This window comes from Nelumbo lutea, chromosome 1 (genome assembly GCF_056320005.1).
Source record: "Nelumbo lutea isolate HS-2025 chromosome 1, American lotus-T2T, whole genome shotgun sequence".
Taxonomy (NCBI): domain Eukaryota; kingdom Viridiplantae; phylum Streptophyta; class Magnoliopsida; order Proteales; family Nelumbonaceae; genus Nelumbo; species Nelumbo lutea.
In genome coordinates, this window is record NC_142684.1 from 82,615,009 (window position 1) to 82,759,187 (window position 144,179).

Sequence of the window (144,179 nt, forward strand, 5' to 3'; positions counted from 1 at the left end):
CCAGGAACAAATAACACAAAAGTAAACCTATGCCACAGGACGCTAAAGCAAACATCAAATATAGAGTTATCTTATACACATCTGACTATACTGAGAAACACATTTCAAATTGATAGACAAAACTTTCAATTCATGAAGGTAAAACAGTAGCAAACATGCATATAGAATTATCTTAGAAAACAGCAGATGCCTCATCTTAGAAACAGTAAATCCAAAATCTATTGAGTAGGAGACAAGTGTAGTATCATTTTAACAATAGAAGAATGTTGTCACGAGGAAAAAAAAAAACAGAAGATAACCATCACTTATTAAGACATAATGGTGTCTCAAAATGGTAAAAGTGGTCTAGTCAAAATAGTAACCTGCTCAAAAATATAAACATGCAGTATTTATCCATGTTCCAAAACTTTCCAAAAGCAACCAAAATTCAAGTTTTCCCAAAATATTTTTGGTTAAGTTCTCTAGAATAATCACAGCTGTTCTCAGAGAAGAACTTCCATGCTGATATTGGCAATACCCTACCATATGAAATCTGTCTTCTACAGGGTGATATTCTTAGAAGTTTTGTGTTGGTGTTTCTCTCTAAAGAATGGAATATGACCTATACATTTAGCTATTAGAAAGGCAAAATAAAAGGATAGTTCAATGAAATCATGATGTATGTTAGTATAGTCACTTCATCTTCAAATACCAATAAAGTGTTTTCCCCTAAACTGGGAACTGGAACCAAGTCAAAAGAAATATTAGGATACAAAAGTTCTACTAAACATTGTGTACATTCCAGAGGGGGGAAAACAAAAAGTTTAATAATTTCTAAATGGAACCAATGGACACATAAGGGAATGCAGAGTCAAGCATTGTCAAGCTTCCATCTGGAACTACTTTTGGGATCTATCCATCAATATCATGTCCACCCAGTAAAGCACAGTACACAGTTTTACATGAAATGGGGTTTAGACAACATAACCTACATAAATGTCAAAAGCCATATGGAGAAAAGAAGGCTGCAGTCAGCAGATTGATTTACGGTGAAATGTCAGAATTCAAAGAAAAAAAATCCAGAAGAAAAAAGGAACCCGAATTGTCTAATTCAGTCTAACTCGAGAAATTGCTTTTCTTGGGTCTAAGATGATAAACCTCTTTGGCTAGATCATGTACAACAGGGTGCTGCTAAGGAGCAAAAGGCATACCAGGCTTCTAGTATCCCTTTCATCAAGCATGTATATAATACAGGTGAAAATCTCATGCTCATGCACGAGGCACTAGAAAAATAATGCACTGAACTGATGACACTTAGACCACATTTTGTTGTCCAGCGGCTGAGCGGTGCCTGATCCGACTTCTACGTGCACTAGCAATGCTAACAGTCAAGGAGTTGCCTAAGGTTCCTAAGACACTAGGTCCCATTAGCCTTAAACCAAACTTTCTGTATAAAAGGGACAATTTATTTTCATCCCCTTCAGTCATCAATTGTAGCTCATGTGCCTGCTCTCGAGATAAAACAGTGTACAGCTGCAATGGTAGAGTTAAGGACTCTTGTGAGCTCTTTTGTAATTCTTGTCCAGAACCGAATTTGCCAATAAATTCACTCCTGGACTTCCCAACGGTAACTTTCATAAGCCCCAGGGATTTAGGGTCTTCAGTCGAAGGGTCAAATATAAATGAAAACTTCCCAAATGCTAAATCAGGCTTCCTGAATAGATCTGTAAGAACATCTTCACATGGTCCCACGTTCTTTTGCACATACAACCTGAGATTATTTTGTCGACTCCTTGTAGCATGAAGAATACATGAAGCTTCTCTTATACCACTCAAGAAAGCACCATGCATGCTGGCTGGATACTGCTTATTTGTGGCTTCTCCAGCAAAGAACAGCCGCCCGCCTACACTTTCTGCAAGAATATCATAATCATTACCAGATGATCCAACTCTAACATGAGAATAAGAACCACGGCAAAGGGGATCACTTCCCCATCTTGTGCATATTGTTTGGATGGGATTAGGCACATCAATGCCCCTTTGGCTATAGATACCTGTAAAATTAGCTAATAAATATTACACCAAGAGATATATTGAAATGAAACTTCCTAAATTAAGACAACTAAAACACAAAAACAAAAATTGCATTAGTACTTTGTCACCTGTCATCTAAAAGGTTGTAGTACCTCTGAGGATGCTTAGCACACGGTGTAGCAAAATAGATGGATCCTTGTGTTCAGAAATAAGTGCAGCTTCTCCTGCTACCAGTGCAATAAGAACGGGACCTCCAGAAACAGTATGGTAGCTGTAGAACAAAAAGAATTCACCACGTCTGTGGCCATCTCTGTTCAGACAGCCAAATGTATCTAGGTCTTCTCCCCAGAAAACATAAGGAAAGACCATAGCAACCTTATTCAACAACCCAAAACCCAACCTCTCAATAGCTGCAAGTTTTCTTTTTGGTAAATCAGGTTCAAATTTGATGCTTTTATTTTTCAAAACCCCAAGAGGCACAGTGCAGAGAACCATATCTGCTTGAAACACTTGCTCTCCGGCAATCACTTCTACACCTTCATTTCCATATTTAATTGTGTGAACCATCTTCCCATAGAATATTGGGACATCTTCACACAGTGCTTTTATGAGTCTCCAATTACCTCCAGCAAGAAGACAATGGTCCCCACCCATTTCATAAGGATCATCCTGATCCCAATATGCAACAGAAAGGTCTGAAAGACATCCTGCATTTGCATATTCCAAGTTTGCATGATGCCAATCAAGTAGTTGTGTTTCTTCGGTACTTTGAGCCACTCCATACAATTGTCTCAATGTCTCCAGAGCTGATCCCAGGGAAATATCATTTGCCAATCCACCCATAATTTTTCTCAATTGGGTGGCTTTGTCCAGCAACTTGTTGAAGATGAATTCCACATTGGAATCAATTTCCACGTCAACAGGTGCCCCATCTGGCTTGTATAGAGGACATTTATCTCTAACCTTATGAAGTGGAATGGAAAGTTGCCTGGCTAGAACCCCTAGGGGGTTGGCATGAATACCTGTAATAACACTACCACCAAGATCTACAGCAGCAAATTTACCATCACAGCCCATTTTCTGAGTATAAACTCTTCCTCCTGGCCTTTTTCTACCTTCAAGGACAACAACCTTGAAGCCAAAGGATAAAAGCTGCCTGGCTGCAGCTAATCCAGCAAGTCCAGAACCAACAATTATCACTGACCCTTCATGTGCTTCTTGGGGAATTTGAGATGTGATTGACGGTGAAACCCCAAAATTAATATACCCATGTGACAAGAGAAAATCATGAGCTGAACATATCAAATGTTCATACTCACTGCTAACAGTTTCCCTAATCTGTCCTTTTGAAAGCCAGATTCGAACATTATCCCTCCACTTTGCTAATATATGATTTCTCACCACGATGTAGTCATTTTGCTCTTTTCCACCCAATTCACTTACAACACCAGCTTTAATTTCCTCTTCAAGCAATGCATCAATGGGGAACCCTAGAGATAGAGCAATCATGGCCTCGATTTCAGTTTCTTTCTCCAAATCCGCCTTCGTTCTATTCTTTTTCCTTGGCGTGCTGCCCAAGTGCTTCTCTATGAGCTCGTCCATAAGATTCTCATCGTAACTTCGTAACGCTACAGTCTTTCTTAACGAGCGCTTAGGAGTGTTGCCATCAGAAACTGGAGATTCCATCCTAGTAACTTGAATACTCAAACCCAGCTCACATGAAATTGCAACTTTCTTACTTCTTGTCCCTTTTTCCTTCTTGGCTAGAGGTCACAGACCCCATCCAAGTCCATGACAAACGTAACCGTGCATTTTTCTCCGCACTTTCGTATTATCAAACTCAGCTCCAATAGACCGGATGTTCCATTTTAACAACTCCACGGATATAAAACGATAATCCATTGGATAGAAAGTTTTGAACATTTTCCTCAACTCTTCGACCACAGTTCCTCTTGTGATTCATCCCAAACTATCCTAACAACCGGATCTTTAATCTTCCTCATTTGAGTCCAAAAGCACCATTCTAGTCATTCCACTCTCACGAATCTCTTAGACGAAGAACTTAAAAATTTCACAAACGTAACTCATAATTACTGCAACTGGAAACAGTTGTGTTGAGCCACCAAAGAATAAATGTATAACTAAATTGCGGGCCTAAGCTCGAGTTCCTCGTTGAGATTCGACACAAGTCCATCTCTGAAACTACACGCAAGAGATTCTTGCAGTCTCGAAAGAATAATAACGAATCATACCTTTTTTATTCGCAGCCTCCGCAGTAATTCGCCGGAATTAGGGTTTTCTCGGGTGACCTCGAGCGTCGCGGCTACTGGTCTTCTCTGTTTAATAGAGGGGATGGAGGGAATTAGTGCAGGCGAGAACTTCCCTTTTATTAAGAAAAACCGAAAATAGCGTGGAAAATGGCCAGATTTTGGGCCTGTTTGGCCGAGATTGGATACTGGATTTGACGCATAAGCCCAGCTGACGTGTGCACTTAACATCCGTACGCTGATTAATGCTAAATTTGAGTTCGAATCAGCTACCAACGCGAGACCTGATCTGCTCCTCGCGGCTGGCGCCTCACGAGGAGATTCTACCATGCATCGGGAACATCTCCCGTATTTATTAACTATTATTAACGGGAGATGTTCCCAATGCACGGTGGATGTGCCTGTAAAGGCCCATTTGTGAGGCGCAGATCCTACTTCTATCAACACACGTTGAGCTGTACATTGGGAACCTCATGAGATGTTCCTAATGTGAGGCTGCAGTGGGCTGTTGACGCAGGGTTGATAGCATTTGGTGGGTAGCAGATCTCTACCCAATTTGCAGTCATAAATATCTCATAAAATAAAATATAGAAGTACGGAGATGTTATTGATGCAAGGTTATAAAGGCTGTTGGAATGGGCCTTACAATGACTGAAGCCAAACTCCATGATTTATGTCTGGAGTATGCCCATTTCATACATGATGGATCTAGACTGGTTTAAATGGTAGGTCATTGAGTTGGATAAATGCACTTGTTGTAGCAAATATTTCATGGAAAACAATTGTCTAGATAAATACAATAAGTATGCATTTGATTCCAGTGAAAAATGATTGATGGACATGCAGTTGCTTGTGAATGGGCGGTTGGAGTTTTTTTGGGATAATATGAAAAAGTCAACTGATTAAATGGTTTACATCGATTTAAACTTTACATTGTAAATAAATGCCTAAAAAAGCGGATTGGGTGTAGAGTTTTACATTGGTTCACCATATTAGAAACAAATGCATCTAGAGTTAAATTGACCTTAGAGTTTTATATTGATTCACATTTACACCAAAAACAAATTAAATGTAGCATAATTGTTTTATCCATGAAAAGTGTTCTTATTAGAAGAATAATATTGTCCCATCATGTGTGTGGGAATCATTATATTCCATGTGACCCATTGATATTGAGACATGAACACTAATTTCTTTCTCTTCCATGGGATCCATCAACTTACCCATCCCCTTTCCAAAAAATAAATGTGCCCTAATTTAGTGAAACAAGATTCAGATCTAATCTCAATAATGAGATGGGATCTATTCTTGTGAACAAATCCACCCGCCTCACTGAGATCCAAACTCGATGAGGTGTGGACACGAATTACATTGGAATGGTTTTGTTGGGAGGAGATCTCATCTTATTGGGATTTGGGAACCTGAAAAGGGCACCTCCATGTGGACACAAATGAGCCCAGATCTGCTCCTCATTGAGAGCGCCTCACAACATGTCCTGGCTGCACATGGGGAACATCTCCTGTATTTCTATTTATTATTCATGGGGAGATATTCCCAATACAGGGTAGGATGTGGCTGTGAGGTCAGCATGAGGAGCATATCCCAATTCCACTCAAATTAGGGCACCTCCATGTGGGGTACATCACCAGCAAAATATACATTGATTGAAATGATAAAAGATAAAACGTGAAGCTTTTGTTTGTCGTGTAAACCTGAACCTGGTTCGGTTTTACATCCATTTGTTTTGTAATTATGATTTGCACTTCTAGTTAATGAAAATTTGTGCTTTATATCTCATTGGACTGTTATTGATTCAAAATTTGTATCACCTTCTATCTCAATTATTTCTCATATAAAGTGGCGATCACATCATCTGCTTCCTACTGCACTCCCAAACAAATAACCTTCCCCTTACCTCCTTTCTCTTTCATATAAGGGGGAGATCACATTATTTTACTTCTTAAAAATGAATAAAGCAATTACATCTAAAGCAAAAGTAAATCAGAATGTACACTCAGCCTATTTGCAAACAAACTGAGCCTTTTTTTCAAACATGTCTCACGATTAGGGGCTTGTCACCCTCCATGGATCAAATGGGGTGTGCCCATATCATATCTCATGGCCAAATGTTGTGCAAGCAACCAAAGCAAGACTGCAATAGAAAAAATCCCCAAAAGCTATGGCTTAAACTCCAGTTTTGGTAGAGTTAAAAGGCGATGAAAATCAGGCTTATAGCCTTGAACCCTTGGCACTTGACAAGCCCATGGCGGTATTAGTCCATAGAAAACTTCTTAAATGCAACTATTTACCTTAGGCTCAGTTTGGAAAGAGTAGAAATGCAAATATGTAGAGTGCAACACCTTATATTTTGTATTATTTTGTAGTATTTGTAAGTACATATTTGCATTTGTACTCTTGACAAACTGAGCCTTGTGAAAAAGGGAGAGGAAAATCATTTGTCTTGATTTCTTGAGAAAAGTACAATTCCATTTAATAGCATTGCAACTGATTATACTTCTGATTTTGTATTGCATATATTATCCTCTAGTAAATGCCACATTAGATTTTATCTTCACTCAATTTAATAGTATCATCACTGTATTGCCATAGTTTTTTCATGTGAAATGGAAAACTCTATTTATTAGAAGTGCAAGAGTCGGGCAAAACAAAAGAATTTACATGAGCCCATTTAAATTTTAATAAATCCTCAACCTGAACCCACTCCAAGTTGCAGCCCTACTATTTATCAGTCTATAAATAATGCCACTCTTCAACTAAATAATTGAGTATAGAACTGAAAAGTTTGTTTCTTTAGCTACTTACATTTATACAAACTTATGTTATAAACGCAAGGATATAAAGTTACTATATTGGACCAATAGCTATTTCAATAAGAGTCTTAACATTCCAACAAGCACCCAATATCTTGTTGTTAACAAGTATAAAATTAAGAGATTTAAGTTGCATTTGGCATTCCTTATTTTAAGGGTTTATCTCATTTTAATGAACACTAAGGCCATGTTCTTTTTTCGGAATCACATTTACCCATGTTCTTTTTTTGTTTGATTTACCCAGGTAAATGATGTTTCTTGTTTTCCCATTTTCTTTTGCAACACCCACTTTCCTGGGTAAATTGTTATTTTTTTAATTTCTTTCCAATTTTACCCTTTGGACATGGATTTGAAACCCATGTCACAGTCTTAAATGCCCCTAAAATTTTTGAAAATAAACCATGTTGCCTCTTCTTTTAAGCCCAATTTGAGCCTAATACAAGTTTTTCCTCTAGAACGATAGAAGAAAACACCATCTGCCATTATTTTGGACACTTAAGTCTGTTGTCATAACTTTTTATTTTCTTTATGAAAATGAAACTAGTTCTGGTTATTTAATGAACTATTGAATTTTCACAAATACCAAATAGCAGAGAAGAGTATAAAATGTCAATGCTTATAAGATCATGTCAATCCTTTGACATTCAAAATCACAGTTACAAAATGAAATGTGAGTCTAAATTACTTCCAATAAACAACATACACCAAAATTACATGGTTGGGGCTTTTCAAGCACAGCCAGATATACAGTTCTCTATCAAAGAAGAATAACAGAGAATGGGAAAAAACAGAGCAAGGGAAAATTAGTTGGATGTCATTGGGGAAGAAGGAATAAAAATTCTCCATGGACCATAGTGAAGGCACATATGGAACGCCTCAGCACATTGCGTGGCCTCACTTGGCATAGCTGATTCATATATTAAGATGCCTTCTTCAGCAATAGGTCAATGATCAACTCATCCAAAATCTTGAACCGGCCAAGTCCTGGTTGGCAGCAGAACCACAGCTAGCTAGCTACTGAATGCGAGAAGAGAACTCTCCAGCCTGCCATGAATTTTAGCCATTAGGGCTCAAGCCATGGAACAAAATACAGCATATACAATCAAGGAAAATACCATGTTTTCTGCACAAATGTCTGGAACAATGAAACATGGGAATTCTACAGGCTCAGTTTGGAAGGAATACAATCTTGCTCTTATTCACACAGGAAATTTCTAGATACGTCACCTACAATCAGAAAGTTGGGTAAAAAGTAAATGGCAAAAAATGATAGACCTTGATGAGATGGGCCAAGGTACAACACCAGTTCATGGGAGCTCCTTCTGATTGTTTCCAGAATCAGTGGAGCTCCATCATTTTTTGAACATGCTGTATATGTCATGTGGATATTATAGTCATACTTGTTTATAAATTCTAAGGATTCCTCACCCTCCTTACAGTACTACAATACTTTTTTTCCGTTTACTAAAAAAATGTCAACCAGTAATGCAGCAAAAGCTCTAGTATGTTCTTAACACCGAGGGAAGGAGGTTCATCCTTAAACCATCTCCAGATTTTATATATTAGAGGCCCACCTAAGTATATGCAAAATTGAGAATAAATAAGAGCAAAACACTCAATAAGGTAGAAAGAAGAAAATCAAGAAATTAAAACAAGTTTAACAAGTCTACAACAACAAAGACAATAACGTTTTGAGTTTTTAGGGGAAGGAGTACTTCATAATTCATTTCCTAGCATTTGAATTGGTAAGAACGTGAAGGATTATGATAGAAAGTAAATCCTTTACATTGAGTCCATTACAACATCCATGTAATTACTGAGAAACAGTACCATTGTCAAAGACTGCAATAAATGCTAAAACTGGAACTACTTTTCTCTCTTCCAGAGGGTAGGCCTTGGTGCAATGGTTGGGTTACTCCACTGCAACCTGGGTGACCAGGTCTCAAATCATAGAAACAGCCTCTCCATATGTGCAGGGGTAAGGCTGCATACACCTGTCCCTCCCCAGACCCTAGACCCTGCGTTGGCGAAAGCCCATACACTGGACTGCCCTTTTTAGAAAGCAAAAATATGCTCATAGTTTCAGCTGAAAGATCTGTTTAACCAAATGAAATTTAACTAGTTGCTTAAAATTACACATAATAAAAAGCCAAGACAAAAAAAAAAGGTATTCTGTATTAGAGAGTCCAAAAATAGCCTTTCTCGTTGCCATTCATATTGAGTGAAATGCCAAGGGGGAAAAAAAAACATGAAATAGTGAATTCAGTGAAGCAAGCCATAGATTTCAAACAATTCCACAACCTAGACTGTATGTAAGTGACCCTACCAGATTAAAGTGAAAAATCTATCATCAAAATACAGTATATAAGACAGTAATGTTTGATAAGAATAATGTACAGTATACAAGGAAGTAGTGTTTGATAAGAGTAAAGTGAAAATTTTATCAGGTTGAATAGTTTGGATCAGCCAAGCACTGACAACATGTTACAAAGTAAGACTACAAACTGTAGAATGATCCCAACAAAAGAACAACTATTCTTCCCTATAATTTATTTATTCAAGCTGACATCAAATCCAAAACTAACCAACTCTGCAAAATAGGATTCATGTAGTTAGTTGGAGTAAGGCATTGTTGAGTCGAACTGACCCTAAAGTTTTAAAGGTCTAGTATCGTTACCCAATACTTGGTAGTTCTCACTCATCATCCAGATTCCAGATTGTATTTCCTTATAAACAACTCTCCTTAACTTTACTTACTATCCAACACTAAAAGCTGTTTGATGAACCAAGAAAACTTTTGAATCCTTTGATCATGAAAATGTTGGTGCCTTAATCCAGCATTTTATCAAGGTTTAGGAATTATGAACTGGGCTTATCTTTTGTGCCTTTATAAATCCTACAAGATTGATTAATTGATTTCCACCTACACATATATGATATATCCTATAAAAACAGAACTCTTTACATGTTCACCTACAACTGCACATACAAGGATGAATGTATCTACAAGTTCATATATGCACTAAACACGGAAGAAGTTCTTAGCACTACCCTTAGAGAATTGAATACCCAAACCTGATGTAGAAAGTTGAGTAGAAACCTCTAGTTCTCTGCTGGTACTCAAAAGAAATAATGCCTTGAGTTCAAACCCCGCTAATTACTAAAGGAGTTCAAAACTGATGGAGCGCGATCTGGCTACTCCTACCTGGAGGGCGATCCAAACTCCAAATGGACGGCGAGCTGGATCAATCTGCAAAACAGTGGATCAGAGAACCCAGGGTAGCTAACCCGACAAGGTCGCTCCGATGCTTAAGTCAGTACTTATGCTGTGAATGCGAGCTGAATGCTTGAGAGCTTGAGTGCTAGTGAGTAGAATAATCACGCATACCTCTCTTTTTTCTCCTCTATGGGTCTTTGGGGTTGGTGCCTTTATATAGGCATTGTTTAGTGTGGGCCTCACGCACTACATCCGAGATTTATGGGAGATCATGCCTAACCAGTCCGAAATCCTTGGAGATAAACATCATGCACGTTGACCACCCTCCAAAATGTTCGGTACATGGGCCAACTTCCAATAATCATGGGAGTGTAGGGATATGCATGCCGAATTTGTTGACAAGCACGTCTCGCAGGTTTCCACCTGGACCTCAGTCAGGCCGGCACACCCTCAAGGGAGGTCGCTCCTTGCGTCGAGGTCACTTCGGCCAGTGACGAGGTGCTATAGGTCGGCCCTGGACGAGGTGCTTCTAGCTGACCTGAGTTGTGATTGAGGTCGCCAGGTTGGCAGTGAAGGCAAGTCGCCAGGACTAGGCGAAGAGAAACCACGATCTGGGACTCCGAGTCATTGCTTAGGCGATGTGTATGTGTCAACTAGTTGTTCCAAGATGCCATGTGTCATGATGTCATTGGAGGGCCAAATCCACCCTCATCAATTGCCCCCCACTCCCAAGCTGAGAGTAGCTCGGCGAAGGGAGGAGATTACTCCTTTTGGCCTAAGATGATTGATTTGATCAGTTCGTAGTTGCAAGCATTGGTCTGATTTATTTCTCATATCAGAATAGTTCGAGTGTCTGCTGCCTTACGCAGGACCTCACTATCTTGATTCTCGGGGTAGGAGAGTGAACTCATCCTCTCGAGGAGAGGTGAAGCAGGTACCCCGAGGACATCTACCTTATTAGGGATGTAACCGTCAAGGGGTTCTGCAATCCGACCATTACCTCGAGAGTGAAGCTTACCATGCTGTCCTCAAAGGGTGGTTCTAATTGTGTGACTGCTTTATTAGGTCACTCCACCTAGGTAGACTTCAATGATGTGTCACTCGAACTGGTTCTCAAAAGAGTAGCCAATGAATTCGACGCCGAGCCTAAAACCGAGGTAGAGGTCTACTGTGAAGAGATCAGCCAAGTTTGTGTTTGTCATGGTACCCAACTGGTATGCCGAATAGGTGTTGTATTATGTCCTCCACTCCATTGCATAAAAGTTTTCTAAGTGTGGATTACCCCGAGGTGCCAAACTGTTGCACACCGATGAGGCTAAATGCGAACTGCTTTTTTATTTTGCCCATGCCGAAGAGGCGACTAGGTATATGTCCACTCTCATTATCCTTATTTAGCCGACATGCGACTTGACCTTTCTGCCTAAGCGAGTGGTCATTCTGTAGTAACTTCTCATATGGCTGCTTCTACGTCATCCCATGGGATTATCTTCTTGGGTAAGTGCTTGCGAGACCACATCATACATGTTCTACCCCCCTTGTGAGGGCATAATGTTGTTGTTAGTGTGAGTCAGCAATTCAGGGCCATGGCTGCACTACATCAGCCTCGTTAGTGATGCCGGTCATCCACTCCTACAAGAAGTCACTGGGAGCTCGACTTACGGGGGCAGCACTACTGACTTTAGGTCACCAGCTCGCATGGGAGCCTTGGAAGGCTCGACCTGCAAGGGCGTCCATGCAGTCTGTTGGCTGCCAACTCCCGCGGAAGCCACGAAGAGCTCACCTTGTAGAGGCAACCTCGCGAAACAGGGCTGATGAGGACTCGTCCTGGCTGACCGCTATTGAGGTTGAGTTGAGGATGTTCTACTGTTGTCTACATCGGGCTTCTCCCATGCTCAGATCTGGAAATTCATACTTCATCTCATAGAACTGCTACGCTTCAATCCCAACGGGAACAACTGATGGCTCTACCGCGGGGAGAGGGGCGTTCACATACAATAGCGGTGTATTTATCTAGGGCACTGGGGATGCAGAGTTTGGCCTGAACTTGTTTGCTTGTCACAGGGGAGTTCTCCAAGTTCATCTTAGGTGTTTTTGTCCCCCAGTAATCGGTATTCATTCTAGGTGTTGATGCTGCTCAAAAGTTCCTTTGAGTTCATAAAAAATGGAAATTAGAAAGTGAGAACTTTAGTTTCTAAAAGGTGAGATCTTAGCTTTCTGGAAGAAGAGGACTTAGCCTTTTAGAAGGTGAGAACTTAGCTTCTTGTAGCATTTCCCATAGACGATGCCAATTGATGGAGCGCGATTTGGCTGCTCCTAGCTGGAGGGCGATCTGAACTCCAAATGGATGACAAGCTGGATCAATTAGCAAAATAGTGAATCAAAGAACCCGGGGTAGCTAACCCGACGAGGTCGCTTTGATGCTTAAGTCAGTACTTATGCTGTGAATGCTAACTGAATGCTTGAGAGCTTGAGTGCTAGTGAGTAGAATAATCATGCGTATCTCTCTTTTTTCTCCTCTTTGGGTCTTTGGGGTTGGTGCCTTTATATAGGCATTGTTTAGTGTGGGTCTCACGCACTGCATCTGAGATTTTTGGGAGACCATGCCTAACTATTCTGAAATCCTTAGAGGTAAACATCATGCACGTTGACCCCCCTCCGGAACGTTCGGTATGTGGACCAACTTCCAAGAATCATGGGAGTGTCGGGATATGCATGCTGAATTTGTCAGCGAGCACGTCTCGTAGGTTGCCACCTGGACCTCAATCAGACCGGCACACCCTCGAGGGAGGTCGCTCTTTGTGTTGAGGTCACTTTGGCCAGTGACGAGGTGCTGCAGGTCGGCCCTAGACGAGGTTCTTCTAGCCGACCTGAGTTGTGGTCAAGGTCGCCAGGACTGGGTGAAGAGAAACCATGATCTGGGACTCCAAGTCATTGCTTAGGAGGTGTCTATGTGTCAACTAGCTGTTCCAAGATGCCATGTGTCATGATGTCATTGGAGGGCCAAATCCATCCTCATCAAAAACAAATTAATTATTAATCTATTGCATATATATGATTATAATTAAAGAAAGAAGAAACGTATATATGATACCCAGAGCTTGCTCTTATGTAGAAGCCAACATTGATGCAAGTGCCTCCACCCAACACCCAAGCCCTTACATTAATGAATCTGTCAGTGGAGATGAAAGCCTGAGATGTGGAGGTGGTTGAGGTGTCTGCTAGAGAGATGTGGAAGTTCTGCAAGTAGGAGACGTTGTGGTTAGCAAATGGTGCACCCCCTCTCTCTAGCAAGATTTTGATAATCTATTTACATTGGCACACCAACTTCACCAACGTCGCGCAACAAGATGATGAAGTGGAAGAGGAGAAGCATGATTTTTGGAGAAGCAGAACAAAGGAGGAGAAACGCAGAGCCAAAAGGTCAGAGGAGAAAATCGGAATGGAGGAGAAGAAATGTAGAGCCAAGAGGTGAAATGAGAAAATCGGAATGGAGAAGAAATGTAGAGCCGAGAGGTGAGAGGAGAAATGCAGAGCCGAGATCTGGGAAAAAAGAAGTCGAAGAGACTCTTATCTTGTGGGGGGAAATTTTGAGATTTTACGTTTTATTTGTTTACCCTCCACTCGGGAAACCAATTTACCCGAGTGCCGCAAGGGTATCGTTTACTCGGGGAACTGATACCCAGGAAAATAAAACTTAGCGTGGGTTCCACATGAATTTAAAATTCGAACACATGTAAATTGGTCAATGGGATTGTGAATCCTATTGACCAAACTTTCCCCCCTCCACTTTACGAAAAACAAACATGGCCTAAGTTTTTAACTATGAAAAGGAGATAAGTCATTAAACTAAGGAATTCCAAATACAGCCTTAGTATCTTATCCTTTGCATACATAGCAGAAACAGTTTGTATTTTCATTATATTTTTTTTCTATTATCCACATTCTCTTATGAACTAACTTAATTTCAGGAATTGCTTAACAAGGCAAAGAATCAAAAGGAATCATCTTTCTAGATTTTCCATCTCTATACCAAAAGGTGTTAGACAGTCTTGTATGCCCTTAGCTTCAATCGGATTTGATGTACTTTTGTTATTTAGTGGAAATAAATTAAAGTGCATGTTTGATTCATGTTGTTTGGTGTAATTCTGTGTAAGACCCTAAAACTGGACACTTATAGAAACTTGTGTTAGTTTTAAATGTTCACAGCCATTGGATAAGTCTGGGGAGATTTATCCTGCCAAGGCTGATATTGATGTGCCACCAAGTGTTGGGATGGCTTGTTTCGGCCATCAGGGTAAGACCCAAGGCACATGCAGCATGGGATTGCTTGAACCCTTGAACCGGACCATATTTCCAGTATTGCCCTAGACCTTGGAGACAGATGGGCAAAACTGGAAAGTTACACCTGACCCCTAGACTCGATTATGACACATCACTAGGTGTCGGATCGGGCTGTCTTTGATGTGTCAATCAGTGAGATCCTTAGTGGGGGTCAAAACCTGGACATGTTGGGGCAGTCTGAGAATTCATCTGAGTGAGTGGTCATAGTGACAGGATCAGCCCCTTTGTCGGACAATGGTAATGATCGGGAATGCACTCTCTCTAATGGAAACCAAACTGCTGGTAGTTGATTTCAATCGTTGGAATTTTGTTTTGCAAAATTAATATGTATATGTATATGTACGGTTTCAAAAGATTTGCAAAAGGTTTTAATTCCCAGGATCCATGTGAGTAGAGAGTGCGGCACTGTTCCTTGCAGCCGAGGGAGAGGTCTTCTCTTGTCGGGCAGTGCTTGATCATTAAGGGCTGAGAGGTTAAGTGTAAGACCATTTAGGATAATATCTGATGCGCTAATCTTGCACCTGCCCACAGTCCCTGGGTTTTTATAAGATGGCTTGGCCCAGGGACCACTTAATGTAAGTGCTGGGCCCATAGGGTCCATGTGATGGGCTCAAGGGGGTCACTGAGTCTTTCAGTGAATTCGGTTGGGCCTTGTAATAAAGGCTGGGCCGAACCCATGTGGCTGGTGTGTAGATCAATGCTTGGGTCCCACGCCATACAAAGAAGCCCAATTGGGCAGAAGGTTGGAAACTAGTTAAACACTGAACACTTAATGGGCCAAAAGCCCATTTCGAACTGGGCTGATATGATCACCAGTTCATGGGGCGAAACTGAGATTAGTGTTAGTAAAAGGATTGGGTATTTGACCTTATCCACTCTAAGAGACCAAATTCAAATAAAATTTGAATCTGGTAACCTCCTGATAAGATCAGGAGTTAACTAACTTAATCTGTAGATAGGATTAAGATTAACCTCTATCCAAATACTGATTTGGATTGAGATAACTCCCAAAATATTGGGAGGTTTCTTAATCAAGAAGAAAGAGGAGAAAACCCTAGCAGAAATATCAGATTTCGAACTAAGGGGTTTGAGCAAGCAAGAAACACATCCTGCAATTTGAGATTTGATCTCTCATAGACTCTAGAGAGAAGAGACAGTTCTGCCCTCTTCGTCCCTGGACTTCTCCTCCTTCAGCCGCCGCCACTACTTGTTGGAAGATTGGATCTTTGCAGCAACAGGAAGTCAAGAAAGCAGTTCTTGACAATAGTCTTGCAAGATAGACAAAAGGATTCGGTGTTCAAGGTTTTCAGAGGGTTCTTGTGAAGAATCCAGTGTGTAGGACGCACCCTGCTGGTTCTGTTCCATCCACAGCTGTGTCATCTTTAACAGGAGTGGATCTTGGTTACTTCTTTGGGCGTGAACACCAACTTTGGGGGATATTATTTCTCCGGATCAGGTATAATCCTCCTGTTTCCTTTTGGTTCAAATCTGGTTTGTTTATGGTTCAAGTAGGATCCTTGAATAAAGTATTCTAAATTTAGAGAATATGATTCCCAATTGGAAGAATGTAGGAATTTTTTTTTGAAATTCGCCCCCCATTCCGCACCCTTCTTGGCGTCCATTAGATGGATCCTACAATTCTTTCAAAAGGAACCAAGGTTTAAAATATCGATATGGTTTGATACCCGCATCTTTTTTTTTAGTTTTTCTTTTCAATTGGTTCAGATGGGTCAGTTTAAGGCCTGTCTACCCCTGAACCGGGTTAGACCCCAAAACACTCCCTATAGGGGACGTATCGGAAAGCTCATGATACAATACGTATCGACCACTACATATCATCAAAATTTTGAACCTTAAAAGGAATGTAGCAATACCAATTTCTTATACCAAATCCACTTACATGATACTTAATTTGAAGTTGTGAAATAAAAAAAAAAATAACAGTTGAATCTGAATTGATGTCAACATTGTCCTCTTAGAGCCTAATATGCTCTACATCGGAGATAAACCCAGTCATAATGATATTTAAAATACCATGGATCGACTTTGGAGATTAGTAGGAGAGTTGCAATTGCATCAAAAAGCTACCTTGTGAGCATCATGCTATGGAGAATTGTTTATCCATCAGTATATGCATTCATATTTTTAGATTCTATAGATATTTGCTACAGCATGGATTTTTCATCAAAACCACAAGCCTATTGAGCTTGATGATCATGAAACATAAGTGCTTTAATAGGCTCAGTTTGGGAAGAGTGAAAATACAAACGCATTCAGTACAAGATCTTGTATACAATATTTCTAAACCTTGTATTTACGTGCACATACTTGTATAATATTTGCACTCTTTGACCCTTTCTTGGGGACATGATTGATGAAATTGATCATAAGATTTATTTTGATAGATAAAAAAGGTAATATCTATTTAAAAACAAAATTAAATAATCAACTAGTATTTCAATGCCTTTTCTAAAAGAGTATTGTGCATATACCTTTGGAAGAAAAAAAAAAAGTCCATTAAGTTTTGTTTGTTTGCAGTATGAATTTCACTTGAAGTGATATAAATGAACAAAAGTTCAAATGAGCTGGGTGTAAATCCTAGTTTACTTTTGATTCAAATTTGGCTTTGTCTTGTTTGTTCACAAGAAATAAAATAGGAAGTAAAATGACATGGTCCCTACTTTATATGGAAGAGAATGGGGGTGGAAAGAAGGTTATTTCTCTGGGAGGAGTAAGGTTGGGGGCAAATTAATGTGATCCCCCACTTCATATATGAGGGAACTAAGATGGGACAAAAATGATGCAAAATTTGCACTACCAATGACCTCAAATGGGACAAAAGTGAAAATTTTACATCAAGTAAGAATGCAAATCATAGTCACAAACAAACGAATGCAAAACTGAACTACGTACAAAGTTTGTATCCAGTTCAGATATGCATGACAAACAAATGGAGCCTTAACAAACATTTTATCACATTTGTTATTCATTACAAATAGTCACATGGTGTAGATAGAAGTTAGACTTGATATGTGATCTACAAGTTCCACATATTTACTTTATTTTGTCTTTTGCATTAAATGCATATTAAATTGTAAAAGAGTATTGTCAGAGTATACAACTATAAATATTCATTTAAATTACTAGAAGCTATTTGATTTTTCATACATGTGTTCAGAACAAAGATGAATGCCAAGTTTCAGAGTTTATGTTCCACATTATAGGATATTATATTCTAGTGAAAATCTATTGGTTTTCTATGAATGAAAGGAAGCCTTTAATGACATCCATGTTAACTCATATATGCTAAGAGGGTAATCAAAGTCTGGCCCTCCACTAATTGATTCTTGGAAAAGAAGCCTAGAAAATCATGTCTATTATTCCCAAATTCCATTTGACATGTGAGCAAGGATTGTGGATTACTTCAATTAAGGTCACTAAGCCGTGGAACTCTTGAAGGAGAATGTCAAATACAAAGAAGGAATTTGTAGTTCTAACGATTTCTTTTTCTCTATTCCTCAAAAAGTAAAATATCTTGTTTTTTTTGCTTGCATTTATCATGAAAAACTGAAAACCAAGGTCCAATACACTGTATCTCTTATCACATTTACACCATCATAATTTGATGGGGTTCTTATTAATAGACTCTAGACCCCACACTAAGCTTTATCCACACACACACACACACACACACACATATATATATTGTTTTTTATTTTTTATGTGGCAGGCTCTATCCACACAATTGTGATTTGTAAAAGCATAGAATTCACCCGGAAGAAAATTCTTTTAACCCAAGTACTTTCACTAGGAAAGTAATGGACCTTCATATTTAAATTGCTTAAGATTTACCAAGGGGAAGTTTTCTATGCTATGATTGTGGGTTCTTCAATTGCATGGTCAAGATTAAAATTCATGTCAGTAACAGATGTAAATAAATAAATAAATGTAGAAAGTGAAGAAAAAACCTATCATTATCCCTTTGTTTCAGTTTAATTTAATGTTCTTTTCTTCCTTTGTCTCTATTGTGGTTCATTACAATTCAAGTGCTTTTTAGTGAACCACAAACCTTTTTTATTTTACAAAAGAAATCATGTGGTCATCTACAAGGGCAATAACTATGTCACATTAATTTTGCTCTCAACAATAAAAAGGGCAACTCAGTGTACAAGGCTCCCGCCAATGTGGGGTCTGGGGAGAGACAGATGTGTGTAACCTTACTCCTGTACATACTGGGAGGCTATTGCCAAAATTTGAACCCTGGTCATCCAACTCACAATGTGTCAACACTCTTGACGAAATAGAGAAAAGAACAAGAATAATTTTAAGAGTTTTCAAGAATGAATTGACCCCCACCTCAAAGAGTCTCTTATATATTAAAAGATATGTACAATTACAAGAATGCCCATATAGGGCTGAAAGAGTAAAAAGGAATAAGATACACAAGTAATATATAGTAGGGACTATATTAATAAGATACATCAAATCACAGAGTCTCCACACTCCCCCTCAAATTGGTGCTTAGACATAGGCATTAGTTTGTCTAAAAGAGAGAGATGTCGAACTCTAGTCATAGCTTTGGTGAAGATATTGGCAATATGCATGTCCGAGGCTACATGAGGAAATGATATAGACCTAGCAGTGAAAAGATCTTAGATAAAGTGGCAGTCCACCTTGATGTGCTTGGTCCTTTCATGGAAGATGGGGTTATATGCAATCTTGATAGCACTCATATTATCTACGTAGAAAGGAATTGGAATAGGGAGTTGAATGCCAAGATCCATAAAGAGAGATCGTAACCAAACAATCTCACTACAAACAAAAGACATGGCCCTATACTTTGATTCAGTGGAAGACTTGAAAATTGCTTGTTGTTTTTTACACTTCCAAGAGATGAGCGAATCACCCATAAAGATACACCACCCAGAAGTGGATCTACGAGTGTTAGGACAATTAGCCTAATCTGCATCTGCATATGCCCTCAACTAAATAGGAAATGAGGAGGAGAATAGTCCCTGAGAAGTTGTGCTTCTAACATTTTGAATGATGCGATGAACAATAGTCATATGAGGTTGACGAAGAGCATAAACAAATTGAGTAACAATCTAAACAACATGAGAAATATTATTCCTAGTCATAGTGAGATAAATAAGGGACCCCACAAGTTGGCGATACAAGGCAGCAATGGAAAGTAATGGACCTTCATATTTAGATGGCTTAAGATTTAGCTCCATAGGTGTATCAACATGCTTCTCATCATTAAGACCAATAAGTTTAACAAGGTCAAAGGCATATTTCTATTAACAAACAAAATACCTTCAGTCACAATGATGAAGGTAAAAATAACAATTCACGAATACCCTCAACATCATTCACAGTCAATAACATGTCATCAACATACAACAGGAGAATGGTAATGCCATGAGGTCATCACCTAATAAAGAGAGAGTGATTAGAAGAACTCTGGCTATACCCAATAGAAACTACAACATCTTGAAAGCATTTAAACCATGCCCGAGGGATTTTTTTAGACCATAGAGATTTTTGAGGTGACATACTAAAGAAGAATCACTGCAATATCCAGGAGGAAGCTTCATGTAGACTATCTCCTTCAATTGACAATGAAGAAAGACATTCTTCACATCAAGCTGACATATGTTCCAAGATTGAGCAGCAGACAATGCTAAAAGAATGCGGACTATGGTGATCTTTGCAACGGGAGCAAAGGCTTCTTCATAGTCGATACCATACTCTTGACTATATCCCTAGGCAATTAAATGTGCCCTGTATCAATCAAGAAATTCATTAGATTTTTGCTTAATGTTATAAACCCGATTCCCAACAATGGATGTTGTAGGAGCAGGCACAAGGTCCTAAGTGTCATTCTCATGTAAAGCATGAATATCTACATGCATGGCTTCCTTCCATTGAGGACTACTACTGACTTTTTGATAGGAGCAAGGAATATCTATGGAAGATAGGACAACAGACAAAGAGCTATGATTTAAAGGAAAACCATAATGGTCAGGAGGTCTAGATATACGAGAAAAATGACGAAGATGAGTAGAAATATGAATATTTGAAATAGATATATCACTTAAAAGAGCAGTTCTAAGATGATGATCGGAATTGGGAGGAAGGAAAGTCGTAGGCGCAAGGACTAGAGCACATAATCGCTTGCAAGAGAAGATGAGAAGATCCTTCTTAGCAGAAGGAGGTGGAGCATCTTGTGAATCAAAGTTTGGAAAAACAAAAAAGACAATGCAAACAGTTTAATAATTCCAACAAAAAAGGAAATATCCTCATGGAAAACATCATGTGATATATGGATGTGATGAATAGATGGATCATAATAAAGAGTTCCTTTGTGGTTAAGACTATAACCCACAAAAACACACATGGCAGACTATGCAGACAATTTAGAATGTTCACAAGAGGGAAGATGAAAAAAACACACACATCCAAAAACATGAAGCATAGATAAGTCTGAAGATTGACCAAACAACTTCTAAAAGGGAGACATATTACCAAGAACAAAAGAAGGAATATAGTTGATAAAAAACACAACTATACTAGCTGCCTCTACCCAAAAAGAAGGTGGAGTATGGGACTCCTGCAATAATGTCTTTACAACACTAAGGATATGTCCATTCTTGTGTTCGGCCACACCATTTTGCTGAGGAGTATCTGGACAAATTCATTGCACTTGTATTCCATGATTCTTTAAATAGGATAAAAGTCTCCATCGGGGTATTCTCTCCCTGAATTCGAATGGAAAATACACACTTGTTATTGAAACCAAACCCGTACCATAGCATGGAATTGCTTAAATGTTGGGAACACTTTTGACTTATGGCGGAGAAAGTATATCCACATGTACCTGGTACAATCATCAATGAATGACACAAAATACTTGTATCCAAGTTGAGAAGTGACAGATGCAGTCCAGACATCACTATGTATAAACTCAAAGGGAGAGGTAGCATGTTCAGACATATGAGAAAAAGGTAAAGTATAACTTTTACTTAAACAACAGGAAACACAATATGTATTAAATGTTTACAAGGAAGGAACTCTATTCTTAATAAGACTTGATTCAAACAAAAATTTTAATTTCTCAGCATGTATATGACCTAAACATTTATGCTATAAGTCTCAAACATTATTTCTATGACTGAGAAAGGAACTAGAAGTGGAAGAACTAAAATAACCTAATGATGTTGTTGTTTTAGACTTTTTGAACTTCAATGCAAACAGATAGCCCAACTTGCACCCCTTTCCTTTCACCTTCCTAGTGTTCTAGTCCTGAATTAAACATCCATCATGAGAAAAGATGAGAATGTTATTTTCATCTACTAAGCTAATAGAAATTAGATTTGTAGTGAAATTAGGACCAAGAAAAATTTTTGGTAAGAGGGAAAGACGCAGTAGGTGAAAGCTTAAGAGACATATCACTACTACCAATGATATTTAACCTTTTACCATTGGTAGTAACGATATCTTTGTGATGGGTTTTAGTAAGGTTACTTGGTTGATTGGGTAGACTCCTGTCATATGGTTGGTAGCTCCAAAGTTATTGATCCAAACATGAGACTAAGAAGAACAATAACTAGAGAACTCACAAGGTAAGCCAATAGTAGAAAAGGTAGAAGAAATAACAAATGTTACCAGTTATTGAAAGTTTTCCTCAACCATAGACGCCAGAGAATCATCATTATCAAAAGAATCACCACTAGTAGTAGATTTCTTACTTCCATATGCTACAACAGCAGTGCCAATCCCGTAGGCCATTTTAGCAAGAAAGCAACAATCCAAACACAAGGATATCAGAGAAAACCAAATTCAGTAATAGTTCCCTCTAGTCCAAGAGGAAAGACAAGTATTCCAATGCTAGAGAAGGTCAAGGGACCCCAATAAAATACCATAAATAGCTTCAACAATCAAGGACTTGAGTTGACAGTCCAAAAAAGGCAAGTTTTAGGATTGTCGAATATAAAATCTCTCAAATATCAATTTTAAAATCTGAAATAAATAAATGGGAAGCAAGAAAACCCTAGGATGACACAGGATCTAGAGTTATATGTTGATCAATTTAGCTGATTGAGAGAACTGTGGTTTACCAACATATCAGGCGTCTTTTCCAAGAATAGAGAAGTATCTTGTGCCAATCGAAATAATCCTTAGAAGATTCCAAATCAAAAACTGAGTATAAGGTTAAAAAGAGCTTGAGAGAACCCTTCAATCTGGAGAGCATTATTGCTCCAAGAAGGCCCAAGGTTCAAGGTTGTTTCAGTCCAAAAAAGGAAATTGTATAGTATTGCCGCTCTAAGAAGAAGATCAAAACTCTTTCAAAAACTTCATCGAATCAGATGCTATTTGTAGGGAGAATAGATCAGATCTAAGTGACACTAGATCTAAAGTTTGGCCTCGAACCAAAGTCCCCCAAGAGAGATCTAATAAAATCTCTCTTGCTGTTACACAGAGAAGACTTAATAGAAAAGGATTGATCAAAACAACCCTGATATGACAAAATTACTGCTTCTAGTGTGGTTCTAAAGAGAGAGAGAGATGATAGATCAGAGAACAACCTGCTCTGGTACCATGTCAATACTCTCGACTGAATAGAGAAAAGAACAAGAATAATTTTAGAGGTGTCAAGAATGAATTGACTCCCACCTCAAAGAGTCTCTTATATATTAAAAGATATGTACAATTACAAGAATGCCCATATAGTGATGAAAGAGAAAAAAGAATAAAATACATAAGTAATATACAACAGAGACGATTAGGGATGGCAAATTCCCTCGTAAAACTGGGGCCTCACCCTGAATGGGTCATTTTTTCCCCGAATCGGAGACGGGGTGAGGATGGGTTTGCATTATAATTCCCCGAACCCAAGTATAAAATTAATAAAATATCTCTAGGTTTAATATTGATATTTAAAATATCTCTAAGTTTTCTCTAAATTCTTAAAATCCTAGAATCCCATAATTCCATTTTTGAAGTACCCCTAAAGTATTATAATTCAATTCCTAAAATATCCCCAAATTCTTATATTATATGTGTAAATTATCCAAAAAATAAATAATTCTTAAGAAATTGCTTTGGAGTAGGGAAAATTCGAGGATTGCTCTTCCCCAACGGGGAGTGGATACCCTGCCTCGAACCCATCCCACCACTGGGGACGGGGCAAAGTATCTTGACTACGGGGTGGGGACAGGGAGGGGGTACCCCGCCTTAAACCCACCCTGTTGCCATTCCTAGGGACCATACTAAAAAGATACATCAAGTCACAAAGTCTCCACATAGTGGACCAACCCAACCATTGTGCCATATTTTGGTACAAAAAGATGTAAATAAAATGAGAATGCAAATTTTAATGTGACGGTACTGCACACTGGCAGTCTATAGAACACTTAGTTGTTGGACTATTGTTAGAATCCTATCAAAAGCATTTATTTGAGAAATGATGCAGAATTTGCATGGAAAATGGTCCTAAAAAGATATAATTGAATAAGAAAGTGAGTTCACTTGAATCACTCTCTATTAGCATTGAATAGTGTTTGCTAGCCCCTCTTCATGCACATCCTTGCATATGCAACTCTGCAGTTAAAATATCACAACCTAAAAAATGATCAAATATTTCATAAATGGTGGGAAAAATAGAAGATAGAGGAATTATACCTCTTTTACTAAATCAAGTTGCAAATTTGCAATTACACCATCCTCAATCCTTCAATGGAGTCATGTGAGAAAGGGGTTTTGAGCATCACATGCAAACTGAAAAGGAAAGGCCTAAAGATTCATACTCTTTATCTCATACCAATTAATGGAATGGCTTCAAAGTTGACTGGAACTCTTATAAAACTTATAAAATATTAACTCTTTTTGACATGTTACAAATTTGGCATGAATTTTCAATCATAAAACTAACATCTATGAAACATATTCTAAATGATAGATTTATTAACTTTAAAATCTAAAAAAGACCAAGAAAAAATTCTATCACAAACTTGTGAATATTGTTTGTAAATCAGGCATAACTAACTCAATTCATGTTCAAATGATGCAATCCTAATCTTTTTTCTTTTTTTTGTGCAAGCAATCAACTACTTAAAAACACCAGAATCAAACTAAATGGGCAAGGTCTAACCCATTAAGTTCAGGCTAAAAACAAGGTCACAGACCTAAAAATGGTTCTACCTCTGGTTTCTTCTTAAGGCCCAAGTAATTCACAAATAACTTTGAAAATTATATTACCCTCCACAGATTTTCCCTTCAATGGTGGAATTTGATAGCATATCTCAAATTACATCCGTGCTGTTCTATTTAATCAACAGTAACTAAGTTAATTTTGGGCATCAAAACTACTAAATTCCATGCGACTATAGTCATAGATGTCTAAAGGTTTATTGGAGTTTCAACCAGATACAAACATGCATACCTTGAAAATGCATGTGTTGGACTGATCATTAATATTTATAGTTGAGACATCAAATTGATGTTTCTTGCTAAGGGGGTGAAGTCTGAATCCAGCAGAAGTGACTATCATATGTGATGTATCAATACATATCTCTTGTCAATTTGTATTGATCAACACAAAACAAATCAAATAAAAACATTGTGACAATACACATCTCTCACCAATAGTTACAAAATGGGACCTAAGTAATATCAAAATAGACTACTACTTATTGCCCCTTGCACATCTTTAGCAATAGTTACGATATTCTAGAATTGCAGGTCAGTCAAGGGCAGTTTCAATCTGATCTCTATGTCCTAGAGTGCTAAGAAAAGCCTTGCAAGTAAAGCTTTTTGTTGGAAAAGAAGAATGTAATATGATTGCAGCAGAGATAATACCAGAACCCAAACAAACCAAATTTGAACTGCAGGAAAATATATGTAGCAAATAGATAATTAGCAGATAGAAAATTATCAGTCACAGCTGAGTCGCGGCAAGTGTCTACTCTCCTTAAAACCAATTTCACCACTTCTTGGAGTATTTTCATTGGTGCAGAAGGTTTCCGGTGGTCGGCCTCGAAAATACAATAACTCTCAACGGCCCAGCCTTGGTGTTGTGTGCACCACAGACCAAAGCAACGAATCAATATTATGTTCAACAGAGAGAGAGAGAAACCGTGTGGGAGAATAAAAAATCGAAGCAAAAGCCCAAACTTAATGCCCCAAAAACAATATTATATTAACCATTAAGTAAGCTTAAAGCCAAAATAGAAACATCTCCCATTAATGTTGGGAGTTCTCCCACGATTAGAAGAGTGTGATGGTTACAAAGAGAATGTTAGGAAACAGACTATTAATTAAAACGTTAGAAACCACTTAGAAAAGAAAAAGGAAAAAAAAAAAATAAAGGTAAGACAAGGGCCGTGACTTATGTGCACAAATGTTAGCCTAGCCCAACCCGGCCCAACACATGTGTGCATGTAGCAATCTAAGTGCACTCTCTCCACAAGTACCATAAGACAGATTAAAAGTGCAAGGTAAAAGATAAACCCAAGAGGAGTGTTCTTATTACTAATCCATGTGGGACTCAAGCCACTCTACTAGCAAACAAAACACAAAAGGACAAAAAATAAACAGTAACTAATTTGAATCACACAAAACTCAAGAAAATGTACGAACACTTTACCATCAATTGAAGGAAATAAACTCAATGCCTACAGGTTCTCATTGGTTGCTTGACGTTGGTTCCAGAAGCTTGTGTCATATGGGAAAACATTTGAAAACCAGATCAGGTATCGAACCAGAAAGGTTCCCTGACCCTGTTCCCCGTTAGCACAGTCGAACCTGAAAAGATGAAGTTTTTCCTGATTTCCAGTGACCTCCATGAAAATTCAAAAAATCGAACCGAACCACAAAATGCGGTTAACTGAACCGATCGATTCGGTTTCGGTTTGAGATTTTTGAAAAACTGAAAGATCGGTTTAGTTTTCGATTAATTTACAAAAAAATCAATGGTTAACTAAACCGACCGGTATATATATTTTTATGTATATTTTATATATATTTTTAATATATGTCACATATTTTCTATGTATTATATATAAATATATTCATTATATATAAAAATATATACTTATATTATATTTATAATGATCTATTTATAAATATATTATATATTTTTCAAATATTTATAATATATTATATATCATTTATTATTTATAATATAATATTATACATATATTTGTATAATATATATTATAAATATAAAAAACCGAAAAACCGAAGAACCGAATCAGTCAAAAACTGAAACCGACAGACCGGTTAACTGGTGGTACCGATTCGGTTTTGGTTTGGAGAATTGGAAAAACTGGTACCACCGGTTCGGTTTACAAAAAAGTGCCATAGTTCAGTTGACCAAACTGTGGACACCCCTATGTTTGATTCTAGTTAGACAGCCCGGTTCCAGAACATTGTGAATTCCAACTTTTTTATTTCCCGATTGGGTTCGCTAAGACAAGCTGTTAAAAGGAGTGATGCTAACTAGGGGTGAGCATTCGGTTTATTCAGTTAAAAACCGAATTGAATAAACCAAAATTTAAAAAACTGAATTAAAAAAAAAAACAGAACCAAAACCGAAATAATTGAAACCGGAATTTTCAGTTCAGTTTTCAGTTATTTCAGTTAAAACCAAATTTTAATAATATATATTTTATTATATATTATAAAATCGAATTTCAGTATATTATATATTATTTGCTACATATTATATATTATATATTACATATAATAATAAAAAGTTTGATTAATTCGGTTAACCGAAATTCTAATTTCAAAAACCAAAAAACCGAACCGATTTAACCAAAAACCGAAAAATCAGAGACCGAAATTTTCGGTTCGGTTATTCGGTTTTAACCTTGTAATGCTCACCCCTAATGCCAACTAATCACAACTTCATGTTCGCATTAAGATAATGCACATCTGCATCCTCTTTCAAAAAGTGTTTGTCTTTTGAATCATACACACGAGTAATAAGTGATTTTATGCCTACGTTGTGCGTAGTTTTGTCACTCTCGCCTTCTAAGTACTGATCCGGTGGAGGACTACTACATTCTATGACTGGAGGATCGATTCTATCAACTCAAATGATTGTATGTAGTAACAAACCCGCTACACCCCTCCCCCTCGGTAGGCATTGCGCAACTACAGTTCGGAGCTTCGTCCCAAGCGAGTAAGAAGTGTCACCCAACTTCCAAGTATGGCAGCTATTGTCATGGCTGACTGAGACGAGACTACTGACACTCTACAACCAACACAATACTGAGAAATGAGAATCTTAGCCTGTTGACCTCTCAACTAGACATTTCTCCTTCAAACATTCTCAAATGCCCAAGCATACTCATTCTTCATTATGATATATGCAGAAAATCTTTCCTTCAAACATTACATGCCCTGCTTCCATGCATAGCACGAACAAGCAAATTAAATAATTCAACAAAGAGTTACTGGATCAAGTGTACAATTTAAAGCCAACTTTCCTCTAAATGATGAAATTAAATGTCAAGTTTCAGACTACATTTGCACATTACACGATTGAATTAATCCAAGTACCCGCAAGTAGTTTGAAAACCACATCCTCCATCTAGAACTATCATAACCATCCCCAGCATGTTGCCCTAATCATGGCACAAGAAGTATTTTGCCAATATGCTTGCTGCTTTCCATTAGCTGGTGAGCCTCTGCTGCCTCAGACAAGGGAAAGGACTTGTAAACTACAGGTTTCACCTTGGCAGCTGCAATTGCTGGCCAAACATTCTTCTCCACTTCATTCACAATTACTGCTTTATTTTCAGGGGTTCTGTTCCGCAAGCCCGCCGCTGTTCATGAATAACTGTCATTAGAACTAGGTATCTAAATTTACTATTTGAAGTTTGAAACATAATAAGCATATCTGCATATGTAACCACACCAGTTATAATAACATAGAGAAAAAAAGGATCCCTGCTTCTATTGTTACATTATGAAACTATCAGAGTTTCAGTTTCTCAAAATTATAGCTCTCTTAGACCAGTGCAAACATCCAGAAGCACCATTCCAAATACTCACATCTCTAATTACCAACAAAATCTTTATCTAATAGACCACCAAACAAGCATGAAGTTGTTCTTTGTTGTCTTTTCTTTCTTTCCCCCTGCCATTTTCATTTATTTGCTTATCATGACTGCTAACATAATTCTGGTTACTTCCACCTCAAGTGCAAACAACAACAATAATTCCTTATTCTGGAATCCCAATTGAAAGAATTCCATATCTCCAAATCTTAAACAGGAAAAATAAGAAATTAAGTCCACGTCAAAGTGAGAACTGTAATACCTTGAACTGTAAGACGCCTTGCAAGCAAACCTGAAAGATTCACCTCCGTAACTGTCCCCCCTTGGAAGCCAATGATGAAAAGCCTACCATCGACATTTAAACTGTCTATGTTACGTTGAAAGTAGGCCCCTCCAATATTGTCCAGTATAACATCAACACCTGAGATGGGAACATTCTTTGAGGCTTAGGTTTTATTATTAATTGACGTTACGGAAGGAAGAAAATCTTATTCCTTCTCAGGAATCACAGAATTTTGAAGAATGAAAATTCTAAATTTAGGTTCATGCAACCATCAAATTCAAATTCAAATTATTAGTTGAAATTAAAGGCAAAAGAAGAAACCTTTCCCTCCTGTTTCTTCCTTCACCCGTGCAACAAAATCTTCAGTCTTGTAGTTGATGCACACATCAGCTCCCAGATTTTTGCAGAAGGTTAACTTTTCCTCACTTACTGAAAAATAAAATAAACATTTATTACTTGTAAGAATGGCATAACAAAAAAAAAAAAAAACCAAGAAATATATATGACTGAACTTGATGCTTTTGGGTTGTTAGACCTGCAGTGACAAACACCTTTGCTCCTTGGTGCTTAGCTATCTGAATTGCAAACGTGCCAATTCCACTGGATCCCCCATGAATCTGAAATTTAATTAATAAAAATCATGCATCTATCAAACAATTTATGTAATAGACATAAAAGAGAGAGAGAGAGAGAGAGAGAGAGAGAGAGAGAGAGAGAGACGCATAAACACTCAATTGCTTGAACTAATTTAAATTTTTTAGCTTACATGAATTGAATGTGGCCCTTCATTTGTTTTTCTCCATATTTCTTTCAAGAAATTCACACACATATTTACCACAAGGACATCTCCCCCTTCTTTTTCTTAGGCAGCATTTGTTCTGGTGTAAAAAGGGTTAGAACACAAAGTCCGTGAAAGAGGGGAAGAAGATATAACTGGGGTATGTCAGAGTGATAATCTTCCTGGCGTTTGTAAATTGAAACAAAGCCTGAAGAGCCTACAATTAGCTACCGGAGATAAATGAAATGATTTGAAATTATGTGCATAACAAAGAATATGGTCCTTAATAGACAGGGAAACAGGGTGTTTTTAAACCTACAACACCTGGTATAAAATATCAAAAGTGGCAACAATGAACTATTTCACATAGGAGCAAAGGGTGGATATGTAACATAAGAGACAATTAGAAAGGTGCATTATGTTCTACTCAATCAGGATTCTATATCAACAGAAATGCTTTCTCAGTTCTCATTCTCAGGTATTCTCATTAGATCTGTTTGTTTTCTTATTTTTCCTTTTAATCGTAAAATATAAAGAGTTATTTGACCTTGTAAGCAAAGAAATTTCGTATGAATATATAAGGAAATCAGCAGATTTCCGTGTAAGGATTTGACTACCCAAAATTTAGTTTTATCATGGGGCAACTATGGTCCAGTGACTGTTACTGGATCCACAATTTGTAAACCCTCTCTTTAAGCTGCCAGACTACCACATGTAAGATTCCCGGTTATTTTTGCTAAGTGATCCAATCCAATCGGTCATTACTACTGTACTTAAGTGATAGAAGTTATGGATAACACGATAAACATGCACTGAAAAGGTCAAGTTGGCAATAAATGTACCAGGAATGTTTCACCTGCAGATAACCGGCTCATCATAAAAACAGTTGACCAGACAGTGCATGCCACCTCAGGAAAGCTAGCAGCATCCTTCAAGGAAACACCTGGGGGTACAGGAAGAACTTGTCCAGCAGGAACAGAGACTTTCTCTGCGTAGCCCCCTCCACTAAGAAGAGCACAGACCTGTATAATATATTTCATGAAATATGTAACAAAGATGAAAGAAATCTTGCAAGATGTAAATTTTGCAACAGTATTTTAAGGTTGGAACTGTTCTTCCAACCTAATTTTTACACCCTAGCAGAGTACGAAAATTTTATGTTTCTCTCATATATTACTAGGGTTGCAGTATAATTTTATGACATTCAAATCACTGAGTTATTTATCCAAAGAGAAAAGTCCAATTATTATTTGACGGGTAAATAACCATTTCGAATGAATTGAAATACCTGATCGCCAATTTTCCATCGGGTAACGCCTTTCCCGACAGCTTCGATAATCCCGGAGCATTCAAGACCAGGATAGGGGCTGGCACCTTTCGGAGGCGGATACAATCCTTTTCTTTGAAGCGTATCGGCTCTGTTCAGCGCAGTTGCTTCGATCTTTATCAGTACTTCGTCATCTTCAACTTTAGGGTTCTCGACTTCTTGTACTTGAAGAACTTCCGGACCGCCGGGGCTCGTGATTACCACAGCTTTCATTCTCGCCGGAGATACTGCCCGGATTATGGCAACACTTGGGGGATAACGGGAGGGAGGGAGATTGGTACTTGCCTGGTTGCCTACTTGGTAAGCTAGTAGAGCGCTGAAGCGTCAATGCAGAGACATTTTTTTCTAGCGTTGCCGTTGATGTGTTAACCCGAGAAGTCCGAGACCTGAAATTTAGTTTTAAATTTAATTTAAAAAAAGGGGTCATTTACTATGACACCCCTACAGAAGCCATGTAATTACTAAAACCTCCCCAATAATTTGTATACTAGATAAAATGACAATTTTTTACCTTAACGTAACGTCGGTTGGAACAAAATGATTAAAAGAAATAAATAACCAGAATGTCAATTGAAAATAATAGAATATATATATATATATATAAATATAATAGACAAATATTTTTTAATTATTGTTTATTTCTGTTATCTTCCTTTGTTTTAGTTTTAGTTTTATTTTATGTTTTTCTTGTTATTGTTTTTAGGGCAAATTTCTTAAGTTATTCCTAACTCCACCTTTATTGTTCAACTATTATCTTGCACTATCTTTACTGTTTCTGAAAATTGTCATCGCCATTCAATTTTAACGAAAGTAATGAATTGACAATTTTACCCTTTCATGGATGGCAAAACAAGGTGAACGAAGCTGAACCAATTGTCATCGCCATTCAAAGCAAGGTGAACCAAGCTGAACTTAGGATGGACTCAATATACAACTCCGATGATGATGAAGATAACAACGATGAAGGATTTCTACATCGCTGATCAAGAACTGCATCACTCCAGAATTCCTGACACCGCTACCATTGGAATCTAAGCTTCTCCTTGAGAAATTAAAAGACAAACTAGATCAAGAACTACGTCGCCGATCAAGAACTACTCACCAAGCATGGATCTTCATATCACAGGAGTTCTCTCGAAAACCAGACCAAGATGAAGCACAGTCACAGGCAATGTTGAATTCTCCACCCCCTTCTCCTCTGTGTATTTTTGGATCGACCAAAATCGCCACCACCACTAAAATTTCCAACAATGGCAGTGACCTTCTTCTTCCTTTGCCCCCCCCCCCCCCCTTCTCCTCTGTCCATTTTTGAATTAACCGAAATCGCCGCCGCTGTTGCAACTTCCAGCAACGGCGATGATCTTCTTCTTCCTTCACCCCCTTCACCTCTGTTTTTGGAACGACCAAAATCACTGCAACTTCCAGCAGTAGCGGTGATCTTCTTTTTCCTTTGCCTCCCTTCCCCTCTTCATTCTCCCTCTCCACCTCCCTTGCAATCTAGTAGATCAGTTGAAAGTGTTGATGGTGGCACTAACGAATCAGCTTCTCATCGCATCAAAACACTAACTCATGTTTGAAGAAATCAGAGAGATCCACTCCACAACAAAGATGGAATTCTCGTCCTGGGTTTCCAGCCAGACAGATTGTAGGGGATTTAGCAGTTTTTGAAGAGATGGATCAAAAGGGGTGCCCTCTTTAGAGCAATTTGAGCGGTACGTAACATCTTTCCCACCTCATTGAAGCAGGTGGTGAAGAAAGACGACCTCGGCGGTTTTGGCGAATCCCCTATGGCATCGGGGAAGAGAACAAGAGGGGAAGGGAAGAGGCGGAGTTCGACGAGGCAGAAGCCCATCTCATGCACCCAAACCCCCGGCAGTGGTGCCACCAACTCCCCCAAACCTGTGCCACCAGCTTCGGCCTCAAGATCACTAGGTTCAGAGTTCAACTATGGCGTGACCGGCTTTGGGGTCCAAAGAGTGTGTCTTGGCTTGAGCATATCCTTAGGCGAAATTGAAAACCCCACTCCCTCTAATCACTGACATCTCTCTGATGCCGGAGAAAATAGGAATTTGGATTGTTCTCTGAGTGCACAGAGATCAAATTCTGTCAAATATGCAAATCTGATCTATGTCAGAAAAAAAAAAATAGGCACCGGCACCCCCTGCGTTTCAAACGACTAGCACCGACGTTGGGATAAAGAAAAGGGTATTACTTTCATTTTTACAAAATATAATTCTAATGTGGTGTGGCATGTGAGGAGATTATAATGGATTGTGATGGAACCCTAATGGTAGGGGAGTAATTAGTCAATTGTCAGAAATAGTAGGGGTAGTGCAACACAATAGTTAAACAGTAAGTGTAGAGTTAGTTAATTTATCTAAACAATAAGGGTAGTTTAAGAAATTTGCCCGTTTTATGTTCAGAATAAAGTAATGTGTGGGTAGGGGTGCAACTTGGGCAGGTCCAACCTGAGCAAGAGCCTGACCCAACTCAAGTTTTTGCAAGGGTTGGGCCTTAGTTTTCATGCTACAAGTTTGAGGTGAGCTTAGGTTGAGGTCTAGGTAGCCTGAGCCCAACCTAATCCAAATTGGGCCCAACTCTATTGATTCAATTTGAAAAATGCATATATATATGTATATTATATTTATCAATGTTCAAAGAACTACAGTGGGCATAAAACCGTGATGAAGGGTGATTTGGCCCGACCTCATAAACGACCGACACGTGTATGTGACTCGACATGAGCAGATCGACATGTGGACATGACACAACGTAGAAGACAATTCAACAAGTATCAGCTCACCTCTGAACGAGCTCGGGTACAATAATGTTCCAAGTTGAAGGTACTTCGGGTCGAGGACATCCCAGTTCGTAGACTAAAACAACCAAGTTCACAATAGCAGACCAGGCAAATAAGCCACCTCAGAGACAACTCACCTCAGGTAGAATCACCTCGGCATGCCACCAGCAACTCGACACAAGTAGCTTGCCACAAGGTAGCTCGCTACAGGGTTCGTTACCAAGTAGCCCTGAGTCCCGCGAAAAGCTTCCTATCTGACAATCGTACCTGTCAACCCTAAAAGTTGCACCCACGTCCTTTGTCTGGCGGCGCAGTGTCTGCTAACTCTAAGGACTGCACTCATTGTCTCTCACCTGGCAGCGTCGTACCTGCCAACCCCAGAGGTTGTCTCTTGCCTGGCGGGACCGTACCCTACAACGGTCACATTAGCTCACCTACTCCCTAGTTCTGACGATGATAGCCAATCACTCCGAACCATTATTTGACAGCAAATCGCCGCGGCAGAGATTTGGGAGCAGCCCCTCCGAACCTGCCAGAATGTTAGTATATAAAGACTTCAACCCCCCAGGGGCCAAGGTATCGCATATTCACCACTCTCTAGCTTTCTCATCTTCTTGCAAACTTATTCTCTTCCAGCTCGCAGCTAAGTACTAACTTAAGCATCGGAGTGTTCCCGTCGGGTGAGCAACCTCGGGTTCCTTCATTTCTCTTCATGCAGGTATCTGTCACCCGTCGCCAGCTAGAAGCTCAGTCACTTCCAGCTAGGAGTGGCCAGATTGTGTATCATCAATTGGTGTCGTCAGTGGGAATCCGTTTCAAAAAGCTTTCTCTACCAAACTTTCACCAACATTAATGGCGTCTTCTGGCAATGCCAGGCAGAACAACGGAACAAACACTTTTGGGGGGCACCTTCAGGCCCTCACCGTGCATATCGGCCAGTTTACTGTACCTCTCAGCACCTTCGGGGTCCCCATGCTGGACCTACCCCAAGTCGCTGAGGCGGTGAACACCCCATTCCCTTCTGCGGTGAACACCACCTTCGCTGAACCCTCTACGATTCCTCCCACCATGGGGCAAAACCAGCTGGGTGATCTAGTGTAGTGCGTGCGAGCCATCCAGGCCCAGATGCAGCAAGTCCAGCAGCTTCAACACTACCAATAACAAGTCTTGTGTCGCTTTTATCAGCAACAGTTCCCAACGCTGCAGCAAAGCCGACAACCAACCCAGCCGCGGTGCCCAATAACACTGCAGAACCAGCAGCCGCTCAACCGCCGCCGAAGCAACCGTCCTCACCGAGGAGAAACCTCCCAAGCCTCATCCCGTAGTAGAAGGGAGCTGGTAGCTCCCACCACCTCATGACTACAAGGCGGATCAAAAAGCGCTCGCCCCACCAAGGATGGTCTGTCCCAGTGCATGCAATTGGAAGCCTCATTGATGGGCAACCGATTCGAAGTCTTGGCCGTGAGCTCTAAAGAAAACCCTTCAGTCCGCGGAAGCCAATACCAGCCTGATTCTCACCAGGCCAAGACCCGACCTGATAGCACTGAAGCAAGCAGCACCAACGCAGATTCCGCCAGGAAGCAACGGGGCGGCATCCCAAGGCTCACAAAGCCTAGTCAACCTGAGCAACCCAAAGGTAAGATGGGAGCGAGCCCGAGAGTCGCGAGGACCACCCCTCTTTTCTCAGTGTCATCTCCCCTCTCTCCAGACCTCTTAGTAGCTCCTGTGCCAAAAGACTTTAAAGTACCTCTGGACAAGTATGACAGGTTGTTTGACCTGAGTGACCATGTGGATTCCTTCCAATCCCAGATGCACATCGCCGGAGCCAGTGAAGTCTGCATGTGTATCGCATTCTCCACAACCTTCAGAGGAGTGGCGCGCACGTGGTATCGAAATCTCCCATCCGAAGGAATCCAGAGCTGGGCGTAGTTTGTACGAGTATTCACCTCGCACTCCGTTACCAGCAAGAAATGTCCGAGGTCACAGGAAAGCCTTCTTGGCATAGTCCAAAAAGAGGGAGAGTCCATCCGGAGCTATATCAAGTGCTTCAATGACACCTACCTCTTAATCCCGAACTTGGACCCTGCGGTGAGACTCGCCGTAGCAAAAAGAGGAGTCACTCACCAGGAGTTCAGGTGGCATGTGGCGATGAACAAGTTCAAGGACATCATTGATTTCCTCAAGCTCACTGACCAATTCATCTAGACTAAAGAGGAAATGAACGAAAAGATCAGAGCTCCAACAGAGAAGAGGAGGAGGGACGATGACAAGGCACACCACGGAAGTGGCAAGAGGAAGAAGAGCAAGTCCCCGACCAGGGGAGATGGCAGGTCGGGATGGCACCCCCGAGCTCCTCCAGAGGAAAGGACAAACTACACCCCCCTCAACGCGAGGCGAGGGGAAATTTTAATGACGATTAAAGACACTCCGTTTGTAAGGTGGCCACTTCGGATGAAGGGGGACCCCGCCACTAGGAACAAGAATTTGTATTGTCATTTCCATAAAGATCACGGTCGCAGTACCGAGAATTGTAAAAGCCTCTGCAACGAGATTGAGGAACTTATCCGTCACAGATACTTAAAAAACTTTGTACAAAAAAGTAATAAAAACCAGACAGATCGACTAGGGGAGCAGAGGAGAGATGCTCCCAAGTCCAATAAGAGACAGAATGAGTAGGGACCACCGCCTAAAGAAAGGCCTATCCGCGGAGTGATCAACACGATCACTAGCGGATCCATCGTCACGGGTTGCACCTAGGCAGCTGGTAAGACCTTGGCCCGCGAACTGGAGCACGAAGGGCAGAATCTGCCAAAGCGCCCATGGCCTGCGGACCCTATATCCTTCACTGAGGATGATGCGTGAGGGGTCCAGTATCCCCACGATGACGCATTGGTCATAAGGATGATGATCAACGACTTTGAAGTTAGACACGTCTTGGTGGATTCAGGAAGCTCGGCCGACATCCTGTTCCGGAACACCTTCGACAAGCTGCAGCTCTGGGAGAGCGACCTCCAGCCCGCAAGTACCCCCCTAGTGGGCTTCAGTGGAGAAGAGGTAAGGCCCCTCGGCCAGATCTCGCTGCTCGTGGAGATTGGAACATGGCCCAGCATTGCGAGGTTCAAGCACACCTTCCTAGTGGTTGCGACGCCTTCCCCATACAATGCCATCATAGGATGAACCATCACTCATACACTTTGCGCGGTGGAATCAACCTACTACCTGACAACGAAGTTCCCCATGGACTTCGGGATAGGGGTAGCCCGGGGCAACTAGCTCGAGTCCCGGAAGTGTTACGTCGCAGCCCTCAAAGGGAAGGCCAAGCTAGTGGAAAGCGTTGAGCTCGAATGGCCTGTAGAGTATCCTGAAGAGCGAGCTACATCAACCAAGGGAACGACTCTCGTCCCGACTTCAGAAGATGATTCGACCAGGATGCTCCAGATCGGGGAAGCGGTCAAAGAACCTCTCCGAACTCAACTGGTAAATTTCCTACTCAAAAAATTTGATGTATTTGTATGGTCCGCGAAAGAAATGCCCGACATAGACTCAAGAGTAATAACTCACAAGTTAAACACAGATCCCCTAGTCAGGCCCGTTAGACAAAAGAAATGCAACATCACCCCAGAACGCTGGAGGATAATCGATGAGAAAGTCGGAAAACTTCTTGCAGCCGACTTCATCAGGGAGGTCCATTACCCGAGCTGGGTGGCTATTCCCGTTCTGGTAAAGAAGGCCAATGGTAAATGGCGCATGTGAGTCGACTATACCGATCTGAATCGGGCCTGCCCAAAGGACTATTTTCCACTCCCCAAGATTGACTGCCTAGTGGATGCGACCTCAAGGCATGAGTTGCTGAGTTTCCTTGATGCATACTCGGGCTACAACCAAATCAAGATGGACCCCGCCAATGAAGAAAAAATGGCTTTCATAATCAAACTGGGCTTGTATTGCTATAAGGTCATGCCTTTTGGGCTGAAAAATGCCGGGGCGACCTACCAAAGACTTGTGAATCGGATTTTGAGCAGTTGATCGGTGACAAAGTTGAATGTTATGTAGACAACATGGTCGTCAAAACCCAATTTTCGGACTGTTTAATAAGTGACTTGCAACGTGTATTTGAAATCCTATGCAAGTATAATATGAAACTAAATCCTAACAAGTGTGTCTTTGGTGTCACCTCGGGAAAATTCTTGGGTTACATAGTTAGCCATCGTGGCATCGAAGCTAACCCTGAAAAAATAAAGACTATCTTGGACATGAAGCCCCTTCGCAAGCTGAAAGAAGTTCAGAGGTTGAATGGCTGCATGGCCTCCCTGAGCCGCTTCATGTCCAAGTCGGTAGACCGTTGCCTACCCTTTTTCAAGGCAATTAAGAAAAGCAAATACTTCGAATGGACCGAAAAATGTCAGTTCGCCTTCGACGAACTGAAGAAGTACCTGACCAACATCCTGGTTTTAACCCGACCCAAGGAGGGTGATGTTTTAAAGCTGTACCTCTCCGCGAGTGACGAGGTGGTCAGCTCAATACTGATAAAGGAAGTAGACCGGGTCCAATGACCCATCTACTATGTAAGCAAAGTTTTGCAGGGAGCCGAAACTAGGTACTCAGAGATCGAGAAGTTGGCGTACGCGCTGATCACAGCAGCTCGAAAGCTTCAGGCATACTTTCAAGCCCACACAATCATCGTTCTTACCAACCAACCCCTGAGACAAGTCCTGCTCAAGCTTGAGGTGTCCAGAAGACTAACGAAGTGGGCTATAGAACTCAGCGAGTACGACATCAGGTACGAGCCCCGAACAATAATCAAGGCCCAAGCCTTGGCCGACTTTGTGGCGGAGTGCACCTTCAGCACTATAGCCTCCAAATCGATGAAGATCGAGTACGTGGGGAAAGCCTCAACCAGCGCAGAACCAGTCCCAATCAGAACAAAGTCGACCTGGAACGAAGAACCCTGGATCCTTCACGTAGACGGTTCATTGAACCAACAAGGAAGCAGAGCCGGAGTAATCCTATACGGACTAGGCGGAGCAAAACTAGAGTACGCACTATGGTTCAAGTTCGCAGCATCCAACAATGAGGCGAAATACGAAGCATTGATAGTCGGGCTCATGCTAGCAAGAAAAGCACAAGCGAAACACCTCGTCATTTGCAGTGACTCGCAACTCGTGGTCAACCAGGTAACCGGCGATTATGAAGCTCATGACCCCACCATGGTTGCCTATCTGGCCAAGGCTAGGGAAGCTCTATGCGGCTTCCAATCGTACTTAATAAAAAAAATCCCAAGATCTAAGAACGCTGAGGTCGACACATTATCCCGATTAGCCAGCACAAGCAACAACTCCATGAGGACTGTGTTTATAGATCCAGTCGCACAAGCAGAGCCGAGTTGGATTGACCCACTCGCGAGCTACCTTTTGCACCGGACTCTCCCTGTAGATCGCAACATAGCTAGAAGGATGAAGCGACAGGTAGCCAAGTACGTCATGATAGACGAATGACTATACCGAAGATCCTACACGCTCCCCTACTTGCGCTGCTTACAACCCTCAGAGGCTGAGCTCGTTCTCCGTGACACTCATGAAGGGTTGTGTGGCGGACACTTGGGGGGGAGGGCCCTCTCCTAGAAGTGTTATGATAGGGATATTATTGGCTCACAATGAAAGCAGATGCACTCAACCTGGTAAAAAAATGTGATAAATTCCAGAGGTACGCCAACATCCATTATCAACCCGCTGCCGACCTGAAGTACCTCACCAGCCCATGGCCCTTCGCACAATGGGGAATAGACATTCTTGGACCATTCCCACCAGCGACAGGACATAGGAGGTTCCTAGCGGTAGCAGTGGATTACTTTACAAAATGGGTAGAGGCAGAACCCCTAGCGACAATCACAGCTAGAATGATGCAAAACTTCTTCTGGAAGAACGTAATATATCGCTTTGGACTACCCCAAGTACTCATCTCCGACAATGGCAAGCAGTTTGAAGATATCAAGTTCCAAGACTGGTGCGCCGAGATGAGGATACAACATAACTTTACTTCGGTGGTACACCCTCAAGCAAACGGGCAAGCAGAAGTCATGAACAAAGCCATACTCCATGGACTGAAAGCCCACTTAGACCAAGCTAAAGGACTATGGGTAGATGAGTTGCCTAGCGTACTATGGGCCTATCGAACTACCGTCAAGACCGCCACAAGTGAAACCCCCTTTAACCTCACTTACGGCACAGAGGCAATGATTCTAGCCGAAATTGAGGTACCTACATTCCGCTTGGAAACATACGATAGAGAAGCGAATGATGATGAACTCCGCACCAACCTCGACTTGATAGAAGAGGTACGGGACCCCGCGTATATCCGGACCATAGCCTACCAACAAAAAGTAACTCGGTACTATAACAACTGGGTCAGGAAGCGGTACTTCCGTGTCAGCGTCCTGGTCCTTCGGAAAGTAATGGTGCCCGAGCTCGGCGTAGGTAAACTCGACTGAACTGGGAAGGTCCCTATCGAGTGAAATGAGTGCTTGGGGAAGGTACGTACGAGCTCGAAACGTCAGAAGGAAAGCAAGTACCTCGGGCCTGGAACATCAGCAATCTAAGGCAGTACTACCTATGACCATTGAACCAAAGGAGTGGACTGAGAGTCACTCTCAGAAAGCCTAGGAGTGGACAAGTCGCTCCCAGAGTCTAAGGATTGACGAACTCATCACTGTACAAGTCCCAGTCGCCTCTTCAATGTGGGCACCCAAGTCCCAGTTGCCTCTTCGGCATGGGCACCCATGTCCTAGTCACTTCCTCGGCATGGGCAAAGCTTAGGAGTGGACTTTGAGTCGCTCCCAGAGCCTAAGGGCTAAAGTGTCGAACTAGCAAAGACCTCGGCACCGTACAAGCCCAAGTCGCCTCTACGGCATGGGCAATGCTTAGGAGTTGACTCCGAGTCACTCCCAGAGCCTAAAGGCTAAAGTGCCGAACTAGCAAAGACCTCGGCACCGTACAAGCCCAGTACCTCTACGGCATGGGCAAAGCTTAGGAGTGGACTCCGAGTTGCTCCTAGAGCCTAAAGGCTAAAATGCCGAACTAACAAAGACCTCGGCACCGTACAAGCCCCAGTCGCCTCTACGGCATGGGCAAAGCTTAGGAGTGGATTCCGAGTCGCTCCTAGAGCCTAAAGGCTAAAGTGTCGAACTAGCAAAGACCTCGGCACCGTACAAGCCCCATTCGCCTCTACGGCATGGGCAAAGCTTAGGAGTGGACTCCGAGTCGCTCCCAGAGCCTAAAGGCTAAAGTGTCGAACTAGCAAAGACCTCGGCACCATACAAGCCCCAGTTGCCTCTACGGCAAGGGCAAAGCTTAGGAGTGGACTCCAAATCGCTCCCAGAGCCTAAAGGCTAAAGTGCCGAACTAGCAAAGACCTCGACACTGTAAAAACCCCAGTCACCTCTACAGCATGGGCGAAGCTTAGGAGTGGACTCTGAGTCGCTCCCCGAACCTAAGGGCTACAACACCGAACTAACGGAAGTTCCGACAACACAAGACCTTGTTGCCTTGTTACTAGAATCGGTGTAGACAGCTCGAGCATGAACCCTACGATGTCTACACCACCTCGGCAACGACCGTCGTCCAAGTCTGTCAAGGGACCAACATTCAAACTGGCTTATATGCAGACAACTCGAGGGACCAACATTCGCTAAGGTTACCCTTACTCGCTACCAAGCTCGGTAGCCTCATAATTCAGGGTAACTCGCGCAATTCGAGACCACGATCCCTACTTCACTTGGTGCCAACTCGGTAGCTCAACAACTCGGGTAACCTATACTTGTGTCACTTAGATAAAAAAAAAGAATCGCGCTAGACAAAAATTAACATTTCATTAAGTTTCCAAGATCTTTTATAAGAAAATCGGGCTCAACAACCCGAGAAGGTACATTCACAATCCAAAAAGAAGAGAACAGGAAGACATCATATGGAGGGTCCACCACTTTCACCTCGTCGACACCCTCCTCTTCTGATGAGTCGGGCTCCTCGTTCACTGCATCTGTTGCCTCCGGAGCCAGGCCCTTCATTGTGATAGCCCCGAGGTCAAGGTCAGGAAACTCCTATCGAATTAGGTGTCTGCAGAGCTTGAATCCAGAATGGTAAGAGCTCGTGGCATACTCGACCTAGAGATCGCGGAACTCCAAGGACTCCTTGAAGCGATCCACAGCCCTGGCCCTCTCTTCCGATCGAGCCTCCTCAACGGCGATGTCAAAGACCCGAGCTCGCTCCTGGATCATGGCTTCGAGGCTCTGAATCTTCTGTTGGAACTGTGCCCTCTCCTTGGCCATCTTCACAGACTAATCCTCCTCCCTCACGGCCATAGCAGAGACCTGCTCCTTGAGCCTGGTGTTCTCCTCAGTCAGTGAAGAGATTCGCCCCTCTTACTCTAGGATCATCACCTTCTAGGCTTCTTTCCTTTCTTCGCCCGAAGTACTTCACCCCAAGCTAAGCCTAGCTCGCGGTGGAGCTTTCGTGTCTCCACCTTAGCGTCCCAAGCTCAACTGGACTGGATCACAGACTGACATGCCAATGCGTGGAGAGCAGAGTTCACCTGTCAAGAAAATTGAGGTAAAAAAAGGGAAGGAAGGAAAAGAATGAAGTACTTACAATCATGCAGTGAGTGGTGGCCAGCCCTAGAATCCGGCTCGGGTTTATATCAGCCCACCGAACGACCTCATTTGGAAAAACCGCATTCCGGCTCTTTCGCACGGAAAGCACATGGTTTTTGATGCTCTCCTCTCCCACAGCGGGAGCAAGCTCTGACTCAGGAGTAGGCCCCTCTGAAGCTGGATGGGGGCATCCTCAGGCTCCTGAAGAACCTCTTCGCCACCACCCTCTACGATCTCCACCTCGGGCTCCGTAGGTTGGGCCTCCTTAGTGAGGAGCTTAGCAAGAACTGGCTCCGCAGGTTGGGCCTCCTCGGTGGGAAGCTTTGCAGGAACTGGCTCTGCGACCTGGGCCTCGGATGCCTTAGATGTTGAAGCTTCATCTAGATGCGGCCTTTTCCCCGCTCTCTTCTTCCCCTTTCGGGAATTCATTAGGAGGCTTCTTGCGTCGACCTCAGGCATTGTAGCTGCAAAAGACAAAAATAAGGTTAGCACAAGCTATTAAAACCTTAAAAGGAAAAACCCAAAGTAACCTAACAGGACTTAAGTCGGCCTGCATGAGCTTATCTTCAGTGAGGTAGTCCGTGCGGATAAGGCCGATTTCTACCTAGGACTGAAGCGCCTCCCTCGTCTTCAGGTCTAGCCTAACGCCAGGGTCTTGAATGGCAGCCCACCAGTGGATTAGGAAAGGCCATCCCTTAGTGTTGTGGACCGCAAAGTAGTCCCGTTTCTAGGCCAGGATTTTATTAGGTAGCTTATGAAGAAGCTTATAGCCCGGGCGGGGAGACAGATAGTAAGACCGCTTGTGTGTGGGGGACCGCGGGAAGCATTCTTTATAGACAAGATTGAGGAAAAGATTTCAAGGGTGAGAGGGAGACAGTACTCGTGGAAAAGGGAGATAGTCCCTACCACGTTTCGAACAGAGTTCGAATGCAGTTGGTCTACGGTAACACTGAAGAGCTTAAGGACCTCAATGATTAACGGGTGCAAAGGAAGACGAAGACCAGCCGTGAGCTATTCTTCGAAGATTGATCTCATTATGGTCATGCTCCCAAGGGAAGTTACCCGAAGGGAGACTATAGGAAAGCCCCCTTGGGAGTTTGTACCGAAGTACCAGAGTCCGGAGCCTGTCCAAAGTCATGGAGGAGGGGCCGAAGTTGTCTGGCTCCCGATCTCGATGAGAAGTGGATGCCAAATTACTGGAGGCCTCCCGGGCCTCCGAGGGAGACTGACTCTCAGGAAGACCATGGGCCACCCCTGAGCCCAAAGTAGCCTCGTCTTGGCTATTGACCCGGGCTGAGGTACCCACCTCGGCCTCATCCAAAAGGCTATCAAAACTAGAAGACACAACTACAACCAAACTGAAATAGAAAGCAAAGGAAGTCTCACCAAAGAAGGATGACTGGACTGAAGAAACGATGTGAACAGGGAAAACCTGAGTTGATAGAGCAAGAGCGTGACCTCAAGATGAAGGCAAGAGCTTTTGGTGTGAAAAATGAGTCTCGGAACCCCCTATTTATAGCCACAGTGTCGAAGAAGCAATGGTCCAGATCAAGGCAATCTGACAGTTCACAAGAAAACCAGTTGCATGACCCTCGAGACCAAAGACAATTTAGTGCATTTTTTGGCATCCGCGGGACTTATAGTTCGTTTGACGTCTGCGCATAAGATGCACGCTATCTGACAGGGCAGCCTGAAGTTCGAGCCAAATCCACTCGTCACATCATGAACTCCTTGCACCAGGTTAGGACCCCTTGCTCGGGGAGTGGGGGGAAATTGATGAAGGGTGATTTGGCCTGACCTCATAAATGAGCGACACGTGTACGTGACTCGACATGAATGACAACTTGACATGAGCAGATTGGCACGTTGACATGACACGACGTAGAAGATAACTATCACATCATGAAGTTCGAGCCAAATCCACTCGTCACATCATGAACTCCTTGCACCAGGTTAGGACCCCTTGCTCGGGGAGTGGGGGGAAATTGATGAAGGGTGATTTGGCCTGACCTCATAAATGAGCGACACGTGTACGTGACTTGACATGAATGACAACTTGACATGAGCAGATTGGCACGTTGACATGACACGACGTAGAAGATAACTCAGCAAGTATCAACTCGCCTCTGAATGAGCTCGGGTACAATAATGTTCCAAGTTGAAGGTACTTCGGGTCGAGACCATCCTAGTTTGCAGACTAAAACAACCAAGTTCACAATAGCAGACTAGGCAAATAAGCCACCTTGGAGACACTCACCTCGGGTAGAATCACCTCGACATGCCACCAGCAGCTCGACACAAGTAGCTCACCACAAGGTAGCTCGCTACAGGGTTCGTTATCAAGTAGCCCTGAGTCCCACGAGAAGCTTCCTATCTAACAACCGTACCTATCAACCCTGAAAGCTGCACCCACGTCCTTTGTTTGGCGGCGCAGTGTTTGCCAACTCTGAGGACTGCACTCATTGTCTCTCACCTGGCGGCGTCGTACTCGCCAACCCCGGAGGTTGTCTCATGCCTGGCGGGACTGTACCCTACAACGGTCACATTAGCCCACCTACTCCCCAGTTTTGACGACGATAGCCAATCACTCCGAACCATTATCTGATAGCAGATTGCCGCGGCAGAGATTTGGGAGCAGCCCCTCCGAACCTGTCAGAATGTTAGTATATAAAGACTTCAACCCCCTAGGGGCCAAGGTATCGCATATTCACCACTCTCTAGCTTTCTCATCTTCTTGCAAACTTATTCTCTTCCAGCTCGCAGCTGAGTACTAACTTAAGCATTAGAGTGTTCCCACTGTGTGAGCAACCCCGGGTTCCTTCATTTCTCTTCACGCAGGTATCTGTCGCCCGTCGCCAGCTAGAAGCTCTGTCACTTCCAGCTAGGAGTGGCCAGATTGTGTATCATCAAATCGAAAAGGGGAGAGGTTCATGGGTCAGAGGGTCAATCAATATATATATATATATATATACACACACACAACTTTTAATGTACTTAAATATGATGTGTTGATGGTAAGTACGTTAATTTTTAAAGCAAAGGATTAGGGTTCAAGTCTCTTAATTTACATTTTCTTTAAAATGTATGCTTAATAAAGAAATATGTACAATAAAGAGTAATTGATTAACACAAGTTAAGAGGTGGACTAATGATAATTAATTAAAATGTAAAAATAAGTGGTCGTGGGTTTGAATCTTTCTAAGCACATTTTAAAATTTCTATTAGTTAAGGACCAAGTTGTTTCATGAAACTAGGACTGGGTCACCGGTTTTATGGTTAAATTGGTCGGTCAGTCGGTTTTCACTAGTTTTTTAATGAAAGCGGCTATTAGGGTATGATCGAACCAGTCAAGGTCTTGGGTCATGATTCAACCAATTAGACCGATCAGTCCAATCCGGTTTTCTAAACAGTGATATTTATATAAAGATACCTTTTATTTCTAATTATGTATATGTGTGTATATGCATATGTACATTTGTAAATGAAATTAGTACATATAAAAGATAACTATATAAAGCCATAAAGCCCAATAAAAAGATGATAATATAAAAATATATACTAAAATTCTTTCAAGCCTGACCAACCTATTCATGCTTGACTAAACCAATCTAGCCTAACTCAAGCTTGAGCCCAACTTGAGTTGTATTGGGTTAAGTTCGGGTTGGGCCTAGGTTAATAAACTTGGGCTTAACCTCAGGCTCAGGCCTTTAGGGTTTGGCTTAGGTTTACCTTCAACCCAACGCAACCCACCCAAAGACCATTAAGTGGTTGCAAAGTACAAGGGTTGTCTTAATAATATGCAAAGTTGTAAAGTATGGGGTGGACTTAGTATGTGCCAAAACTGTAAGGGGTGTCCTAGTAAATGACCCCCAAAAAACTAGTTAGCGAATAATATTAAAAAAAACCTAGACAAAAATGTTCATATAGTCAATTATAGCAAATTTTATAACTGAAAACTGCAAAACATTTTAGGGTTTGGAAATGGGAGAATTAAGTGAGATTGGATAGTTTTTTAGAGTAGGGATTCTATTAGATCATGATAAATCTCAGGTATTAGAAAGAAGAGAAGTATTGGATACACTATGGCCATGTTTGGTATCAACACTGTTTTCTCAATCAACAACAATGCCTTGGAATTCAATAAAGTACTTCGGGTTTTGTGAATATTTTTTAATGTTATTTGGTGTTAGTTAGGCACAATTAGGCACCATAGCCTAAAAGGAGAAAACATTTTTTTTTCCATTACAAAAAGAATGCCATTTTGATTTTTTTCCTCAAAAAATTGTTTACAAAGAAATCAAGGTATGAGTGTTACTTGAAACTATTTGAAAGCACTTGATAAATGATCAACCAAATAAAAAAAGTAGAGGAAATGAGAAAATTCCTACATGGTGTTGAGTTGTTGGCCTGGAGGAAATGCCTTGTCGATGTGACATTGATACCAAACACATACCATATGAGCCTCTAGGGGAAGAGAGGTATGATACTATGTATTGAACCCAATTACATTCCTTTTGTATTCTCAATCTATTCTCTAAACAGTTTCTTTTAGTAAAAAAGCCCTAGCCAATTTGGGCATTAATGTGTCAAATATTACAAATAGATTTTTGTTTCATTTTTTTTGAACAAAGGATTATTATCATGGTATTTAGCACCAACGCTTTTCACAAGCATTCCATTTTGTCCTTTTAGGGTAAAATGCAAATTAGTACCTTGTACTTTGGGGGGGTAGTTTCACTATAATACCCCAACTTTAAAATGTGCCACTACAACACTTGAACTTTGATAACTTCCACTTTAGTCTAGAACTATTAACAAACATTATAGTGGGTAATAAAATTATCAAACTATCATTTTCTTCTTATTTTTCTTTCTTTCTTCCTTCTTTTTCTTCTTCTTTTATGGTCATTAACAAATAAAAAGTCTACAAATCAGAAGGTAATTTTGAGAGAGGTGTTAATCTAGCTCACAATTTCTAAAGGATGAGAGAGAGAGAGAGAGAGAGAGAGAGAGAGCACCACTGCTTTGATTCAGCCTCAAGGAAGAAGACAACGAATAGTGTCTTCTTTCGAAGGGTACTTTTGGGATTTTCAAATGTCTCAAAGTGCATGTGATACCATATGCATCAAATAAGTAGTGGAATGCTGATGGCAAGACCAAGGAGACAATTTTCGGGAGTTCAGGTATTGTAGTGGCACATTTTAAAATTCGTGTACTAAAAGTGAGACTATCCCCAAAGTGCAGGGTACTAATATGCAATTTATCCTCTCTCTCTCTCTCTCTCTCTTTCATACACACACATACACAACATATTGAATTGGGATCTGCTCTTCACGCTGACCTCACAACCACATCCCACTGTGTATTGGAAACATCTTCCATGAATAATAACATACAAGTATGAGAGATGTTCCCAATGTGTGGCTGAAACATGCTATAAGGTCGGTGTAAGGAGAGCTCTGTGAGGAGCAAATCTGAACTCAAACATGTTTGGTAGAGATGTATACTAAATGGGTGTTTAAAGTTGCTTTGGCTTTATTTTTGTAATGCTTTTACTATGAAAAGTGTATAACATGAGGAAAACAATTAGCATTTCAAGTCTGCCAAATCACCTTTGTGATTCAAGAAATGTTAATATAATTAAAAAGAAATTTAAGATATAAAAAGTTAGATAGGAGGGGAGAGAGGAGACCAGAGCATAGCGTCCAACTAGAAATGCATTAAAATCAAATCAGATTCATCGAAAGGGGCCAATTTCAGTCCTCCCCATTCACAACTTGACATGTTGCTTTAAACAATATTTTGAAGTAAAAAAAAAGGAAAAAGCAGAAAATTTCTTACCGGAATAAAAATTTCATCATATGTTTCTAAAACAAAATAAAATAAAAGATACATGTTATAGGCTGTCAAGCATGTCTCCATCTTTATCGAAGAGGCAAAAGGCTTGTGAAGCTCAGCAATATAATTTGCTCCTTAATCAAAATGTCCGCCATTAGCATAGGGCGAGCCATGAAATTGGGCGTTTACCAACTGAAATTAGACAGGCACATGTTAGTTTGATTCTTAGTCGAGCTCGAGCAGAATTAATGCTTGACCGGTTTGGTCCGAACTCTGAAGTGGGAATTAGGCCGAGTTGTTGAAACCCCAGAAGGAATGGCTTGTCTTTTCTTCTCTTTGGCTTCAAGAATGTCATTTTGCCGTAATAATTAATCAGTAGTTCATGAAGCTCACAATGCAAGTCCCTCAATTCCTATAATCTCAAGAAAAGGAATTTTCAAAAGAACCAGAAGAATGGGAAAAAAAATAGAAATTCTAAAGAAAAAGGAGGCAAAGAAAAATATATGGGGTGTATATGCATAAATTTGTCACATTGAGCCAAACCATTGGAATTGGCATCAACATTTTCAGGTAGAGACACTGGTTCAGGGTCTTGTATTCCTTTTTTTTCATACTTCTTTTTGGATTTCAAGTCTTCCTTCTTCAATAAATTATTATTTTTTTCATCTCATTTCTTCCCAAGGGAGAAGAAGATCCAAGAGTAATTTGGTAGTTTTATTAACCTATGGACTGAATATGAATTGGTACACATGGGAAACTTTTTGTCAGCTTGTTGTGTCAAGACTATGAAGGAACATTTTGACAAAATGAAGATCATGCATTTCCTAATGCATTTATAACCTGAATATGAAGTGATTAGATCAAATATTCTGAATAAGGATACTACCCAAATCTGGATGCTATATTGGGGGAACTCTTCAGGGAAGAAATGAGATTGGTTATTTAATCCACCATTAATGGGAAGCAAGAATATGGGGTTGAAGTTGTCTTCTTTGCAAACAAACCAAAGCTAAAGAAGATTCTCTCTAAGGTATAGTGTTACGAGAGCAAAGAACATGGTCATGTTGTCTCCCATTGTCGAAAGAAGAACACTTATACCTATTGCAAGCAACATGGACATATAATATTAGAATGCCCTACTAGGCCGTCTAAGGGAAACTCCTCAAGATATAAGAAAAATCAGTACAAATCTTATCAGACTACCATGGACAATTCAGATGGTGGTACAACTTCTCCTTCACCGGTTTCAATCAAAAGTGAGTGTTCTAGAATTATGATTGAGGAAAACATGTGCCAACTGGTGTCTTCAGCCATCTCTTATGCATTCTCTGCTATTGGATTGTCTAGTTAATTGTCCCATTACTGTTCTTCTCCTAATTATCTTTGGGTAAATGATTTCAATGCCTCCAATCATATATGACAGGGGCATACTCTGTGTAGTATTTTAAACCTAAATCCTTGAATAAACATATCATTATAGCCAATAGTGAAAAACTTGACAGTCTTGGTTATAATGACTTAACTCTGCATAGTTCTTCTTCTTCTCAATTTCATCTTGGGAGTCCCAAGACTTGCTACTAATTTAATTTCAGTTGGCCAATTAGTAGAGGATTGTAATATAGTTTCTTTTTCTCGTGATGGATGCTTGATCTAGGGTTAGCGAACTAGGATGGTGATGGGGAAGGGGTGTAAGCTAAGACAATTATTTGCTTTAGAGTTAGAAATTGCAGCTTCACCAACTCTTTCATGCTTACTTTCTACTACACCTAGTATTGAACGTGTTTGTAGAAATAATGAGTAGCAGTGTAGCACCTTTGGCATAGATGCTTTGGCTGCAAGAATCTCATGTTCATTTTTCAGATTAACGTGGGGATTAGTGAGAGTTTATTTTCTTGGGTAAGGGATACCCATCTCCTAGGTGGGTAAATAATTTTTCCACCTAGGAGGAAAGTTGCTAACACTTGAATGGGACAAAAATGCCCCTTTTAATAATGGATTTTTATGACTAAAATGGTCATTACATTATTTACCTGAGAAATAAAAGAACATGGGTAAGTAACTTACCGAAAAATAAACGGGGCCCAAGTGCATTTGAAATGTACATTTGACATCTAGCTGTTTCAAGGAAGTGTAATTCTAAATTATTGGCATGCTCTTTTCTATGGTTGGAAAAGATGTGAATCATCTCATCAAACATGAAACATGTTCATGGGTTTGGCTTGGGCTTGGCTTTTGTTAAAATTTGAATGAGGCCTGGCCCGATGCCCAAACCCGATGTAGTGTAAGTTAAGCCTGAAACCCGACCCATGAACAGGTCTCCATGGTGCATTCTAGAACCATACTATGGCTCTAGAACACACCAAATGATGTGTTGTGCACTGTGGTGTATTCTTAATAGAGTATATTCATGTGGGTGTTAGAGACCTGGCCTGATAGCATGGAGTTTGAGGAGATAACAACCTGGAGAAGACTTCAAAGAGTTGAGGCAAAAACATTCCTTTTTGAGAGATGTAAAGTAAAGGGGAAGATCACACTGAAGATCAGGGAGTTGCGGAAAGTCATGGTTATGCTGGTTGGGACTGCTGTAATTGAATGGTTCAGAAACTTTGTGGAAAAGGCAGTTCAAACAGACACAGAAGCAGAATGGAAAAGTCCCAAAGAAGGACGTGACTGAAGATACTTTGCTAAAAGAAGATGGAACAAAAAGGGAAGGTTCCTGGTGTTGGTTGAATACTTCGGAAGAAGTAGCTAGTTTGTATCCCTGAAGAGAAAAATAGATCAAGTTGGAGTGAGACTAAAATCTTGTTACAAACTTTCTTAGAAGAAACAAAGAAAAAGATGGGGTTGAAGCAGGGGTATGGAGAAACGAGTGAACCTTACCCTGAAAAGGAAAAAGAAACTAAAAGTTATTTCTTGGTGAATGGTCTGGGTATTGATAAAGTGGCTTACAATACAGAAAAGGTAGTTTGGGAAAAGAAATTGGTGGTTGAAGTTGAAAAAAAACCAGAAAACTGGAGGCTTATCGCAGAAGACTTAGTTAGAAATTTGAAGGTAAAAGGACCAATACTATTTACCCCTTTTGAAGATCGTAAAGCTCTTTTAGATTTGATGGGAGACAAACTAGATATCAGTGCATTGAGTCTAATATTGAAGAGAGGGGCGGCTACAGTGATGAGATGGTCCCCTGGCTCAAACTCAAAAGACTTCTCAGTGGAGGATGGTATAACCATTTGGATTGTTGGTCTCTCTTTCCACTTGTGGAAGAGGGAGATCTTCCACTCGATTGCTTCCTTGTGTAAGGCAAAACTTGAAAGTGTTTTTGCCTTAGATCTTCGATTAGTGGCTCTGAGATTAAACGGAGTGAAACCTGAAGAAATCCCAAGAAAGGTGCAGGTGCTAGCTGATGATGTTTTCTACTCAAAATGGATCATGACCTCCATTGAAGCAGCTCTGTAGAGGGATTCCAGGAGAGAGGAAGACGAAGAGCTTGAAGAATAATACCCACGTGGGTCACAGAGATTGGCTGAATTCAAACTAGCAAAAATTTACTCGGAAATGGAAACTTTGGGGCTGCAGAACACAGAGAACACAGAAGGTATGAAAGTGGAAAAGTTGAGGCATGCAAGCAAAGTTAAACCAGTTGACTGTTGCATGACCTATGTAGAGGTTCTGACAAGGGGAGTTATTGCAAAAGTAGATTGTAAAGGCTCTAGAGTAAGTGTGGATGACACGTGTACTGTAACTAAACAGAAAGAAGATATCTCAGTGAATGGGTTTTCAAATGGCCAAGGCCCATCTTAGAGCTAAAATCTGTTGCATCTAATTTGGGGCCTGAGGTGTGGTTGGTAAATGAAGGAAATGGGCCTTTGAAGAAGCCAGAACAAGTGAAATCTGGGCCTAAACCGAAACAAGCTGTTTCAGTAATCGGGCTCTCAAATGGATCAGGGCCCAACTTAGAGCTAAGGTCACATGTCACTTTAAGTGACCACGTGATGAGAGAGGCAAAGAAAACAGGAGATGATAAAAGATGCCTATCATCGTCCCAGTCTCAGCCTTGTTCGAAGGTTTAATCTGTTAAGGCTGCGGAAAAAATGTTTTTGGAGGCCGAGGCTAGTCTCCTACTCCACCAGCCCTGAACGACCAATTCCGAGGTATAGTAGAAGCAAAGAGGAAGGGGATGAGTTTGATTCAGATTGGGTAAACTTTGAAGGGGAAAAGACTGATGAGGAAATTTCTAGAGGTTCCAGTATAGGCAGCGTCAGAAGTAGGTGTGGCAAAAGTTTCTTGGAGGAAACAGAGATGGGAACAAGACTTCTGTTCGAACCTTCTTCACCAGCACCCTCTAGACTTCTTTTGGGAACTTAGAAGAGCTATGGTGCAGTAGTTCCTCACCTGGGCGAGGATAATACCTCGGTCAAAGATGGAGCAGTTCCTATCCTTGTCAGAGACATAGCCAAGTTGTTAGTAGAGTGCCTCCTTAGCATTCAACAAGCAAAGCTACAAGATTATCCCCATCCCTGGCTTGCCCTTCAAAGGTTGGTTTGGAGGGAACCCCCGACTTAAAAGCCCTTTAGTCCAGTCTTCTGTGGAGATTAGTGCAGACCCTTTGAAGCCCGGTATGCTGTGCCAATCCTCTTTAGTTCCTTTTTGTGTTTCAACTAATCCTATTCTCTCTCCGGTTGTCTTGCCTGTTCAGCCTGCAGGTGTCTCCAAGTCCTGCCCAACATCTACCGTTCCTAGTGACTCGATGGGAGTAACAGAGGAGATAGGGGTTGGTGAGGATGTAGAAGGGTCTAAGGAGGAAGGAGAGAGAATTTGGGAATTAATAGTGATCCTTTTCGAACAGTTGATAGAGGTGGAAATTCACTCCAGGTTGGAATCAGAAGAGGGGACTGAACTGATTGGGACTACTTCTAAGGAAAAGGAGAGGGAGACTAATAAGAGTGGTGCTGGAACTAAAAAAGCAAATAAAAAACTTAGCAAGAAAAAGAAAAAAAAGACAAGAAGTAACTCAGTTAAAAGCTTTAAACAAGAGGAAGGAGAGAATTCTAAAACAAGAAGAGAAAAGATGAGTGAAGTCGAAAGACTTAGGTGTGGTGTGGATTATGAAAGAGGAGGTACAGGAAGGAAGGAGAGAAAGCTGGGTTAAATTTAAGCTGAGTTGTGTGGGCTTTTTACTTAATGTTTTCCATGAAGATAATTAGTTGGAATGTCAGGGGTTTGGGGAGCTCGAGAAAAAGAAGTGTAATTAGGGAAGTCCTTAGGAAAGAGAAACCAACCATTTTCTTAATTCAAGAGTCAAAACTAACAGAGGTGGATAGAAGATGGGTGAGGAGTGTTAGGTCAGCTAGAGGGTTAAGTTGGGCGTTTACACAATCATGGGGAGCATCAGGAGGCATCATCACAATATGCAAGAATGAAGGAATGGAGTGTACTGAAGAACTAATTGGCAATTTTACAGTAACAATCAAGTTGTGAAGGAAAGAGGATGGTTTTGAGTGGGCCTTAATCAATGTCTATGGACCTAACTCGTATAGGGAGAGAGATGATTTTTGGGATGATCTTGCAGCCATAAGGGGTCTGTGGAATGGACCGTGGTGTCTGGGGGTGATTTTAATGCCATAAGATTCCTAAATGAAACTACCAATTCAAATCATAGGGTGACCTCTAGCATGAGAAAGTTCAACCTTTTTGTGGACTCATATGAATTGAGAGAGCTACCTATGTTGCAAGCAAACTTCACTTGGTCCAACTTCCAAGAAGAACCCCTGTGTTGTAAATTAGATAGATTCTTATTCTCTTCAGAATTTGAATCTGCTTGGAAGGGACTAGCAATGAGGGCTCTCCCTAGACCTACCTCAGACCATTGTCCAGTAGGTTATCCCAAGAAAACATAGGAGGGGGGCCATGTCCCTTACGGTTTGAGAACATGTGGTTGCTACATCCTGATTTTATAAAAAAGGTTCAACTATGGTGGGAAGAAGACCAAGCGGAATTTAGATGGAAAGGGTACAAGTTCTATAAAAAGCTGCAGGCCCTAAAAGCTAGAATCAAAGCTTGGAACAAGGAGGAATTTGGAAGAGTAGAAGAAAGAAAAGAGTGGATTGCCAATAGGATTCAAGAAATTGATGGAGGTGAGGCAGAGAGGAGAATGACAGTAGGAGAAAGGGAATAGCGTTGGAAGCTAAAACAGGAATTATAGGAAATCATAAGGAAAGAGGAGATAAGTTGGAGACAAAAATCTAGGTGTAAGTGGCTGAAGGAGGGAGGCGGGAATACCAAAAATTTTCACACCTTAGCAAATGGAAGGAAGAGGAAGAATTTTGTGGGGAGGCTGGAATGGAATGGGGAAGTGATTACAAGTGAGGAGGAGATATCAAGAGCCTTTGTGGAGCATTTCAAATCCGTTTATGACAGCCCAAGAAGAGAGAGAGAAGAAATCCCTGACCTTGATTGGCTACGTGGGAATAGAGTTTTGATGGATCAACTAGAAAAGAATTTTGAAGTCAAAGAAGTAAGAGATGCTATTTTTTCAATGGAAAGATATAAAGCCCCAAGCCCAGATGGTTTCACAATGGCCTTTTACCAAGATTGTTGGGATATTATAGGTGGTGATAATGGAGGTCTTCTTGGAATTCTTTGAGAGAGGTAAGATAAATTCGGGTGCCAATGCTACTTTCATAGCTTTGATTCCTAAAAAGATAAATGCAAACCACCCAAAGGATTTTAGGCCCATAAGCCTAATTGGGAGTATGTATAAGGTAATATCAAAGGTCTTGGTAGAAAGAATAAAAAATGTACTACCTTCTTTGACTTCTCCGAACCAAGGGGCATTTGTGTCAGGAAGACAAATTATTGACCAGATCCTTATTGCCAATGAATGTGTGGATTATAGAAAAAGACAAGGAGAAAATGGTCTAATTTGCAAACTGGATTTCGAAAAGGCCTATGATTTGGTGGACTGGGACTTTTTACTAGAAGTATTGAGCATCAGAGGATTTGGAGAAAGGTGATGCATGTGGGTTAAGGGTTGTACCTCTTCATGTCACTACTCCATTCTAGTAAATGGGGTAGCCAAGGATTTCTTCCCGGCAAAGAGAGGATTAAGACAAGGGGACCCTCTTTCTCTTTTCCTTTTCACCCTGATAGTTGATGTGTTGAGTGTCCAGATTACTAGAGCCGATGCTAGAAATTTGATTAAAGGGTAGAGAGTAGGGAGGGAGGAAATAGTTGTCACCCACCTTCAATTTGCTGATGACTTAATCCTCTTTTGTGAAGGAGATCTGGAGGAGTTGGAAAATTTAAAGGTCTTGGTAGAGAATTTTGAAAAGGTCTCCAACTTGAGAGTAAATTGGAATAAAAACTGTGTAGCTGGAATTAATAGGCAAGAAGGACTGGGACTTTTTACTAGAAGTATTGAGCATCAGAGGATTTGGAGAAAGGTGATGCATGTGGGTTAAGGGTTGTACCTCTTCATGTCACTACTCCATTCTAGTAAATGGGGTAGCCAAGGATTTCTTCCCGGCAAAGAGAGGATTAAGACAAGGGGACCCTCTTTCTCCTTTCCTTTTCACCCTGATAGTTGATGTGTTGAGTGTCCAGATTACTAGAGCCGATGCTAGAAATTTGATTAAAGGGTGGAGAGTAGGGAGGGAGGAAATAGTTGTAACCCACCTTCAATTTGCTGATGACTTAATCCTCTTTTGTGAAGGAGATCTGGAGGAGTTGGAAAATTTAAAGGTCTTGGTAGAGAATTTTGAAAAGGTCTCCAACTTGAGAGTAAATTGGAATAAAAGCTGTGTCGCTGGAATTAATAGGCAAGAAGGTCAGGTGGCATCGTTGGCTAGATCTCTAGGTTGTGAGGTAAGTGAATGGCCCCTTAAGTATTTAGGCTTACCTTTGGGAGGAAAACTGAGGTCTGTTAGCTTTTGGTACCCAGTCTTGGAAAGATTATCAAAAGGACTAGCGGGTTGGAAAAGGAACTACATTTCTTTGGGGGGTAGAATCACTCTAATTAAGTCAACACTAGCAAATTTGCCAGTGTACTTTTTGTCTACCTTCAAATTACCTATTAAAATTGCAAACCATATTGAAAAAATAATGAGAGATTTTCTGTGGGAGCCTGGAGATACCAAAAAGGATCATAGGGTAAAATGGGAAGTGGTGTCTAGAAAGAAAGACAAAGGGGGTTTAGGGATTGGAAATATTAGAATAAGAAGTGCAGCTTTGTTAGGCAAATGGTTATGAAGGTTTCATAAGGAGTAAGAGAGTCTATGGCATAAGGTGATAAGAAGTATTCATGGAATGGCAGCAAATGAATGGGACGCTGGACTCGACCCAAGGGCTTCGCGTTTTTCCCCGTGGAAAGATATTGTTGGTACCTTGCCTTTCTTCTATCCTTTCATCAGGTATGATGCTTGTGTGGGTAATAAAATTCTTTTTTGGGAGGACTTGTGGACTGGGGAATCTCTTCTTTAGGATAGATTCCCGAACCTTTATTCCCTTTCTTTGAAAAAATCTCAATTTATCTCTTCTTTTCGTACTTCTGGGGATTCTTGGGATTTGGGACTAAGGAGAGGTTTGAGGGACTCAGAAGTGGAGTCAGCAATTAATATTTTTTCTCTTCTAAGTTCAGTTTTTCTAGACCACTCCTCTCAGAACAGTAGAATTTGGGCAGAAACTTTTACAGGTAGTTTATGTTGTTCTTCGTTTTTCAATGCTTTGGTTCTTCCTTCTAACCCGGTTTCCTCTTTTCCTACTAAAAGCGCTCCTGTCCCCCCAAAAGCAAGGGCTTTTTGTTGGGAAGTGTTTCTCCAAAAAATCAATACCTTGAAGGTGCTTCAAAGAAAGAGACCAAATTGGTGCTTGTCACCTCATGTCTATAGCCTTTGTTTTAGGAATGGTGAGACGGTGAATCACCTATTAATTTCTTGTCCTTTTAGTGCTCTAATTTGGGATTGATTCTCCTCTCTCTTTGATTGTAGGTGGAATCCTCCCACAAGTGTAGTGGATTTATTTGACCGTAGCTTTTTCTGACAACCAAAGAAGAAAGGAAGGGTGATGTGGAGAACAACGAGGGCAGCTATCTTGTGCGTAGTATGGGAAGAGAGAAACAATAGGATTTTCCAAGGGAAAGAAAAATCAGCTCCTGAAGTTATTGAAGGGATCACTATCAAGGCAATACATTGGCTGAAAACTCTTGAATTGTTCAAAGATGTCTCTATAGATGATTTTATTAGAGGTTGGAATATTTTAGCAAGATCTTCTATTTCATCACCTACCATACAAGAAGTTAGGTCTCCTCCTTTGCAGTGTCATGTCAAATTGAACTTTGATGGCAGCTCTATTGGGAATCCCGGACCTTCTGGAATAAGGGGTGTGCTTAGAGATGAGGAAGAAAAAATCCTAGCTCTGCATTCTGGCCCAATAGGTGTGGGGGACTCGCTTAGAGCTGAAGTTTTGGCATTCCTCCAGGGGCTCAAATGGGCCAAGCAATTGGGTTTCCAACACTTGGAAGTGGAGGGAGATTCAAAATTAGTAGTAGGATGGCTGCAATCAAACAGTTTGGGAACGTGGTCCCTTAGACAACAGGTAAGGGAATTATTGACCCTCACAAGGGAGCTGGATGCAAAAGTGTATTGGTCTAGGAGGTCAGCAAATGCTTTAGCTGACTACCTAGCAAAACATGGGGTGAATCGGGAGTTTTTGTTTTGTGTACTGTTGTAAGATTTTTGTTATTCAGGGGTCACCTTTTACTTTGGAAGGTGACAGTTGTTTCTTATGGTTTTATCTAATGAAAGTTACCATTTCCTATAAAAAAAAAAAAAAGAATATATTCATGTGTGACACATGTACAACATAACTTGTTACCAATATCATTGATCAAGCATCAATGCATATATTTGTAATATGTAAATTTTACATGAATCATATTTTATGATTAATATAAAAATTTAAAAATTCATTTGTACAAATAAAACATCACAAAAGTAATTAAGTATAACAAAAAATAATTTAAGTAAACACAATGAAAATAATGATTAAGAGAAATAATTAAACATAAAACAAAATAAATTGTTCATAAAGGTCAACAATAAGTTACAATTGTTCATAAAGGTCAACAAAAGTAGTACAAATAAAATTAATTAAATATATGATTTTCTTTGTTCAGCCATGAAGGTCTTGTTATTTTACCTCTTTTTTTCTGGAACTTGGACTTGCTTCTTGAATTCTACTTCTAGTAATCAGATTTCCTATATGGGATGTCTGTAAATTTGCATCTTCTTTCAAATCCCCCATAAAAAATCAACTATAAATTTCTGAAAGGCCCATCAGACCGAAAGGAGACTAATATTCTCTCAGATTAGGAGCTTGACATCTTGCATTAACACAAGCATAAGCCTTTGACAAGAACCAGTGACGATCCTTCTTGTCTAAACATTGTGTATATAACAGGGATACAACTCTTCATTTCCCAAAATCTAAGTACCACTATTTAAATTTTGGATTTTTAAATCTAAGAATCAGTGATAATTTCATCATGCAAAATTTAATGGAACTCATAATATTTAACAGTTCTTGCAATAAAATTTGCTACAAATGCAATGTTGCAGGTGAGAACTGAGAACAACTGAAAAATGCTTCAAGTACCTAGATTTCATTCACCAAAGAGAAGCTCCCAACCTAGAGGGACCAAGCCTGGAATCATTCTGAACTGGTGATGCACACCTTTTAGACTATTAGCATTCCATTTTTTATAGTTCATACTTAATCTGTGCATCCCAGAATTGGTACTCTGCTTTTTCTTTTTATATTAACAACTATTTTTTTTATGAATTTTTATATTAACAACTATTGCTCTCATTTTAATCTTGCATTTTTTCCTTATAGGGTCAACTTCACAATCCTATAACTGGCTTCTGATTCTGGCTGATAAAACCTGTTTGGATGCAGATACTCATGCCAAGTCCATCATTACTGGTTACACCAAGGAATGGCACATGTGCATTCTTGCATATGGTTTTCCATGCAATATTCACATTGCATATTTGTGGAAGTAAATTTTTTCCACAAAGAGGCATCCACAAAACTGAGTCACTGGGCTTTCTGCATTCATCTAAAAAGATAGGAATTTAAGCAAGATGGTATTTAAAATAACATATTCCTGAAAGAAAAGAAAGAATCAAAACCGCCCTGAACTAGACAAAAACTGAGAACCAGTAAAAGTAAAATTTCCATCCGCTTCATTTTCTTTGATGCTAGTATCTTCTTAGCAATGATTCATATTTCAGGCAGTATTTTAATCTTTTCCTTGAATGTTCTGTTGTTCAATCCTTCCCAACAGTTAGGTCTCTTCTCAGTATTCCCATCCTTGAGAATAAACAAGTCAATCTTTGTTGTTATTTGTAGCCTTTTATTGACATTAATCCTCTAATTTTGGACAGGGATTCCTATCTACTATAAGAATTAAACAAGAAACAAGCCATATATTTCTGTAGACTACATTTCAGACAATTGACTGTCATCAAGTATAATTGAGCTCAAACTTTAATTCTATCATGTAGCAGCAGCCTATAGTTACCAGGGATTTGATACTCACAAAGCAGCAGCAGCTACCTGCTTATATTGATGTTACGATGCCAACTGTTAAATTTTTTTAGATTTTGAGTGAGCTTAGGATGATCATTCACCAACTTTATTTTCATGCTTATATTGATGTTTTAAAACTCAGACAAGAGCCATAGGTACATTTAAATTGAAAATATGTTAGTTTGGTTCAATCTCATACCGCAACCATCATTGCATCCCAAGCTATACAAATGTGGTCGTGAAGTAATTACAAGTAACCAGGGAAATACTAACAAATTTAGGATCAAACCAGCTTTTACTAGTTAGTTTTAAGCAAAATTTTTAATTAAGCAATGAGTTTGTGATTCACTATGATTTTATTGTAACTTCTGGTTCAAACCTGTTTGATGTGATTGAAGTTTAATATAATGAAGTAAATTCCAATTTATCTAAGAAAGGAGAAGTGCAGAAGCAAGGAAAAACTTGAGGTTTCATAAGAAGATGATCGAAACTGAAAAAAAAAAAAAGATAATCTACAAAAAATACAAGATAATATACAGGAACAACTGCATAAACAAACACACACACACACACACACAGATGGGTTCCTTCACATGCAAGGTTACTGATTTTTGTCATACAAAGATCTACAGGGAAAAAAACACAAAAAAAAGGCAAATTGCAAACCTTAATGGAGATTGGAGATTGGAACAATGCCTGAATGCTCTGCAACAGTTGGTTGGGAAGACGGGTTTCTTCAATGGAATTTCAATCAATATCCGAATGCTCTACAACAGTTGACTGGTGGAAGCTGAGAATAAGGGTGAGAAGCAGGGAACCAGATAAAACAAAGATTAGGGGTGTGGCACGTTCTAGAACATGAGATATTAGTGAGCCCAGACTGGTGCAAGATTTTACATTCCAGGATCAGCCACAGCTCATTCTGGAACAAGCCACTCCCCTAAAAGAACATGTTTTCACAGTGGCTCATTTCAGAATGGGCTGGAATGCACAAAAAACACGACATCAAACACCTCCTAAGCTTCTCCAGTACAAATTACCAACAGTTCAGCACTCCCTCTTTTGGATGGAAAAATATGTAATGCTGCCACTAAGTTGGTCATCATGATAACAAGATCAGTTATCAAATGCATATAGGTTGTTTTTTTTTTGAAAAAAATTAACTAATTTTATTAAAGAAAGGAGAGGTTTCAAACTGGAAAGCTATTAAACAACATGAGATGCTTACTGGCTTCAACCTTGATTGGAATAAATAGTTAAACACCATATTTCATGATTTCATCATATGTTTTTGAGGAAAACAACAGCCTGTATTCACTTGATGCATATTTCATAGTATTATAAGCTTAAAAGAAGTTCACTTTAACAGCAACATGAGGAATGACTTTTAAAGCAGATATATTGTATACACTCGGTTGGCAAGAAATTGTTGCAAAGTGACTGTAGGCTGTTTTCTTTATTTTCCTTTCATGGTGTGAATCAAAATTATACAATGAATACAACCAATATCTAAGAAATGTGCAAGACCAAATTAGGAAATAAAACCCAGCTTAGTTCAAACCAAGGCAACATAAACATAATATCCTCACATCCTTGTAGGAGGTAACCTTGAAACAGTCTGCTGCATACAATGACTTATATTATGAACTGGGACAAATTATCAGTGGATAAAGATTGTGATAAAACTGAGGAAACAGATAAGGAAAAATCTTCTTAGAGCTGACCAAGCAAAACTCTCAAGCATCCATCGTTATCAATTCAAATAAGCCAGGGGAACAAGTCATTGGGCAGACTGCAGTCCAATGGCTGAAGAGATCACAAAGATAGAACCCTTCTTTCTCATCTTCCGCGAGGATTTACCAACTGAGAGAAGACTGCACTGGTTGCAGCATCTTCAGCATCATCATCAGTAACAGAGTTCACCCCATCACTCATGCTCACACTGTTATCAAATGGTGAAAGAGGTGCCAGTGGAATACCAGGAATATGGTTTGTGCTGTTGTCTTCTGGCTCAGTTAATGCAGATGAGGTCTCTTCGAGCTGGAGAGCATACTCAAGATTCCATAAGACATCCCCCATTGTTGGCCTATCAACTCCATGCTCTGCCAGACATTTCTCAGCAGTCTCACCAAATTTCTTGAGAGATGCTGGGTTCACCTTACCAACCAAAGTGGGGTCCATTATCTGGTCCAACATGCCCTTCTTCTGCCAGCTCATTGCCCACTCTGCTATATTAACTTGCTCCCTTGGGAGAACAGGATTGAGAGCAGGTCTAGTGCAGAGGACCTCCATCAGAACCACACCAAAGGAGTAAACATCAGATTTCTCAGTCAGCTGTTGCCTCCTAAAATACTCAGGGTCAAGGTACCCAAAGCTCCCTTTAACAGCTGTGCTTACATGGGTCTGATCCAGAGCAGGGCCCGTTTTTGAGAGGCCAAAGTCAGCAACCTTGGCTACAAAGTTCTCATCCAAGAGAATGTTGGTGGTCTTAACATCTCTGTGAATAATGCTCTGGGTGGCCCCTGTGTGGAGATAATGCAGTCCCCTTGCTGCTCCAATGCAAATCTCAAGTCTTTGCTTCCATGAAAGAGGTGGGAGATCTGTCCCATAAAGATGGCTCCTGAGAGGCCCATTTGCCATGTACTCATAAACCAGGATCATTTCTGACCGTTCATCACAGTATCCAATCAGAGAAACAAGGTGACGATGGCGGAGCTTGGATAGCATCTCAATTTCAGTCCGGAACTCAGCAAGCCCTTGCTCAGATCTTGGGTTCCCTCTCTTGACAGCTACCTTGGTCCCATCTTCAAGTGTTCCTTTGTAAACCCTACCAAATCCACCCACCCCTAGAAGCAAGCTCTCATCAAATTTGTTAGTTGCATCCATGATCTCTTGGAACATGAATAGGCGGCCAAGATTTGAAGAAACCAAAGAGATATAGCTTGCTGTTCCACTCTTCTGAGACGTTGTAGACCCTTTTGTCATGGTCAGAGAATTTCCATATCTGGGCAATGACAACCATGGATGCCCTTGTTGATCAGTCTTTGATCTTCGAGACACTAGGCAGCAATAAAACAAAGCCATCAATCCCAGTGCAGCTGAAATTCCAACAGCCAACCCAATTATAAGTCCCAGCTTACTCTTCTTTGAGGGTGATTGCAGAAGAAGGCTTTTGACAGAAGAAAGCCCATTCAAGCTTCTAGCATCATTGCTAATCTTCATGATCTCCAACCCATTCAAAATTGCATTTGCGATCTCTGCTATTGCATCCGGGCCCACACTAACAGTTAAAGTATCCGAATCAGCTGAGGAATTGGAGACAAAATCTTTGTAAAAAGGTTTATTCAGGCCACCAGCTTGGGATGCGACATCAAGACTACCATAGCCAAGATAAGAGTTGATGTATGCATTGAAGACAAGGTTATTTTCAGCCTTGCTCACAATGTCACAGAAGTGTAGTCGGATGAAATACAAGAAATTTGGATCCACAGGGAAGACCCAAGTCACATTAAAATTTAAATCTTGGACGTTTGCATTTCCCATGGTTTCTGCAGTTGCATAGATCCAATTTGGGGCTATCTCAGGTGTGAAAGCTTCGGAATAAGTTATTATTGCAGGGCTAACCGAAACATTCACAGCAGAGCTATTCACGTGGAGGTACTTCCTGTCATTCTCCCAGGTTCTCCCAAGGGTGTCATTCTGTGGGGTGAGCAAAGGACCCCCCATGTTCAAACGGTAAACAGTCTCAAGGGCAAGATCAGAAAGGCCACTAAAAGTGGAAGAGGGGGATAAAGCCAATGCTGAGTCAGGAATCAACTCATCAGGGACAGAAATCACTTCAATTCCATTGACAAACGTGACTGAGTTGTTCAAAGGGATAAAGGTGAGGGTCAAGGTATCAGAGGTCACATTGACAGCATACTCCTTGAAGAGATAAGAACCATTATAGTTCTTAAAAGTGAAATTATTCAATAGAACAAAATTATCTGTGACTACCGTAATTGAAGCAGATCTCAGGTTCTGGCCAGAATCAGGTAAAGGGTAGAAATAGAGGCGGACCCAGTGACGCCCTTTCTGTTGGATTTCAAATTTGTACGAAGCTGGAGCAGAGAAAACTCGCACAGACTGAAAGATTGGAGAGGGGGCAGTAGAAGCAGAAGTAGAAAATATGGTATTCTCCTGACTTTGTAACACGAATGAGGATTGCTGTGAATCAGGAATAAATGTCCGACCCTGGTTGGTGACATTTTGCGATGATCCACAGGCAATGAAGTAGTTATCAACTGGAGAAAAGCTAGCATAGGAGCCACGAACTGTAAACCCAACATAAAGAACAGCAAGAACCAGAGGAACCCACTCCAGCCGTTTCATCTTCACCATTTCCGGTAGCCAAAATCCTCAAACCAAAAAGAACAGACCAATTTCACCCAAAGTCCCAAACTCAATCTCTCAGCATTCTAATGAACACCAGCATAAAAAAAAAAAAAAAAAAAAAAAAAAAAAAAAAAAAAAAAGAGCATTTCGATCAAAACCAATGATCAAAAGCCAAACTACTAGGAACTAAGAACAGTGTCCATCTTACAAGCTCCATAAGATGAGGAATTCCAATCCTTAAAGCCCAAATGTAGGAAATCTAAGCCCTGAAGAAATCAAAATTTCAAAATCACATAATATAACTAAATAATTTCCCACCACAGTGCTTCTACTAGGAACAACAGAGAAAGGAAACAAATCTGACCGAGATCCTAAAACAGCAAATGTACAAAGAAAGAGAATGGTAGAATAAAACTTGTCAAGTACAAGAGATTTTTTTTTCCTTCTTTTCCGGAAAATCGCCAAAAACAGACCAAGATCAGATATTTTCCAGTAATCTTACCTCTTTCAGAGACCTAGACGCATTTGTTTTTTTGGGTAAGAATTGAGGTAGGATCACAGAGAAGACCCAGCGAAGAGCAAATCCAATGCCACCATGAGAACCATCTCTTGAAGCTTTTCTGCGGCTCAAACAGCTCTTTCCAGCCTGTAGATTAGACTGTCGTTTACAGTGAAGCAGAGGACCCACATGAGCATAGAAAAGAAAATGAAACTGGCATTTTAAATAATCTCCATTGAAGCAGCTGCTCAACCCAAATATTCTAGTTTGCCTTTGACACCCGTATCTTGGAACAGCTACGAATTAAATAATATAAAACGCCATGGAAGTTCTGCAGGTGAGTTTTTTGTTCTGGTTTTGTAACGTTAGAGATACATAAACTATAAAGCTTAGAAGGAACAAGGAAGGGTTGGCTTGCTTTGCGAGCCTGGGACCATCGGTACCTGGACCCTTCTTTTACGCGGTTTAAGTAACGGAGAATCGTCGGTTCGTCGTTATGAAATGGACTTAGCAGTTAGAAAGTTGAAACGTAGGCGGCGAACCGTCTCATCTCATGTGGCTTTCGTACACTGACGGCAGTTTGACGGCGTTAATTGTAGTGTTTATTTCCGATGATGTCACGTTACGGGGTCCGGGAAAATCTATCTTCCCAGCTTGTCGAGAGTACACTCTCTCCGACGATCGCCGGTCAAATCGATAAAAAGGCTTAGCATTTTTGGTTATTTCTTAATTCTTCGCTAGCAAGTAGCAACAGAACGCTCGCTCGCGATTTCTTTTGGTTATTTAGCTGGTGATAAATCCAGCGAACCACATTTAGTCGTAAAACCGAGATCAGGGTGGTCGAATGACTTACGACGCGATTTCTTTCGGGGCTCTCTCTAGGAGATGCAGAGACTTTGCTACCAGTTCCATGGACACAAAGACACACAGTTGGCAATTAAGCTTTTCCCCCTGTTTCCATGGTGGCATCCATCATCCATTTAATGGTAGTTTCCCATATTCTGAATACTGGACGTATACGAGCACTCTTAAAAAATAGAAAAACCAAAAAATCAAATTAAACTAAAAATGCAATTAATCAAACCGATCAATTCAGATTTGGTTCAATATTTGTAAAAATCTGAAGGATTGATTTGATCAAGCTGCGATGACTAATCCATGTTTAAGAACCTATTAAAATTAGCTTCATAGAAAAGTCAATTTATTAACTGAACTAAAACTTATCCAAGCTTTATGGTTTTATAGCTTCTTGGCTTTATAGGGCTCACCTTGCAAATCAAACATCTTTGCATTCATTATTTTAATTGGCGGGGAATCGTTCAGATTTTGCTTTAAGGTTTAAGCCTCAAATATTAATATTATTTAGTAATTTTATGTAAAAAATATATATTTTTATGTATTTGTTATTAGTTCAAAATATTTAGAAAAAGCACTTTAATAATTATGGGCTAAATAAAAAGAATAAAAATGAAAAATTAATAGGGAAAATCAAGTTCTATTAGTTTATATTAATATTTTAGCTTAAGAGAGTTCAATGGAAAAGAAAAAAAAAAAAGCCAATAAAGTTGTTAGTTTCTCTTGGATAAATCAAATGGAATTTTTTCTTAATATTCTAATTTAACATCCCAAGTTTATTGTTTTTTTCATTTCTTTTTCCTAATGGATTTATTTTTCTTTTTATTGATTTTTTCTTGCATAGATCAAATCAACTACAATGTTTCTTTTCTTCCCAAGTGTTGGATGACCATAAATCTAATGTCCATTATATATATGATTCTTCATATAAATTATTTCATAAGATTGCATTTTGAAACATAAAATTGTAAAATACTTATAATTGTTAGGTGATTAATTATTATTATTGCTTATAAACTTTTATTTTATGGATATTTGTACCTTTCATCATTCTAACTTGGTATATTACATGTTATTTTTTTATTATTTATAAAATTTAATTACTTTGTTCTTAATTTTTGAGGCTTACACTTCACCTTTTTGGGCCACTACGCATCAATTATGTCTTTAGCCTTTTAAAACCTTGCTTGCATGAAAACCCTTGCATATCGAGTACTTGAGACTTTCGCGGTATTCACTAAACATAACTTATAGGCTTTTCATGTAGGGTCCACCTTGCACAGCCAAAAAGCCAATGTGTGAAAGCCTCCCAAACACGCATAAAGCAGCCGTATAAGGCTGTATTTGGCATTTCTTATTTTGAGAACTTATCTTCTTTTTATAATTAAAATACCTTTATGAATATACTAAATTTTTAACTGTAAAAAAGATATAAATCCTGAAAACAAGGAATGTGAAAATGCAGACTATAATGTTGCACGGTGAAGAAACCGAGAAAGTCATCAAGTTGTATTTGGTAAAAATATGGAATGTCAAAAGAAAGGCTTATATGAGCCAAAAAATTGACTGCAGTGAGACTGACATATATAGGTTTCTTCTTAAGTTGCTCAGTCAAAACAACTCTAGAAAAGTACGGACAGACCCAATGCAGATTTCTGATTTCCATGGCAGAGTTATAAACATTCAAAATGTCAACAACCCACACTCTATGCCTCAATGCCTAACCTACCCAATAGTACTTTGGGCCTACAAATTCTGACCCTGGGCTGAACCATCATTCTTCCAAACAACTCAGTCACCGCATAAGCCTTCCCAAACCCCAAATATCAGGTTTTAATAGCCCTTCACCCAATGGTAGTATTTGCACATAACGGGATCTGCTCCTCACAAATGGGCACCTCACAGTCATAACCACTATGCATTGAAAACATCTCCCATGAATAATAATCAATAAGTACGGAAAATATTACCAAGAAATGATAGGATGTGCTGTGAGGCGCCAAGTGTGAGTAACAGATCCGGTCTCTACTTGCACCGAGCGCTTACGCTGTATATTAGTTGGCTCCAATATTTTTCAAGTACACATTTAGATTTTCATTTTTAGAGCTTCCCCAAAGTCAACATTGATGGTGGATAATTAATTTCTTTGCCTTTAATAGCAGAGATTCAATATCAAAATCCAGTTGCCATTAGGGTCGGATGAATTATGGGTTTGGGCAGTGACGGAGCCAGAATTTTTTTGAAGGGATCAAATCCAGTTCAACTTCCACTAAGTAACCATTTTAACAAATACTTTGGGGGGCGAAGGACCCACCAATATACTTGGCCCCTGGGTTTGGGGACGTACCCCAGTTGTGTAGCCCATGTTTTTGGGACATGGGTGGTTAAAGAAACAAGAGTCAAAGACGAGGCTGATGGTAGATGACCGTTATACAAGCTGAGGGCTGTTCGACCTTTGGTTAAAAAAATCATAAACATTTTTCTTGTATCCCCTAAATCCATATGCTACACTATACATTGGACTACAATAGGCAATAGATAGGGTGGTCATGATCCGAGTTTTTTATAAGCTATTCGAGTTCGGCTCGTGAAAAGCTCGGTTTGGTTCAATTTTAATCGAACTTCAAACTGAATTCGAGCCCAATTTACTGGTTCAATTAATAAACGAGCCAAGATTGAATGTATATATATATATAATACAAATATTATAATTCTTAATTACTATAATTTTTAATTTTTAAAATATAAAATTAAAATATAATTTATATATATATATAATTTTTTATTTTTATAAAACAATTTTTCTCAAATCGAGCTCGAGCTTACGAGTTTTCGACTCGAGTCGAGATCAAGCTCAAGGTTCTAGCTCGAACCAAACTCGAGCCTTATACTTCCTAAACAAGCTGAGCTCGAGCCTCGTACTATTCGGCTCGGTTTGACTCAAATCCACTCCTAACAATAGGTGAATGAGAAGAAGAAGATGAAGTAACGGAAAAACTCTTTTACAAACAATTTATCTACTAAATAACTCCGGTAGACCTAGAGATCACGTAATGATCATATAGTAATGGTTCAAAGTATGGATAAGATATTCAAATTTTGCCTACTGCACAGTTCAAAGGAATATGAAATGCACAATGAGACATAATAGCGTGATTGGCGTTGAGGAGTTAATACAGAGATATCATCCTCTTCCTAAAGGCTAAGTCAGCATCTTGTTGAAGATTCTTCGCACCATAACCAACAAAACAAACAAAGATATTACTCATTGACAGAAAAGGCATCTAATCAAAGTGATGTCTTAGTTACACACAGTTGCATTTGAAAAAGGATTTCTTTCTTGCCAGCTGCAGGCTTTTTCAGATAATTAGCTAGGTCCATCCACACTGATCACAAACATAGTACTAGAGAGCTGGCCAACCATTGTCCTTATTTGTTTACATTTTATGAAGCACATCATTTTCATCTTCATGCAACAATCTAAGAGAAACAGACAAAACAAAAAAGGTTTGGAGTCTGGACAACGAAAATTAGGCTCCCTTTACATGGATTTGCGTTTTCTTAACGTTGTTCCATTCCATGTCTCCCAAGGATCCAATCCAATTCCTCCAAACACTTCATTACAAAAAATAGAACCAGGGGTGGAGCCAGGGGGACCTAGGGGAGCTTGGACTCCAACTGAGGTGAATTGGATTAATTGGGCTTGGGCGGGTTAATCCGATTTATGCATCTTTTATTGGAATTTAATGTGAAGTTGGACCCGCCCAAGTTGCACCCCTACCCGAAGACCTGAACCAACTGGACTCGACCCTAGCCATCTCAACCCCAAATGAATACTCGGTTTTCTTCGTTCATATATTCATATGATGGTTTTTGAATATCAACTATTTGATTTCTGGACCATGTGATAATGATGTGGATGACGACACATAGAGAATCCTTTAAACAGGTCCCATCCATTGGACGGTTGAGATGGATGTGAATGTGTAGAATACCCACATGGGTAGGGCCCACATGGCGGGCATGGTCACATGCAGGTGTTTCCTTATAAAGCTGGAGTCAAATATCCAAGAAGCCTCGTGCCTCACCAGATGCAGATGCATTGCTGAAAGTCTGAAACATCGACCCCTCCCTCTCTACAGATACAGATCTCTCTCTCTCTCCTCTTAAATCTGGAACTCTCGACGATGAATTAACGCCATTAAGCTGCCCAGTAGCGGCACTGATGTAGCTCAAAAGATAGTACGACTACGACTGGTTAATTAATCCACAGCACATGAGAAGAGTTGCTCAGAAGACAGAAGAATCTTGAGGAGACGACCTTACATGTGATGTCGATGATTCTCGTCACTACTAACACGATTTTTCTACCAAACGGCACATGGCCAGTGGCCACCCTCACTAACTAATATCTTCACATATTTCTTATTTTATTAATGTTTGATGATTAATAGGAAGGAGCTCGAGTTGTCCGCCAGCCGTTTGAGAAAAAACAAAAACGAGCTCGATTCGAAAGTCGATATTTTAAACATAGAGAACAGTGGAAGAATGAAGGAACCAGGAACGTCGTCCATGGTTATATTTTAGTTCCACTTCAACTCATCTTCCACGCACATCGCCTTTCACGCTCTTTCTGTGGACACAAATTTGCACCCTTTAAATATCCTCGCTCCCAAGTCAACTAATTCCAATTTTTTAAAGTATCCCTGTTAACTAATTACCAAACAACCCTTTATTCATTATATTAAAGCTCTTATACTCCAACTTTTCATGCAGTCATTCAACGATAGGTAATGGTCAAGTCAACCCTTTCATTTTGCTTAGATATTTTATCTACGGATTACCGGAACCGGTTTTTGAGTGAAGCACTGAAGGCCAGGCTTTTTTAAGCTTGAGCACGGGGTTTATCGCAGCCCAGGATGATCCACCGCTTTTGTTTTAGGTCCCTTCTTTTTACTTACATGGGTAGGTAGGTTTTTCTGGGTAAGGTTTAAAGAATCGGAAATGGAAGTGTATAAAAAAAGTTAATTTTAAGAGACGTATTGGGATACATCTTAGATATACATATATGTTGGAGAAAAATCAAGATACACATAGATATACTTGGAACTGCTATAAATAATTTAATAAATCATAAAAATACATCAATAACACTAAATATAAGACCTCAATGAGATGTATATATATATATTAAATTAATATATTTTAATGGTTTTATGAAAAAAAATTATTATAGTTAATTATAATTTCATTAAGAATCCTATGCTTAACTATAATTTATAAATTATAATTCTTAAGTTTTAATGTTTTATAGGATGGGAAAAACCCAACTCTCCTATTGGCACAACTTCTAAGTGAAAATATAATTAATAATTATTTATTATTTATTTCCAAAAATTATCAAAAATAAATAAACATTATCTAACATATTCAAAAATAGTTATTAAAGAAGCAATTTCAATTGCTTTGTAGATATGATAGATCATCCATAGAATTATAACATATTCAATCATTGTGATCAAATGATAAAATATAATTAATTAATTAATTATTTTTTAATTCTAAAAAGTAAAAAAATAAAAAAAATTAATTATTAAAGAAGAAATTTTAGTTGGCCTGTGGATATGATAGATCATCCATAGAATTATAATATATTTAATAGTTGTGATCAAATGATAAATGATAATTAATTATTAATTATTTTTTAATTCTAAAAATATAAAAAAAAATTATTAAAGATGAAATTTCAATTCCTCTATGGATATGATTGATAAATCCATAAATCTAAAACAAATTTAGTCCTTATAGGCAAGGAAAAAATTACATTGTCAAATTTTTTGTTAATTTATATTTTCCCAAAATATATTCATGAAATTTCCATAAATCTACTGAGAACACAAAAAAAAAAAATTTATGATTTTGAATGTAAGAAATGTAGATCAATATAAATTTAAACATTCAAGAAAAAAAGAAATCACAAGATATTATAAAAAATTGAAAAAATGACCTATTTTTTGCCATTTTTTCAAAATTTGAAAAATCTAAAAAAAAATGACTTACACTTGTTTCTTGCAAATTTTTGCATCTAGCATTCTAGGAATGAGGTTTGGAGTTTTAGAGTAATTTGGGGGGTGAAAGAATGCTTATTTCAAGAAAAAGAAGTTTGCTTTTCCCTTTTTTTTTCAATTTTTGGTTGTATCAATTATTCACATAACAAATACTCTCCAATATCTTTAGTTATCATGGAACCCAACATAATAGCAAATGAACACGGATATTGTTGTTGCCAAAGATGGGGCCAAGGGCAACAAGGGAATTTCGTTGGTGTTCGGGGCCTCTGACATGTACTCTTCTCCTACTTACAGGTTAGACCTGTCAGCCCAATGCACCATTAGACGCCTCCACATAGCTATGTAGTATTCTTTTCGGCCAAGGCTAAAGTCTCCCCTCAGCACACCATTCGACCTTGGCCACTACGACTTTGAGAGTGGGGAAAAAGTGATGTAGGTGTACTTGGCAAGCATCAGATCGCGCCACATGGCATTGGCTAGATGGAATCCTATTCGCACATCTCTAACTGCCTCCAACCACTCCAAGGCAAGCTCAGCTATAAAAGGGGGTTCTCATCCCAAGGTATAGACATTGACTTTCTTGCATTGAGAATCCCAAGAGAATTCTCTTTAGCTATTAAGGTCTAAGCTCTGAGCCCTTGTCTCAAGCATGGTCCGACTCCTCTTTAGCACTTGACTAACTTAACTATCGGAATCTCTCCGCCCCTGGGATAACACACGGAGCCTCTGACGTGTATTCTTCTCCTGCTTACAAGTCAGGTCCATCAACTTCAAATACCAACAAAATTCCCTTATTGCTCTTGACCCATCTTTAATAGCAACAGATATCATGGTCAATTTACTAATTAATCAACTTACCCTCTACTAAATACCAACAAACGAATGAGACCTTCGTAAAAAAAGAAAAAGGCATGTTCATGATTTATATCCCTAGCCCGTTTGTCCCCACTAACGTCTAATTAAAGTAACTTATGGTGCTTTTTTTTATAAGAAACTCATAATGCTTGATTCCATGTGATTTTACATTGGAGTTGCTGAGTTGGAGGCCCTTTAACACTAGTACTTTGGACCTTAAATGGATATGAATGGGCTAATGAGTTTTGCTTAGGCTGCGTTTGTTTATCATCAATTAAAAAATGGATACAAATTTTTTAAACTGAAGTATTTGAGTCATAATTCCATCCTTATTATAATGAAAATATATTGTTTGGGGACAGAGAAAAAAATTGCTATAAAAATCAAATCAGCCTTAATTGCTCGACATGCAGTTGAAGCTTAAAGTCTAGAAGGCAAGGAGTACATGGGACTTTAATGTCAGATAAGTAATCAGCGAGTCAGATACTAGTACCATAAATAATTAGGTTGAGGCATCCCGAGTCCAAAGTCCCAGCAAACAATTTATCCTCTTAATTTGATTACTATATTTCTGACTCGTAATTGCATAAATAACTACTGTCGGATTCTATGAACTGTAAAATTTGAACTGGCCGAATTAGTAAGGACACGCTTTGGGATGGCAATTTCTACTCTATTCGGGTACCTGTCTCAGTGGGTTCGGGTTATTTGTTTGAAAAATAGGGTATCATATGTATTAAATTAAATCCGACTCTCTTTGATTTATATATTGTTGGAGATATATGAAGCTGTGAATTTATCTATTAGGTATTAAATTTAATAATATTTTGAATTTTATATAAAGAATAATTGATAGTGTATGTATTTACTGTATGTTTTAATTAAATAATTAGAAATTGTGATACATGTTTATATTATTTTATTTGTTTTTTGTTAATACTTTTATTTTTTTATTGCTTATATAACAAGAAATAATAATAAATTAGATACGGATTCTAGATCTAACCTGCCAAGCTGACCCACCCACTCTCAAATATGGAGCGGATAGGGTCAGGAAGGGTTTTGCATTTTATGTATGAGAATGATTTAGATTTTAAAAACTCAACAATTATAAGTTTTGAGGAGAATACAGATTGAGAGGTTTAAGGTGACAAATAGAATCTAGAATTTACAAAACCCTTCCCAAATTTGCCCTATTATCATCCCTAGTCACGCTAATAAGCACTAGAGAGGCAAGTCAAGTGATAACTGGTTGAACGGGTCCTTCATCGGTCTACTTTCATCAAAATATGGAGCATCTGTCTCCAACTTTCAGCTGAAACAAACGCGTGTTGCAACATCAATAGGGACAAGTTGCCATTGATGTTGGGTTATAACTTGGGGTTTTTTATAGTTCAGTCCACCCCTAGGGTGGAGCTAGGATTTCTAGGGGTGGATTGAATCCTGCCCATGGATTGATGCCAAATTCATGGGCAGGATACGGTTTGGGGGGGGGGTCTACTAGTAGACTAGGAGGGGGCTGCAATTCAGATTTCTGAGGTGGATTGCAGTCCATTTATCCCTATAACTAACTTATGAGAAGGGAGAGTGTTTTTTTGAAAACTGAAAACTACTATTAGAAACGATCACCACAGTTAGAATCAATGTTTTAATAATTGACCTGGAACCAAAACGGTTTGTCCACTAGTTTTGGGTCGACGATTCAACCATCCAGTTTGAATGGACAGACCGTTTTGACAAAAAAAATTAAAAAATAATTAAAATGAAAATGTCCAAAAACTGTTGAATGGGTCAAACAAGTTGACAGTTCGATCTCTTGGGTCAACATATTGTTGACCAATTCAACGATTTTTAGCTGATGACTAGGTTTTGGGTAAAACAGAACTGGTTGCCTGGATGGTTCCCAATCCAAATGATCCGACCATCTGGGACAATGGTGGTTCAAAAACATTGGTTAGAATTAATTGTACATCATTAAAATGCTGTCTGGGAACCAACTGGGGAAATTTCATTGTACATGCCCCAAGTGAGTGTTTCTGAGGGAAATAAAAAGCCATAGTCATACATATTTAGAAGGGGTTTTGATTAGATGAGCTTATGAAGTTTTCAAGTTTCAACAGTTGTTACTAGATGTGTAAAGTGGTTCGTGTCGCGGGCCGGGCTGGTCGGTGGGCTGAGTCTTGGGCCAGGCCGGACCGTGCATCGGGCCAAAGCAATTATTAAAAAAAAATGACAAAAAACTTATAGTTTTAATTTTATATGAATTTTGTGTAGATAATTGCTTATATATACAATAATTAAATAAATTAGTATAATAAAATTAAAAAAATTATTTATTTTATTAATATATTATATACTATATACTATTATATAATTATTATTTATATAATATTATATAAATATATAAATAATATATATGGGTTGTGTTGGGCCGAGCTATGGGCTACCTGTAGGCCGACATGACCCGCTCGATCATGCCGTGATGTGCTAGCCTGTGGACCTAAAATCCCAGACCCAACACGACACGGACCATCGTGCCAGGCCTAGCACGGCCCATAGGCTATCGTGCCGTGCCGGTCCAAATTCATGCTAAGCTACAGGTGACACGACCTGATTTACACCTCTAGTTGTTATTCCGAGAGACATGCGCTAAAACTTCTGTACCCACACTCACACTACTGCTCTACATTGGAATTGGGATTTGCTTTGTTCATCACTTAGCATGACACACACCAATCTCACATATCTTTGCATATTGGGAACATCTCCCTCGGAATGATAACTTATAAATATGGAGGATGTTTTGGATGCATGGAGAGACGTCTCGTGTCAAATACATCATATCATATCATATCATTATAGTGTTGATATGCCTTTTTTAGGCTAATCTCCATATCCTATGTTTTATATATTAATTTATGCTTAAACCTATTGTTTAGCCCAATGTTTTCAATTTGCCGTTGATCCGACCAATTGAATCGTACGAATTGTCACCCGGTCAGGATTTTGGGTCTGTTTTATCAAAAATCATTGGCTTGGTCAAGAATCGTTTGACTTGGCCAGTTGAACCGTTGACTCGTTCCGGTGATCAGATTGTAAGTTGTATACTCAATGCATGCAAAACTTTTGAAGGCCATAAATTTGCACACTCATAGGTGCCTTTCTCTACTATTTTCGTGAAAAAAAAAATCATTTTTTGGCCCCAAATTATAATTTTTAATATTTTTTATAAATAAAAAACTAAATTAAAAAATATAAATTTAATATAAAATAATACATATAACATATCTAAAACATATTTGTACACAAATGTACACACACACAAATATATATATATATATATATATATATATATATATATATATATATTATACACATACATGCGATGACATGGCACAGTCTGAACCATTTGACCCGGCCAATCGAATCAATGACCCACAACCTAGAGACAAAAATGATTCGACCTCCGGATTGATTTTTAAAACACTGATTTAGCCTGATTAAAAAAATAAAAATAAGGAAGAATATGGTACAAAGTACCAATACATCCCTTAAAACTTCTAATACACCCCCAATCATCGTTATACAGCTAAGGGGTAGTTTTAAGCATGGATTAACATATAAAAAAAGAGAATTTGGGGATTAACTAGCCGAAAATGCTGATCCCAAGATGAATGGATATTGACGGGTCTTGTGTTATATGTGGAGAAGAGGAGGACACAGATCATGGCTGTTTTGAATTTCTGGTGTCGTTCTACCCCCATTGGATAAAATATATCCGGATTCAACTCAAGCCAAGCCACTGCCTAGATCCAATTGGGTAGTCCAGATCCCAATAACTGGGAGCGAACGACACCAAACCCATTTTTTTCCGGTCGATCACCGGGTCCCTCTCCTGATCTTCCGTTACTTAAAAAACGCCCTCTAAATCCGGAGGGCCCATTATGCGAAAGCGATTATAGCAAGCTGGCAGCCCTTTTATGTCTTGCCATTCACAATCTTTACGATGGTATAAGTTGATTCAGAAAATATATATGAAAATGAAATGTCAGTTGGGAGACGAGATAGCCAAATTCGCCAAGAAACCCTTTTTTTTAATACGTATCCATCTAAAGTCATCTTGCTTGGACCATTAAAGCTCTCTCTTGGATGGAGGCATGGAACATATTCTAAAAAAATTGCATAAATTATAGTAATGGTCCAATCTCTAGTCTAGATTATCTAGATATCTACTCCAAATCTATGCCAAAGAAATGGATGTGGACGTTATAGATGCCTCCTTTACGTCTAGGGCCGTTCTGTCTGTCAATTTGTCTATTTGTACCCCATGAAAAAATGAAAAAAGAAAAGAAAAAAAAGGTTTATTTGAGTTCATATTGTGATTTGTCATGGCCCTTCCGCTCATCAATGCATGATTCATGTTTACATAATAGATATAATTAAATAAATAAATAGATGATGACATATGGTTCACAAGGATGTATATGTAATGGATTAGATTCACATTCTTCAAATTTCCCTATTCCTAATCGTATGAGAAGAGAAGAATAAATATTTGTGGTATAACTATAACATTTTTTTGTCACCAGCACGGCTGTCCGTTGCCGCTCGCCGCCGCCTCTGCCCATCTTCGCCTTCGCTTTCGGTAACATTATTGGAGGTGGCCGAAGGCAGAGGTGGTGGTGGCATCAGTAGTCATTCCTCTGCCCAGTGCTGCCGCTGCCACCTCTGTCTCCACCCACCTCCGGCAACGTTGCCAGAAGCGGAGGTGGAGGTGGCGGCGACAACATTGGTGGTCATTTCTCTGCCCAACACCGCTACCTCCGCCTCCACCTCCGGCAACGTTGCTAGAGGTGGCGGTGGCGGCGTTGGGTAGAGGAATGACCACCAGCGCCGCCGCCACCACCTCAAACAACATTGCCGAAGGCGAAGGCGAAGATGGGTGGAGGTAGCAGCAAGTGGCAACGGATGGCAGTGGCGAGTAGCGGCAGACGGGGTGCTAGTGAACAAATGGCAAGAAGAAGATGATGAACTGTATTTTTGTCTATTACTTTCAAAAAATTAATCTATTTTTAACATTTTTTTAAAAATACTATATTTATTGATATTAAAACCCAAAAGTTCCCCTTATATACTATTACCCCTTGTTTAAAATCGCTTTTTTTTTATTAATTTTTCAACACACTCCATCTCATATAACGGTACATGTGGATATATTTTCTAAAATTTCCTAAAATACTTTTTCTGACAAATTCTCTTTTAAGTCCACTCCATCTCCTCTCAAAAAATCCTGATGCATTGCTTTCCCATCTTCTCCCCAAAGGGCACGCGCATTAATAATGGCGGGAGCTCCGTTGCTTACCAAACCACCACCGCCACCGCCACCTCCATCTTTTCGGTATTTGAACAGGCTGAAAACTTTCATGGTTGGGAAAGCCAGAGAAAAGATGTCGTAAAAAAGGAGAAGAGGGGAAAAGAGTTTTGTTTAATGGCGGCATGGCGTTAACAGTAATGAAAATGGTATGGTAGGGGAGTAGAAAGCGCAACTACGCAAGCTTTTAACAGGAGAGAGAGAGAGAAATAACTCATTCAGAAATTTTCTTATAATTGACGATTCGAGCCAGGCCAAGCGTTGTCGACGACTAACGAAACACGAATATCAATGACTGCCATGGCTGTGCTCACCACCTGAACTACCACCAATATCTTTGTATTCGTCCGAAAGATGCCACCGTTGTTGTTGCCCATACCCTCTCTATTTTCCTCATCTCTTTTAGAAATAGAAACCAATTCCACCGCAGATGAGTCTCCGAGCAACAAAATACGATGCCTGCCCATACCCTCTTTATTTTCCTCATTTTTTTTTTATAGAAATAGCAACCAATGCCACCTAGAACGGAATACGATGCCCACCAGGTTGTCACGAGGGTAGATCTGCAATAGAAGAAACACGTGCGGCATTTGGACCATGTGTAGGGAGGACAAGCTTGATGTGTATGTGTGGGCCATGTGTTGGTCTGATGAATGGTTCTATCAATGTCAGTGGCATTGGATCATGACCTCATGGCTCATGGTCGGAGTTCTGTGCTAGCTCTTTCCGGTCCATTGGAGGCGCCGCTTATGTACCAAAAGAAGAAGGCCATGATGTGAAACGATTATAGCACCGATGATGCAAGGTACATGCATGTTGTGTCGATGATGTAAGGCAACTGTTGGGCTGAAGCACACTCATGCGCTGTGGGCAATGGGTAGCTCAGCTAGCTTAGACACAGGGCTGACGTAGTGAAGGGTCATGTTTGAGCTAGACCCACGTGTCAAGCCTTCCTTCAATGTGTGTGGCACTGTGCCGATCCATGCACTGTCCCCATGAGCGTGTATGTTCCCATGAGGAACCTTGCTAGCCATGCTAGCCATTAACCATGGCCGTTCTGCAAGGGAATGTTAGTCTAAGAGTGCCAATATTAGGCACCCAAGGATGTCAACCATCCATACTCAAAGAGTATGTATAGATTTTGGAGGTGCGCCAATAAAAAACATCATTTTTCTAAAAATTCATACTGACATATTTACAGAATTACCACTCAACATAAACCTGCCAAGCATAGGTAAGACTTGCTTATGTCAAACTGTGACAAAATGGCACTTGATGGTGCATAGGTTAATATCGATATCCCAAATCGCCTTGGAATCTGTCAGCTATCAGAAACACCAAACAAGCAGTGCTACCATGGTTGCAGTGAGGCCTGGAACAGCGTTGGCAATTGCTGTAGCTGTTGGCTCAGAAAACCCCAAACGGGCGGTGGCTGTTCCAATGTAGCTCATGGTGACCTCTAGTGCTGTCATGTAGAGAGCACTGGGCAGGGATTGTCCTCGTTAGCAACGTGTTGAAGCCCCTATAGAGGCCTTGGAAACCTTCGTGACACAATGCGCCCGAGATGCCAAAAAAAGATAGCGAAGAGAACAAATCTTGCTGGAAAGAGCAAATTATAGTGATGGCGGCAGTGAGAGAGTGCAGAGCAAATTACAGTTATCGAAAATTTGATCATTCGAAAGGCTAGGTTATAAATAAAATCACTTGAGAAGCACTTCAGTCATAAACAACTTCCATTTTACCAGATTATTGTTTTGAGGGAGTTTATTTTGTCCATTGGGGAGTCATGGAACTACAATCGAGCAAGGTATAACTGAACGCTTTAGCTACTGTTCAGCGGGTTGTGGAAGGAATGATAAGATTTTATGCTAATATTAAATACATGGGACCTGCATCTTTTTCAGCGGGTTGAACGGTTAAAGCGTTCAACTAATTTGAATTCGCTACAATCTTCCCCTCACGTGTGAGCTTCTTCTGTATTGAAACTCCATATTCTCTTTCAAATGAAAGTCATGGTGGGAAACCCACAAAACTATGAGAGTAACCGAATACATATGTCAACACTTGCATCCAAGTAAACCTTTGTCTTTAATACTACTGTTGTGCATTGAAGGGAATCACCAAAACTAAAGGGTTCTTGGACATACATGCATATAAGACTTTCGCATAAGAGATGGATACCACTTACGACCCAAAAATAGTCTAAGATATTGAGTTATTTTTTTGAACCTAAATTATTGAATCATGAGTCATTCTTGTATATAAATCCTTTGCACATATCACTCATTCCTTTTTAATATGGTACTCTCTTCATTCTATACACTATTCACACATGAATCCTGGCAGATCTTTACATATTTATCAACTTCTTATGGATTATTTTGAACCACCTTGGTGAATGATCAGCTCCATTATTGTTGAATGCAGGAGACAAGCCCAAGAACTCTCCAACCGCTCAATTATATTCATCATATATCCTTCATTTTAAGAGGAAATAAAGCAGTTCATCTTATGGCCAAACATGCTTTTAATCTGTATTCAATCTATCTTGTTGTGATCTGAACCAGACTTGTAGATACTAGAAACTGATCGATCAGCTTTACTGACTGATATAAATATAGAATCGCCTATGGCTATGGGCCTTCAGAAAAAGGGGTAAAACACCGAGGTGGACTTGGATAATGAAGATACGACCACTCCAAATTCCAAAAGCACAAAGGATCTCCCATTTGATGGAGGTTTTTCTGCTTAGTGGAGGCATGGAGCTCCCTGCAGTGTACGTGCTTTTTGGTCTAAGGCCAAAGTCTGGAGCCCAATAACTTGCCACATTGCAAATTTGGATGACCAAGCCCCTTAACGGTACGTGTCCCATTGTAAACTCGGGCTGGGCTGGGCCAGAAAACTCTGAAAGTTTCACCTCCACCTCTTTAACAATTTAAACTTTGCTCTCAACTCCTCTTACGCCAAAAAGATGCAACTTACTTTCTCCGTCCCATGATCCTGATTGTATCTGGCCATCTCTTACCCGGTTGTTTTTGGGTGTCAGCTGTCTCAAGTTTCAATTAAAGAATGTCAACTTCAATACATTTTGCTTTATTGTTTATGTTAAATGTTTTTTATCTGAATCGAAGAATGCAAAATTTGGGTAATGTTCTTACTATGGTGGTGTGATATGTCCCAAAAGCATTGGGATTCGTACTTGATAGTGAAACGTTTGTACCTCCATTGTCTTTTTCTCCTTGTCAAAGCAATTACTCAAACAGTCTCAAGTAGAACACTTTTTTTTTCGAGAGCAGAGGACGTGCAAGTTTTGTTTTTTTTTTTTTTTCATTTTTTTTTTTCAGGTAGAGGACGTGGATGTTAATATTAACCATAAATGATAAATTGATGATATATAATATTTGGATTTAAATTTTATGGTTTGTATGAATCCAACGCAAGTAATTAAGGACGGCAAGTGAGAATTTTTTTTTCATATTAATTACTTGAATTTTAGATATATTATAATTAAGATAAAAATTGAAAATTAACAAAGCAACAATATGATTAAAAATAGACTCAAATGCTTGTAATAAATGCGCACGTGCATTGCATGTGGAAATTTTAAATTACAATAACATTATTATTATTATTATTATTATTATTATTATTATTATTAAATTTTTGTATTCCATTTTTGCCATAAATAAAAATAAATTTTATTTTAACAATTATTTTTATTTATTATAATGAATATATAACATTATAAATGTTACCAAATGGGTTAATTCCTTTAACCCAAACCACTAACCTACAACCCAAAAAGAAAAATAATTTGATTTCTAGGTTGACATTAAATTTTATATTACATTTCCATCATTGATAATGAATTTATAATGTTAGAGATGTATCTAATATTTATTTTTATGAATATATATAACATTATATATGCGCTCAATTTTTTCTATTTTTATTTTTGTTATTATTATATATATATTTTTTAAATTTTTTTATTTGACTATGACACCATTGCATTTATATAAGGGTGCAAATGGATTGAATCATGGTCCAGTCTGATCCAAAGTCTAATCCTAATTTGTCAAATTCGGATATCCCCATTTCAGTTTTTCAGATCGGATTTGGATCACACCCCCTCCCTCATTCCCATCCAATCTGAAAGGATCCAATTTGATATATATATATATATATATATGCTATTTATTTATTTATAAATATGTTATTTATAGTGCATTTTTGTAAAATTTTTATATTATTTAGTTTTTTAAAAACATGTATATATATGATAAAAATAGTTGAAAAATACTTATATTTTTTGTTTTTCTTTATTTAAACTATTATATTTTTTCCTTTTAGTAATTTATTAATTAAAAAAAATAAATTTGATAGGATCAGATTTGGGTATCCGACATCCTGATCGGATTTGACTTCGAATCAATATTTATGAGATATGATCGGATTGGATTGGATCTATAGTGTATCAGATTAGATTTGAATATTCCCTTATTCGAATCCGATTTGATTCATTTGCATCCCTACATTTATAGGTTGATTTTAGTTTTCCCATTCCATTTTCATCATTACTAAAATTACTTCTTACATGTCATGCGTATTTTTATTTAGTATAATGAATATGCAATACTAGAGATATGTCCAATTCCTTTTATTTTTTGTATTATATATTTTATTTTTGTATTATTTAATTATGACATTATTTATTAACCCATTTGACCCAAAATGGTTGAATTGTTTACTCATCATTGGGAGGGAAGAAAATAGTTTTGTTTTCAAATTTTTTTCAAAATATTTATTTTAATAATATTAAAATTAATTTTGTGGATTTAATAAGAGAATATACCTTAATATGGGATTTAATGAGAGAATGGGAAAATAGTTTTATTTCTAACTGGTTTTAAATTTTACATTCTATTTTCATCATTAATAAAAATATTTCTTATTTATCATACTTATTATTATTTAATATGCCAAATATATTATGTTAAAAATGTTCTCAATTTTTTAATTTCTATATTTTTTTTGCATTTTATCTATTTTTGAATTTTGTTATTTAATTGTGACAACATGGATTGGCCCATTTGACCCAGAATGGTTTAATTTCTTACCTATGCCTAGATGAAAACACTAGGTAGATTTTAAAAGTATGTTTTTATGTTATTGGATTTATTAATTTATTATGTATGGATCTAATTAATAGAACTTAATAATGAGAAGAAATAAAAATACCTTAAATATATGATTCAATGAAGGTGAATGCAAATTAATACCTTAAGGCTATGTTTGGCTTGAAGGAAAAGGTAGAGAAAGGAAAGAAAAGACAGGGAAACCAATATAAGGTTTGTAAAGGTTTCCCTTCCTTTCCCTACATTTTCCTTCAAACCAAACAGGAAATTGAATGCATTGAATATCTTATAAGTGTCTCTTTTCAACTCATTTAATATTAATAATTGATTACCCTTTTGCCCTCATTTTTTATCAATAAATTTAAATATTGAAGGGTAAATTTTGTCCTCAAAAAATTCCATAAATATTACTGAGGCTATTTGTGCTTTTTAAAGTAGTGTAGACGTTCTCTATTAATCTAGTTTATCTTATCAAAATATGTTACATCAATGTTTATTGAGTATCTCTAAGGTTTGATGTGTTTTGAAATACAAAATTTTGATGTATCCAAAAACTATAATATTTTATCTTTGAAATCCAAATTCAGCCACCTCCAAAAACACTTTATGTGGCTTAAAAGAATGAATATTTGTTTGGCACATTTCAGAGCCAAACAAAATGAATATCTACTGCAACTGACCTTGCATTGTGTTTTCGTTGCTTTAAGACAACCATCCGGTATACCCTTACAAAAGTTGAATATTGACATAAATCAAATACCAAAAGAAAAATAAGCAGAAATGAAACTAAGTTGAAACTTAAGGGGCATTCTGGAACATGAATGCTTTTGGAATCGTCACATCAGCAAAAAATAAAAAATAAAAATATGTTCTTGAACTCTATTTTTGTTTTCAGAAAATAATGCATGTTTTTGAAATCATCCAAATAACGTTTTTTAAAACAAAAATAAATTTTCTAATATAGAAATTATATGGTATATGTAACATGATGTTATATAACTAGATGATTTTTTGAAATCAGAAATTCAAGGATATATTTTTGTTTTCAGTTTTAAACACACAAAAAAAAAAAAAAACATGCACAATGAAAAACATGTCCTTTGTGTTTTTATTTTGAGAAACATTTTGTTTTCAAACCAAATGGTTTTGATTTATTTTAGAACCAATAATAAGAAAAACAATTCAGATTGTAGAATGCCCCTAAATTTCACTATAAAACTAGTATCATATTACCTCATAAAAATTAAAATTAAATGTACCATAGTGTTATCCCAAAAACGATATAGTCTCGCTTCCTTACAATGGTTGTTCTCCTTCCCTAGCTTTGTCATATACTATTGGCCAAAACAATGAATAAAAAAAGAAAAAGCTTATATTTCCTACGCCAATGAAAATATAGGAAAAGGTGTAATGTTGTTTTTATTTATGGTCTCTCACACCGTAAAACCAACTATCGCTCACTACTGTCATTTAACTTTTTCTGATAGGAAAAACTTTTAATCTTTTGACACTAAATTATCAAGAAAAACGGTACGTAGTGGTGTCAATGGACCAGTTTTGGGTTGGATCCGTCCAAATGAAAATCAAATTGGATGGATTGGACAGACCAATAAGACATATTGAATTGGACCAATCCAGACTTAATGGTTCAAAATATTTATTGAATTGGATTGAACTTTGTTCATCCATAGTGTATTTATATTGGATTGGGTCAGATTGAACCAAAATATCAATAGGATATAAAGAGGGATTGCAGGGATTTTTAGGGCATTGGGAGGGGGCATGGCTCCTCTCTGCCACCCCTTGGCTCTACCCCCATGGAAAGGCTTTTACGTTGCTTTACTTGATTAAGCATAATAGCAAAAGATGTTTGTGTTATACCATATTCATGCATACAAAAATAAAGACATGTTAGGTCCAGGTTGTCTAAGGCCTCAACCCTAACCCAATGTGAAGTTAAAGTCTGGCTCATATTTTTTTACCCTAACCAAACTTAATTAATCAGACCAATTCAATCTAACTTTTTGAGTTGGGTTTGGAATAACCTAACTCGAGAAAAGTGAGGCTCTGGCTGTTTTTGAAGGCCTAAAGTTGTCAAATGAATTTGGCTTACAAGATTTTGTTATTGAGGGGATGCTTTGAATGTCATTAAAAGCCTTGTTGGATGAAAATGAAGTTCCTCCCTAGCGCACTAGAGTTCTTGTTGCCAATTGCAAGGCAAAATTAAAGGTTTTCATATAGTTGAGTGTAATGTATTCCAAGAATCATGCTTTCAATTTTAAGAACTTTTACTTTTTTGATATGCCCTTGCTTTTCTGAGCAGGATTAATGAAGGTTTTTTTTTTTATTTTTTTTTGCCTTTAGGGATTTCAAATAAAAAGAAAAGAAAAGAAAAGAAAACTATGTGTAAGTAAAGATGAAAGGTAAAAAATATACCCTTCACTAAAACCAATGCAAATATACCCTTTATATTCTACTCACATGGCATCCAAGTACACATTGGGATTATCTCCCTACATTTATTTGAAAATCAGGGGAAGATGTTCCCAATCTGCATACTTGCATAGTGTCTATAGAATTTTTACTTGTAGAGAATCTCATGGCATTAAAAACCAATAAAAGAAGACACACCTAATTTATCAACAACTAATAAATGCAATGTTCTATAATCCAATTAGGCCACGTTTGTTTGTGGAAAATCGAATCAGGGTAAACTTTACACCCTAGCTCGATTTCACACATGTTTGGAAAGAATTTAATTTTATATTGTAAATCAGTGTAAAACTCATTTTTGAATTTTTTTACATCGATAATCGATGTAAAATAAACATTGAAATTAAGGATGTAAAACTAAAACTCATCAACTTCTATCATACTCTTCTCACCCTAACGTCTCTTCCTCTCTATTTTAACCGTCGTTTTTTCTCTCGCTAACGCCGATGCATCTCCGCTAAACATCCAGTATGAGATTTTGGCACCAACGAAGCTCTGATTTGCACCGACCATTTTGGCAGGTAGGTGGGAGTCCTCTCCACCACTGACCCTTCAACCTTCCCAATAACAGAAACCCTCTTCGTCCCTAGCGACAAATCCCTCTCTTGCCTCCCTATCTCTCTCCCTCTTGACTTCTACACACGAATGAAGTTGGCTTGAAACCACATGATGCAACTTGTTGCAGCGGTGGATCTGAACGCAAGGCGGCAGCGACAAAACCCAACCAGATTTCTCTCTCTCTCTCTTCTCCTTCTCTCTTCATCTTCTTCTTCCCCCCTTTTTTTCTTTCTCTGAACCCACCTCTGACCTTTCTCTCTCCATTTGTCTCTCTTTCTCTCTTCGCCTCCTTTTTCTTCTTCTTCCTTTGCTTCCCTCCTCCTATGTTCTATTTTTTTGAGTCGTTGAAATCACCCAAAGATACTGTAGATCATCTTCTCCTTCAAGGCGAACGTAGAATAGTAGTCCTTCTTCTTTCTTCACTTTGATTTTCGCCACCCTGAAACCATCACTTAAAATCAGTTCCTTTTGCTAAGCAAGTAGAATCGACTGTAGTACCCACATGAAACTTATCTTGATAGCACGATCCCTTGTCACAACAATGAAGTCAAGCCTATATTCGAGCAAAACCGGTGACGGTGTAGCGACGCTCTAAGCACTCCCTATTCTGTGTCAACTACAGTAGCTCCCATCTCAGCTTTCGTCTTCAACCTATTCCGTGTCAACGCTCTCGTTGATTGCAATGTAGTACGATCTTTAACTACTGTGTCAACTACAGTAGCTTTCATCTCACCGAATTTACACCTTGACAACCAAACATGGTCGGTATAAATTGTTAAAATCTACCGGTCCCAATTTCCATCGACAACTAAACCAGTTCACATTTCCCATCAATGTAAAATTGAATTTACACATAAAACAAATGCAGCCTTAGTTGTTTGATCACATGGCCTATTTAAAATCTCTCTAGATCTTTTTTCCCCTTCCAAAATCACTCCATATCAAGTTGAGATATGCTATAAAGAGGCCATTACCCAATGTTGGTCCTTAACTATATTGGAAGGTGGAGAACGGATAGGGTCTTAACCTTCAACATTTTTTTTGCACAAATTGATTGCTATATAATCAATCAAGAGTGGACATGTCAATGATCTACACACTTGGGGCCCACACCCTTTATGTATGGATCAATTTTGAGAGTGGATGGTTATGATACCAAGAGATCTCTTTTTGATAGTTGGAGCAATCAAAATCACATTGTGTATTTTGATGAATTCTCGTTGGTTAGTGTATACCTTAGTACAAGTTTTCTAGTTTAGGACATCTAGAGCAGATGATTATCCATTTGCGATCTAGATCTCCAATAAGTACACATTTTAAATGGAGATGGTGTTGCAAACACTGGTGTGTGAACCAAGCCACAAAACCATTCATGAGTGAAGACGCCAGTGTTCCATATACATGGATTATTTTTGTAGTAGATCCCTTTTGCCTTAAATGTGCATTTTTATTGGAAGACACTGGACATAGCTAGGGGTCTCACTAACCTTGATGCCCTTAGAGTCATCGTGATAGTGTATTCATAAAAAAAAAAAAAATCACTATGAAAGTATGATTTCTAGTATGGGCTCTAGATCTCCTACTAACCACTTTCTATTGCTCTTTATACTAACCTAATGATATGTCAACAACTATCTTATGTTCGTGTGGAAACCTTCCCTCGTATAAGATGCCCTCTGGTTCCCTTTACTTTTGTTGAAACCCTAATTTTGCCAAAAAAAATTCCTATCATTTTCAAGCACTACCGAAACATTTTGTAGGTAAACCTACAACTTAGTTTATATCATGTATACGGTTTGAAATGTTATTTTCTCTTTCAACCCATGTACAATGTTGATTCTTTCTCTTTCTTAAAAAATGTGTATTTTAATGGACAATTAGAATAAGTGGTAATAGCAATTACAGAGAAATATAATATAAATTGGTTAAGTTTTTTGAAAGTAATTGAAGTCGAAGGAATAAGTAAAAATTTTCTCAAAAAGATATAAATCTTCAAACTCAAAGGGTCCAGATCTTCCTCTATTTGATCGTGCTAAGTTTTTAATACAAAATCCTATGGATAGGATTGTCCTTCTTGACCATTTAATCCTAGTTTTGACACCTCCTAATTCGGATAGCTTTGGTGGAGCAGGTTTGACTGTGCTCTCTGATGATGTGCCTGGCTCAGTTGAGCCAGAGGGCTAGCCGTTTTCTGGAAATTCGGTATTCAAGTCTCTCTTTTTTTTGTGGTAAGTGCAAGGTACATTTTTTTTCTAAATTTCTTTCAATACTACTATACATCAATTGTTGTTAGGCTTTATTTACAACCCCTCTATCAATGCCCATCGTAATAGATTTTGGGCAAACCTGAAAGCCTGGTTAGAAATTATAGACTTGCCTTTGGTTCTCTAATTGGTGATTTCAATGAAGTTGGGTCATTTGAAAGAAAAGATTTGAATTGTTCCAATAGAAAGGTTTCAAGCCAATACAAGAATCTAATTGTGGACCTTAATATGTTTGAAATAGGAATAAGAAGAGGTGGGATATCCTAGTCAAACAAACGTACATCTGGGCTAATAATACAAAGAACCCTAGATAGGGTTATCTCCTCCCCAAATTGGATCTCAAATTTCCCCAGTGCTAGTTTATCGATTGAAGCCAGATAGAGATCTGATCATCACCCCCTCATCCTTGACAGCAATCCCAAAAAAAAATCAATATTCCAAACCTTTTAGGTTTTATGATATGTGGTAATCAGATACCTCTTATAAAGATGTGATAAAAGATGGTTGGAGGCTTCAAATTAATGGTCATACAACTTATAGGATAACTTTGAAAATGGATCAAATAAAAAAATCTAATTAAATGGACCAAAACAAAATTTAAGGAGCCTAATAAAAAACTATGGAAAAGTACAAACAAACCCAATGCAGTTTTTTTATTTCCACTGTAGAGTTATAAACATTCAAAATGTCAATAATCCACACTCTATGAACTAATGCCTACCCGTGAATTGGCATCAATTCCTAGCTGGCATCTACCCCAATAGTACTTTGGGCCTACAAATTCTAACCTTGGGCTAAATCATCATTCTCTCTAAAAACTAAAGTAATTGGAAGGTCAAATCATTGCAACAGAACACTCCTCCCCTTGGAATCCAGATAGAATAAATGATTTGTATAAACAATATGAAGATACCTCAAGCCAAGTGGAGAGTTTTGGAGACAAAAATCAAGATAGACTTGGCTGCAACTAGGAGAAAAAACACAAATTATTTTTACAAGAGTATCATCTATAGGCAGAAAAGAAACAATATAGAGGAAATAAAAAACGATTAAGGAATCTGGGTGACTTACCATAAGGAAATTTCCAAAACCTTTGTCTCCTACTTTTCACACTAGCCAATCTTCTAGGGATCTAAGCTTCTTAGAAAACTTGATCAAATCAATAGTCACTAAAAAGGATAATAGTTTTCTTAATACAATTCCCTTAGGAGAGGAGGTCAAAGGAGTCTTCTTCAGTATTGATAGTCTTAAGTCTCCTAGTCCAGATGGCATGCTTGCCATTATTTATAAAGAGTGTTGGAACATAATGGGATCTAAAATAATAGCTTTGGCCCAAGAATTCTTTCAAAACAAACAAATGTTGAGGATATTGAACCACATTTTCATTTGTATTATTCCCAAGAAAGTGGATTGTTCTCAAGTCTATGATTTTAGGCTAATAAGTCTTTGTAATGTTTTGTACAAAATCATAGCTAATATCCTACCCAATAAACATCATACCATCTTGGATAAATGCATAGCCCCTACCCAAGCAGCTTTTGTTCATGGTCGTCAGATGTTAGACAACACTATCATATCCCATGAGATGTTCCATTTCCTAAAACATCATCATAGAGGGACATGCTATGTGGCCATCAAACTTGACATGTCAAAAGATTATGATAGGCTTGAATGGCCTTTTCTGTTAAAAGTCTTGCAAAGCCTAGGCATCTCTGAAGAGTCTTGTCAACTTATTTCAAAATGCATATCTTCTGTCTCCTTTTCAATCCTGATTAATGGTTCTTTGGAGGGTCACTTCTAGCCTACTAGGGGACTCAGACAAAGAGACCCCTGTACCCTATCTTTTTATTCTAGCCATGAAAAGTGTTTCAAGACTTTTGTATAAATCTAAACAGGAAGGAGGCATCAAGGGAATACAAGTTGCTCCTGGAGCTTTGTCTATCTCTCATTTATTTTTTGTCAATGATATTTTTTTTGTTCCTTAGAGTTCATAGGGAAGACTTATATAACCTCTAAAATATTCTAGAGTTCTTCAAATCCATTTTGGGTCAGATTATAAACTTTGAGAAGTCTAGCATTTTTTTAGTAAAAACATCCACACAAGACATCAAAAAATGATTAAGTGGTGGCTACAAATTAAACCCCTTCACCCACATTCTAAATACTTGGGGGTTCCTCTTATCTAGTCAAGGAACAAACACTCTTAGCTTTCCTATTGTGCTCGACAATGTCAATTCAAAACTTAACAAATGGAAAGCTTCTGCTTTGAGCCAATTTGGAAAGAGAGTTCTCATACAATTTGTTCTTCAAGCAATACCTAATCACACTATGAGTGTTATTCAGTTCCCCCAGAAAACAATAAATGAAATCGAAAAGACCACTAGAAATTTCTGGTGGGGTAAGTCTACTTCAAATCTGCACTCTTTTCGTTGGTGTGCTTGTCACAAACTAACCCAACCACCGTGCATGGGAGGTTTAGGATTCAGAAAAATAAAACTTGTCAACTTGATCATGCTCAAAAAGTTGGCTTGGAGATACCTAAATTAACAAAATAAACTCTAGGCTCTAATTTGGAAATCCAAATACCTAAAAAACAAATAGATCTTTCCCTACTCCATAACTGCTTCAGGTTCTTTGAGTTGGAAGTTTACAACTCCCATGATTCGTGACCTGTTTCAAGAAGTAGGCTATCTTGTATTTGTTAATTCTGATCAACCTATAGATCATAATCCTTGTATCCACTCAAACAATGAGTTCCAATTTTTGAGGCAACTAGTTTCCCCACACCTTCATAACCTTTCTTTTTCAAATTTAATTTCAAATGACACCTGGGACTTGAATCTTCTAGAACAATATAATACATGGATCCTTCTCAAATAAATGATATAAGGAACACCTTCATCTTGATAGAAGATCATCCAAGCCCCTGGATTTGGACTCCCCATGCATCAGGGAAATTTTCTAAAAAGCAGGCTTATCTTCTTCATCAGCCTCCAAACTCTAATATGTAGAGTGGCAATTTGAAAAAATGTGTAAAATGGGTTTGGAAACTTCCAATTTCCCCTAGTACCAATTATTCTTATGTAGGGTTCTTAATAACTATATTCCAGTTAACAATGATTAAAATATTGACACGATACGCTCGATACGGGGCATATCGTATTGGTATCAGACCATACTAACACAAGATACATCATGACTAGGGGTGTATCCTACCAGTTATGTGTATCGGTCTAAGATGCTATTGTATCAGTGAGTATCAAATCCAAGTTGGACGAAGCCATTCACACTAAAAAAAAAAGAGCTTCCGGCGTGATTCAAACCCAAGTAGACAAGTCACCTAGTGCTAAACTACATACACGCTCTTAACCATGGAGCCAAGCTTTATTTGAAGATGATAAGTGAAACAAAAATAGTTTTATTAACTTTAATATCTACATGAAACACACTCATTTACAACAACTCTGGTTACAAATTAAAAAGAACAATATTTAAAATTAGTATTTTATAAATCAATGAAAGAAATAATTTATCAAATACACATTTATATAAAAAATGATTTTTCATTTCAAGAAATTTAAAAATATTAATAATAAAATAATTATTTTAATACTTAAAATTTATAAATTTGCACATGATATGTATCTTAACATTTTTATAAGTTATTAATTAATATTTTAATTTGCATTAAATAACACTTTATTTATCATTTACAACATATTTGAAAATATAACATAAATTGAATCTATCAAATCCACTAATCTATGTTTATACCAAAACATTAACTTTTTATGTTAAAAATTTATAAAAATAAAATATAAATAATGAATATTATTTTAGTAATTAAAATTTATGAATTTTCATATGATATGTATCTTTGAAATTTTATTAGATTTTATATATTTTTAGTTAGGATTATATTTTTTATAAATTATTAATTAACATTTTAATTTATAATTTATAATAACACATTTATTCTTTACAAAAATAAAAATATTGGTTACAAAATATTTGAGAAATAATTTTTTAGTTGACATTGTTGTTAATGTTAAAAATTATATAGTAAAATAGAAAAATTGATATAATAATTGGAATAGATTAGTTGCATATGTTTTGTGCCTTAGACTTTAATAAAAAATGAAGTAATAATGGCTTTGTGCATGATTAAATTGTAAAATTCTATACAATGTGTATTGGACTCTTGATTGATGCATTATCAATAAAATTGTATGATATATATGCATCCCACTATATTAATTGCAATATATTTCTTCATATATATCACTAAAATTACAATTCCTATGTATTTATACATTATTTGAAGGTATATTGACCTTAAACTTAATGTTAATAATATATTTATGAAATTTATATTTATTTTCTTAACATATCCAAGCATTTCCACATTTTTCATTCATATTCATACGTTTCAAAGCATATCTGTATTCGTATTCGTATTTAAGCTGTCTGATATAATGCCCAATGTCAATACTTTGATTCTTACCAATTAAAAGAGATTTTCCAGAGGATAGGCAGTATGTTTTGTGCAGTCAAAGTTTAGAAAGTGTCAGCCATTTGTTTTTCGAATTTCCTCAAACGCAGGCTATTTTATTGACGACTCCTTGGAATATTAATTTTAGTGCAATCTTCAATAACTGTTGGGTCAAATGTTTATTTAATTAATTTCCTCACTGCCCGACAAAATTCTGACCACTCTAATGGGAATGAGAAATATTTCTAGGATAAGTAGATCTCCGTAGTCAGTACAATGGACAGTTTCCATCTATGCTTGACAGTGTTCCCAACAAGACATAACTCTGGCGGTTTCATCTGAAAGAGGAAAACTCCCCTAAGGTAAATCCGAATGTGGATTGCATCATATTTGCTGACATAGGATCAATTTCTGATTCCTATTTCTCTTATGTGACTATGCGACTATCTGCTTTGTCTTCTAATTTATCTTGTTTATGTATTATTGGAGGCAGGACCAGCCTGCATTCTATTGAGGAAGCTGAACTGTTTGCAATGTCGCAGGGAATAGAGAAAGCGCTGTAGTTATCCAAGGGAAAAAAGGGGGAGAAGAGAAGTCTTACCAGGAGTTGGGACAGACGTAACCATGTCATTCAGAGCCTGTTTAGGAAGTCAACTTCAATTGAATTGCATTGACTGAGCCACATTGAAGAAGCTATTGACCAGAAAGTTGATTTAAGCTATGTTTGGGAGTGTTTCTCCAATTGGCTTATTGTGTTTTTTACACAAGGGAAGTCAAAAGCCAATCAAAAAATTGTTTGATTAAAAAAATCAAAATGGGCCTTTTACATAAAAAAGCAAAAAAAAAAAAAAAAGGGCTTTTCTGAAAGCTCAGTTGTGGACAAAAAGCATTCCCAAATGCTGCCTTAACAGCTAAATCAAAATGTATTTCATCTTTTTAGGTTTTTCACCAAACTTAGCTTCCTGGCTTTCTATGTAGGACCCACCTTGCAAAGCTAGAAGCTGTTGCATGGAAGCCTTCCCAAATGGGCATTGCATTAGTAGGGGATCCATAGAAAACTTTGGCTGTAGGGACGTAGGATGTTGGAGAGTTTCTCTTTTACCCCACACCCGTGCTAACTTGTCACGCCCCATAAAGTTTCGAATAGTTGAGGTCATTGGCCCACCAATCAAATTAAGTTTGTTCGGAGATAGAGATTCGTATGATTTTACTCAATTCAATCAAAATCATATCTATGCCATATAAAGCGGATGCTTGCCTTTCTTATTTATAATATATTTTGTATATTTATAAAATATATTATAAATATAAAAAAAATTAAAATAAATATTAAACTGGTTAATTGGAAAGTGGTTGTTTGCTTGATTCCGTTTAGCACTTTCCAAAAATCGAAGGAATCGGTTTGATTTCAAATGTATGTCCATGGTTTGATGACCACTCCTAAGGTTTTTTTTTTTTTTTTTCTTTTGGTAAAACTAAGGTTCATTGATATGGAGCTTGCATTCCACTTGAGTCACCAACTCAACCATAAAGTCATTATACATGACCCATGAATAAAAAAATGAAAACAATACAATACCCAAAAATAATTCTTGAGACGGATACAACCCAATTTAGCCCAATTAAGAATTTCATAAGACTCCATTTGCCTTCATTTCACTTAACAATGCCTCTCATAGGGTCCCGACTATTTTAAAGGAAAACCTTTACACTAGGAAGCATCTCCATCAAACACATGACATTTTATTTTTTCAAGAAACGATATCCGAGAAGCGGGTACTTTCTATTCTAAATTAAAAGCTTTCTTCCTTTAACATGTGACTGCCCACACTTGGGAAAAATGATTAGTTAACTCCACTTCTAGAAAAAAAAAAAAAAAGAAATGTTAACCTTAGGTATATGGCTATATATTTATAGAAACAAAGCATCCATTTCAATTTATAAGCTAATGTAAGACATATGACTACCTATAAAAAATGTCCATTGAGCCCATATTTGTTTTTGTAATTTAATTTCCTAATTAAAAAAAGGAATAATTTCAAATAAAAAATATCATTACAAAAAAATCATACATAATTATTGATCAAAGGTAATTTGGCCTGGCCTGTCAACACCCAGACACATGGATTGACCTGATTACATGCACGACCACTCAACATTCCTTACCACCTCAGCAAGCCAGCTCAGTTTGGGTATCTCGGGCACCTCGGCCCAAATTGATGCCAAGTAGCTTTGTGATGGCCTGACCTGCCGAGGTGACACATAACCAACTTCTAGAAACTAACCAATTGTCTTCGACCTCTCAGGAATCACGCCGCACATCTGTAAGCCTTATTGTTATCCCCCTCGAATCGAACGAACAAGATAAGCCTCATCAGTTCACACGAAGCCCACCTCCAGGTGCAAAACGAACTCCTAGTAATGTGGGCCAGGGATCTTGGGGGTGTTTTGTAAAACCTACGACAACTCGCTTATATAAGGGCTTCAACCCCAACACTACAAGGTATGCGTGATTATTTGCTCACTAGCCTTCTAGCTTATAAACCTTTAGCTCGCAAACAACAGTTACTAACTTAAGCATCGGAGCACCGACACCGGATAAGCCACCCCAGGTCCTCTAATTTCACTTTCCTTGCAGTTTGACTAGCCAACTAAACAGACCAACGTCCGAGTTGCCATCTAGATAGGAGCAACCAAATTGTGCATCATCAATTATAACTACCCCATATTTAGGAACAATGTCATTCTTTAGAAATTATGATTATGGGCCTATTCATTTGTGCTAACATCTATGTTGATTTTTGAAAAATGACAATTGACCATTTTAACATTGGATATGAAAACGTTTGTTTAATTATTTAACAAACTAATTAACAATTAATAAAATGAATATAAATAATTTCTAAATAATGGAATTAATAAAAAAATTATAAATAATTAAATATTTTTAAAGAATTAAAAAATCATTAATTAACTAATAAGAATTTAAAATAAATAACTATAGAATCATTGATTTTTTTAATAATTGTTCTTAAATTAATTACAGAAATTAATTAATAATTAACAATTATATATTTCATAATTAGTTAATGAAAATAATAAATTATTAAATAATTTAATGAATAAAAAATTAAATATTACTAGATAATAAAATAAATTAAATAGGTAACTAAATAATATATAGATAATTAATAAAATAATAATAAATTTAAATCCACTTTAATTTTTAAATATGAAAAAATTAAGAATTTAATTACTTTTAAACTTTTATATATAATAAATTAATATAAACATAACATACTAAGTTTATTTTATATATAAATTCATATATAAAAATATATTTTTCTAATTTTAAATATAATTATATAAGTTTTAAATATTAAAATAAATACATATTATGATATAATCCAATTAGAATTTTACTCCGATCGGACGGAGTCAAATATAAATCTGATCCATTTTTTAATCAGATGCAAGTTGCAAAATATGAATTCGATCAGTTATATAGAGCAATGTTCAAAGTATTGGAAATGCAAGTTGTATCGGAAAGGTAATTTCAAGAGACGTATCAAGATACGCTTTGGAAACATATAGATACAGATGAAAAATCAAGATACACATAGATACACTAGCAAATTCAAAAAATCTTTAAAAATATATGAACAATAATAAAAAATGAGTTTTATGTGTTTATAACTAATTTATTTATACATAAAAAATCATCCTTTAATGATTTATATGAAGTATTGGGTATAATTAGTAACCATTGAAAAATAATAGAAGAACTAAAATGTATGTGTATACATACTAATATTTATTAGTTAATATTTTTTTGAAGTCATTTATTAGTTAATATTTATTATGTATACAAGTCAATATATTCCTTAGTTTTTAATAAATAAATTTAACTTGTATCCATCTTATTATTATATAAATATTAATAATCAAATTTATAGCATTTGTTGGGAAACATCCACCAAGGCAAGAAAGATTATTTTAAGTACAAAAAACATGTTGTTTTAATAAGTAATTGAGGTTGTCATAATGGTTAATTAATTAGTGTTACAAGCAAATGACTTGGGCTCAAAACTTCTTACCTTTGATTTGTGATTTTTAACAAGTTATTTGACTTAAATAACATTTAATGAAGGTAACTTAAATGAGCATTTAAGTAAATTATATAAGCATTTAGTGACGTCTTAGACTTTAAGACTTAATTAAAATTGATATTAATAAGAGAGAAGATATAAATTAAATTTAACATTGTTAAAAGGTGAAAGTTTTGGGGGAGCAAAAATTACATTCATTGGACAAAAAAAAAAAACAACAAAGGATCCTTCATTTGCCATTTCAACAACTATTACACGTAAAAACAAAAAACAAAAAACCCCGTTACGCGTCTTGCTTCCCCCAAAAAGACTCCAATTACCATGCCGAATGATCTGCAGCTGATGGATGTGTTAAAGAAACATTTTTCGAGTTCGCATCCGCCCCTCCATAGAGTTGCCCCCTCAAATACATCCCATGCGTTGTGGGTGTGCCGCGTGTTCATCCACACGCGTAATTAAGAAATTCGTGGGAAGTTAACGGGATGGCCGTTAGTTCCGTCGCCATCCCGTTAACTCTCTCTCGCCCAAGAGGAGATCGGCTTCTATCAGGCCATCCCCTTATTTTGGGTTTGTATCCTCTCTCTCCAATTTCAGACTTGAAGCCCTCCACCTTCGGTAATCCGCCGGAGATGACCCCCTTCGAATTCCGTCGGTCTACGCCCATGACTGTTCCGGCAGGTGGTAAGTTTCCCTCGACCTTTCGTAAGTTTTTTTCATTTTCTACCTTGTTTTTTTTTTTTTTTTGTTTTTTCTCATTTTCTACCGTTCTCAGATCTGAAACCCATAGGAGTGGAAGCTCCCTTCGAGTTCCACCGGTTGAAACTAACGGTCATTCCGATAGATTCATTTACCCGATGGATTTGGCAAATCTGCACAGAGAGACTGAGAGAACCCAGGGGTGCTTACCCAGTGAGGTTGCTCCGATGCTTAAGTCAGTAACTTGCGAGATGAAGGTAATTTAGAAAGCAAGAGAGCTAGTGAGTTCTCGCGGGTTTTCGAAGCGGTTCCGGGATTCTTGCCGTGATGAGGCCCGTTACCGTATTAATAGGAGATAACATTGCCAGCCGATAAGGCATATCGTTGTCGTCTGATTCAGTCAGAGGAGATAAGGCCAGCTGTTATGAAGCGTGATCCCGTGAAACGTGGAACCCGATGACGAGATGTTCGAGGTTATCATGTGGAGGTCAATCAATATTACTCGAACTAATGCCCCCTAGGTCTGACCTGTTACGAATGCCGAGGTGCCTGGTAACCGAAGTGATCTTGATGCAATTGTGCCCCGAAGTGAACTTGTCCCGAGGTGGATTTGCTTCCGAGGTGGGCTTGGCCCGAGGTGGTTTGGTTATCCGAGCTCGATCCGTCGCAGACTTGGGTCGTGTCCACGTGCCCCTCTATTATTAGGTCGGGCCAAATCACCTTACATCAATTACCCTCCACTTCCCAGGTCAGGGTCCTAACCTAGTGCGGGGAGTTCATGACGAGCCAAGTGGATTTGGTCTGAGGCCCGGGCAGCTAGTCAGATGACTCACGGGTTGGACTTGTTCGGCCACTCGGCTCAACCAGGAAAACGCAGGTCACGTTTGGCTTACGTGCGGACGTCACGCGAATTATACTCCACGAACGTCAGGAAACGCACTAAACCGATTTTACACTCGGGGGTCACGCAACCGATTTTCTTAGGAGCCGTTGGATTGCTTCGATCTCGACCGTTAGTTCTCAAACATAGCGGCTATAAATAGGAGGGTCCGCGACTAATTTTTTGACCACAAATTCTGCGATTGAGCTCTCCCGAGGTCGCGTCAGAGTCTTCCAGCTTGGTTTTCTTTCCATTTCTCACTTTGTTCCTTGTTTTCAGTGAGCCTCCCTTCTTTGGATTTTTTCCTGTTTTTCGATTATGTCGAGTTCTAGTGTAGATAGGCTTGTAGATAGCGTTAGCGACGTGGAGGGCGCCATTGTTCCTGCCAGGGAAGTTAGCCCATGGCAGGGTGCCTCCCCTCAGTGGTCTTTAGAGGGAACCTCTATCCCTGAAGTCGAGCCATCTCGGTTCGAAGCTCAGGAGGAGGGTTCGTCCTCCAGATTGGAGGCTCCATATTCATCCCGAGGTTGGGAACCTGACGACTTCGGTCCTTCCAAACTGTCTTCGGACAGGTTGCTGTACTTAGCGTCTCGCTATCGTTTTCCTAATGGCTTGGTCTTCAGTCTTCCACTAGGTCAATACCCTTGGGCTCACGGCCATAATGAGCTCGTTGTTTTTGAGGAGCATCTCGCGGCAGGGTTGCGCTTCCCTCTTCACCCTTTTCTGATAGAAGTAGTTAAGTTTTACAACATCACCATTGACCAGCTTCATCCAAACTCTATTCGGAACATAGTTGGTATTGTTTCTTTGTTCAACGCCAATAACCGGCTTTTAACCCTTAATATCTTTAGCTCGACCTACGTGATCAAGCAAAACTCAGCCTATCTGTGCGGGGACGTACGACAGAGCTATTACATCTCTCCTAGACCTGGATTCAAAATCTTGTCTAGCTGCCCGAACAAGGTTCTAGCCTGGAAAAGACGGTACCTCATCATCCGTAACCCGAAAGGGTGGTCATTTCATCGCGATCTGGACTTAGCCAGGGGTGAGGTACTTCGGGCAAAAAAGGGAGCTGAGGGCCAGAATCAACTGATTCTGGACCAGGAGGGGCAAATCTCCTCACTGACTGAGCAGATTCCTGTGATGGCCGAGGATAACGCGAAGCAAAAGGAGTTGGTCGCGACAATGACCGAGGAGAAGGCGTGGCTTCAATGAGAAGTCAAAAATCTCGAAGCAATGGTCTAGGAACAAACTCAGATCTTCGAGACATCCATCCAAGAGGCGTGGGAAGAAGAGAGGAACTAGGCCATTGAGCGCTTTAAGGAGTCCTGAGTTTCGGGCTCTTCAGGTTGAATACGGTTCAATCTCCTACTACTCTGGGTTCAAACTGTGCAGGTATCTAGTCCGGTAGAAATTCCCTGATCTCGACCTCAGTGCCATCACAATGGCAGGCTTAGCTCCGAGGGTGGCCAGGGCAGCGAACGAGGAACCTGACTTGTCAGAGGAGGAGAGCGATGACGAGGTCGAAGTAGTGGGCCCTTCGGATGAGGTTGGTAGTCCTCCCTCTTGATAGTTTTTCCTTCTTTTCTGTTCCTTTTTGAATCATGGATGTACACCCTGAAGCCATTGAGCTCGGGTCACAATGGAACCTTTGTACTTAAAATCACTTCATCAATGAAATATACTTTTTTGACTAATCTTTGCGTAAAAATATTCTAAGTGTGAGTGACTCCCGATCTAGGTAGCAAATGTAAGGTTACCCGAATTGCCGAGCTACCGAGCTGGACAACAAGTAAAGATAACCAAAAATTTTTCTAAGTGGAGATTACTTCGAATTGTCTGCCCAAGCTACTAGTAGGAGTAACTTCATGTAATGTACCCCGAGGTGAGCAGCATTATAGAGCATATACCCGACCTGTCTGCGCACGGGCTACACATTTAGATGTCAGTTGTTCTTGACGGGTCCAACCTATTGTTATATGCCGAAGTGGGCTAGACATCGTAAGGCTTATACCCGAGCTATCTATGCCTTAGGAATTAGAGGTATTTTGCCTATGCCGAACAAGCAACTAGGACTTATATGCCCATGCCGAAGAGGCGACTGGGTCTTGGGTGCCCATGCCGAGGAGGCGACTGGGACTTATATAATGACGAGTCTGTCAATTCGGTACCTTAGCCCTTAGGCCTTGGGGGCGACTTATTGTCCACCCTTCTTGATCCTACCCATGCCAAAGAGGCGACTGGGGCTTATATAATGCCGAGGTCTTTTACCAACTCGGCACTTTTAGTCCTTAGACTTCTGGGAGTGACTTACAGTCCGCTCTCCAGTCAGAGAATTATAGATAGTACCACCTTAGATTGTCGACGTTCCATGCCCGAGCCACCTGTTTTCCTTCTAAGGTTTCGAGCTTGTATGTACCTTCCCCGAGCACCCGCTTTACTCGATAGGGTCCTCCCCAATTCGGTCCGAGCTTACTAGTGTTGGGCTCAGACACCATGACTTTATGAAGAACCAGGTCTCCAACGCGGAAGTTCTGCTTTTTAACTCTGGCGTTATAGTATTGAACCACTCTTTGCAGGTAGGCCGCTGCCGAATGTATGCGAGGTCTTGTACCTCTTCAACTAGGTCGAGGTTGGTGCGCAGCTCGTCATCATTTGCCTCTTCATCGTATGCATCCAGGCGTAGCGTAGGCACCTCGATCTTGGCTAGGATCATTACTTCCGTGCCGTAGGTGAGGTTGAAGGGGGTTTCACCCGTGGCGGTCTTCACAGTGGTTCAATAAGCCCACAGTGCACTGGGCAGCTCGTCTACCCAACCCATATCCTTTAGCTCGGGCTAGGCGTGCTTTCAGCCCACGGAGGATGGCCCTATTCATGACTTCATCTTGACCCGGGGGTGTGCCACCAAGGTAAAATTCTGTTGTATCCCCATCTGGCTGCACTTGTTCTGAAACTTGATGTCTTCGAATTGTTTGCCGTTGTCAGAGATAAATACTCGAGGTAGTCCGAAACGACACACTATGCTCCTCTAGAAGAAGTTTTGCACGCTTCGTGTTGTGATCGTCGTAAGAGGTTCGGCCTCCACCCACTTCGTGAAGTAGTCCACTGCTACCACTAAGAATCTCCTCTTTCCTATCGCTGGTGGGAATGGTCCAAGGATGTCGATCCCCCACTATGCGAAGGGCCATAGGCTAGTGAGATACTTCGGGTCAACAACAGGCTAGGGGTGGACGTTGGCGTGCCTCTGACACTTGTCACATCTTTTGACGAGTTCAAGCGCATCTACCTTCATCATTGCCAATAGTAACCCTGTCGTAGCGCTTTCTGGGTGAGAGCCCTGCTCCCCAAGTGTCCGCCACACAAACGTTCATGAGTGTCACGGGGAACGAGCTCGGCTTCTGAGGGTCGCAAGCAGCGTGGCTATCAATGCCTCATACTCCGCCTCATTATTGGATGCGATGAACTCGAAGCGAAGTGCATACTCCAGCTTCACCCCGCTTGGCTCGTACAGAATAATACCAGCTCCGCTACCTTACTGATTTGACGAGCCGTCCACATGGAGGATCCAGGGCTCCTTCGCCTAGGTTGGCGCTGCTCTGACCGGGGGAGGTGCCGCACTAGTTGAAGCTTCTCCTCTATGCTCAGGCTCAGGAACTGTAGTGTTGAAGGTACATTCCGCGACAAAGTCAGCCAAGGCTTGGGCCTTGATTGCTATCCGAGGTTCGTACTAGATGTCATACTCGCTGAGTTCAATGGCCCACTTTGTCAACCTACTGGAGACCTTGGGCTTGAGTAAGACTTGCCTCAGAGGTCTGTTGGTGAGGACGATGACGGTATGAGCTTGGAAGTATGGTCGAAGCTTCCGAGCTGCGGTGACTAGTGCGTACGCTAGTTTTTCGATCTCAGGATACCTTGTCTCTATGCCCTACAAAACTTTACTAACATAGTAGATGGGTTGTTGGACCCGATCTACTTCTTTTATCAGTACCGAGTTGACTACCTCGTCACTCGCGGAGAGGTACAACTTCAAAATATTTACCTCCTTGGGTCGGGGTTAAAACTGGGATACTGGTAAGGTATTTTTAGCTCGTTGAAGGCGAGTTGACACTTTTTGGTCCATTCAAAGTCTTTGCTCTTTTTAATTGCCTTGAAGAAAGGCAGGTAGCAATCTACCGACTTAGACATGAAGCGGCTCAAAGCGGCTATACGGCCATTCAACATCTGAACCTCCTTCAATTTATGGGGCAGCCTCATATCTAGGATGGCCTTGATTTTTTTGGGGTTGACTTCGATGCCACGTCGGTTAATGATGTAACCTAGGAATTTACCCGAGGTGACACCGAAGACACATTTGTTAGGGTTTAATTTCATGTTAAATTTGTGCAAAACTTCAAAAACACAGTGTAAATCTTTTATTAAATCATTCAAAAGCTGAGTTTTGACGACCATGTCGTCTACATAACATTCTACTTTTTTGTCGATCAACGGCTTAAAGAGTCAGTTTAAAAGTCTTTGGAATGTTGCCCCGACATTTTTCAGTCCAAAGGGCATGACCTTGTAACAGTATAGGCCTAGCTCGATTATGAAGGCCATTTTTTTTAATCGTAGGGTCCATCTTGATCTAGTTGTAGCCCGAGTATGCATCTAGAAAGCTCAGCAACTCATGCCCTGAGGTTGTGTCCACCAGACGATCGATCTTGGGAATTGGGAAGCAGTCCTTTGGACAAGCTCGATTCAGGTCAGTATAGTCGACGCACATGCGCCATTTACCATTGGCCTTTTTTACCAGAATGGGGTTAGCCACCCAACTTAGGTAATGGACTTCCCTGATGAAATCGACTGCGAGAAGCTTCTCGAATTCCTCGTCGACTGCTCTCCAACGCTCTAGGGCTAGGTTGCATTTCTTCTGTCTAACGGGCCTAACTACAGGATCAATGTTCAACTTGTGAGTTATTATTTTAGGGTCTATGCCAGGCATCTCTGCCGCGGACCTTGCAAACACATTTAAATTTTGAAGTAAGAAGCTTACCAGTTGAGAACGCAAAGGCTCCTCAATCGATGTGCCGTTTTGGAGAGTTCTGGCTGGATCTTCTGCCGAAGTGGGTATAAGGACCGTCTCTTTTATCGGTGAAGCTCACTCCTTAGTGTACTTCGTAGGTCGTTCTAGTTCGAGGTCGTCTACTACCTTGGCTTTCCCTTTGAGGGCGGCGACATAGCACTTGCGAGACTCGAGCTGGTCGCCTCGTGCTATCCCTACGCCGAAGTCTGTAGGGAACTTCATGGCCAAATGATAGGTGGACACCATTGTGCAAAGAGCGTTGGTGATAGGCCGACCTATTATGGCATTGTACGGGGAGGGAGTTGCAACTACTAGGAAAGTGTGGTCTAACCTCGCAATACTAGGCCACGTATCGACCTCTATAGGTACTATAACTCATCCCAGGGGCCTGACTTCCTCTCTGCTGAATCTTACTAAGGGAGTGTTCACGAGCTTGATGTCGCTTTCCTGGAGCTGTAACTTGTCGAATGCGTCCTTGAACAATATATCTACCGAGCTGCCTGAGTCGACCAAGATGCGCTTCAATTCGAAACCATTGATCCTTATTTTTATGACGAGCACGTCATCGTGGGGATACTAGATTCCGCGCGTGTCATCTTTTGTGAAGAATAGGGGCTCTTCTAACCTTGGCCGCTTCGAGGGGTTTTACTCTTCTCTCTCTAACTCACGAGCTGACGTCTTCGCCGCGGATGATGTGTAGCCCGCGACAATCGATCCGCCGGTGATCATGTGAATTATCCCTTGAACTGATCTTTCTTTGGGTAGCTGTCTCTGCAGCTGCTCGTTTTGCCTGTTGCTGGATTTGGGAGCATCTCTACCTTGCTCCCCCTTCCGATCTTTTTGGTTTTTATTTTCTTTTAATACAAAGTTCTTGAGATATCCGCGATGGATAAGTTCCTCGATCTTGTAGCAGAAATTTTTATAATTCTCGGTGCTATGGTCGTGGTCTCTGTGGAAGTGGCAGTATACATTATTGTTCTTGGTATTCGGATCCCCTCTCATCCGAGGTGGCAACTTCACATAAGAAGCATCCTTGATCGCCATAAGGATCTCTGCTTGCTTTGCGTTCAAGGGCATGTAGTTTGTCCTTTCAACTGGAGGAGTTTGGAAAGGCTGATCCAGTTTACTTTTTCCTCTAGCTGGTTCATCCTTCTTCCGCTTTTTATCCCCGTTGGTTGAGGCTTCACCTTCTCTCTTCCTCTTCTCTGGTGGATTCTCGCTTTTCTGGTTCATTTATTCTTCTGCTCAGATGAATTGGTCAGCAAGCTTGAGGAACTCAGTAACATCTTTGGGCTTGTTTGCAACCACGTGCCACTTGAACTCTTTGTGGGTGATGCCTCTTTTTGCAATAGTGAGTCTCATAGCAAGATCCAAGTTGGGGATCTGCAGGCATGCATCGTTAAAATGCTTGATGTAGCTCCGGATTGATTCTCCCTCCCTTTGGACTATGCCGAGGACGCTTTCTTGGGACCTCAGGCACCTCTTGTTAGTGATGAAGTGTAAGGTGAAGATCTGCACGAACTGCGCCCAACTCTTAATTGTCCCGGGTGCAAGGTTTCTATACCATGTGCAGGCTACTCCTTTAAAGGTTGTGGAGAAAGCAGCGCACATGCAGGGTTCATCAGCCCCGACTAGGTGCATCTATGATTGAAATGAGTCTACGTGGTCGTTAACGACCTGTCGTACTTCTCCATGGGAGGTACCTTAAAATCTTTAGGCATTGGGACAGCCAGAAGCTCGGGAGATAGAGGAGATGGCACGGAAAGGAGAGGGGTGGTCTTCACTGTTCCCGAGCTCGCCTCTTCTTTTCCTTTGGGCTGTTCGGGCTGATTTGGGATTGCAGCTCGGCGAGCCTTGCAACGCCACTTCTGTTGCTTCTTCAATAGCTCCACATTAGTGCTACTAGCTTCTGTATTGTTAGGCACAGTTATGGCTAGGAGCTGTTCGGATTGCTAGTGGCGGCTGCTGTGGACTAAGGGGCCTTGTCTAGAGTCTGCGACCAGGATCCCGAACTGATTTTCTGCAAGTGAAACCTCGAACTGCGAAGGTCGAGGTGAAGTGGCTCAGGTGGGCTGGGTATCCCCCAACCTATTCACTTGCAGTGAGGTGGAAGGAGTAACCTGTCTCTCCCTCCTACCGCGGGACGAGACTTGGCTCCCGAGAGGGTTCTAGATTTGGGAGGTCTCTCCCCAGCGAGGAGGGCGTTCACTCTGACGGCGAGGCTTGGTTTGTTGTGTGGCTGGATGCCGAGGTGGAGCTGGCTGCTGATTCTAAGGCAGCGGGGGGAACTGGTGCTAGTACTGTTGTTGGTAAACATGATGCAGAACTTGTTGCTGGTACAACTGAAACTATTGGACCTATTGCATTTGGGCTTGCATGGCCCGCATGCAATGTACCAGGTCGTCAAGTTGACTCTGTCCGACCGCTGGGGGAATGATAGAAAGTTCGGTTGCACCCACCGTGAGAAGGAGTGGGGCATTCACTAGTGCAATGACTTGAGGCACGTTCAGAGTGGAGACCCCATCCACGGAGAGAGGTACAATGAACTCTCTGATGCACACTGTTGGGACCTGAAGTTGCCCCCCGGAGGTGTTCATGTCGGCGTTCTGCCCAACGTTACTAGAAGATGCCATGGAAGTTGAATTTAGGATGCTTGGTGGAAAAAGGCTTTTCGAAGCGATTCCCATAGACAACACCAAATGATGCAACGCAATCTGGCTACTCCTAGCGGGAGATGACTTGGCTTCCAATAGACGACGGACTTGGTAGATCTGCATAGAGAGAATCAGAGAACCCGGGGGTGCTTACCCGACGAGGTCGCTCCGATGCTTAAGTCAGTAACTTGCGAGCTGAAGGTAGTTTAGAAAGCAAGAGAACTAGTGAGTAGTGATTACGCGTACCTTTGCCTCCAAAGGGTTGGGGTCTGGAGTCCTCGCGGATTTTTCGGAGTGGTTTCGGGATTCTTGTCGTGATGAGGCCTGTTACCGTATTAACAGGAGATAACGTTGCCATCTGATAAGGCATATCGCTGTCATCCGAGTCGGTCGAAGGAGATAAGGCCAACTGTTACGAGGCATGATCCCGTGAAACGTGGAATCCGGTGATGAGATGTTCAGGGTTATCATGTGAAGGTTGGTCAATATTACCCGAACTAATGCCCCTGGGTCCGACCTGTTACGAACGCCGAGGTGCCTGGTAACCGAAGTGATCTTAATGCAATCGTGCCCCGAAGTGAACTTGTCCCGAGATGGATTTGCTTCCAAGATGGGCCTGCCCCGAGGTAGTTCGATTATCTAAGCTCGGTCCGTGGCAGACTTGAATACGTCGGGATGAACTGTCGTTTTATCAATTGGGTCATGTACACATGTCCCTCTATTATTAGGTCAGGACAAATCACCGTACATGACTTCTCATTTTATACCTTCTCGTAACAGAACCGAAACCTACTCCCTTTTCCTGTTCTAAAACTTGGAATGATTATTGATTTGTATAATTATTAATTGGAGGACATTAAACATGATTATTGATTGCAGTCGTGGCGTTGTTTTAGGAAAGAAACATGACTAGTCACAGTACTCTGCATTGTTTGATGTTTCTGAGACGACTGAAACTACATGCACACACTAGCGTGATTTCATGCTTTTGCTCACTAGTTGACACAAGGAACCAAACACTGGAATTGGAAATTACTACTAGTTATATATTTCAGTCAATCCACCCATCATTAAGGTTGGAATGCTGCTGCTAATTATTTATTTGCACAAACGTTAGATTAGTCGTCTTCAAGCAAGGACAGTTACAGCCAGCACCTGCACTTCACTCTCCTCACTGTCTCTCTGTTTTTGCAACGAAGGGCGGCCTTCATCTTCTGCATCGTGCAAGATATGAGGTTGTTGACGGTGAGCTTAGCCGTCAGCAGATTATTGACTAGTATCTGAAACGCCACCGCCAGTAGCGACCCACCCACCCTCTGCGTGCTTCCGTTGCCGTTGGCGTGGTGATGGTTGCTATTGATGCGAATCTATATTTTTTAATCAAAAAAACTTTTTTAACCAATAATTACACCCCACGTCAGCAGTATAATTATTGATTATAATTCTACAGTGTAAATCCGAAATCTGCGTTGCATTGGGCAAATCCGTGTATATATATATACACGGAGAAATATGCCCACAATCACTTCAATCCGTATATATATACATATGTATATTCAATCGCTCATTTCGCATAACATAGGAAACGTGTGACGTTATTATTGGTTAACAAAGCTTCTAATATATTCAATAATTTTTTGATAAATAATAATATATCCAATAATTAAACTAATCGGTTTTTTTATTGATACAATTGCAGTTTATCTGGTCCCATCCTAATGACCTAAAATGTTGAACACGCCAGTATTCCTATTCCGTACACATGGAGCTCAGATGGGATCCACCCATCCACACCTTTTGCATACGGATCACTGGCTTCTTCGCTCGTAATAGGTAATCCGGTCGGTGTCTAATGATTCTGTCTCCGGCCAATCTGGAGTCACTATAGTCTATAGTCAGTGCAGTACTCTCTGGTTTTCTGCAATATCCAAGCTTCCTTGGATGTGTTCTTGAAGTTACCCGATCGAGAGCTCATTCAGCAGCACTGCAGTATCGGTTTTCTTTCTTTTCGTGGTAAGTTTCGAGTTCAGAATATATATTTATTTCAAAAGGTAGAATCTTCAACGCCAGATTGTTGCAGGTACGAAGTAGTTTTTCCCTTTCCTTCTCTTTTTTTAAATTTCTCGAGGATCAGATTGTTGCAGGTACGAAATCTCTCTACGATTTCGCGTCACTTTCTGGTTGGAATCATTTATTCCTTAATTCCTTTGTTTATGAGTTTACGCTGACATGTGCAATCATTGAGCTGTAAACCTCTGAAGACTATTAATGAGCTATGTTCTCGAATCTTAATTCTTTTGTTCGTGGAAGTTTGTTTTGTTTTTATGATTCAAAATTACTTGCTCTTTCGGTAATGTTCTTGTTAAGATGTTTCTGATTCTTGGATGAAATCTATGTTTTTTATTTGTTGTTTTCTTTCTAGTTACTGGGGCATGTGTTTTCTATCATACGTGCTTTTAGACATTTGAATATCACACAAGGATTGCAATTGTACTGAAAATTTTGATAGTTTTTGGTTTAATAAAAATGCTCTTAGTCCTTTGATAAATTAAAGAAACTTTACATGCTTCTATGAGTATGGTACTGTACACTCAACAAGATCTCTTGAGAACAAATATGGGATCCATATGAACTTGGGTTTTGGGAGTTATGCCTTTCAGGTACAAGTAACTTTCCCTTTTCTTGAATTACTTATTTAGCTTTTCATTTATCCTTACCAGTGGAAATGATTGGGTCTCGATTCTCCTATATTGGTAGAATACTTGCTCTTCTGCAAGTGCTTCCTGGAATTCTAGCTTGGGGGAAGGAAGGGCACTATGCTATTTGTAAGATAGCAGAGGTAAAGCCACAACATATTAAAATTCATACTTTTGGTTGAATTTATTTACATTTAGAATAGTTTCCAGTTTATAGGAACCACATGTAAATATAGATCCTATGGCTTGCAGAATTTAAGAAATACCAAGATTAAAATTTCTAACCTAAGGGAGTGTAGAATTTCTTGCATCTTTAAAACGTAGTTTGATAACTATTGGTATTCATGGGTGTATTGAGATTTAAATAGGAGAGTTGGTCTATTTCCACAGATACTTTGACAGTGTAGTTTATAAGAGGGCTTTTGTGTTGGACTCTAAGCTCTTTCACTTAATAATCTTTCTTTTCCGAATCAACATAAAATTTAGAACTTTACCCCAGCCAAAAAAGAAAAGAAAAGAAAAGAACATAAGATTTAGAAATGAGAAACACGGGGAGTACTGCCAACCTAGTCTATTGCTCCAAGCCTTATTAATAATAATTGTGTTCTCACTGTACAGGACCCTTTTACTTTTGATATTAATTTATTAGCTATGTTTGGTTCCGTGGGTGTTTATTGAAAAAACGCTGCCACATCAGTGCCACATAGGCGTTGGCGTTTATTGTGCATGAAACCACTGTTTGGTTTCAACACTTATCAAATAAACACTAAAAAACATAAACGCATTTGGGGAAGGGTCAAATCCTTGTTTCCCCCAATGCCCCAGTATTTCTTGAAATGAAATGCTTACGTGGCATACTTTATGGGGTGTTAAGCTGAGGTGGAAAGTAAGAAATGTTTAAAGTTATGCCCAACCAAACAACAAAAGCAAGAAACGCTTAAAGTAAAAAATGTTTAAAGTATAGTTTTTCAAATAAATGTTTAAAGCAATAAACACCACATCTATAAATGCCCACGGAACCAAACACCTACGTTATGACTTTACCTCTTTAAGAAAAAATATTAATAATTGTATTCTCATCATATGAGAATAGCATACTTTCTACTTCTTATTGCTTGATTGAAATAGTACTTTTTTCAGGGATTTCTTAATGAAGATGCTGCTACCACAGTTAAAGCCTTGCTTCCAGACTATGCAAAAGGCGATCTTGCTGCTGTTTGTTCCTGGGCCGATGAAATTCGCCATAACTTCCACTGGCGCTGGAGTGGGCCTTTACACTATGTAGACACACCGGATTTCAGGTGTAACTATGAATATTGCAGTAAGTTTGTAAATCTTGTCTTGCCTCACACCAATTGCACAATATTAGTCAAGTGTATGTTGTAACTGGTGGGCTGTTATACTAGTTACCTTTGATTTTCGGGAATTTGTGGTGCTTATGTTGAATGATATATATGGTCAGCAAAATTGCTTAGTTTCTTTGTTTGATTGATGCATGGTTGAGAGATATGCATCTGGAAATGACTTTGACCTTCATGTAGGGGACTGCCATGATTTGAGTGGTAATAAAGACAGGTGTGTCACTGGAGCAATTTTCAACTATTCCATGCAGCTAATGACTTACCATGAGTCTAACTCTACTTCAGAGTGGAAATGTAATAACCAAACATTATTCTCCTATTTTTTTCAAACTTTCAGTGGTTTTCATCTTATTTATGTGATAAATTTATGGTTTTACTGATTTGTATTAATCATAATGCCTGCTACCCTGAATGCAGACAATTTGACTGAAGCACTTTTGTTCTTATCACATTTTATTGGGGATGTCCATCAGGTTTGCTTTTTCCTACCAGACTTAGAAACCATGGTTTCTTAAAGCCGCACATGTCATGCACACAGTTGTTATTTTTATTTACCATAATTGTGAAGGAAAGTTAGATGTTTCTGTTTATGTTAATGCAAAAGTTGTGCTGTTGACTGAAAACACTATATATGAAGCCTGATGTTGCACTGCATGACTTGTGTCAATCTGCTATAGAAAATGTCTACAAGAGATATACATGGATGACTAAAAACAAAGTGGTTAACATAACCATAAATGGACCCTGTATCTTGTTATGACATTTTGTTGTGTTATGACAGCCTCTACATGTTGGTTTTACTGGGGATGCTGGTGGGAACACAATAATAGTACGTTGGTACCGGAGAAAGACCAATTTACATCATGTAGGTGACAATAGCACTTGAATAAGAAAGTATCATTTTTGTGATATTTATTTTCTTCTTATTCTAGGAAAGACAAGATCATGAGAATTATACAGATTATTAAGTGGTAGAATTATAAAGGATGCTGATAATCTGTGATTGAGTTTGTTTTTATCTCTGTCAAGAAATGAAGAGGAAATTGGTTCATTTTCCATTATTATAATGACCTAAGTGGCAATGGTAGATTTTTCTTGTCAATTCTAGGTATGGGATGATATGATCATTGACTCTGCCTTGAAGACATTTTATAATTCAGATCGTGCAATCATGATACAAGCTCTTCAAAGGAATATTACGGTATGACTTTCCTTTTTCCTCTTATTTCTTTATACACACACAAACCTTATTTTTTAAGAAAAAGTTGTTCTCAAGTGGATAGTTTCAAAATGGCCCCAAAAGCATATATTTAAACCCTGCTTGACTTTCTAAAAAAAGGAAGAAAGAAACAGCTTTATCATATTTCTGGTTCTCTTACAAGATGGATGTCAATACATTAAAGATCTCTGTTTCAGTTTAGGGCCAATATTTCTTTCACTTTTTCTTTTTCTCTTTTTTTTTTTTCCATTTTAAACTTTGTTTTGACTTGGCACTGCCTCCCAGATAACTTGCACCTTACCTATATTGACAGTCAAAATACTGTTGTATGAAATTTTTATTTCTCTAACTCTTCTTTCTTATTTTCCCTCTTTTACGTGCGTTTAAGACATACTCAAATGCTTCTTTAAACACTCCAGATTACTTAAAAGTATTTCATAATAACTTTTTTTATTTAATTGAAGATTGATTAAATATGGGTAAATTTGTAGGCATAAGACATTAAGAATTCATAGGTCTATGAGGGATCCTTGAAAGCATGATTTGGCGGTATATGAGCATGATAGGAAAGGAAATCTTCAAGGTGCTGAAAAGAGGAGTTGCCATAAAAGACCCATTATCTAATGCCTCACATAAGGAAGTACCAAATGTCCATCATCAGAAGATTGTCTCAAGGAAAATATTTCATGTAAGCAACAAAAATAAAGATGAAATAGAACTGCTTAGCCATAGAAAAGCCAATTATATCAGGAGATTTTCCAATGGGTAACAGAAAATACCTACGAAATAGTTCGGAACACTTTTTTCCAGTAGACTCTGGTTATGATTGTCTTTCAAGATCATCCAAATAGAAGTTAAAATTATTGGTGAAGGGTCAAATCCCATAAAATTGTAGATAATGGAAGGGAGACTCCTGGTAACAAAATAATCTACAAGAATTTTAAGAGTAAATCCATATAATCCTGTTCAAGAAGATTTTTTTTTTTTTTTTTTTTTTATAATTTCCATTGCAATATCAGCCAGTCAAACCATTAAAACAACGCATTACTTCTGATGCTTTAACCGTATTGTCTGCATGCACGATTTTACCTTGTTTACAATAAATTCTTATTTGGTGCATACAAACTTGATTAATTGCTGAAAAATAAACTATGATCTCATTTTCTTTGATTTATTTATTGGTGCATGTCTTCATTCTCAATTTCTTTTTTTTTTGTTTACTATATTGTGAATAGGATGGTTGGTCATCAGACATCGCAACCTGGGGAAATTGCTCATCAGAGTACTTAGTCTGTCCAGACCTGTAAGCATGTTCTTTCCTTTCTGGTGCAGTGTTTGTAGCATAGATAGACCCTAATATGCCTGCTACACTTGTGCATACAATAGAAAAAGTAAGCTGCATTTGGATGTATGATCCTGGAGCTTCTTTTTTTTTTTTTTTTGATCAATAACAGATTCATTGATTAATCATAAGAATAATAACAAAGAGGAAGACAAACTTTCTTATCTTCCAATTACAGCTTGAGCCCCCAAGAAAGGAAAAGAAAAAAGAGAAAAGATGTATGATCCTGGAGCTTCTTGACGCTTGATATTGTAATTAGTAGATATTTATACCAAAAACAAGGTAAGTTTATGGACTTAAAAATCACAAAAAGCGTATTTAAGTATCATTACTATACTTTCTGCAGTTCTATCTGCAATTTGTCCACAGAGGATAAAGTAGAGAACAGAAAGAAAATGATAGACAACTGAAAAGAATCTACATAGGAAATTGGAAAAAATAAAGATCATCAAGCCATATTTAACCATGGAAGTTCATTGATGCTTGGCGACAAAAGCCATGGAAAATTATTGGTTGTCTTGCATGGTTCTTGATAGTCATAAATGCTGGAGCAAATGTGTAAAGCTCAAGTGCACCCTACTTTCTTGATCACTGAAGCATGTTTTCACCATTTCTTAGCAATGGGCACAGATGCTGAGGCAAATCATAGAAGAAAATAGGAAGGAGTTGATTCCATTTGTCTCTTATAAGGAATGATGGTATCCAGATATGATAAGTGACTCTGCTTTTGCAGGTATGCTTCTGAAAGCATTAACTTGGCATGCAAATTTGCATACAGGAATGCAACACCAGGAAGCACTCTTTCAGGTAATCTGAAGCATGAATAAATTTTCTACTTCTTGTTTCTTTTAAGAGTGATGTTGCAAATTGCCTGATCTACAATAGGAAAAAGATCCTTTTACCTTGAGCCATAAGCTGTGGATTAGTACATAAAAAGAGACCAGGACCACTATTTAATTGATCCTTCCTAGGAGAGTGAATGTACAAAAAAAGCAGCATGGTTTGATTACTTTTTACCATATGATATGCAGTGTAGTTTTGGAATTGCAGTAGAGTGTTTTTTAACTGTTCAAATGACAAATGATCAAGTTTACTCGGCTATTATGTGGATGTATTTTGGTCTGGAACTCTAATAATCTCTCAGTGGGTCCTGATCATTTGACATGTTTATGAATTTACAGTTCAAGGTTCAAGTTAAAGGTCTCCTTTTTAAGCTTGAGCTTTTCGCAAAATCTATTTCTTTAGGCTGTCCTTGTTTTCATTTTAAGAAGTAGAAGACAAGGTTTTGGGCATAAAATGGTGCAGGAATATAACTGAGATTATTTTTTTGATAGATGAAAAATTAATTCATTAATCAAATGATGTAACAGTACACACAGCCCAACATAAAGAGGCACGAGGTGCAGCCTACAGAAAATTACAACCACAATGATCAACAATCAAAGACAGTAGTACAAGTAGCCCGACATACAGACTAACAGAGAAAAGGAAGGGGCAATATAGTATATTACAAAGCAGCCCATAACAGATGTTCTCTATTGACTCCTTGTTTGGCTAGAGAGTCAGCCAAAATATTTGCTGACCTTCATACCCACTGGACTTTGACAGTCATATTTCTTGTTAGCCAAAACACTCTCTTGAGGAGGTCCCTGAAACACCAAATTGCTGATTCTTGGTCCCTTAGCCACCCCACAACTATTTGAGAGTCACCTTCGATTTGTAGTCTCTCTATTCCAAGTTGATTTATGAGCTGAATTCCTTGCAGTGCATCTAGTAATTCTGCTCTAGTGGAATCTCCTAAACCCACTGGTCTTGAGAACAGAGCTAAGAGACTGCTGTCCTTATCTCTCAGCACCCCTCCTATACCTGAAGGACCAGGGTAACCTAGGCTGCTTCCATCAAAGTTCAATTTACAAAGCCTTTAGGAGGGCAAACCCAATCTGCAATTACCCCTTCCTTGCAGGAAGAACTCAAAGCCACTGCAGCCCAATTTCTCCATAAGTCAACAAAGCAGAATGGAAGAAACAAAGTTGAAGTTTTCAGGCAATGTCTCGCCCTTGTCAGTATGCAGTCCTTGACTTCAGATAGGTTTCTTTCCTTCTCATGAAAGATTTTGTTGTTCCTTTCCTCCTAAAGAGTCCAAATTGAAGTTGCTCTGATCTCTTGAAAGATTTTGTTGTTCCTTTCCTCCTAAAGAGTCCAAAGTGAAGTTGCTCTGATACGCTTCTGCATCAAATTCCCTCTTTTGGTAGGCCAAGCAAGGGCTGAAGAATCAAACAAAAGAGCTACTTTTATTGGCAAACTCCACCTGCACTAACAAAGAGCAAAAATCCAAGACCAAATAGCTGTAGCAAAAGGGCAGGATAAAAATAAGTGAGAACAATCCTCTCCATTAGATTTGCAAAGAAAACACCAGAAAGGGGAAAGGCATAAGTGAGGCCTTTTCTTCTGTACGAGGTCCAAAGTGTTAACTTTCTCTTGAAAAACTTCTCAATAAAACACTGAAACCTTAGGGGGGATAGGCCTAGTCTAGACTTAACTGGGAAACCCAGATGAGCAGAGGAAAGACAAAGTGAATTAAAGAAGGATGTGACAGAGAAGGAACCTTTTGGGGAAGAAGACCAAATTCTTTTGTTTGGTGACAAAGGGTTTAGGTAGACGTTACCAAGGATAGAAAGGGGATCTGCAACACAACAACACTGGTTAATTCAAAATCCCTTAAACCTCTACAGAAACCAAAATCCTAATTAGGAGATAAAGGGGTTAAAGGAGAGGAGAGACAATTGGAAACCTGTTCTTTTTGTGCAAGGAGATTTAATAAAGAGCATGAATAAGTCTTTAGGAGCTGAATTGCCCACCCAAACATCTTCCCAAAATTTTACTAGATTCCTAGAGCAAACATCATACTTGATAAATTGTTGGAATTGGGGTAGAAGGCTAGGGATTGTCTTCCATGGTGAAGCCAAAGTAGCCTGTTGTGATAAACCAGCATCCCAACCATTTTCCAAACAGCCATGAATACTACCAATTACTTCTTGCCACAACCTCTCTCTCTAAAGGCCATTTCCACAGCCATTTTCCCAGAAGAACCATATTCTTCTTTGTTAAGTTCCCTAAGCACAGTCCTACCTGTTCTTTTGTCCTACATACAACCTCCCAATTGACTAGGTGTTCATTTTCAGCCTCTCTAAGTTCCATAGGAAATTTCTCATTAGCTTCTCTAACCTTTTAGATTCCCTAGAGGGGATTCTAAAGACAGAAAGGAAGTAAACTGGTAGGTTAGCTAGTGTGGCCTTTACCAAGGTAACTCTATCCCTCAAGGAGATGTAGTTCTTTTTCCCACGCCACCAATCTCTTTTCATTTCTAGGACCGGATTCTAAAATCGACTTTCCTTGCGGTTTGCCCCTAGGAGAAGGCCTAAGTAGGACAAGGGCCAAGAAAAGGTAGGGCAGTCTAAGCACTCAACAATGTCCCTCAAAGCCCAAATGTTGAGTGAAAATTTCTGCCTATTTTACAATGAAGTAGAGTGTTGAGTGGAAAAGGTTTACCAAAGAAAGAAAAGAGCCTTAAAATGAGAAGGTGTCCTACTTGTAATACGTAGAGATTGAATTGAAAATATGGGGTAAGGACCAGATGATGATGATCCAAAAGAAGCCTTCTTACTGGTATGGAACCTTTAAATGTCCTTTTTGATAAGTGAGTCTTCAAAACCTAACAAGGACACTGGTTTTGTTGTCATGTCATGTCTTCGAGACTAAAGACATTAAATTCTGGGGTTTGAAAAATCAAATACAACTGAGGAATTTTCAAATTCAGAAATTTATAAGGCTCCATTTGTTTGCAGTGCAATTTCATTTAAACTAGTACAAATGCATGGGAGTGCCGATGAGATTGAGAAAAGTGCAAATTATGATTCAACTTTGCTTTGGTCTTTACTTTGCCTCAGGTTTTATTATACTTCATCTGCATAATAAAGTAATAAAACAAACAAAATAAGGTAAAAGATGAAACTAAAATAAAAGAATTGCACTAAACTTTGCACCATTGCAAATGAAGTTGCACGGCAAACAAACCAAGCCTAAAGAAAAAAATGGTGGATCAAGAATGTGTGAAAGAAGAGAAGAAACTTGTGGAGAATGTAAAATTCATTTTCGTTAGTGTAACCTTCTTGGGGCTGTACGCTGAGGGAATGGTACAAATAATATTTTATTGTAACCAAAACACATATCTATTACTGTTGACGTTAAAATTGGCCACGAGGGCAAAGATGGAAAGTTGCTAGAGTTGGGTGTCACCTCGCCTCGGCTGCACCTCATCTTGGAGTATCACCTCGGCTCAACACCTCAGCACCTTGGCTGCTAAGGGAGGAGACCTGCAACCAGCAGAGACGTCAAAGGCCCGGGTGTTATCTCAGGGGTGTGAACTCTGACGATCAAGTCAGTAACACCAAGGGAAGAGAAGGAGAGCTGGAGAGCTCCGTGTGCCAAGGTGTCCGGCGTGTCTTGTGTAATGCAGTGTTGTGTTGTGTCCAAATGAATGTGGAGCTCACCCATTTATAAGAGAGGGGCTTCATCCAAGAACCAACATGTCATGCCCTTAGTTGACACATTGTATGCATGTGGTATGCGCTTGCATTGATGTTCTAATCAGCTCGACCATGTGTTGCTTGTGCATGTTATGAATTGGTGTTAGATCAACTCTTCAAGATTAGGTTAACTCATCAAGACAGGTCAACTAGTTAGGACCAAGTCAGCTCGTAATTCATCAATTGACAACTTTGCCCCTAGCATGCTGCCACTTGGCTGTTTTTGACCGGTGGTCGGTTTTGGCCGTATCAATTACTATATAATGCCAATCCTTGCCATGTTTTCTGTGCAGCCATAAAATTCAATCACAACATTTTACAAGTATATTATCATATACAGTTGATGCTTACAAATGGAAGTTGTCCTAGTGTTTTAATCTTTAAATTCTATCAATGAGTCAAGACATTTAAAGAAATTCAGTAAAAAGGTTCAAAATCTAAATGTCTTCTAATCTTTTTAGTTTTTACCCTTTTATCTTTAGTTGCACATGTGCATAGCACGTGCTAGTACATTAGTCATGGTTAAAAGCAAATTAGGAGAAATTTCTCATGTTACTTCTTATAAGAATAAATTCCATGTACTAGAATAAGATTACCTGATTTGAGCATCATTCAACCAAGTCATTTGCTAGCATTTGTGTTGTAAGAAATCTATTGAGTGGCAAGATACGAATAAATCAAATGATTCTTACCTGCTAGGGATGCTAATAATCCTTGGAATATATGGCCCTTTTTGGTAGTATTTTTCATACTTTCCAAAGTATTGAAGTATGAGAAGTAAATAAACACATTTATTTGACTTTTTCTTTTAACTTTTAAAAGATGCAAGTAAAAGTGCCAAAAACATGAAAAGCACGAAGTCAATTGTTGATATTTCATACTTTTTAGCTCTCTACATATTTTATACTTTCTAAAATGTGTGCACCAACCATACATGTGATACTTATACATCCACCACACGATAGTATATATGAATGTCACGTGAAAGCATAAACACATTAATGTATTCAATCATGTGTGCCACATGGTATTATATATAGATGCCACATGACATATTGTATCATTGACTTACTTTTAGATGTCACATGACAACTTTATATGTTGCCATGTGTCATTCACATGCCATTGACCTGGCATTAAGATGCTATATGGCATCTATGTCATTGACCTAACATTCAGATGCCACCTGACATCCATATATGGTGCCACATGGCATATTTGGATGACATATAACATCTAAACATAATTAATGACACATGGCATGCACATATATAAAATATTTTGTTTTATCCAAATGCTATAATTTTTTTTACTTTAAAAAATATGTTTTGAAAAAATTTCATCAAAACGGTTTTCAAATAAAAATAATCCATGTACTTTGCATTTTGATACTCTTAAAAGTATAAAATATAAAATACTACCAAACATGACCTACATTGCTTTCTTGGATCTATTTACGATTTATTTTCTTTTTCCTTGGGGGGAGGGGGGTTTCAACGAGAATAAAAGATCACAGATGAACCTTTGAAGTGTCTTCACCAATCAGAACTGTTTTCGACACAAATTGTAAATTTGTAATTATAGATGATCTTTAGATAATTAAACCTTTACATCTTGGCTTGCAGGTTTACCTGTGAGTGCATATGTTGAGTTCAGATTCTTTACAGCAAGGTCCATAAGGGCATCCTTAAGGGCCAATAAGGACTGGAGAAAGCACAGACAGGATTCTTCTGTGTTTCTTGCCCTCTGGACATAGCCCATAGGAAGTATAATACTCCCTTTCAATGATGATGCTCTCAAAGGGCAATTCTCAATTCCCAACTAATACATATTTTAAAAAGAAAAAAAAAAGGAAAGAAACTTTCAACTGCTACGGATCCCCAATTCATAATTTCAAATAATCAAAAGAAAAAAAAAAGCAGCATACGTAAGTGACATTTAAAGATCTAATTTATAGTTCCCCTAAGCTCTTAAGGAGTGTTTAGTTTGATTGGTAGAAAATAGGAAAGAAGCAGAAAGTTGGGGAAAAATTCTTATGGCTCAGTTTGAAAGGAGTTCAAATGCAAATATGTAGAGTGTAAAATCCTTATATTTTGTATGTATTTAGGTTGTACATGTTTGCATTTGTATTCTTTCCAAACTGAGCCTAGGGAATTTTTCTATTTCTCCTATTTTTATCAAACCAAACATAGCTTAATGGAATCTTTGAGTTGGATATGAGCTGTGAGACACATGGAAGTTGAGGAGGACACCTCAATGACCTCATAGCTGTTATGATGAATCCCTCCTTCTTTCAGCAGCATTGCTTATTTTAATTGAAGCTTATTCCCCTCTGAAAATTCTTAATCTCACTTCTTCCTTGTATTGTTCTGTCGCTTGCAGACGATTACTTCCTCTCAAGGTTGCCTATCGTGGAGAAGAGGTTAGCTCAAAGTGGGGTCCGCCTGGCTGCCACCCTCAATCGTCTCTTTGCTTCCAAACCACATTTCACAACAGGGGATGGGAGTAACGCCAGTAGAGGAGGGCTTCGGATCAAGGGGTCGGTCCAAGGACCTACGTTGATTTAACGTCTCTACACGCCAACCTTGTCACTTGTGAGCTAATGACGCTCTTTCATTAGTCATTACTTGTCCATTACGAGACACTATGTATGTTACAGTTGATTTCGTTTTTTTTTTTTTATTGCTTTGCAAGTATTGAGGCTGTTTTCTTTATTTTGAGCATGTATAATATTCTCTCTGTACATTAAATTTTTTTAACTGTGTTGAATTGAAGGCGCGTCTTATGTTCGTTATTCTGAGTATATACCTTTATCCTCCTATTCTCTTCTTCATGATGACAACGAAGGCCATCTCCCATACCGTGTAGTTGGAATTTTTAATCAAGGTTCAAAATATCGATACATGCTGATATGCCGGTAAGACGTATTGGCCTGTATTGATACTGTTTTTTATTTTATCGTTTTCTATATTTTTTGCCGATCTGAAACACTCTGTAAGGGTGTATTAGGAAGACCTTCATACAATATATATCGGCCAAGTCCATACGTATTGAAATTTTGAACCTTGAATTAAGATATGACAGCCCAATATAGTGGTGCTCACATGGCTTATATCCTTAATATGAACTATATGAACTAGGATGCATTCCATCCGTCTCCCAAGTGTAAAGTACTAATTCAAGGGCCAGCTTTAGCTGTTCTCTCAGCCTTAGGGAGAACGCCATCATGACCCCTTTCTCCACCTCCAATGATGGAGGGTTTGGAAGTTGGAATCTCTTACTTTTGGAGCAATCCAAAGTCAACATGTGGGAAACACGACCCTTGTACTCAATAAGAACTTGTTCTATACGTATATATAAGCAAGAATAATACCCAATTTGATGGTTTCATTGCTTGTCGAAGCGGAGAGTCACTTGCGAGAATGGGTCGGTTTGCAGTTCTGCTGGGGTTGCCTCAACTTGCATTTGTTATATTGGTGGCTTCTGTCTCCCTGCCGGTGCCCGGAGCTCAGGCATGGAGCAAAGAAGGGCATATCATGACATGCCGGATTGCCCAGGTAAATCAATTCCTTTATCCAAGTTCTATCTTAGGGTAGTTCCATGGAACTATTTTTCATTCATATGAAAATTAAGGACCCATAAACGATCTGCCAGTACTGCATATTTGGAGGGTCAGAACCCATTAATGAATGGATCCCACCAGTGTAGTAGAGACTTGAGATCAAGTCCTGCCTTAGCTGGAGTTTGGAGATGGGTATAATCCTCCTCGCATAATCTTCTTCATACCCACTTCACAGCACGTTGTAATAGCACATCGGAAACATCTCTCATTCTCATAGTATGTTTGAGAAGGAAGTGCTGTGAGGTGGGTCTGAGAGGGAAACCCTGATTACACACATACACTTTGTGTCCAGATCTTCTAACTATGGGAAATGTGGGAGGTTTAGTTAATATGGCCTCAGTTGTTGAAAAACAAAAAGACCTACTAGCATATGGCTGGGCCAAAAATCAGCATCATCATATGCCTTTTAAGCATCTCATAAGCACACGCTTTTTGGAGCTTTCCAAGAGAGTAAATTCTTGAGTCTGGTCCTTGTGTTTGCCTTTTTTGTTTCCGTGTACTACCAAAAAAATATCTCGACTGGAGCCCAACATCCATAAGCAATCTGAATCTCGCCGTGTGGTGCATATTCATTGGATTGAGAGCCATAAGGCCCAAAACTATGTGGCCTGAAAATCAAATGGGCCAAAAACCAGCTAGAAACATGAGTGGCCTCTCCATTCTTGCTGCAATCATTTGTGTGGTGAACTTCACCAAAACTTTTAGAAAGTCATCTCATATCATATAGAGTAGTTAATATTTAGTGTTGCTTGTTTGATTATACAATTGGAGGGTAATTACAATAGTTCCATACTGCAACTATGGGTCCTGTGGATCTCTTTTTGATGGATGAACCTTCTTTTATGATCCATGACCATGAGATAAGAATAAGACTAATGGATTTTTGAAACTGACTAGTTTGTTTTTCAATAAACCTAACTCCGGTCGCTAGGTTCACATGACAGATCTTTCTTTCTTTCTTTCTTTTCTGGGTTAGAACATGATAACTCTTTCTATTAAATCAATAAGCGCTAAACAATGCGCACGATTGCAAAAAAGTTGACCTTAATTGATTTTGTTTAACATTTTAATTAAGTCTTACCTAGTTTTAACAATTGATTTCTTCTTCTTGAATTATATTATATTCTTTCTTCGTATGATTGGAAACTTATAAAAAATTAATACGTATCGTATCCGTATTAGTGTATCCAGTTGGATATATTGATACAAAAGCTTTTTATAATATTTTAAATATTTGGAATCTCTCTTCCATCTCCTAATTCTTATTAAAAAGATATTGATATTTGGAATATCAATATCTATTTATACCTAACTTTAAATATTAAATGGGTATATTGATATTTTAATCCTTGACCAAAAGAGTATTAGGCATCATGATGTAATGGTGTTTATCTGCTACGACATTCAAATAATTTAACTGCATTAGCTTTAGCATGAATAATTAAATATCTATAATACTGGAAAGGTATGATACTAGAAGAAATTTATTTCAATCACAAACTCACAACCCCCTCCCTCACTAATGTAATCATAATAGGGGTGATCATGGGCTGGGCTAGGCTGAGCCTGGTATAGGTTTAGCGCTATGATAAGGGTATACAGCCCAGGCCTGGACCCTGGGCCTAAAATATAAGTCCAGGCCCAGGATGTAAGTGGGTTACATGGAGGTTGACCCCAAACCGGGATTGTGACCAAATAACCAGCAAGGTGAATGTTGAGTTCAAAACACTACTTCCTAGGTTTTTTGTTTTGATTGCAACAAGTTTTCTAATAAAAAACTTCGCACAATCCCCCAACAGCAAGATCCCCTGGCGAGAGCTGACGATTCATGACCATCTGTACTGTCAAAATACTTTATCTCTAAGGCTGTGTTTGGTTTGAAAAAAAAGATGTAAAGAAAGGAAAAAATAGAAAAATATTGTATAATTTAAACCAAATACGGCATAAGTGAAAGGTGTTTCATTTGTTTGGGCGGAGTTTGGAAAGAGTACAAATGCAAATATATATAGTGCAGATACATAAAAAATAATACAAATATAAGGTTTTACACTACACATTTGCATTTGTACTCCTTTCAAACTGAGCCTTGAAGGAAAATTGTCTTTCACAAAAATCAAAGTGCATGGCTCATAGCCATGAAGGCATGGACTTGTTTGTTGCAATCAAATCGTGTCTCATCCTTTCTCGTGCATGGCTCATTTCATCCCATCCTTTCTCGTGTCTCATCCTTTCTCAGCAATCAAATGTATCATAAGGAAACCAAATGAGCTGGAGATAAAATTATACACTCTGGGCTGGACAACCTATTGCGAGTGATCACATGGTTCCATTTAGAACCTGCACTTCATGTGTACAGTACATTGGCATGTTCACTTATGGTAGGTTGCCCGGCTCGCGGTGTATAATTTTGTTTCCAGCGAATCTGGACTCGTGTTAAGGACCAAGGGTTTCTTTCTCCAACCTAAAGTCGCTACCAACATGCCCAAGCTAAACCCCTCTACCCCCTTTTCTTCTCTTGACACAACTCCATGAACTGAAAAATTGAAGCTTTGAACAGCACAAATCACTTGAAGAAAGCTTTAATATATGGTGGGGTATAGGTCTGACGTGGCCTGTGGTGTCCAACAGTGATCATTCCAAAGGCTTTATCCAATATGATCAATGAAGAAGACCATATCACTTCTCCAGATATACCAGAAATAAGAATTACTTTGGTTTGCATGGAAAACAACCAAAAATTCAAAAAATAAAAATAAAAAACTAAGAGAGAGAGAGAAAGAGAAAGTACTAATTATTAGAAAACCTGTCTGGAAAGCAACTTGAGTACGAGTAACTAACTAAGAAATGTTAATGTCAATAGTCTCTTCTAGATCCCGAAGCAGCACACGCTGTTCAGAATTTGCTACCTGAATATGCCAAGGGTGACTTGTCGTCCCTTTGTACGTGGCCCGATCAAATCCGCCACTGGTACAGATATCGCTGGACAAGTTCTCTTCACTTCATTGACACCCCGGACAAGGCTTGTACCTTCGATTATTCAAGTACCTGACTGGAACCCAAGTTTTTATTCTTTCTGTGTTTCGCTATTGTTTGATTTTGTTGTTTATATACAGTGAAGTGATAATGTGAAACTGTACACGAACAGGGGATTGCCACGACCCACAAGGAGTAAAGGGCATGTGCGTTGCTGGTGCTGTTCAGAACTTCACCACTCAGCTCATGCATTATCAGCATGGAACCTCTGATCGTCGATGTAACAAAGCCTCACCTCTTTATGCTTGGGGCCCGTTTTGTTCATGGGAATGAGGAATCGGAATCCGAATGTCCAAATGTTTGGTTGTGTAAAATTGGAATCCCCTTCCCATTTTTGGTGGAATTACATTCTCCCATTTGAAGGAATGAATGACCTCTCTCTCTCTCCCCATTTCTTGGGAATGAAATACCAGTTCAATTGATTATAATTTTCATTCCAATTCTTGTTTGAATTAAAGACTGTAAATAAACTATTCTGATTCCAATTTTGAAGGATTTTGATTCCGATTCCCATTATAAATCAAATAGACCCTTAATTTATGTTCTCTTCAAAATTCAAATTAATATGTCTCTTCTCCACATACTTCTACTGAAAATCTTGTCATTGATGCTGGATGACTCTCTACTTGTTTCCTTGTTTGTTCATCTCTTGTAGATAATATGACTGAGGCCCTGCTGTTCTTATCACACTTCATGGGAGACATCCACCAGGTAATCTATATGGTATTCATCTTTCAATATTAACTATCCCTCATTTTCTCTTGGCACTCTGGTTTGTAATGTTTTCCTTGTTTTCTTTTTCAGCCCATGCATGTAGGATTCACAAGCGATGAAGGTGGGAACACTATAGATTTAATCTGGTTCAAGCACAAATCTAATTTGCACCATGTAAGTACCAGTAACCAGGATTTCTTATTGGGTAAATTACAAATAGGCAATGTTTTAAAAATCGATCTGGAACCGGAACAGCTTTGCCCACCAGTTTCTGGGTCAGTGGTCCAATTCATTCTGATTAAAAAAATAAATAAATAAAAAATGGTCAAAAACTGTTTTTTGGGTTGATGGTTTAATCGCCTGAGTCAGCAAATCACTGACCAAATCAATGGTTTTTAGCCAATGAACGGTTTTAAGGTGAAACAGAACTGGTTGCTGGGATGGTTTCGGACTGAATGGTCCGACCGTCCAGGTCAATGACAGTTCGAAAACCACCATGCAAATAGATACCCTGTACTTTGGGGGCAGTGATATTGAGGGTCTAAAATTTCAATTCCAACAGTTAAGTATCCTAAACTTTTATACATTTAGGCTCAATTTGAAGAAAGTATAAATACAAATATGTGAAGTGTAAAACCTTATATTTTGTATATATTTGTATTTGTATTCTTTTCTAACTAAGCTTTTAGTCCAATTCTATTAAAATTATAATAAAATTATAAAAATGCCTAGATTCTCTTTTCATCTTCTTATATTTTCTGACGCAAATAGTAGCGGCAAAAAATTATGGTGGGCAGTGTATTTGTAGGAGTACAAAAACCACAAACGTAAGAATTGTTCAGTATTTATCCATCCTCGTCATCAGGAAATGTTGTAACTGTTTCTAAATGTTTTTATTTAGGCTTAGTTTGGAAGGAGTATAAATACAGATATGTATGGTACAAATAGATACAAAATACCAGGTTTTGCACTTTACATTTGTACTCCTTTCAAACTGAGCCTTAGGTGCAGACTTTAACTGCATTGCTATTCTGTGAATTGGTGTTTCTTTTGTGCCACACTATTGAACTGCATCAAAATAACACAAGAAAAACAGTAAAAAAGCATAATGTAAAATATTGGCATTTTAGTAATTTTCACCCTCATTATAAGATAGTTTAATAGAGTTCGACTTAAGTGTATATTTTGAAAGTTAAGGGTACTAATGACGCACTTGAAAGTTCATACTCATAGTGCCACTACCCCAAAAATACAGAGTACCTCTGCAATTTACCTTTTCTTATTTGCTTGGTAGCTCCAAGGTGGGTCATCTTACAGAACTCACAGTTCCCACAGCAAGAGAAAATCACAGACCGAGAATGACTGTTTAAATTGAACATGGTCGATTTGATAAATGTATGGGTGACGTGGTTTTTATCTACCATCAAAAAGAGGCAATCCCTAATTTCTAAAAGAGCCAAATTAAACTGTCATGTTATTCACAGCAAGTGCGTATCAGTCCGGAATGGCCGATATGTATTATTTCAGAAGCTCCCTGATACGCCCCTATCGAGGATGTATCGGGGTTCTGACCGGTTCAGGGGATGGAGGAGCCTTAAACCGGCCCCCTGAACCGGTTTTGAAAAAAAAATATAAATAAAAGTGAAAAAAACACTATCAGTATCGCCTAATATGCCTACCGGCATTGATCTTTATTTTTCTGATTATCAGTGCATATATAAGAACATATCAAGGTTTTTAAAACCAGACCGGACAGGGAACCATTCTGGGTTTGGTTCCTGGGTCAAACGGTCCAACTGTTTGGACAAAAATTAAAAAAACAAAAAAAGACCAAAACATCAATTGTCCAGGTTGATGGTTCGACCACCCAAATCAGCGGTTCGCTGATCAAACCAACGGTTTTTTGCCAAAAGACGGTTTTGGAGTGAAACGGAGCCGGTCAGGTGACTGATTCCCATTTTTTCCGGTCCGTCCATCCAGTCTAGTCCAGTCCAGTTTTGAAAACACTGGAACATACAACCTTTATTGGTTGTCTTCTCTGAAAGAGTTCAGACTTCAGAGGGACGAATAATCGTTGATGAACTTATGGGGCTGAGGTCTCTCTACTAGCACTGTTTCAAGATCACAAGTGGTCATTTCTAATAGTGTAAAAGGCCACTAAGGGATATTCTTGCCTCCATTAAGACTGATCATCAATGTCAATGGAATGGCGGAAGGAGATCATTCTTGACTTCTTGTGCACTGATTATGACTGATCCCTACTGTGTTTAGGTGTGGGACAGAGAGATAATTCTTACTGCTATGAAGGATTTCTATGATAAGGACATGGATCTCTTCCAAGAAGACATACAGAAGAATTTCACTGCTGTAAGGACAGTTGAATGGCTTTCTTGCGTCTTGAAATGTTCTTTTTTTTTCCTTTCCTCAGTTATCAGAGAGTGAGTTTCATACAAGGTGTGTTTGCTAATAAACAAAACAGGGTATCTGGTCAGATGATATAATGTCATGGGGAGACTGTGAGGATCTCTTCTCTTGTCCTAAGAAGTGAGTATGGTGATCAAATGATTCTAATCAACCATTAAACCCTAAGATCTCCCATTGTTCTTAAGAAACCATCTAAAATCACTCCCTTCCCTTATTGAGGTTCTCATATCTGCAGTCTTCCTCTACACGTACATGCAGGTATGCTACAGAGAGCATAAACTTGGCTTGCAAATGGGGTTATGAAGGTGTCACACCAGGTGAAACTCTAGCAGGTAAGTGAGTCATCCTCACTAAAAAATTCTTTAAGATATGAAGTGCACTATGAATTGCTCAAAAAGATGGTCAGGATGTCCATATGCAAGGATAATTAAAGATTAGGAGCATAAAAGATTTATGACTTTGATATTGGGAATGGAACCCTCTAATGGATCATGTATGAAGCATTTGAGCAACAAAAATGGTGATCATGTTTACATGATAAATATAACTTCCACCCCTTCAGAGATTTTACTAAAATTTCCTTTTTTTTTAATTTTCTATTCAAGACTACAAAAAGCATTCTACACCATGTAGTTGACTCAAAATTGGTAATATTTATTCCGTATGGAAATGATGGCTCAAGATTTAAATTCGCTAGAAAATCTACCATGCAATAAAGAGAGATAGCAAAAGCTTTGGGAGAATTAAATATAAAAAAAAAAAAAACTTTGGGAGAACTTGCTCAGAAATCTAAAAGACAAAGGGAAGATATAAAGAAATTAAAAAAGCTTGTCTGCTCAAAGACTGCAGTATTTTCTTTTGGTTGGTTGTACATCAACACAACGTAAGCTTCAATATATTACTTATTAAGAAATCTCTTAAAAAGAGTACAGTAATTAATACACCTTATTATAGTTGTTATTTATAAGATTCTTGTAGTAAAAATTAATATGTGTAGTTTGGCTAAGGGCTAATATGCTTTCTTCACTGAACTATAACACAAATTTCTCACATCTTTTTCATACCTCATCCATAATCCATCTAAATTAATCTTATTTTGTTATTCCTTCCAATAAGTTACTGAATTTAAAGCAAATCACTATTCATGGCCCATACAGCTCAACAATAATATTAATAATACCCCATAAGTTAACTCTGTTCTATTGCTAGCATAATTACTGCATATCATTTTTATGTTAAAAACAAATTTTACAAATAAATAAAACTTCTGCTGAAAAAATCAGTAGACATAGTACATGCATAATTTTTTCAAAGCCTAATCACATGCATTAGGGTAAAATATGGAGAAAAATATATCAAATGTAAATATAGCAAGAACAGCCAAGTTTCTCCAAATATAACCATGTACAAACACCCATGACCCAACTTTGTGATTTCCTTCACACTTCCAGGCCTTTTTTATCAAATACTCAGTCTACTTGTTTCGGATTTGAAACTTTTTTAGCCTTCATGACAAATAAATGTGTTACTTTTGTCTCTTAACAGATGACTACTTCAATTCAAGGCTGCCAATTGTCAACAAACGGATAGCGCAGGGTGGAGTTAGATTAGCCATGATTCTGAACAGAGTTTTTGGTTACCATGAACATGAAATCCCAGCTCCAACTTAAATCGGCATTATATCCAAATCATAAACTTGACTTGTTGTATAGCCAATGAACTCAGATGATGAAGGCTAATTGTTCAAGTTCTTGCAGTATCTACTAACATTTGCTTTCATTTTATGACCTGAGACTGATCTATATTTGTAGTCTAGATAGTCTAGAAAATACATAAAGCAATTTTAAGATTTTCTTCTATCTAGAAAACGTAAAACATCTCTTACGTTTTTCTTGTACACCAAACAATAACATCAAGTGGGTTCAATAATTTCCCCTCATAAGCACTACAATACCTAGTACAAAATCAGTGGTAAAGCGAGCAAAGTTTCAAATTTCTAAAGCAATTGGTATTAAACCCAATGGATGAGATGGCACAATTCCAACTATGCATATTATCCTTATAGCCTGCTGATAAACATGTAAATGATTATGGTTCCAGCATCCATCAAAGAAGAAATGAGAACTACTACTACATTACATAACAAAAAAAGACAAGTACAAAATTTTAGATAACTATAAGAAAATTTTCTTTTTCTTTTCTTTTCATTTCCTTCTTTTTCTAGGGGGTAGGCATGGCGGTTGACTAGCAATTAAGAAAATACTTTACAGCATTAAAATAATCAATCTCACCCAGATCGCCTCTGACCTCTCCCACCTCTAAAATAACCACCACCACCACCACGCCGGTATGGTTTTCTCCCATGACTGGATGTTGATCCTTGATTAAATTGCAAGGGTGTTGTAATGTTGCCTTGTGTAGCAGCAGGTCCATAACCCTGTTCGGCACATGAGTTACTGGATGGAATTCTTTGGTCACCAACACTCATGGATGATTGCAAACACTGACCTTGTAAACCTATTCCAAATGGTACCTGGCTGAACCCATTCTGGCCTACAACCCCTGGCCAAGATGTTGAAGTGGGCCCAGCTAAGGGGTTCGGCTGCCCAAAAGGAAATGATACATTAGGCAGTAGCATCTGACTAGGATCTATCTGCTGCTGAACTGGTAATCCATTTGGGAAACTTATTAGCATCTGTTGTGGATGTTGATGGATTGGCATCCCATTCATTGGAAATCCGTTGAGCTGCTGCTGACAAGGTATTCCATTGGTCCAAAGTCCACTTGAAGGTATCGATAAATGCTGAGGTGTATAACAGGCTGTCTGCACCATCTGGGGCCCAGGAGGAACAATAACAGGCAAGCTACCATTGCCTGGCCCTGCGCCAGGTGAGCAAACACAACTTCCACAACTGAATGGTGCTGCAACATGGGGTGTATGGAGCTGGTTTGGAATTTGTGGCCGACTTTCTGATGCTGGTGGATGAATTGGAGGTCGGACATTCTTCCTGGCCTCACCCTTGTGTTGAAATTTCTTCTTATCAGCAAACTCCCAATTTTTGCATTTCCGATCATCTGCACCTCGTTTTGCCATCCGTTGCATTCTTTTGTACTCAGCCTCCTTCTCATCATCAGAGAACTCAGCTTCACCAGAGACTTCTTCATCATTCTCACCAGATGCATCATATCCTTTCTTGTACAGATTCTTGTCATTGAGGACATGATTGGCAAACTCCGGGACAAAGGACACAGGGGTGCCTTGGCTGATTCCAGATGGAACCTCCTTGTCTGAGTTGTACCTTACAATGTAATAAGGGTTCTTGACAGGTCCAAAGATTTCATCTACAATCCCTAGTGGCATGCGGGTTTCTGTAATCCAGAGAATAGAACCCTCATTAAGAGGGTTGTGCCTCTCAGTTCCTTCTACGACAACTTTGGTACCCAAAATCTGAAAAGTTAAAAAGAAACCACCAATCAATTGAGAGAACAAAACTGGCACACAACTATAGATGGATGATCTTGGTAAAACCTGATAAATAAGCATTAATATTAACTAATTATCAAACATGCAATTTTCAGATGGGAATGAACATCTGATTGAGTCATCCTTCTTTGCATTGAAGAAATAGAACAAGACGTTCTGAAATAAGCTGTTGAATGGATTATCCCTCTTGTGCAGTATGTTCTACATTATATACTTGTGTGATGGTGCCCAATTTTCTTAATGTCATGAAATCATCCAGGGTTTTTAATCAAGAATATGCTTCCAGGTTTAATATGAACTTACTGATAAGATAACTCCAACAGATAGGATCTGATGATGTGGCTCCAAAGTGACATTCACTGGAGGAACTTCAGGGAGAAACTGCAACATATTTGGTTAAAACCCCAATTACATTGATTGACTACCAACATGTGAAAAATCTCAATTCAAGATTTAAAATGATAAACTCTGCCAGAAACATGGTGGGTAAAACAAAAATAAAAAAATATAACACATAATCATAAAGAAATAGACACTATAGCAAGAAAAGAGGACTTGCCGACTTAACATCAAAAAAGAAAAGAAATTAATAAAAAAGCCGACAAACATTCATCAAAAAATAAATAAATAAGCCAACAAACATTATATTTACAAACACAACACACACGTGCAGTTGTATCAGTTACAACATGCATCTAAATATTAAATTAGATAGTGAGCTACCAACTACCAACCAAATGCTATGTCTATACTAAGTCAGATTGAGATGCATCATCAGCTGATCATCCAAGTAAAACTGAATAACCCTCGATTTTCTTTTTTTCGATGAAGAAAAAAGGAAACTATTACTTATGAGTTGTGGTGCAGCACGGGGACTTTTTTTTATGATTGTGCAGCACGGGGACTTCCCAGGTTGTGTTGACTAACCCTCAATTTAACACAACCTTATCCACATCATTTGGGATAGCTGCATGCATACTGTTCTTCCACTTCACTCCATCAATGGTCATAACCACATTTAAATGGTCAGTCCATAGATGTTTTCTTATTACTTCACCAACCAGCCGTTTTAGAACTCTAAACTTGCATATATGATTCCTTAAGGGTGAGTTAGGTATCAAACCACATAAGTGTACTAGTATAATTAATTTCAAGTGTAGAAACTCTCAGATCACTAAAACTAATCTGGCTTGAAATTGATTTGCTCAACTCTCTATCAGTGTTTATCATTCATGATTCATCTTTGTCTTAAAGGTTTGCCTAAATGTTCCTTTTCATGCATAAAGTGATACACATTTGAAGCATTCAATAACTTTACACTCACATCAGATATATAAAACATAATAAATTGAAAATAGTAGCAGAGACAAATTATCATACACGAAAAAAATGTAAATAGTAGAACTTCATTTATATCTCCACTAGTTTCAATATCTATAGCTCATACTTCATGATGTAATTGTATTTTCCCAGGAGCTCTATTCTATATACAGATTTTTTTGATGGTGTTACTTATACTATTACCTTCATAATCTAAATGCAATGCATTGAGCATTTCAGTTTTTCTGGTAGCAAGTCAATCAAGATTTTGATAGTGTGTGAGTGTCATTTTGTGCCAGAGTTACTTAAGCAAATCCAATAGCTAAAACAGTAGGAAATATGTTATTATATAATTTGATAGCTAGGCAGTTCACATATACGACACAAATAGCACGGACGAATCAACATTCCCAGCTTGTGTTCTTTCAAGAGCAGACAAATAGTCAACCAACCTGTAATGGCCCTAATAAGAAAAAAAAATGCAGAAAGTAGTCTTCTCATGATTAGTCTTACCATAAACTTGACAAAAATGACAGCATTGAAGAGTATATACAAGAGCAGTATATAAACATAAGACCCTTTTTTCTGTATTTACAAACATTAAGGGACATTAAGGCCAACATAGTTACCTCAAGCTCGTTTTTAGACTTTATGGGTCCAGTTATAACTCCCTCGCCATCATCATCGCTGCCATCGACAATATATTCTCCATCTAAATTCTTTATCTCACCTTCTTCAAACTCAACCATCTTTGTCTCTTCATCCTCTTCGTCCTCGTCCTCCTCTTCTTCGTCGTCATTCTCCTCCTCACTGCTGGAAAAACTGGAGGAAGATGAAGAAGAACTGTCACTCTCGGACTCTGAACTATCACTATCTTCTCCATCACTTACTAACTCAACATTCTCCTTGCCACTTTTACCAGAAATATCCTCTGTAGTTACCAACCCAGTTGCAAAAGAATTTTTGCTGTCCTTATCTGAGCTCAGCTCTAATTTGTCCTCTTGAGTAACAGTCCCGAAAGCCTTGGCTGGTCCACCTAATTCCTTCTTATCCAAAGCATCCAAAGTTACGGATGCCTCAAGCAAGCATTCATTGCTTTCACGATTTACTGAAATCGGATCATGCTCACCAAGAAGACTACCATCTGGGGCTCCAATCAAACTAACTTTCTCCATTCGCTCTTCGATTAAAGAATCCATATCCTCTGCCTTCTCAGAAAGATCTCCTTGAGCCGTTCTTTCATCAACTCCATCTTCAAACTGATTTCGTGAATAGGTTTCTTCATGGATTTCTTCAACCGGTATTTGAACGGGCTCCCCGGAGTAAGCAAGTTCGACTTTTTTCAAGTCAGACCCGTCCAGGGATTGGTTTTCTTCAATTGGCATTTCGATTGAACCGGTTTCCATGATCCAATCCTGTATACAGTTGAAACCGCTAAAATCCTCGACTATCGGTAGGTAGAAGTCGTCCAGAAAGGGAATAAAAGGGTCGAGAGACCCTTCTGGTATTATGAGCTTTTCAACTTCGTTGGGTTCTTTAACGGCGTGATTAAACTCCACCATCGCGAAAGATAGAAAAAGGATTTTGAAAATCAAGGTAGGATATAGCCTGCATGGAATTGAAGATGGAGAAATGGGAAGTCATAATTGGAAACACCCGCAGCACCATATAAACAGGCGAGAACGAGAAAGAGCTTGTTTCCGTTTTTCTCGTTTTGTTTAAGAGGAGCTGCTGCTTAAACCCTAGCTAGGGTTTTTTCCTTTCAAATTTTTTCTAGGGCAAGTGTATGGTATGGTTGCTATTGCTAATTTAGGTAGAATTCGGATTCAGTCCTCTCAGAACCCTCCTCACACCGTACTCACAGACGCTTGCAGCTGTGCATCGCGAATATCTCCTTGTGAATGAAAAAAGTACGGAAATGTTCTCGATGCACGGCTAGCTGTGAACACGGTGTGGTGACGGTTTTGTGAGGACTGAATTATGATGCTAATGGAGTATCTCCTGTCATCCGTTATTGAACAGAACTGTAGGTCTGTAAATAAGTCACATTAGGTCGATTTGAATCCGATACCGATCCGTTAAGAGACGGATTCAGATATCCCTTTTGATCATAATAAATCGGATCTTATTAGAAAGCTGATCCATTAATTTAATGGATTGGATTTGGATATTAGCTGATCCGATCTGATCCGTTAATTATGAAATATTATATATTATATATGTATATTCTATAGACTATTTTATATTTTAATATATTATTTATATTACATAATATAAATATAATTCTAATCAAATCAAATTCAAATCAAATGTCCGACAATACATTCGAATTCAAATTTTCAAATCATGCTTTTGAAAATCTGATGGATGTTTATCGGTTTCTAATCAGTCAATTTTTCTTAATGGATCGGATCAGATATGCCCTTACCGAATCCGATCCGACGCATTTGTAGCCCTATTGAACAGCCCGTGTAGCTTGAGCCGAGTTAGTCCAAATCCAACTTAATACACTCCTAAATAATAATAATAATAATATGGGAAATTCCACATTAGTACCCTATATTTTGGGTTTAATGTCATTATGATCCCTGAACTTTAAAATATGTTAATTCAATATCTGAGCTTCTAAAATGTGTCAGCTTAGCCTCTCTCGTTAGTAATTTGTTAGTTATGTATATCACATGATGTCACATGCATGTCAAATATTTCAAAATTTCAAAATTTCAAAATTACTCTTGAAACACTATTCATTGTCTGCCACCGACTCCGATCACACTATTGGTTTTGGATTGGTTTTAATGAAACCGAAATGAAAACTCTTTTGCAAGATACCATTCATCGTCCACCACTGGCTCTGACCACACTATCAATCTAGTCTACAGGTTAGGCTTGGATTGGTTTCAATGATTGCTCAAAAATGAGATCTCTCACATTGATGGATAGATTCATTCAACAATCTAAACCTAGAAAAGAATCTATTATCAGAATCTATTCCAAGGTGTTTGTGTCTCATTCGGACTGTCTAAGCCAAAGTCATTAAGGTTGCATTTGGAAATGATGCAAATAGAGTGTAAATCCTAGTTCTGGGTAAATTTGTACTTTCGCTCACTTTTGTCTGTGTTTGACAACATGCAATATTATATATATATATATATATATATATTGATAAATGATAGAAAACACATTTTCCAATGCATGTTTACATTGATAATAATATGTAAAAATAGGATTTACATTTATAAGACCATTTTACACTCTACTTATTTTCATTCACACTTATTTGCATCGTTTTCAAAAGCAGCCTAAGGTGTATAGAAACGTTTCATTGCCAAGAATCAAGCCAACCTGCTAATCTAACAAGTGTTCATCAGTTCTTAACGTTGCAAATTCGCTTATTTGACATGAATGATGGAACGTGGGAAGGCATAGAGATCAATGCTTTCCATCGTCCACCCCTTAAATATTTTTAACAAATAGACTGCAAGAACATCCAATGTCCTGTGAGCTACACCATCAGTAATTGAAGGATTGGAAGAATTTCCAATCTTTTTTTAGTTAATAGGCAGTACGGTTATTGAGAATTAAGAACTCAGGTCCATTGTGCAAACAAGAACAAAGGCAAGTGTACATTGCATACCAGTAGTGATTAGATGATAAGCTTAAAACATATAACCAATCACCATGAAATGACTCACAAATTTTTGAAACAAGGTAAATTTTCTATTGGAATAAAGGGACATATCAATCCACGTTAGATTTTAATCTCATTAGAGATTAAATCCAATGGGGTTTGATTGATCAATTACATGAAAAACACACTTGTACACATGTTTTGAAAAATAGTTATTTTTTTCTTACTAAAACTAGTTTTTAACTTGTCCCACATTGGGAAATTACAAGACTTGCTACCATGCAACGCACATGCGTGTGTGCGGCACAATGATGTGTTTTAAAGGTGCATTTTGCTCGTTGATATTTTGATGGTCACAATTCGATCAAGTGTGATCAAAATACACTATTCAAAGTTAATAGTCATTAACTGCTAACTACATTTTTAACAGTCACAATGTTTGAAAATGTGACTGTTCAAAGAGCATTTTTTCAACCAACACTTTCCTTTGTTTCATAGCTCTTTCGAAATTATTTAAGGAGCATGAATCAAGCAAATGCACACACAAGCTTTTCGAAAATCACTTTTGTCTCTTTCAGTTCAATCTGCTACTGTCTCACAACAAGTTTCTTCAGAGACTCTTCAACTTTGCTGGTTTCTAACTCTCGCCCAAGGCTCTGTCGTATCCTGGGAACAATTGACCCAACATTTTCCTTACCCATTCATTTTCACTAAGCAGCAAAGCAGTCAACTAAAACCTCTTCTTCTTATTGTTCATCAGGATTCTGTCATCATCACCATTATGGTAGTGCAACAACGAACAAAACCCAATTCCAATCCAAACAATAGAAGTTTAAATAGTCTTAAAAAGCACCAAAGGCTTCAATCTCTAAGAAAAAAAATAATAGTGTTGCAAGAAGAAAATTACCACAGCACTACTATTCATGTGGCTAATGTCTATTGTAACACCAGGAGAATTAACAACATCATACAAGTGGAGAACAAAACCAATGGATTTATCTTCATAAACATTGTGAGAGGCTGGCCGCCAATGACACCAACCACACCCAAGATAGCAACCTTGAATTGAGATGAACCACCCTTCAATCGGCAATTTTCCTGCTTCAAAATTGAGAGGCAAAGGAGGGCCTAAGAATGCTCTATGCCCCTACAAGGGTGTAAGTAGGGGTGGATTCGAGCCAAGCTGAGCCGAAAAATATAAGGCTTGAACTCAGCTCGCCAAGGTAGTACAAGGCTCAAGCTCAAGTCAAAAACTCGTAAGCTTGAACTCGACTTGAGAAAAATATTTTATAAAAATAATATATATATAATATTTTTATTTGATATTTAAAAAATTAAGAATTATAATAATTAGTTATTATCATATATATAAATAAAAATATTATATATATATATATTATTTTCTATAATTTTATTATTATTATTATTATTATTTTATATAGATATTCGAGTTCGGCTAAAAGCTCAGTTGAAACTACGTCGAGTCGAGATTTTCATGAGCCAAGCTCGAGTAGCTCGTGAAGAACTCGACTTGTGGCCACCCCTAGGCATTGGGTAAAGGACATGGGGGAAATGGGCGGCCGAAATCTAGGAGCCAATTTGAGGTGCCGGGATTTGGCTAGCATATTCAACATGTCGCTAGAAGTTGTCGTGGCTTACAACGATGCAGCTCCTAAACCTTACGGGTCGTTGTTGTTGTTGTTGTTGTTGTTTAACTTTTAAACTATGACAAAAAGAAAATTAAAAGATAGCTGAAAGGCATTTGCATCCGATAATGGCAATTAACAATTTTGGACTAAATTAACACACTTTGAAAGTTCAAATACTAGTTTGGCACACTTAAGTTCAGGGACCAAAGTGACATTAGACCGGAAGTATATAGTACTAATCTAGAATTTCAAGGATGAATTTTGTTATCCCGCTAACACAAGGGTTTGAGGTTTAAAGGTATGGGGATGGGATACCTCGTTCAAGACGGCATCTGCTAGTCCTTTGGACCAGCATCTTGCTAGTCCTCACCAATAGAAAACCGCCACACAGCCCAAGCCTCCTTAATTGAAAACTAGTAGGAGTCTAGACTAAGGGCAGTCTTCGACTCCAAATAACTTTTCAATCTAATTTAACAATATTGAGTTCCAAAATGTATGACAAGGGATCGATTACCCTCCCCCCAACTTGTAACCCGTGAGCTCCGACAACCATTGAATAGTGACGATAACTTACATCGACTGTTTGGTCATCTTCACCGAAAACCAAGAAAGCTTCAACCATTACTTTTTCTGGCATAATCAGCTATATCTCCCTCTGATCTCTTTTTCTTCTTCTTCTTCTTCCACAGTAGACCCTCCCAAGCTTTCTCCGACATACTCAACTTCTCTTCTTCTACCAGACACCGGAGTTGTATAAAAGCAAATAAGTTATTAAAATAAGAAACCAAGTAATAGAGTTATTAGCTTCAACCAACAGACCAATATAGAGTTACTCATGCTTAACCACTAATAGATAGTATGAAGTTCATAGGTGGTTGTTCGAGTTATTTTCGTCGTCCAAACTATTTCTATTCAAATGGTCGTCATCGTCTAGTTCCAGAGTTCACAGTTCATAGCTTAGGAGAAGGGTGAAAAGGGTTTTCAAAGGTTTATCAGTTTGGGGGAAGAAAGAGACCTCGTTGGTTATGGAACTCAACGACAAGTCTTAAAAAAATTGAAATATTATTTGGTGATAGTCTGGACTCGTATCAATTTTCAATTAAAGGGGGTTGGGCTAGCGGATGTAGACTCACCCCATTCTCCATCCCCCAGAACACATTGGTCATCTCACACACCTTGAGAGCATAATATTCAGCCATAATAAGGAATATTTACAATTTAGCATGGAAGATATTCCCAACATAAGATTGGATTAGGGGTGTTCATTATATGATATAAACCGCCAAATTGCATCCAACCAAACTGCAATTGGTGGTTTGGTTTGGTTTAGCCTTAAAACGATTTGGTTTCGTTTGAGATTTCTTTTAATTATAAAGTGCATATATTCATTTAACATTTGATGCATTATTGTTGTTTATTTTTGAGAAAGTGTGGATGCAACTTAAAAGAGTTAGATAACAAGAAGACCAAGAAAAACAAACAGAGACTCAAACGAAGTGAAGCAGAATCCTCGCTAGTTGTTGGGTGATCCACTCAGGGCAATTAAACAAAAAAAAAAAAAAAAAACATAATTTTGTAGAGGTATTTGTTCTCTCCGAACAAAAATGAAACTAACATCCATACACTTCATCGTCTTCAGGATGTCTTTTAAAATAAGAGAGACCTCAACAAAGCCTAAGCTTTTTTTAGGCAAAACATTGACCAAATCCTGGCAATCTAATTCCATAATGCAGCTCTCAAAACCAGCCATACGCACCAGACCCAAACCTTGTTGGATGGCTATTGCCTCTGTTTGATAGGGAAACTATAATAAAATGGGACCAAAACAAGCCGCTTACAGAAACTCGAGTTGTCCCTCTCTACTACACCAAAACTCCCAGCACCATTACTAATAAAACCCCATCCATGTTCACTTTCACAAAAGTTGGTCAGATGCATTGATATTTCTTGAGCAAAGCTTCGAATTCTCTATCATGTGCTACAATTGCCTGTTCATATTCACCAAGATGGAGTCCAAAGACTAGTTAGCATTATAAAAAATGACAGCATTCATATCTTTCCAAATAAACCATATAAGATAAGCAATATAAGAAAGCAAGTGCTCCCTATCGATAATAGTGGATCTAGAGCATTATTGAATCCAGTCAAAAGACCAGGGGCCAAATTGGGTGTCACTAGGGAAAGGATCCATATTGGCTGAAACGGGGCTAATAAACCATACTCGCTTGACTAAGTCACAATGACACAAAGCATGCAAAACTGACTAAACACCTTTTCCATAAAGTTTGCACTCATCAGACCCATCAACTTTCCTCTTAACTAGATTAGACTGAATCAAGATCGCATTTTTATAACATTTCCAGAGGAAAGCTTTTACTTTGGGCTCTACTTGAATCTTCCAAAGGGTTGGAGGGAAATCAAAATCCAAAGGTCCATTTTTTGCAATGTACTAAGCTGAACGAACATTGAATCTTTTCTTTCCCATCCAGCAACCACAAGAGAACGTCGTCCCACTCACCCCTAGCCAAATTTATCATCAGAATTAAATCTATAGAGAAATTCCCAAATAAAGAACAGACTGCACTAACATTCTAGGTCGTACTAGTTGGGTACTATTTAACATTTCAATTTAATATTTCAATTATAATGTTATTTATGTAGGTATGCATGTTATTAGGTCTTTCTAATTGGGTTAAACCCTATAGAATGACCCAAATCGTATTAAAACTGGACCAAAGCATACTATTACGGTTTGGTCTGATTTTGTTTTTGTACTAAAATGGTTTGATTTGATTTTTTTTTCTCAAACTATGATTAATTTTTGGTATGAGATATTCTTCAAATCGAATCAAATCGGACCATAAACACCCCTAGACTGAATGCCAAGATGAGTTCATTTTTGCTACGATACTCTTGTAGTGCATGGCTAAAACAGAAAATCATGGCCTTGGATCTATTGCAGTGGCCCCACTAAGATATCACTTCATCTAATTCAAGGTGGGGCCATGACAACAAATCAAAGGATTTAATTTATTTGTTTCAGTGAAGGGCTATGACATTGTCATATGTAGACGATTTTTTGCTTTTAGTAGATCCTTGTTCAACTTGGGTTGGATTAACCCAAACCCAACCCAAAATAATAGTCATGTTGGACCAGGGGTCGAGTTGAAAGAAACATGAAACCAGATCAAAATGGCACATTGGGGGGTGGCTTTATAGTGTTTTCATTCATTGAATTAGATAGCAGGACACACACACACACACTAAAACAAGGAAGTCTATCTTTTTTCTCATTTTTTTTGAATTTTTATTTTATTTTATTCCATGTCATTTTTACAAACAACCAATAAATAAAGAAAGAGAGTTGTGTTTTTTATACCTAACCACATGGCACCATTATCCCCTTTAGTAGAGCCCCATTCCAATTTCCATCTATTCTTTTAAGAAAATATATACCCATTGTTCTCTCCTAAATTATCTCTAATTCCTATTTATCCTCTCTCTCACTTTCTCATCTATATCTATCTAAAGAAAGTTTGAATTAAAAAATTATTTAAATATTATAGCGAAGTTATGTAACAATAATATAAATTATAATTTTGTGGATTATCAATTTAACAACTAAATAATATTTTCAAATGTTAACTAACAAAATTATGTATATGTCAGTAGTAATGGATTTTCATTATAATTTATTGATTAATATTTATTAGAGATTAGACTGTCATTGGAGATTACACTATTGATTAATTTAATATATTTTCAGTTCTATATTTCATAATTATTGTATTTATTATAATTTTATTAGTTGTTTATTGTATTTTAATAATTATTTGTTGTATTTTAATTATAAATTTAGTTTCAATAATTATGCTCTTTTGCCATAAACTTTCAATAAATATCAAAGATTATACTATTGTTATTTATTAGAGATTAGACTATTAATTTAGCTAAAATTAATTATTATTATTTTTGTATTATAAAAAATATTAAAAGTAATATATAAAAAATAAATAATTATTATTTATTTAAAAATAAAATATGTATTCATATATATATTTTATTGTTTCACTTTCACTTAACAAATTGCATCACACAGGTCCCCACTAGTTTTACTTGCTATGAAGTAATGCTAGTCATTTGGAGATGTCACCGCCCATTATTGCCCATTGCCCCAACTCTTATGTAGGAAAATCTGGAACTGAAACATCTTCCTCCTCGGTTCTTCTCATTTATGTGGCAATGCATTACTAATACTACCTTTCATGCGGTCTTATCCAAACACCCACTCTTATCGAGCCAGAGTCATTATGTGTCTTACTTTCAAGTATAAGAAATTAAATAGCATCCCTTCAATCTTCATTAATTGCTTGGTGGCAAAACTTATTTGGTTTGGTGTACCTTTGTCTATTTGTTTTTGTCTAGATGTGATTCTCGTATATGCTTTGATTCTGTTTGATTGGATTATTGCTCACCTTTGGGTTATTTGGAAGATGTGCAATGGGACTATTTTCAAGAATGTCAATACCTGACCTTAGGTGGACTATCACCCATCAATACAATATCCTTGTATGCCTCTCTCTCTCTCTCTCTCTCTCTCTCTCCAATGTTGGACAGTTTTGTATGCCCGCCCTTAGCTTCAATTAGAATGTTGTACTTTATGAGTTTATTGTAAATGAATAAAAGTGCATATTTGATTCATATTCCCTTGGTATGTTTCTGTATAATCCCCTTAAACTGGACACTTAATGAGACTCGTGTTAGTTTAGAATGTTCACAGTCAGTGGGTCGGTCTGGGGAGACCTATCCTGACAAGGTTGACACTGTGGTGCCACCAAGTGGGTTGGGGTGGCCTGTCTCAGTTGTCGGGGTGAGACCCTAGGCACATACAGTGTAGGATTAATTGAATCTATGAACTAGACCAGATTTCCAGTATTGCCCTAGACCTTGGAGATTGATTGGCAAAATTTAAAAGTTACACCCGACCCCTAGACTCGATTATAATACTACACTAGGTGTCAGATTGGGCTGTCTTTGATGTATCAATCAGTGAGATCCTTAGTGGGGGTCAAAACCTGGGTATGTTGGGACAGTCTAAGAATTCATCTAAGTGGGTGATCATAGTGACAGGATCAGCCCCTTTGTCGGACAAAGGTAATAATCGAAAATGCACTCTCACTGATGGAAACCAAGACTTCCGGCAACCGATTTCAATCGTTGAGATTTGTTTTGCAAAATATATTTTATATGAGATATAAAAGTATATATATAATGGTTTCTAAAAGGTTTGCAAAAAGGTTTTAATTCCCGGGATCCATACAAGTAGAAAGTGCAACACTGTTCCTTGCAGTCGAGGGAGAGGTCCTCTCTTGTCGGGCAGTGTATGCTCATTATGGGCTGAGAGGTCAAGTGTAAGACCATTGAGGATAATACCTGATGGGCTAATCTTGTATCTGCCCACAGTCCCTGGGTGTTACAAGGTGGCTTGGCCCAAGGACCACTTAGGGTAAGTGTTGGGCCCATAGAGCCCATTTGATGGGTTTTAGGGGGTGTACTGTCCATAACAGTGTATTCGGCCAGGCCTTGTAACAAAGGCTGGGCTAAACCCATGTAGCTGATGTGTAGATCAATGCTTGGGTCCCACGCCATACAAGGAAGCCTAACTGGGCAGCAATTAGGAAGGTTAAGTGAGCACATAAGCTTAATGGGATTAAAGCCCATTTCGAACTGGGCTATTTAATTAGTTAATTATGGGGCGAATTCTGAGATGGATTAATAGATAGGATAGAGTCTTGACCCTATCCACTCAGAGAGTCCAGATCTGAATGTAATTTAGATTTAAAAACCTCCTAATGAGATTTGGAGAAAGCTGATCTAATCTTCAGATAAGATAAGGGTTTATCCTTATCACCTAAAGAGAAGGCTGATCCAAATATGATTTGGATAAGCAGCTTCTAATTGGATTAGGAGCTGATCTTTTAGGTTAACAAAAGAAGGAAGGGGCAGAAACCTTTAGAAGATACACAATTAGATCCTCTTTAGTGCTAAAATCACAGAGAAGAAAGAATTAAGCAACCCTGCATAATTCTTTCTTGCCGCCTCCCTATTCTTGCTGCCCCTGTTTGCCAGTTCAATCTCCAGTTGTGGGAGAAGTCAAGATTCGAGCTTGACATCAGTTCTTTGAGAAAGAATTGATAGAAAGTTGTGCTCACGTGTTATCCTGTTGATTCTTGCAAAGGATAGAGTTCTTGAAGAAGAACACAGCTGATTCTGCTCCATCCTGCACTGCGCCATCTTCAGTGGGAGTAGTCTTTGGATCCTTCCTTGGGCGTGAACACCTTCGTTGGGGGATACTATTTCTCCGTATTAGGTATAATCCTCTCCTACTCCTTTTGGTTTAGATCTGGTTCAGTTTATGGTTCAAGAATGATCATTGAAAATATGATTTTCTAAATAGGGAATGCGATTCCCAGTTGAAGAGAGAGATTTTTTTTTTTTAAATTCGCTCTCTTATTCCACAATCTTTGGGCGTCCATATGATGGATCTCTCATCCCTTCAGTGGTATCAGAGCCATGGTTCAAATCTTGAACCAATTTGTTTTAGATCTGAACTTGCGCAAATGGGCAGAAGGCGTTCTACCCAATTTGCGCAGATATGGGTTTTTGGGAAACTTGTTCCCAAAATTAATGGGCAAATAATCTGAAATTAATTTTATATAAATCTGATTATTATTTA

The 144,179-nt window shown here is 38.7% G+C and overlaps 6 protein-coding genes and 2 long non-coding RNA genes across 21 annotated transcripts in view; 4 read left to right on the forward strand and 4 right to left on the reverse strand.

Annotated features, from left to right (window-relative positions):
• Positions 1 to 4,382, reverse strand: part of LDL2 (LSD1-like2) — a 19,642-nt gene extending 15,260 nt beyond the window's left edge. For 2 of the 5 annotated variants that reach the window (XR_016105357.1, XR_016105358.1), the window contains exons 1-2: positions 2,166 to 4,382; positions 1,191 to 2,033 (exon numbers count right to left, since the gene is read on the reverse strand). Coding sequence is in view for 2 of the 5 variants with exons in the window: in XM_088965721.1 (XP_088821847.1) it covers positions 1,294 to 2,033; positions 2,166 to 3,699 (2,274 nt within the window). In the remaining 3 variants the exon portion in view is untranslated. Of the gene's footprint in view, positions 1 to 735; positions 2,034 to 2,165 lie in introns of those variants that run through there. The other 3 variants (XR_016105356.1, XM_088965722.1, XM_088965721.1) reach the window with 3 other exon arrangements.
• A 23,631-nt stretch (positions 4,383 to 28,013) lies between these two features.
• On the reverse strand, positions 28,014 to 33,368 carry LOC148875741 (oxidoreductase, zinc-binding dehydrogenase family protein). Of its 2 annotated transcripts, XM_088965214.1 has the most exons (8): positions 32,229 to 33,363; positions 31,958 to 32,135; positions 31,088 to 31,512; positions 30,642 to 30,821; positions 29,557 to 29,638; positions 29,343 to 29,450; positions 29,001 to 29,159; positions 28,014 to 28,504 (listed from the first exon to the last, which is right to left on the reverse strand). In XM_088965214.1, the coding sequence occupies exons 3-8, from the start codon at positions 31,337 to 31,339 to the stop codon at positions 28,308 to 28,310; spliced, it is 978 nt and encodes a 325-aa protein (XP_088821340.1). In that variant the 5' UTR covers positions 31,340 to 31,512; positions 31,958 to 32,135; positions 32,229 to 33,363; the 3' UTR covers positions 28,014 to 28,307. The 2 variants fall into 2 exon arrangements, with proteins under 2 accessions (XP_088821340.1, XP_088821339.1); XM_088965213.1 differs by having other exon boundaries at positions 31,958 to 33,368.
• Positions 33,369 to 48,266: 14,898 nt separating this feature from the next.
• On the reverse strand, positions 48,267 to 65,808 carry LOC148875742 (receptor-like protein kinase THESEUS 1). 5 transcript variants are annotated; one of them, XR_016105184.1, is made up of 4 exons: positions 64,871 to 65,808; positions 60,661 to 60,784; positions 50,470 to 50,520; positions 48,267 to 48,817 (listed from the first exon to the last, which is right to left on the reverse strand). XR_016105184.1 is itself a non-coding variant. In XM_088965215.1 (3 exons), exon 3 carries the CDS (start codon positions 64,372 to 64,374, stop codon positions 61,834 to 61,836), a length of 2,541 nt encoding a protein of 846 aa, XP_088821341.1. In that variant the 5' UTR covers positions 64,375 to 64,451; positions 64,577 to 64,634; positions 64,871 to 65,634; the 3' UTR covers positions 61,421 to 61,833. The 5 variants fall into 5 exon arrangements, 3 of the variants coding, with proteins under 3 accessions (XP_088821341.1, XP_088821343.1, XP_088821342.1); XR_016105183.1 differs by lacking the exon at positions 50,470 to 50,520 and having other exon boundaries at positions 64,871 to 65,805; XM_088965215.1 differs by lacking the exons at positions 48,267 to 48,817; positions 50,470 to 50,520; positions 60,661 to 60,784 and adding exons at positions 61,421 to 64,451; positions 64,577 to 64,634 and having other exon boundaries at positions 64,871 to 65,634.
• Positions 52,402 to 58,236, forward strand: LOC148875743 (uncharacterized). Its single transcript, XR_016105185.1, has 2 exons — positions 52,402 to 57,307; positions 57,390 to 58,236. It is a non-coding gene; the product is annotated as an uncharacterized LOC148875743 (long non-coding RNA).
• LOC148875744 (uncharacterized) lies at positions 58,906 to 61,126 on the forward strand. Its single transcript, XR_016105186.1, has 2 exons — positions 58,906 to 59,122; positions 59,359 to 61,126. It is a non-coding gene; the product is annotated as an uncharacterized LOC148875744 (long non-coding RNA).
• A 42,253-nt stretch (positions 65,809 to 108,061) lies between the features above and the next one.
• On the forward strand, positions 108,062 to 120,360 carry LOC148875745 (endonuclease 4-like). Of its 5 annotated transcripts, none has more exons than XM_088965223.1 (11): positions 108,062 to 108,375; positions 108,443 to 108,506; positions 109,083 to 109,201; positions 110,199 to 110,379; positions 110,600 to 110,713; positions 110,837 to 110,892; positions 111,201 to 111,284; positions 111,528 to 111,620; positions 112,874 to 112,941; positions 113,714 to 113,787; positions 119,949 to 120,360. In XM_088965223.1, the coding sequence occupies exons 3-11, from the start codon at positions 109,088 to 109,090 to the stop codon at positions 120,131 to 120,133; spliced, it is 969 nt and encodes a 322-aa protein (XP_088821349.1). In that variant the 5' UTR covers positions 108,062 to 108,375; positions 108,443 to 108,506; positions 109,083 to 109,087; the 3' UTR covers positions 120,134 to 120,360. The 5 variants fall into 5 exon arrangements, with proteins under 5 accessions (XP_088821349.1, XP_088821346.1, XP_088821348.1 ...); XM_088965221.1 differs by having other exon boundaries at positions 108,077 to 108,375; positions 110,187 to 110,379; XM_088965224.1 differs by having other exon boundaries at positions 108,096 to 108,375; positions 108,454 to 108,506.
• A 266-nt stretch (positions 120,361 to 120,626) lies between these two features.
• On the forward strand, positions 120,627 to 129,227 carry BFN1 (bifunctional nuclease i). The gene is made up of 9 exons (XM_088965225.1): positions 120,627 to 121,123; positions 124,049 to 124,229; positions 124,334 to 124,441; positions 124,877 to 124,932; positions 125,026 to 125,109; positions 127,207 to 127,302; positions 127,415 to 127,479; positions 127,618 to 127,691; positions 128,905 to 129,227. The coding sequence occupies exons 1-9, from the start codon at positions 120,989 to 120,991 to the stop codon at positions 129,027 to 129,029; spliced, it is 924 nt and encodes a 307-aa protein (XP_088821351.1). The 5' UTR covers positions 120,627 to 120,988; the 3' UTR covers positions 129,030 to 129,227.
• A 118-nt stretch (positions 129,228 to 129,345) lies between these two features.
• LOC148875747 (uncharacterized) lies at positions 129,346 to 134,129 on the reverse strand. Its single transcript, XM_088965219.1, has 3 exons — positions 132,793 to 134,129; positions 131,147 to 131,224; positions 129,346 to 130,807 (listed from the first exon to the last, which is right to left on the reverse strand). The coding sequence occupies exons 1-3, from the start codon at positions 133,723 to 133,725 to the stop codon at positions 129,647 to 129,649; spliced, it is 2,172 nt and encodes a 723-aa protein (XP_088821345.1). The 5' UTR covers positions 133,726 to 134,129; the 3' UTR covers positions 129,346 to 129,646.
• Between the last annotated feature and the right edge of the window lie 10,050 nt (positions 134,130 to 144,179).

What these genes read in the sequence shown, in the direction of transcription:
- LOC148875741 (XM_088965213.1), bottom strand. Translation starts at nt 31,339, where the DNA reads ATGAAAGCTGTGGTAATCACGAGCCCCGGCGGTCCGGAAGTTCTTCAA. An exon ending in CTGCAGGTGAAACATTCCTG is followed by an intron (nt 29,639 to 30,641) that starts GTACATTTATTG and finishes ATTAAATTTCAG; the next exon opens with ATTCATGGGGGATCCAGTGG. An exon ending in AAAGGTGTTTGTCACTGCAG is followed by an intron (nt 29,451 to 29,556) that starts GTCTAACAACCC and finishes TTTATTTTTCAG; the next exon opens with TAAGTGAGGAAAAGTTAACC.
- LOC148875742 (XM_088965217.1), bottom strand. Translation starts at nt 64,374, where the DNA reads ATGGTGAAGATGAAACGGCTGGAGTGGGTTCCTCTGGTTCTTGCTGTT.
- LOC148875745 (XM_088965220.1), top strand. Translation starts at nt 109,088, where the DNA reads ATGATTGGGTCTCGATTCTCCTATATTGGTAGAATACTTGCTCTTCTG. An exon ending in CTCTTCAAAGGAATATTACG is followed by an intron (nt 111,621 to 112,873) that starts GTATGACTTTCC and finishes TATTGTGAATAG; the next exon opens with GATGGTTGGTCATCAGACAT. An exon ending in TACTTAGTCTGTCCAGACCT is followed by an intron (nt 112,942 to 113,713) that starts GTAAGCATGTTC and finishes CTGCTTTTGCAG; the next exon opens with GTATGCTTCTGAAAGCATTA.
- BFN1 (XM_088965225.1), top strand. Translation starts at nt 120,989, where the DNA reads ATGGGTCGGTTTGCAGTTCTGCTGGGGTTGCCTCAACTTGCATTTGTT. An exon ending in TCATGGGAGACATCCACCAG is followed by an intron (nt 124,933 to 125,025) that starts GTAATCTATATG and finishes TTTCTTTTTCAG; the next exon opens with CCCATGCATGTAGGATTCAC. An exon ending in ACAAATCTAATTTGCACCAT is followed by an intron (nt 125,110 to 127,206) that starts GTAAGTACCAGT and finishes TACTGTGTTTAG; the next exon opens with GTGTGGGACAGAGAGATAAT.
- LOC148875747 (XM_088965219.1), bottom strand. Translation starts at nt 133,725, where the DNA reads ATGGTGGAGTTTAATCACGCCGTTAAAGAACCCAACGAAGTTGAAAAG. An exon ending in AGTCTAAAAACGAGCTTGAG is followed by an intron (nt 131,225 to 132,792) that starts GTAACTATGTTG and finishes AATATGTTGCAG; the next exon opens with TTTCTCCCTGAAGTTCCTCC. An exon ending in CTGTTGGAGTTATCTTATCA is followed by an intron (nt 130,808 to 131,146) that starts GTAAGTTCATAT and finishes TTAACTTTTCAG; the next exon opens with ATTTTGGGTACCAAAGTTGT.